Below are 144,179 nucleotides of genomic sequence, written 5' to 3' on the forward strand. Positions count from 1 at the left end.
TGCTTCACAGCCATGGCAAAAATGATCCCTCCATTTGGTGGCCAGTAAAGCTGCCAAACAGGACCTATTCAAGTGAATGGGGCTGTGCCACAAATAGCCCACAACGTAAGCAGTTGCAGCACAGTGGTGTGGCATTCACATGGTTAAAACGAGGAATGAGGATGCAAATGTCTTTAAGGTACTCTTGCCGCATGTCCAAACCTTGTCTAACAGAGAGAAAATTTAAAACTCGTCCTGCCATAAAGGTAAGTATTTAACATATTAATTTAAAGGGTGCTGATGGTCCAACAACTAGCAACAGGATCACTGTAGGACTCCCCATGACATCAGCAGTATTCTTCATTGGATTCTATCCTAATTAAGAAGTATAGTGATTCCTTATTAGGGGTGGTGGTGCCCAGTGGCCCTCTGCTCCATAAGGCCCTCATAGACAGCACACATTTTGTCAGATTCTTGCTGAGGCCGCCTAAATTTGGGTCATGGGTGGGTGAGTCTGCAAGCACAAATCATCTGAACATCATTTGCATCCTATTCATTGCATTCACTGTTCAGCAGCACCCATAGGTGTGCGCAGACCATGGCATTAGGGTGTGCATCCAAAGCTCAAACACACACGTGTGTGTGTGTGTGTGTGTGTGTGTGTGTGTGTGTGTATATATATATATATCTCAGTAGAGCAGTGGACGGTGTCAGTAGGGAAGAGATTGATGTCAGTAGTTTATTTTTATTATCATAACTTTTTTTTACAATTTTTCTATTATTTACAATTTTATTTAATAATATATTATTATTCTTAATATTTTTTTTATATATACAATTTTTTTAGGAGCTCCATTGGGGGGGCTTTGGTGAGATATCAGAGGTCTAAACAGACCCCTGATGTCTCACTTTTAAGACAGAGATGCCTCACTCCCTTCCTCTCCAGCCAAGCAGCAGGGGGAATCTGTGCAGGATAGGTGATTAGGGTGTGCCCAGGCACACCTGGCATACCCTGTGCGCACGCCTATGGCAGCACCATTGTCAGCGGCAGGTGCTGCAACTGCCTGAACACTACAGCCAGCAGTGGAGAATCTTCTATCTGCAATGTTAGCATGGATGGGGGAGCAGATTGATTTTCTCTCATTCTGTCTGAGTATGGTGGCATTAAGTAAGCTTGTGAGTGGTCCTAACAGGATGAATAAAAGGGCCCACTCTATTGGCGGCTGGTGCTTAAAATTTTTTTTGGGGGGGGGGTGCAAACAAACTGAAAAATTCTGAAAAAAAACATCAATTGCAGCCTCACTGTGCCATCAATTACAGCCACTGTGCCCATCAATTGCAGCAACTGTGCCCATCAATTGCAACCTCACTGTGTCTCTCAATTGCAACCACTGTGCCCATCAATTGCAACCTCACTGTACCCATCAATTGCAACCACTATGCCCATCAATAGCAGCCACTGTGTCCATCAATTGCAGCCACTGTGCCCATCAATTGCAACCTCACTGTGCCCATCAATTGCAACCACTATGCCCATCAATAGCAGCCACTGTGTCCATCAATTGCAGCCACTGTGCCCATTATTTGGCAACAAACTGTGTGTATGGTGGACTTAAATAAGCTTGTGAGTGGTCCTATCAGGCGGCTGGTGCTTAAAGTTTTTTTGAGGGGGGAGCAAACAATCTGAAAAATTCTGAAAAAGAACCCATCAATTGCAGCCACTGTGCCCATCAATTGCAGCAATTGTGTCCATCAATTGCAACCTCACTGTGCCCATCCATTGCAGCCACTGTGCCCATCCATTGCAGTACCTGTGACCCCCCCCCCGGCGGCATTTAACCAGCAACCCTCTCCCCGGCCGCTTGCCCGTCACAACATCACCACACCGCGACCTGGAACACTCCAACTGATGACTTCCTGCTGCGCTCTGCAGTTTCAAGCCTGGGACACCGGAGACCACTGGCGCCGCCGAGCTAGAGCCTGCAACACTATCTGGATGTTTGAACTTGGATCCTGTCGCCTATTTGACTCTTTGACAAAAGATATGCCTGCTTTTACCCTGTTTTTATTAAGTGCATTACCATACTTTAAAACATGTTAAATTATTGCTGCACTTAGATTGGGCACTGCTTTTTCTTCTTATAATTTTGAAAGGTACCTGCTTCCACTTCTCGTCAGATCAGTGGAAGTTCGGCCCCCCTCTTCTCCCCACAGGACCATTCATGGGTGGGCAGCTGGCTATGAAGCCACAAGGTGTTACAGTCGGCTGCCTACAGTTAAGATGCCGGCGCCTGCACCTGAAGGCCCACAAAAAGCCGGGTCAGGTGAGGACATCACTGGATCCTGGGACAAAAGTCAGCAGCTACAGTATTTGTAGCTGCTGACTTTTACTTTTTTGTTTACAGGGTGAGGAACCTCATTCATTTTTCTCCCCTGAAATGAGCTGCTGTTTTTACCACTCTCCCCAGATTTGGGCAGCCTTAAAGGGAAAGTTTCCTGGAGATACGTAGAGGTACACTGGAGATACACATGGGGGTACAGTGGACACACACTGGAGGATTCTCATTTTGGAAATGCCAATTGCCTGGCTGCCACACTCCCCTTTTGCTTCAAAACGTATAATTAATGACGGGTGTGCAGATAAGAATTCTAACTTTACTGTGACTTTCCAGATGTGCAAACCTGTTCCAGGTCAGCGACTCATAATGTATTGAAGCCAGCATTTTAGCCAGGCACCCAGCATTTTATAAGCATGTCTGTGGAGAAAAATCCATTTTCCTGTTAGGAAAGGTTAACACTATCTTTTTGTATCTGATGTTTATTGCAGACTAGTAGAAAATGTACTACCCAGATATAGTGTAAATGCTGACATCTAGTGGTCAAAGAGTAAAAACACAACACTACTATTTGCCTTATCATATGATTTTCCAAGGTATTGATTATCTAGAATCAGAAACTGAAATAAGAAGAAACAAAGTTTATATACCATATAAAATCCTTTTACCAATCTTAACTAATATATTTAGGGCTCAGAATTATAATACTTTCCTGTAGACAGTGCAAACTCTACTTTTGTGTCACTCATCTTCCCATTCCACTTCACTCTGCCAATCAACATTGATTCTTATTAATCCTCATGCTGCTAGCATTAGTAAATAAATAGGAAAGTATATCATATTTACTTGTTTTAAACTTTTTTCAGTTATTTTCTGTTTTTTTTTGCCTAGGCAAATGATGTCATACATCCCAGGAGGAGGGGAGGAGAGGAGCGGTTTTCCCAGGTAAGCATGCTCTCCTAAATGCATGCGTGAGCTAAGGGCAGATGGATTCCAGGGAGTAAATGCTAAATTAGTCATTTGCCCTTACTCAAGATGGCCACAGCCAGAAATGCTAGAGGGATGATTTCTCAACAAAATAAAGCATGGAGACATGGATGGATGGGGGAGTTTGCTTTGAATTAAAAAAAAATGAATTAAACAGTGCTTTTGGTTTGTGGTGCTCAGATGCAGTGAAGATCCACTTTTGAGAAAAAGAAAACTCTATCGTTCAATTCTAGGGATGGTACAGTCCAATCTCCTTCTGCTGTGTGGTTATGTCTTTTGACTAGTATTTGGCTTCAAACTGAACTCTAGGAGTATCACGTCCAAGAACCGTCTTCTGCCACACATGACATCATAAAGTACTTTTGCTCTTCATTCTGTCCCTAGTAATAATTTGATAACTAATTTTCCCTCGGCAGGATAACAAAATTTAGGTCTCAGCCTATATGACCTTTTATAATTCCAGGCCTTTACATAAGATAGTTTAAGTCTCAAGTAGTCACAGGGTAATGAAATGATTTTGGAGTACTATTAGGGCTACAAACTAGATATGTGTCTCTATTTATTAATATAAAATGTGTGGGTTCAGTCAGCGCAAAACAATAAATATAAAACAAATCCAAAATATAAGCTGCTGTACACTAAAGGTCAATATATGGTAATCCTTTGGGCGAATGATAAAAATAAACAGTGCAGCGCTAATGACACAATAATAAACAAAAATGTTTATAAAAATCTCTGTCCCCTCTGATAAAAGAAAATAAGAAGAGTTGACAGATAAGTTCTCCTCGGCGGTGATAAAGGTGCTCATAAACATTCAAATGGTGCGTCCTTATCAGTGCTTCCACCGCCGTTTAACCAAACCGCTCACCTCACTCTCTCAAAACGTATAAGTGACGTCACCGAGTCACTGCAGCCACCTTATCCGTTTTGATGAAACTATTACATGTCATTTATCTTAGCACTGGGTTAACATTGCTATACTTGTGAATAACCTTTTTAATTAATAAAGCAAGTATGTTTTAGCCTCACAGTGTGCACTATATATTTCTTATTGATTTTCTATGGTACCACAGTCCGGTATATTGAATATAAGAGTGACAACGTGTGGTTGTTTGAAGCGGTCGGTTATCGAATTCCAATCACCTGATTATTCAGTTCCATCTGTGACTCCCCTAGTGGTGAATGGCTTATAGACCCATCTGTTAATTCAGGGGTCCAGAGAGTGAGGTGAGCGGTTTGGCTAAACGGCGGTGGAAGCACTGATAAGGACGCACCATTTGAATGTTTATGAGCACCTTTATCACCGCCAAGGAGAACTTATCTGTCAACTCTTCTTATTTTCTTTTATCAGAGGGGACTTTTATAAACATTTTTGTTTATTATTGTGTCATTAGCGCTGCACTATTTCTTTTTATCTATTTATTAATATAATGAGTTGGACGGAGTGTCATACAGCCTCCTAAAGTGGTTGTTAACCTCAGTCATGAAATCTGAACAAAGCACGTACAATATATCTGTAGTGTTTACTTATCTATCTCCAAAGCTCTAAGTGTCATTTCTCTCTGGTGCTTCGTTCTTCTGTTATTATTATTATTATTATTATTATTATTATTATACAGGATTTATATAGCGCCAACAGTTTGCGCAGCGCTTTACAACATGGGGCAGACAGTACAGTTACAATACAAATCAATACAGGAGGGATCAGAGGGCCCTGCTCGTTAGAGCTTACAATCTAGAAGGGAGGGTCACGTGGAAACAAAAGGTAATAACTGTAGGGGATGAGCTGATGGAAAAAATGAAAATACAGTTGTTAGGTGTGGGTAGGATAGGCTTCTCTGAAGAGAAGGGTTTCAGGGATCTTCTGAAAGCTAATAAAGTAGGAGATAAGCGGACAGATTGGGGTTATCAGCATGAGTCACTTCAGAGAAGTGTTCGGACACATGAGGTAAATTTGTGACATGGAGGGAGCTCAGCATGCAGCTTGTCTATTCACAACACAGCTCTGTATCCTTTCTTCATTCCTGTTTGCTGTGTAAAGGGGAGGTGTTCCTTTCCTCCAACCAGCTCTCACACAGTGTAACTGCAGCTCTCTGCTCCCTCCTCTGTGCTCCTGACAGATGAAGAAGGATTTTAACACGATTCTGCCATTTTGAAGGGGTGTAGGGGAGAGAAGAGTGCAGATAAACAAGTAAAACCAATATAGGAGGATTTGTTTCATCTCTGTGTATCACCTGAGGCCAGTCACTTTGCTGGGTATATATGAGAGGGTTTACAACCACTTTAAGTAAGGAGTCTTGTTTTCCTGGGAAACCAAGGACTTAGATATGTTTATTTGATTACTTTAGAGCGTTAACCCATCCAGCAAAACATTTTTAATTTAAGGGCTCATTCACATGTGTGCAGAGCCCCATACAGTCCAGAAGAGCAGTTTTGTTTACCTTTTGTACTAGTGCTGAGCTGTGTGCAGGCAGTCTATATAAGTGAATTGGGCAGGTGCGCGGTCTCCGAGCACAGCCTGTGCATTTGGGGCCATGCACCAGTCTCCGCAAACTTGCAAAGGTATGAAACAAAAACCTCTGTTTTTTTAACCTGAGTGGTATTTTTTTAAGGCTTTTTTTTTTTGTGCGCTGACTATCTACAGAATATGTTGGGGAACTACTTTGTAGATTGCCCTGCCTGTGTGCACCTTTCCTTTTTTACTAGTTTTAAATTGATCAGAGAGGCTACCAGGCATAGGTGTGCACCCCAAACATGCATCTGTGTGTGTATTTATATAACACAGTTTACTATGATTGGTACTGATCACTCACTGTGTTCATTTACAAAAGGAAAGGGCCAGTAAATTACATAGGGGCTCAGACAGCAGGGGGAATCTGTGCCACATGGGGTGTTTAGGTTGTGCCCAGGCACACCCTGCGTGCACCCCTATTTTGCCAGGTCAATGAAGAAAGGACAAGGACCAAGAACGTGCAACTTCAGAAGCAAGTTAGCAATGCCAACTCCCATATTCGTGTATTAACAGGTTAATTTTAACCACTTCAGCCACAGAAGGATTTACCCACTTCCTGACCAGGCCATTTTTTGCGATACGGCACTGCGTCTTTGTATTTGACAATTGCACGGTCATGCAAAGTTGTACCCTAACTAAATTGATGTTCTTTTTTTCCCCACAAATAGAGCTTTCTTTTGGTGGTATTTGATTACCTCTGTGGTTTTAATTTTTTTGTGCTATAAACAAAAAAAGAGCAACAATTAAAAAAAACAAAACAAAACAATATTTTACATTTTTTGCTATAAAAAATATCCAAAAAAAACCCCAAAAACTTTCTTCCTCAGTTTAGGCCAATATGTATTCTGCTACATATTTTTGGTTAAAAAAATCCCAATTAGCGTATATTGATTGGTTGGTGCAAAACTTATTGCTTCTACAAAATAGGGGATGGATTTATGCCATTATTATTTTTTTTTTTTTTTACTAGTAATGGCGGTGAACTGCGATTTTTAGTGCGACTGCGACATTGCAGCGGACAGATCGGACACGTTTGACACTTTAGAGACCAGTGACATTTATACAGCGATCAGTGCTATAAAAATGCACTGATTACTGCATAAGTGACAATGGCAGGGAAGGGGTTAACACTAGTGGTGATCAAGGGGTTAAATGTGTTCCCTAGGGAGGTGTTTCTAACTTTATGGGGGGCTGGGCTGACTGGAGGAGGAGAGAGATCGCTGTTCCTAATCACTAGAAACAGACAATACCTCTCTACTCCCCTGTCAGAACGGGGATCTGTTTGTTCACACTGACAGATCCCCGTTCTGCCTCTCTCTGGAGCGCCCACTGGTTAGCTCCCCCGCTAGCGAATGGGCATGCACGCACCGCCCGACGTAAAATGAAGGCGATTCGCGCAGCCGAACCAATGTGATTGGGTATTCTTTGCCACAAAGATCCTTTCACGACATTCACTAATTAATACATTGTAACTCGTTTATTAAACTATAAATATTTTTCCATGTGACATAGTGCTGACAAATACTACGTTTATTTAAAGTAAAACTTAATTAACAAATTGTCTATAAATTAAGCCAACAGGACAATTTAGAAACATTATTAAAGTGTAAAACCAGCCTATTTTTTTTTCAGATAGAGTAGGAAAGAATTAGAACCAGTAAGGGCCTCTTTGCACTATTGCATTGTGGTAATGCACATTACTTGCATATTGCGCATTCATTCTGAATGCCGCCCCTGTGCACCTTTCTGACAGACGTGTTGCAGCTCAGCAAATCATGCAGCAATAGACTAACGTGCATTGTGGTGCACTGCATGCACCTTTTTTGATGATTTAATATCTAGAGTGTTAAGGCCCATACACACGATAGGACTTTGTACAAACTTTTCCGTGGATTTTTGTACAAAGGGCGTCGGCCGTAAACTAATTAAGTATACACACGGCAGGACTTTTTCAGCCAACTTTCACCAAATCACGTGGTTTTTCAGCTCTTTACCGCCACCCTTTGGTCAACTTCTGTATTGTTGTCTGATGCGTGTTTGTACTTTGGGCTAAAGTCCTATGGACTTCTGTACACACGATAGGATTTTGCACCATAGGACTTTTGTTGCCGGAAAGTTTGTCGGTTTGCACAGGCAACATTTGTCCGATGAAAACCGAAAAAGTTTGTCCGATGGAGCGTACACACGGCAGGATGTTGCCTTATAACAGCTAATTTGCATGTTTGTTGTCAAAAAGTCCTATCGTGTGTATAGGCCTTCAGATGGCCCATTCAAAATTATTGGGCTGCCGTAGCTCCCAACTGTCCCTGATTTGGAGCAATGTCCCCCTGTCCCTTCTTTCCTCCTTATTTGACCCTCATTTTGGTCTGATCCATATAGTTGTATATAAAATGCACTTTTTATCTTTCAAAAAGTGTTTCCCAGTGCTAAACCTTTCATCCAAATTCTAAATTGCTGCATTTGTAAATTTTAAAAGCCAATATAAAGGAATAGTAGTGGTAAAAAAAAAGCACTTGTGGATTTAATTAACCTTTTTTTTTTGTTATGTCCCCTTTAAGGGGAGTGGCAGGGGGGGCGTGTCCTATGCCTACATACAATTGCTAGTAGGTGTCCCTCATTCCCATCTCAAAATGTTGGGAGGTATGCGTAACACAATAAACATCAACGCACCGCAACAGTGTGAATATGCCCTAACAGTTTTTTCTGTTCTCTTTGGCATCAAAAGGGATACAAATAAACATTTAAAAAACTTTTTAGTAGAGTATTACTTGTCATACATGGAGCAAAGTTCATCTGGTTCTGGCAGGGACAGATAGCAAAATACAATACAGGAGATTCGTCCATCAGAGCTGTGTAGCCTGGATGGAGAAAAGTTTTCATTTTTTTCTGTTCAGCCTGCAGGCTGAAAGGGAAAAAAAAAAATCTATAAATGCATTGCCAGTTTTAAGGAAGGCTTGAGCTCCCATCAGGTTTTTTTTGTTTTTTTTTACAGCAATAAGAATAATAAGTAAGGCATTCAACCTCCAACTGGAACACAGATAGAAGGGAAAAAAGATGACGCGGCTCTAACCTTGCCTTACACTACTACAAATGAAAAGTTGTTTTTTTTTTTTTAATGTTTCCTTCTTTTTACCACTGAGAACAATAAACCCGTTGGAGGTTCTAGCTTTTCCCCATCTTATCCAAAATTTTTTTTAAAAAAAGGGTTTCAGATGAAGATACACTTTTTACAGTGCATGTGATTCTGAGAAACTTCATAGACTCTCACAGGCATAAAATAAAATAAAAACTCTGCGCTTACTCAATTAAATAGCAGCTCACACAACAAACAAGGAAATTTGTAAAAGGAACAGGTGCATATATAGTGTAGCGCTAATTATAACCAATGAATTTAAAATTGTAGTATTGCATACACAAAAAAACACAATAACAAAATAAATGCATATATCCCAAATTTTGGTGTGAGACACCCTAGCAGATATCTATTAAATGTGAAAAAAAGTTTTGAAAAAAAGTTTTATAGTCCCATATTATAGATATAATAATGCTGTACACCATGTGGATAGCTGGTAAGAAAGCAAAATAGATATGGTGGATCCCCCGCGTAGAAGCAGTGCAGGCTTACCAGAAGGGTAAATGTCCCATTTGTCAGTAAGGCTTGTATTGCCAACAGGCAATGAAATAGGGTCTCTCAGCCAGACGATGATGAGGTCCAAATTACATCAAGGACTTTAGAAAGGACTCTTCTATATGTAGCTTGGTCTCGGTGAAATAGCCCATAAGGAATAAGAAAAGGGCCACATAGCATAATAACGTTTGGTAAAACTAATTTATTTAAAAGTAAAACACTTACATTCTCCGTGATAAAAAAGCGCTTATCATAAAATTGTGGCAGGCAGTGGAGTCTTCCGGCGCGTTTCGTCTAATCAGACTTCATCTGGGTTACCCTACCACTGCTGCCATACTCCTTTATAAAGGTGCTATGACCCCCCTTGATGAGAATCCAGCTCGTGCCCATTCATTACATGCACTTCCGGGTATCGCCAAAATGGCGGCCCCGCGTGCGTTTCAAGCCTCTTTCCTGCTGTATAATGTGCGTTCCAGCGCCCCCATGTTAATGCTCAATAGTAATGTATAAGCTATTTTCCCACATAGTATCAAAATGTATAAGACTCCTTGTGTCAAAAAGAAAAAAAAAATGTAAAGAGAAAAGTGTGAAAGAAAAAAACAAAGAAAACTCTTCCGGATCGAGCATAGGAAGTGTGCAGATCCGGGCGGTCTGTTCCAGGTGACGTAAGGAGCGGTCTGTTCCAGGTGACGTAAGGAGTGTCGAGATCAGCTGCGCCTTCCGCCCACATGGAACGCAAGCGAAGCCGCCGTCTATTACGTGCGCGCCACGCCTCCATATGACGATGAACGTGGCGCGATGTCGTCACAGGCGGCTCAGCCTGACAGCGCGCCCCTGGAGACAAAGTGACGCGCTGTCATGCCAACATACTACACTGTATGTAAAGGATAAGAATGGAATACCCCCCAGAGATGAATTTCTATATGTGCAAAGTGATGATTTGATATTGCCTCGATCTCCGAACACTAGGACGAAGCAACTAAAGTGACGACCAAAAATAAAATTAACAAAAACGGTCTTTAATTAAAAGACTTTTATAATGTGACAGGACAAGTGGATGAAAAATGAATTGTGTGTGTGTATTGTCAAATATCAATTATAAAGTGTACTATATGTAAGTAAATGAATGAAGCATAGTGTGGACCTTAATCCACATTTCAGGGGAATATACATGTATAGGTACACTTCATAATTTTAGATCCAGTGGAATTCATTTACTTACATATAGAACACTTTATAATTGATATTTGACAACTTTTTTTTTATCTGAGGTCATCTTATATTAACCTGGTCTAAGTTGGTTTTATCCTCTCTTATACAATGTATGACACAATCTTTCCATGTTAAAATTGTTTTAGTTAACCACTTGCCGCCCTCCATATAGCAAAATGACGGCGGCAAAGTGGTTTCAATATCCTGACTGGACGTCATATGACGTGATCAGGATATTAAGCCGCTGCGCACCCCTGGGGGCATGCATTGCGGCGATCGTTGTTGCGGTGTGTCATTCTGACACACCGCAACTACGATCTCGGTAAAGAGTCTCTGACGGAGACTCTTTACCACGTGATCATCCGTGTCCAATCACAGCTGATCATGATGTAAACAGGAAGAGCCGGTGATTGGCTTTTCCTCACTCGTGACTGTCAGACGCGAGTAGAGGAGAGCTGATCAGCTGCTCCTATGACAGGGGGGGTCTGTGCTGATCGATTATCAACACAGCCCCCCCCAGGATGCCCACACTGGACCACAAGGGACGCCACTAGGACCACCGGGGATGTCACCACAATATATGCCAACCTAGACCACCAGGGATGCCAATCAGTACCCACAATGGGCATCACTGATTGGCAGGCATTATTGTTTAGCACTGATTGGCATCCATCAATACCATACATAACAGTACATCAGTGCCACCTAAACGTGCCCATCCATGCCCACCCGTGCCGCCTATCAGTGCCAATCCGTGCCACCTATCAGTGCCCAGCTGTGCCACCTATTCATGCCCATCTGTGCTGCATATCCATGCCCATCCGTGCCACCTATCCGTGCCCGTCCGTGCCCATCCATGCCGCATATCAGTGCCACCTATCAGTGCCCCATCAGTGCTGCATATTAGTGCCCATCAATGCCACCTCATCAGTGCCACCTCATTGGTGCCACCTCATCGGGGGCCATCAGTGCCGCCTTATCAGTGCCCGTCAGTGCAGCCCCATCAGTGCCCATCAGTGAAGGAGAAAACTTACTTATTTACAAAGTTTTGTAACTGAAACAAAAAAAAAACATTTTTTTTTCAAAATTTTTTTATTTGTTTAGCAGAAAATAAAAATCTCATCAAATACCACCAAAGGAAAGCTCTATTTGTGGGAACAAAATGATAAAAGTTTAGTTTGGGTACAGTGTTGTATGACCGCGCAATTGTCATTCAAAGTGCGACAGTGCTGAAAGCTGAAAATTGGTCTGGGCAGGAAGGTGTATAAGTGCCCGGTATTGAAGTGGTTAAACTACTTTTAGTTTATGTTGGAACTACAACTCAATATTATTACCATATATGTGATCTTTTTTGTTTGCTGCCACCATATGTACTTATGTATACTAATTGTTACAATTCAATAAACAAATTTGACAAGAAAATATACTTTTCATTCATAAGACATGCACTTATTGCATCCTTCTTGATAACATTATCCATAAACTCCACAAAGTCACTGTAAATGAGAAATCTAAACACAAGATGCAGTGTAACTGTGCTACATTTTATTCACCTCTTTCTGTGTTTTAAATCTAAAAAATAATAATATAAAATGGTGTGTACAGTGGATGTGTTTGCTTTACATATAACAAGCTGTTACATTCGATGTCATCTCTCCAACCAGTACCCCCACCCCAGTAGTCACACACTATATGAATAGCAGAATTCTAGAAGCTTGCTAGGAAAATGATTTTTAATCTTCAGAGTATATTATAAGGCTTGCTTAAATATGTATCAACGTGTTCTGGTTTCCAGGGGAGAAAGTACATGTAATGCTTTGTCCCTTCTTCTTCCTATCTGCATTCTAGCTGTGAGGTCGGTCCATAGCTGTCCAATAATGCAGCTAGCTAGGAGATGGCTGTTCTGACAGATTTTCTCTGTCTATAAGCGGAGGGGGGAATTTAACCCTCCATTTTCCTGGCAAGCTGGCAAGTACACATTATTATTATATTAGGATTTATATAGTGCCAACAGTTTGCGCAGCGCTTAACAAAATGACATGTGCAATTAGTTTCATTCCAAATTCATTTTTTGATGAAATTTGACAAATTTGTTCATTCGCAAATATGTGAATTAACGGAAACCCGTTTAACAAATTTTTTCCGAAATTCAAAGATTCAGAAATTCAAAAAAATCTAAAAATTTGAAAATTCAGAATTTTGAAAATTCGAAAATCAAAAATTCGATAATCTGGAAATTCAGAAATTCGTAAATAAGAACAAAAATCCGAAAATAACAATGAAAATCTAAAAGTTAGAAAACCCGAAATTTTTGAAATAATAACTAACTAACTAATAATAACTATTACTAACTATTAAATTATAGGTATTGGAATTTCCTTTCAAATTTGGCTGTTAGTGAACGTAATGAATACGAATTTATCCAAAGTTATGAATTATCCCAAATACGAATGCTTTATCTAAATGAATGGAACGTAACAAATTATTAATAATAATAATAATAAAAACATTTCGTATTCATTACGTTCACTAACAGCCAAATTTGAAAGGAAATTCAAATACCTATAATTTAATAGTTAGTTATTATTAGTTATTATTTCGGATTTTCAAATTTTTGAATTTTCATTCTTATTTTCGGATTTTCATTCTTATTTTCGGATTTTCTTTCGAAATTTTCAAATTTTTTTCTTCTTTTTGGATTTTCGGATTTCCGATTTTTTGGATTTCGAATTTCCGAATTTATTTTAAATAACGGATGACCCAAAGAACGAAAAAAAAAAAATGAATGAAATGAACACATTTTTTGGCACTGCACATGTCTACTGGCAAGTGCTGGGAGTTGAAGAAAAAAAACATTAGTCAAAGCAGCCCTCTCCTGGCTAGCTGTACTGTTGGAGTAGGGGTACCTTTTCCACATTATAGCTTGCCTTAAACAACACATAGGAGGATGGGACAAAGTACTACTGTATATGTACGATGTTCCCTGAAGAACAATACACATTAGTAATAATGATAAAAGTTAGGCTATTTATTCAAGCTCTAAAAGTGCAGAAATCCCAAAAAATGTTTACTATTGATTTTGGCTTTAAACCCTTGGCACTGGCACCTCCAAGACCTTTAAGGGGTTTAAGATGCCGGCAGGTGAGGCGGGAGATATAATCAGCAGAGATTGGGAGCATTCTGTTAGCTGCTGGTAACTGCGCGCTGGTTGCAATGTGGTAAACATGCAGCCACTCTGCACCAAGGCCCACCCACCGATAGGCCCCATATTTGTGTGCTGTTGGCACCAAGAGGTTTAAGTGTTACTAAACCCAGGACCCTGCATTCACTATATCTCGTCTCCTACAGTACACAGAACATGGAAATGCAATTATTTTAGTAAATATAAAATGCTAAATACCTTTTCTCATCAGCAGTATATAGCAGTCTTGTGACTTCTATCAATGTCTGGCCAAGCACTGGTTAAAGCTTGTAGGAGGAGATTTCATTCTCTGATTGTCCTATGAGGCTGCATGACTCCTGACCCTCTGTCTGAACAGTGCTGATTGGCCCTGTGCTGATCACATGCACCCTCCCAAAAAACAAACAAAAACTGTCTATCATTACACACCAAACTGAGCATGTACAGCTTGCCTCCAAGGCTCTGTACTATCAGCAGGTGGATTGGGGACTGTGGAAGAAGGGGAGGATCAGATAAGACAGGATCAAACAGCCTTTTTACACAATGCGGAGGATTAACCCCTTAGGTTCCACAGTGATTATAACAAGCATGTTTTACTGCATATAGAGACTGATTTTACTGTTGTGGGTTTAGTAACACTTTAAGTCTGTTTAATATTCCCCAAAGTGCAGGCAATAGTTCACACCATTGAATCATATGTTAATACAGGATTCATTTACTACCAGCTGGATCACTGCTGAATAAAACATTTATGCTGAATTATTTTTATCTTGAAATGCAAAAGTTATTGGAGGAAGGACACTGTCTGTTTTCAATGCAATGCTCCGATTGAACTGTTCACTATTTAGAACAGTAGGAGATAGGTCCATATTAGCTGAACTTCAGATAATCTTGTGGTCCTCCTATGAACACTCAGTTTCCTCTCTCAGTGTGATTTTGCTATAAATTTAGTGTCCAGAGGTGGTACATATGAGGGTTAGGTTAAGTTTATGAGCATGTTTAGCTTGCAGGTGAGGTGTAAGAATGACTTCAAGGTTAACATTATGCGTATGGGTTATGTTCAGCATTAGGGGTTGGGTCAGGTTAAAGCGGTGGTTCACCCACACTGCCAAAAAAAAAAAATATTAAAAGCCAACAGCTACAAATACTGCAGCTGCTGACTTTTAATACATGGCCACTTACCTGTCCCAGGGTCCAGCGATGTTGGCAGGGGACGCCGAGAACCCGCTCGGTTCTCGGCAGCTGCCACCGCCATCCTAGGTGAGGGAATCAGGAAGTGAAGCGTTGCGACTTCACTTCCCGGTTCCCTATTGCGCATGCGCGAGTCGCGCTGCGCGTCCCTAGTGGTCCCCTCTCTCTCCTGGGAGCTGTGTGTTCCCAGCAGACAGCGCGGTCGGGACGGGAAGAGGCATAGACTCCCATGGGAGTCTATGCCGGAAGTGGGTGCAAATACCTGTCTTAGACAGGTATCTGCACCCCCCTCCCCCCTGAAAGGTGCCAAATGTGACACCGGAGGGGGGGAGGGTTCCGAAAAGCGGAAGTTCCATTTTTGTGTGGAACTCCGCTTTAAGCGGTTAATGGCCAAAGCTAAGGGTTCGTTTTCGGTTTAGAATTATGGGTTAGGTTCAGGACAGTGTTAAAGCGGAGTTCCACTCAAAAATGGAACATCCGCTTTAAGTGAAGGTGACCTCCTGACATGCCACTTTTGGCATGTCATTTTTTTTGGGGGGGGGGGGAGCGGATACCCTCTTTTTAGAGAGTTCCAGCTCCCACTTCCTCCTGAGGCACCACGGCGCCAGAAGCAAGTTCACCTCTCCCCCCTCCCTCTCGGCAATCATCACGTCACAGGTCCCAGATGATTGCCCGGCCAGTCACAGTGCACAGCGCGGCTCGCGCATGCGCAGTGACAATGCCGGCGCCGCAGAAAGGAGGGGAAGGGGAGCGGGGCTTCGTACACCTGCATCGCTGGACTGTAGGACAGGTAAGTGTCTGATTATTAAAAGTCAGCAGCTACACTTTTTGTAGCTGCTGACTTTTATATGGGTGGAACCCTGCTTTAACTTACAAAGTAGCCTTTCCAGATGGACACAATGTCATTGGGTGTGGAATATTGTTAGTGACAGCACTATTTGAGTCCAAATGCACCAGCCAAAATGATCATGTCTAAAGTGAAGGTGTACTGAGCATGTCAGATGCATCATTCTTCCTGCCCCAGCAATGATGTCATGGTTCTCAAAATGCATCTGCCTTTTTCATGAAAGTGTCTGAAAGAAAAACTTTGTGTTTTCTGTGGCGGCCAAACTGGTTTAGTTGCCTAATCTTCACATGAAGAGCCGTGAAATATGAAAAAGATCTTCACATGAAAGAGCCAACACAACTAGTTCTCATCTCAGTCACATCCATATGTGGGGTGTAAGGTGCAAAGACAACCAGATTCTCATCAAAGCAAATCTGGGGTCACAGTCTGGTCTAGTGCCATTCCTCAACAGTGGCCCTGAGGGACTTCTAGCAGGGCATGTTTTCATACTGAAAGGTAAGAGCAGCAATCCCTTTAAAACAGGCCCCTAAAAACTACAAGAGGTGGAAAACATTACTTGTTAGCAGGCCACTGAGGACCAGCGTTGAGTAACACTGGTCAAGTAGATCAGTTATTAGGGTGTGCTATGTGAGCAGATTAAAAACAAAAACAAAATAAATCCAAACCCTGAGAAACAAATTGACAAAAATAATCTGCACAGTGCTTTGTTTAACTGTACTATTTCCCCAAGTTCCCCCCCACACACAGTGACTGCTACAAAGCACGGCCTAGTAGTAAACACTTGAGTTATGGCTTCTCATCATCCAGCACTACCCTGGGAACGGGCTGTTAGCTGTGCTTGGCAAAGTGTGGCAGTTCAATTCCAGTGTGGAGGTGAATCTCTCCTGGAGCCTCCAGAGCAAAGGTGGGGTGAGCTGCTTCTGTAAACCGATGCCTGAAGGTGAACAACAACTGTCCTTTCTGGACGTTATAGAAAGAGAGTCTTCCTTTCCTGTAGTCTAAAAGAACACCGACCCGGACTGGAGGCTCCGTCAGGTGGACTTCACTCCAAACTTCATTGTGGAGGAACTTATACGAGAAACTGAAAGAAGACACAAATATAGCTGTATGAATTGAGAATGTGGAGGGAAGAAAAAATGAAATGCCAAAAAATTTTGCTGAAGCAGTTAGAATGTATGTAAACCTCAAGAATGAACATTTAGAGAAGGGATATGCAATTAGCGGACCTCCAGCTGTTGCAGAACTACAAGTCCCATGAGGCATAGCAAGACTCAAGCATGACACCCAGAGTCAGAGGCATGATGGGACTTGTAGTTTTGCAACAGCTGGAGGGCCGCTAATTGCATACCCCTGAGCTAGAGTAATCTGTGATTTAACTATTTACATGACTTTTAAAATATGTTTCTAGTAAAACGCATGATGAAGTTATTTCAAATTAAGTAAAGGCGTGTTTAACATTTTGCACAGAAAATGAATAATAGAAAACCTAAATAATGCTTGTTTACGAATGATAAAAAAAAGAATTAGTGAAAAAAACTTTTTAAAGAGAAACTTCAGCTTGATTTTTTCGGCAAGATTAATATTGGTGATGTTTAAATTATAGCCTTTCTGTACCTAATGATGGAACATCCTTACCTACTCTTGAGTCTGTTTTTTTTTTCATTCATAATATGCTGACCAAGACCACTGTAAAGAACTTACACATTGTGCCTTCCTTAAGGTTTGTTCTTTCTTCTTTGTATTTTATGCTTGTGAAATTCTCTAATAAACTCAGATTGATCTAAAAGTCAGCAACTAAAAATACTGTAGCTGCCGAGTTAAAAATCAGTTACTTAACAGTGCCTGGAGTCCAGCGCAGTCTTCATGCAACTGGTTCTTCTTACTGCTGCGGGTCACCGGCACTGCAATCTTAGCTACGGGAGCTGGCCCTAGCTTTCTGGGGAACCACAAATCGCTTCCTATTGCGCATGCGCAAACAATTTGTGAATGGTCCCACAGCTATGGGAGGGAAGGGGGCAAGAGATGATCTCCTTACCTAGGTGAGGATTGCGGAAGTAGAACCGTGTACCAATGAAAATCCGTACTCACTTCCCCCCTCCCCCCAAATAAACCTGTAACTCAGAAAGCGAACAAGCGGGATTTCATTTTTTTAAGTGAAGTTCTGCTTTATGGAAAGAAAAAGTATGAAGCAGTTAATAAAGGCTAATTAGGTAAACTAGGGCTTGATGCATTAAATAGGAATTTCAGAAAAAAGAACTTTGCAAGTTTGCAGATGAAAAATGCAACATATTACAATGTAACCAAATAACTACATTGTTTATATCAATCAACACTGTAGTAAATTGTTACAAATGATCCACTCCCGATGGATGTTGTACACAGAGTAGGACCTTGAATATGCAGAACTTGGAGGCCATGAAGAATAAATCAAATTAAATTAAGTCTTACAGGGAATTTCTAACAATCATGGCCAAGCTGTTGCCTGCCCATTTCCACTCTTCTTACCTCCCTATTATCTACAAATAGGAATTGACAGACCTACTAGCCAATGGGGAGGTGAGCAGAACTGGACAACTCACAGATTAGCCTTGATAACTGGGTACTCCCTTCAGGTCTAAATTTAATGTACACACGAGCGGACTTTTTGACGGACTTTCAACGCACTTCCGACGGACTTTCCCAACGAACGGACTTGCCTACACACGATCACACCAAAGTCCGATGGATTCGTACGTGATGACGTATGACCGGACTCAAATAAGGAAGTTCATAGCCAGTAGCCAATAGTTGCCCTAGCATCAGACTAGCATACAGACAAGCAGATTTTTCGATAGGAACTGGGTCCGGCGGAGTTCCGACGTAAAGATTTGAAACATGTTCCACATCTAAAGTCCATTAGATTTTCGACCGAAAAAGTCCGCTGCAGGTCCGATGAAGCCCACACACGGTCGAATTGTCCATCGGACCAGTCTGGTCGAAAAGTCCGCTGGTGTGTACGCGGCATAAGTCTCAAAATATAAATAAGACCCAAGGTGTACCTAGTATGTTCTTCACTCTCTCAGCTCCCTTAGTGTCTAACATGGAAGTAAGGGGGAGTAAAAGGGGTGGCCCACCTATTGGTCATGTAGGCTGCCTTCGATATTTCCCTAGCAGGGTACCAGATTACTCTAAGAATTAACTAATGATCATTGCAGGCACCTGGAAATACCTTTACTATTTATCAGCAGGTAGATTATGTGCACAAGAAGCACCCGCAGTGCTTGCAGGTAGATAAGAAAAAATTCTCTTGTTGATTTAGTTATGAAGGTGTAAAGTTATTTTGGAACAGTGATCATAAATCTGAACTCCAGAAACAGCTAAACATGGTTTAGATACCTATATATTTATTTTTTATGAAAGGTTTTGTAATTCTGTACAATCTTGATTTACATATCTATGCAACACCTGCACAGCAAGGCAGGTGAAACCCTTATTTCCTGATTTAGCAATGCAGCTTTATACATCCCCTGTTCCTTCATTAGACAACGAATCAGCATCTTCACCTCTCTCAAGAAAGACCCCCACCCAACATATACTTACCTTTCCTTCACTGCCCCATACAAGGAGCTTGAAGCTGATGGGAATACCTAGCGGAGCAATCTAACAAACTCCAGGTGACAGCACTAGACCAATAAGCACTGTCACATGGGAAGTCTATAGCCCTGTATAAGCTACAACTCTGGCTGGTAGCTTACACAGGGCTTTGTTTTGCTCCTGGTGACTTAACGGGGTGGGGGTCAGCGTTGAAAGAAGTTAAGTACGGTATAGGCTGCTAGGAAGAGTCAAATTAAAGTGAATCTGTTGCCCTTTTACCCTGCACTGTAAAAGCACAGGTTCACTTTAAGCCCAGCCCTCTGTAGCATACCGTTTGTTTGGGACCGCTTTAGATGGTATCACTAATAGGTCCGCCCAACATACAGCATCTTTGTTTTTCAAGACAAAAAGCTGAAATTAGTTATTTCACCTATAACAAATTCTGATGATTTTAGTATCACAGCTCATTCAAAAACTGCAATAATAGCATATGGTAACCATTCTGTTGCACTGGATAGGCTCCAAGTAATGTCACTTACACAGAGAGAAGGTGCTTACAATGAAAGTGTAGAAATTTTGCTTGATGTAGCTACCCACTTAAGCATGCTCTCTAAATTGATTACATAGATTTAGCTGATTATTACCTTGTAGAAGAACAAGAGCACTGCATACACCATGATGTGCTGTCTTGTGCAGAGGCATCTTCCTCAGGAGAGGGGTGAAAGGTTGCACCAACGCTGTAGGCACTGCACTCAGTTACCATCATCTCCCAGTAATGTCTCCCACTGGCTGGCAGCAGCTCCCCCAGAACTAAGGGAATTCTATATAAAAAATAAAAAAGATTTTTGGACTCATATCATTTATATAGGTAGTTAATCAAAAAACGTAACCTATTGAAATGTTTATTCATTAAAACTAATGAGCACTAATTGCTGAGATTTGTGTAGAAATCCTATTTCCAGGCTGCAGAACTTGAGTAGAATGCTGAGTTGTATTTTAAAGTGAGAATACCTTTATTCAGCTACCCATAATTGTATAGCCAGCCCAGATAAGGTCCATTTCATGTACAAATGCATCAAACGTTACAATCTCCCTGCCTTACATTGAGAGAATCCTCACATCAACATTCTGTTGATATGGCAAGGTCTCCAAAAACCATACCTAAACCCTTGCCATTTGACCTTATTGACAAAATGTAAAAGCCGCAGGACATCAGAACAGAAGATATTGTAAAAAATAAAGCAGCATTTTACACAGCTAACTTTATGTTCAGTACTTCCAATACAGAAATGCACCAGCCAGACTTGTATGGCAGCTTATATCGGGCTACATAGAAAATCATACTGACGTCAAATATTTCAATTTCTGTAGTAGTGTGGGTACTTTCCTCAGTCACATTTTTGATTGTAGAGACCTTGTTTGCAAGCTAAAGGATGGGTTTTCTAGTCCTGGTATGGACTGGGGGGGAACCATGCTGTTTTTTAAACTTTTTTCTATTGCCGGCATTGGTATTGTATTGCCAGCAATTTAAACGTAATTTCATGCATTTTTTTTCTTTAGAAATTTCATTTTTGCTGCAGGATATTCTATACATGCTACAGAAGCGCCACTTTACAGGCAGACTAAGGGGAACCCCACTTTAAGTAAAATAAAAATGAAAAATTCATTTAAATATAGTGCATGGTGGGGGGGGGGTCCCCTTAGTCTGCCTGTAAAGTGGCGCATCTGTAGTATATATAGAACATGCTGCAGCAAAAATTATATTTCTAAAGAAAAAAAAAAGAGTCAAATCACATTTAAATTGACTCGTGGTTGCAACTGCCGACACACGGCTGTTGAAAAAAAAAAAAAGGATAAAATGGCATGAGAATAAGAAGGGTCGCTGAGGCAATAAGAAGGGTCGCTGGTTCGAATCCCGACCATAACACTACCTGCCTGGAGTTTCCCCTGGGTACTCCGGTTTCCTCCTACACTCCAAAGACATGCTGGTAGGTTAATTGGATCCTGTCTAAATTGTCCCTAGTATGTATGAATGTGAGTTAGGGACCTTAGATTGTAAGCTCCTTGAGGGTGTAGGGACTGATGTGAATGTATAATGTATATGTAAAGCGCTGCGTAAATTGACGGCGCTATATAAGTAAATAAAATAAATATTTTTTTCATACAAGTACATGGTACAGCAGGCACATATCAGGAATATGAAATGTTGGGTTTACATACTCTTTAAACTATAAAAGATGCAATTTTTTGGGACCCCTAATTAAGGAACCTAATGGTTTCCCAAAGATAGCATTTTTAGGAAAATAAGTTAGAAAATAAAGGGTACCAATTAAACATCTAACTTTGCACATTTATCAATGGCCGACACAACACAAGACTTTACTAGCCTTTTAAAAGTAAAAGTCCACTCTAAGAGCATACTTCACAAGATGCCTATCATTACCTTTATAAGCCATTCTGATTTAGTTTCACTTTGTTATTGCCTTTTTGTAGGATCAGGAAGAAATTTTTCCCCCACTGGAGCAAATTGGAACATGCTTTATAGAGTTTTTACCTTCTTCTGGATCAACTGTGGGTATAGGATTCTGTATATGGAGGCTTTTTATTTATTTTCAATCTATATATTCGATTTATTTCTTTTTTTTTTCTTCTACCGGTTGAACTGGATGTGTCTTTTTTCAACTTCACTAACTGTGTTACTGGGGTCTGACTTTCCCTGACTTCAGGACATAATCCTCCCACTTGCCATTCTACGGTCTATGTGGCTAGTAAGGGCACTTTAATAGATAGTGTAGAATGACAGTTGGTTGAGATGAGCCATGAAATCAAGGAATGTCAAGTGGCAGTAACAAGGTGAAACTAAATCAGAGATGGGCACAAAGGGGGCCTTTCTGGTGTATAAATAATAGCAATAGTAGACATCTTATGGTGTCTGCTCTTCAGCAGGATTTTTATACATGTAAAAAGGAGTACAGGTTCACTAAAATAAGACCACCCAATATACTTCAAGCATCAGTGATGAAATAAAACCTCTCCTTATGCTGCTTCACAGTTTGGGTTTCAGCTGAGGCTATCAAGATCCCATCCACCTCTGATGCCTAAGAACTGTTATACAATGCTTTGAATTCACTTAGATATTTTTATGCAATATGGATGGCTTTCCGCCAAACCTTGCAAACACTACAAATGATGCTGTTATCACTTCATTTACTTCAAATATATTTACTGCCTTGAAAGTTGATACAAACCCTGCGATTTCTATCTCTTCAGCGATGCCGATCACAGTTCCATCTGGTGACAAATCCAGGGCAGGGTGTGCAGTATCCCTCAGTAAGTGAAATCTAGTACCTGCAAAAAAAAAAAAAAAAAAAGACTTTAGCATTCTGAACTAAATGTTCTTCACGCTTTTCTTATTCTACCAAGAATGTTAGCAATTGAAATTAGTAGAGTCACAACTAAATAAGTGACTTCTCATTTGCTCCATGGCCATATAAATAAAACAATACGTCACAATAAAGAGCTTATGAAACAATTTTGTTTACTTATCAGTTTAGACGCTATAGCACACAATTTCTTATCACCAAAATACAATAAGCCAGCACTTTGAAACTCCTTAAAGCTCTTTAACAGATAGAGCATGTAAAGCAATAAAGGAACTATGTTTCATTAATTTACAGGTCTTCTTTATAAAAGTACAATGTCATTTCCACCTTGGTCCTTTTTTGTTTGGCATGATCTACCTGCAGTTAAGGAGCTTCAGGGATTTCTGCAGTGCTGGCTCTTTAGGTTATGAACATTTGTGGTATCACCACTTGCCAAGGCCCTGATTGCCATTCTGGCTTTGGAGGTACATGTGTGGGATGGACTTTATGTGTAACCTCCTGCTCTTCGGGACTTAAAATTACAAGGCATTCCCAGGCCAACTAGGAGAAACAAAATTTCCTTTCTTTCCATTTCCAGTACCAGATAATATTGACAATTGCACACTCCCCCCCCCCCCCTTCTCATGCAAGAGTAGGACATTCTGACCAATGGCTACTTAGGCCATGATCCCACCATTGTGAAGGCATGTGGCCCTATATTCCTTCCTACCTGGAATTATTTTGATTTTTAAGGAGTGTTGGTAAAGATCAAAGTGGAGTGAAAGTAGTGCTAAATGTAAGTATAGGAATCAGAGGCATCAGAATTTTTTAATTCTGATTTTAGAAAAATACAATAAATCTCTCCAGTGATTGTTCTTGATTTCTGAAAACGCGGGTCAAGCTTCCTAATCGCAATTTGGCCCAATTAGCAATAATTTGCCTTCACTAAAGGCAGTGGTGCTTCATTCCACCAGAGGGAGCACTCTACTCAAAGTCAAGGTCAATATTTCGGCTGGACTATAACCATGGCTGGTAGTTCACTACATTTTAATCACAATACAGCAATATATAAATGAGAAGTGTATTGCATAAATGTTGCATTATTTCAGTAACACATGCATCCTGACTGTGTGTATCTGTATCTCAATTGACAAAGACCTTTTTTTTTATACGTGCTGTGTATATTTTTTAAGCTATCCAAAATATTGTGAACATGCAGAAAGAAAGACTTTTACTATAAACTAATGATTGTTGAAACCGTTAGGTACAATGGTGCCATTTTGCATTGGAGCCAATAGGGAAAGGTGCAATGGCCTTTAAATGGCCTTGGTGGTCAGGAAAGCTTCTTTTAACTATCCTGGGCCAACTACTTTGTTGGTCATATTATTCAAATTTTTCACAGTATGATAAAAACAGCTAAATAAATAGTAACATAAAAAAATATATAAAGTGACAGTACACAACTCACAGTGCTTTGCAAAAGTATTCACCCCCTTGGCATTTTTTGTATTTTGTTGCCTCACAACCTGGAATTAACATGGATTGTTTGAGGATTTGCATAATTTCATTTACAGAACATGCCCACAACTTTGAAGATTTTTTTTTTTTTTTTTTATTGTGACGCAAACCACAAATAAGACAAAATAACAGAAAAAGTCAATGTGCATAACTATTCACCACCTAAAGTCAATACTTTGTAGAGCCACCATAGAGACTTATCCAAAGCTCCAAGTCGCTTGCCACATCTTACCACTGGGATTTTTGCTCATTTCTTCTTGCAAAACTGCTCCAACTCCTTCAAGTTGGATGGTTTGCGCTTGTGAACAGCAAACTTTAAGTCTGATCACAGATTTTCTATTGGATTGAAGTCCGGGCTTTGACTAGGCCATTCCAACATATTTACATGTTTCCCCTTAAACCACTCAAGTGTTGCTTTAGCAGTGTATTTGGGGTCATTGTCCTGCTGGAAAGTGAACCTCCGTCCTAGCCTCAAATCACACACAGAGTGGTACAGGTTTTGCTCAAGAATATCCTTGTATTTATCACCATCCATTTTTCCCTCAACTCTGACCAGTTTCTCAGTCCTGATTGCTGAAAAACATCCCTACAGCATGATGCTGCCACCACCATGTTTCACTGTGGGGATGGTGTTCTTTGGGTGATGTGATGTGTTGGGTTTGTGCCAGACATAGAGTTTTCTTTGATAGCCAAAAAGTTCAATTTTATTCTCATCAGACCAGAGCACCTTCCTCCACACATTTTGGAGTCTCCCACATGCCTTTTCGCAAACTCAAAACGTGCCATTTTGGTTTTTGCTGAAAGTAATGGCTTTCTTCTGGCCACTCTGCCATAAAGCCCAACTCTATGGAGCGTATGGCTTATTGTCGTCCTATGTACAGATATTCCAGTCTCTGCTGTGGAACTCTGCAGCTCATGCAGGGTTACCTTAGATCTCTGTGCTGCCTCTCTGACTAATGCCCTCTTTGCGCGGTCCGTGAGTTTTGGTGTGCGGCCGTCTCTTAGCAGGTTTGCTGTTGTGCCATGTTCTTTCCATTTGGTTATGATAGATTTGATGGTGCTCCTAGGGATCATCAAAGATTTGGATATTTTTTTATAATCTAACCCTGACTTGTACTTCTCAACAACATTGTCCCTTACTTATTTGGAGAGTTCCTTGGTCTTCATGGCAGTGTTTGGTTAGTGGTGTCTCTTGCTTAGGTGTTGCAGCCTCTGGGGCCTTTCAAAAAGGTGTGTATATGTAATGACAGATCGTGTGATACTTAGATTGCACACAGGTAGACATCATTTCACAAATTATGTGACTTCTGAAGGTAATTTTTATGGGCTTCATAACAAAGGGGGTGAATACATACGCACATGCCAATTATCAGTTTTTTATTTCTGAAAAATAGTTATATATATATATATATTTCTAATTTTACTTCACCAACTTAGACTATTGTGTTTTCATCCATCACATATAATTCAGATTAAAAAAACATTGAACTAAAGGCTGTAATGTAAAAAAATAGGTAAAAAGCCAAGGGGGTGAATACTTTTGCAAGGCACTGTACCACTGCATAAAAAAGCAACGTAAATACAAAGAACACTAAATAACAAAGTAAACTAGTGGAACTTTTTTATTTTCAAGCAAATTTCACCTATGCAGATCAACAAGCAAAACTGGAGGACTAGGACTGGCTAAAAGCATATAGCAGTTGAAAAGTCATTGTTCCAAGTGTAGATGAAGTACTTACCTTTTGTGGATATGAGAGCTGCCTCGCTCTGCTCGCTGCATCCGAATGCATTGGCAGCTTTTACATAGAAGAAATAGTTCTCTCCTGGTTGCAGTGAAACTCTCAGCTGCTGATCCTTAATACCAGATACAGACCTGGAAAGTATAACCAAACCAGAAAGTGGCATGCTTACTAGGGAGAACATCTATTCAGACCCCAAACTCATGACTAAGAACAACTTTATTAGAAAAAAAAATACTTATCAGGATATGTACAGTTGTACTCATAAGTTTACATACCCTGGCAGAATTTATGATTTCTTGGCCATTTTTCAGAGAATATAAATGATTACACAAAAACATTTTTCACTCATAGTTATTGTTTGGCTGAAGCCATTTATTATCAATCAACCGTGTTTACTCTTTTTAAATCATAGTGACAATAGAAACTACCCAAATGACCCTGATCAAAAGTTTACATACCCTGGTAAATTTTGACCTGATAACATGCACATAAGTTGACACAAAGGGCTTGAATGGCTAGTTTCTGGACTCCTGACAGACCCTTGCATCTTTCATCCAGTGCGGCACTGATGTTTCTGGATTCTGAGTCATGGGGAAAGCAAAAGAATTGCCAAAGGATCTGCAGGAAAAGTTAGTTGAACTGTATAAAACAGGAAAAGGTTATAAAAAGATATCCAAGGAATTGAGAATGCCAATCAGCAGTGTTCAAACTCTAATCAAGAAGTGGAAAATTAGGGGTTCTGTTGAAACCAAACCACGGTCAGGTAGACCAACTAGAATTTCAGCCACAACTGCCAGGAAAATTGTTCAGGATGCAAAGAAAAACCCACAAATAACTTCAGGGGAAATACAGGACTCTCTGAAAACATGTGTTGTGTTTCAAGATGCACAATGAGGAGGCACTTGACGAAAGATGGGCTGCATGGTCGAGTCGCCATAAGAAAGCCATTACTGCGCAAATGCCACAAAGTATCCCGCTTACAATACGCCAAACAGCACAGAGACAAGCCTCAAACCTTCTGGCACAAAGTCATTTGGAGTGATGAGACCAAAATTGAGCCTTTTAGCCACAACCATAAACGCTACATTTGGAGAGGAGTAAACAAGGCCTATGATGAAAGGTACATCATTCCTACTGCGAAACATGGAGGTGAAGAGAAGAGAAGAGAAGAGAAGATAAAGAAGATAAAGAGCCTCATCCACAAAAACCACAAAAGACTTCAAGCTGTCATTGATGTTAAAGGGGGCAATACACAGTATTAAAGTGGAGTCCCACCCAAAAGTGGAACTTTCGCTCATTGTACTCCTTCCCCCCTCCGGTGCCACATTTGGCACTTTTCGGGGGGGAGGGGGACAGGATACCTGTCTTTCAGAGGTATGCTGTTCCGACTTCCGGGAGCCGTGGGTTTTGACGTCACCACGGGGCTCCCTCCTCCTCCCTCCTCCTTCCCCAGCCACCGGGCCAGTAGGAGAGAGGAGCGGAGCCTCGTGCATGCGCAGTAGGGTTCCCGGCGTGAAGCTGAAAGGCTACACTGCCGGCTTCCCTTACTCCCAATGGAGGCGGCAGCACCCGACAGGCAGCAGAAACATCAGCTGCGGTGCCGACATCGCTGGATTCCAGGACAGGTAAGTGTCCGAATATTAAAAGTCAGCAGCTGCAGTATGTGCAGCTGCTGGCTTTTAATTTTTGCAGCGGTGGGCGGACCTCTGCTTTAAGAACTGGGGTATGTAAACTTTTGATCAGGGTCATTTGGGTAGTTTCTGTTGTCACTATGATTTAAAAAGAGTAAACACAGTTGATTGATAATAATTGGCTTCAGCCAAACACTAACCATTAGTGAAAGAAAAGTTTTTGTGTTATCATTCATATTCTCTGAAAAATGACCAAGAAATCATAAATTCTGCCAGGATCTGTAAACTTATGAGCACAACTGTACTGGGGTTGATTTACTATAGGCAAATAGACTGTGCACTTTTCAAAGTGCAGTTGCACCAGAGCTTAGTAAATGAGGTAAAGCGTCACTTTGCAAAGAATACCCAATCACGTGCAAGGTAAATTTAAAGAGGTGAAGCTTTACCTCATTTACTAAGCTCTGGAGCAACTGCTCTTGCAGAGTGCAACTGCACTTTGCAAAATGCACAGTCTATTTGCCTATAGTAAATCTACCCCACTGTTTCATTCTACAGCATCTTCTTCTGATCTTGTTTAGTGCCCCTATACAGTGAAGCAATTTATTTTAAATCCCAATGCCCACGTATACTCCAAACCATTTGTACCTTCTATCAGGTTAAGGAAGAACTGTGCAAAAATGTGTGTGGGTTCACATAAGATTCATAAAATGTGGCTGAGAATGTGTGAAACAATTGTTTGGTAAATTTGAAACTTTTTTATTAGATGTAAAAGATTGTAAAACTGGCACATACCATATAATCTCTTCTTTTTAATATATATATATATATATATATATATATTTTACCATTTCAATTCATTTTTGTAAATTTATCTATTTTCATAAATTGTACAGGTATAGTGCTATATCTGTGGCCAACTTAAATATTTTACTTCTACAATTTAAAGGATAACTTTTACTTTCGTAGTTAATCTTTAATGTACCACCATCCACCCCCACCAAACACTGCAACACACATACAGACGCTCACCTCTGGGTGCAGACTGTCTGCTGCCAGGGTCATACCTCCATACAAGTGCACATACTTAACAAATACCCTGTTTACCTACATACAGCAGCATTCTATCATTTGTTTTTATGGTTTGCTAAAGGCAGCAGGTCTGGCTCTAGAGAAACGGGGGACACACACCCGAATGTTACACCATATGGCCGGCCCAGGCACCCACGTGCATGAGGCCTAATACTCACCTGTCCATGTCTTGACAGATCCACCTTATGGAACACAAGAAGCTGCACAGCCACCCCTGTGCACTTTCCCAGTTGGTCCCTTCTACTGCAACTTGCTGCTCCAGCAGCTGTGCAGCTTTCTGGTGGGCCACACATTGTAGATCTTGCAGGAGTGTGGGCAGGTGAGTATAATGCCACGTACACACGGTCGGAATTTCCGACAACAAATGTTCGATGTGAGCTCGTTGTCGGAAATTCCAACCGTGTGTAGGCTCCATCGGACATTTGTTGTCGGAATTTCCGACAACAAAATTTGAGAGCTGGTTCTCAAATTTTCCGACAAAAAAATCCATTGTCGGAAATTACGATCGTGTGTACACAATTCCGACGCACAAAATTCTACACATGCTCAGAATCAAGCAGAAGAGCCGCACTGGCTATTGAACATTTTTCTTGGCTCATTGTACGTGTTGTACATCACCGCGTTCTTGATGTTCTGAATTTCCGACAACATTTGTGCGACCGCGTGTATGCAAGACAAGTTTGAGCCAACATCCTTCGGAGATAAATCCAGGATTTTGTTGTCGGAATGTCCGATTGTGTGTACACGGCATAAGACTTTGGGGAGATGCTGCTAGGGAAGGGAGTAAATTACAGGACACATAAGTAAAGTTAACCTTCAAACCTTACATTTTGGATCAAGCTATAAAGTTTCTACAAACATGTCCATCAGGGGAAGAAAAAGTCTTTTTTTTTTTTTTTTTTTTATTATATTTTATGACTTATATTTTTTACAAGATGGGGTCAATCCCTAACCTGTTTGGCTGCTCTCTCTCCTCAGTAAGTCTTAGAAAGGTGGTTGGTGAATGGTTGGATTGTTAGATATTTGAAGCATATGACCAGGATACAAGACAAGCAGCAAGTTTTACCTGAGCCCCTCGCCCTCTGAGGAGTACTGCTTGCACCACTCCAAAGTGAAGGTGTCTGTGGATTCTGGATGAGCAGTGCTCCATCTGATTACAGCAGTGTTCCAGCACACTGTGCACTCCTCTGCTTTAATCACCGGGGTGGAAGGAGCTGGCAACAGAAAGAAGAGCTGTTCAGCAACTTGGTCTACGATTCCTGCACGAAAACTTAGTGGACAACTAAACAAAAACAAGTAATTTACAGAAATAACTTCATGATATTCCAAAAATTTACATCACTGTGTTTTTTTTTTAAGTAACTTAATTTGTAAAAGAAAGTCGTGTCCATGCATAGCTTTCCTGCCCTGTTTCTTCCTGTTGTTCAAAGCGTGCACATTATGGCAGCAGGTGGAACAGAAGCTGAAAGCTGTGCAATAGGCTGGTTTCATATATTTGCCAGCATGCAGTCAACCAGCAGTCTGCATGTCCTGGGTGACAACGCTGCTCCTGCAGAGGTGCAGGCTATGTTAGTGTTGTCACCCTAGAAAAGGAGGCAATGTACTGGCAGGATCAACAGAGGAAAACTGAGGGAAAAAGTTTGAAGAAGTTAAAAAACACTGACCTTCCACACGCAATCAACAGAGGTTAACACTACCAGGCATTTTTTTGGTGTTTTACACACACTGATGTTCTGCTAAATGCACATTGTGAAAGCCAATTAGTAAAGTCTTCCAATAAATACATATATAATTCATTCCAGAGATGAGAAACAGGAAGTTCACCTTACTACAGTGTATAGGGTGTCACTGGGACAGGAAGTGAGGGGAAATCTCCCCAACAGCAACAAAAATCTGGCAGAGGATCTAACTCTTCTTCCCACTTCTAAAGCCCAGGAGGAAAAATATAGGAAAGCATTTTATTCTAGACATGATAGACTCTTCTCCTGATCACCTGTAACTCTGTTCTGGTACTACAGTCTTTTGAATCCAATTCTTTTTGCCCCCCCCCCCCCCGCCATCACCATCATCTCTGCTTTTGTCCTACCTGCTGCAGTCAACATTGCCTACTTACAGCCTGTGTCCATGAGGATTCTAATAATGGTGACACTATCGTAAAAGGACTCTATGGGGTTGATTTACTAAAGATAAATAGTCTGTGCATTTCAAGTGCAGTTGCTCTAGTTCTGAGGGGGGCATGCAAGAAAAATGAAAAACTGCATTTTTACTTGCACATGATTGGATGATAGAAATCAGCAGAGCTTCCCCTCATTTCAGAGCTTCCCCTCAGATCAAGAGCAACTCCACTTGAAGTGCACTTCTAGCACACGGTATATTTGCTTTTAGTAAATCAACCTCCTTGTTTTTAGAACAAAGAGATAGAGAGCTTTATCTCTCCACCAACACAGTCCATGGAGTATTGGCTCCAGTGTTGCCAACCTACCAGATGGAAATTTACTGACACGACACCCAAAATGTACTGGCACAGTCAAGTTTTTACTGTCATATCCAAAAGTTACAAAATGACAGATTTAAGTGCAAATTTCAATATTTAGGCTACAAACAAGTACAATATGCAATTAGGAAAGTGATTTAACCGGTTCAATACCGGGCCTTTTCACCCCCTTCCTTCCCAGACCAATTTTTAGTTTTCAGCGCTGTCGCAATTTAAACGACAATTGCACGGTCATGCGACGTTGTACCCAAACAAAATTGACGTTCTTTTTTCCCCACAAATAGAGCTTTCTTTTGGTGGTATTTGATCACCTCTGCGGTTTTTATTTTTTGCGCTATAAACAAAAGAAGAGTGACAATTTTGAAAAAAACACAATATTTTTTCATTTTTGCTATAATAAATATCCCAATTTTTAAAAAAAAAAACAAATTTTTTCCTCAGTTTCGGCCGATACGTATTCTTCTACATATTTTTGGTTAAAAAAAATCGCAATAAGCGTATATTGATTGGCTTGCGCAAAAGTTATAGCGTCTATAAAATACAGGATAGATTTATGGCATTTTAAAAAAAAAATTATTATTTTTTTTTTTTTTTTACTAATAATAGCGGTGATCGCGATTTTTTTTCGTGACGGCGACATTATGGCGGACACATCGGACACTTTTGACACATTTTTGGGACCATTCACATTTATACAGCGATCAATGCAATAAAATTGCATTGATTACTGTGTAAATGTGACAGGCAGTGTGGGGTTAACCACTAGGGGGTGGGGAGGGGTTAAATGTGTTTCCTAGGGAATGCTTCTAACTGTGGGGGGAGGGGACGTACAAGGGGAGGAGACCGATCAGTGTTCCTCCGTTCTGGGAATACAGATCGGTGTCCTCTCAGCTGACAGGACGTGGATCTCTGTGTTTACACACAGAGTTCCACGGTCCGGCCCGGTAACGGGCAATCGCGGGTGCCCAGCGGACATCGCGGCTGCCGGGCACACGCACTGGGTCCCGAGCAACGCGGCGGGGCGCGCACGCGCCCCCTAGGCGGCTGGGAACCCGAGGCCGTCATATGACGTCCACCCAGGATGGGAGATCCCATCTGTGGACGTCATTTGACTATAGGCGGGTAGGGAAGTGGTTAAAGAAGATATTAAGGCAAAAACATATTTCTTGTTTTATTTTCGATATAGTAATTAAGTAGCTGAGGGACAGGAATCGAAAGGGCAAGAAATTAGAATGAACATGCACACACACATGAAATTGACTCTCACAGTGACACTGACAGCAGTGTGCAGCAGCACAGATGATGAAGACACCTCACTGACACGTCCCCTCCTAAGTCATAGTGACCCTCTCTCTCCATGCCAGGTGGTCCCTTCAGTCCACTCCCAGACTGCACTTCTCCCGTCCTGCATACCTGCACATGAGGTACCGGCTGCTCCATTTCCTTGCACCATGACTTCACGTGATACACTGTTGGCACAGTCTGAACACACTGTAGCAGGCACTGGGATGGTCTCGGCCAAGCGTCACAGTCACATTTTTTACTGGCAATCTTTTTCTTTCACTGGCATTTACTGACAAAAGTGCCCATTTTTTACTGGCTGCCAGTAAAAATACTGGCGGTTGGCAACACTGATTGGCTCAACAGCTAGCTTCTTGTCCTCCCCACACGGCTGCAAAGCAGAAACACGTTAGTGTCTTGTAAGACCCCTTTCACACTAAAGTGCCGCTAAAACAGCGCTAAAGCGTCGGTTACTTTAGTGGCATTTTAGCTGAGCTTTTGCAATTTTTTTTCGGGTGCCAGCGGGGCATTTTTTTTTAAAAACAAAAGAAAAAAAGTCCTGTTTTGCGGTGCTTTCAAAGCACATTTAAGGCGCAGTGGAAGTGTTGGCTATTCATTTCAATGGGCAGGGGCATTTTGGGAGCTGCTTGCAGGACTTTTTCTAATGTCCTGCAAGTGCACCGCCCCAGGGAAGCGCTTTTCAGAGGCTATTTCTAGCACTAAAACGCCTGAAAACTGCCTCAGTGTGAAAGGGTTCTCACTATCAGATGCTGCTGAATTTTAACCAATGAATTTGAAGAGGATCATAGCTGGACTGCAGTATTATTTTGTTTCTTTGACTCTATGATTTTAGCACAATGACAATGTTTCCTGGGTAGCATTAGCAGTGTTACCCAGGGTTTGTCTTTACTACATCAACAGTCAACAAAACAGTTACAGAAACAAGAGCGTAATAGTAACATCATGTGTTATGGTATAGATACTGTCACCAAAGGCCAGGAATTCCGACAAGGAATAAGATAACGCTCACAAAAGCTTTTGGAAATGAGGAAAGACCCCGCGACAGATAACGTTGCAGCTTGAAGTCTGAAATTCATCTTGCTGTAAATGCTCGGAGGAATTTGTGTCTGCTGGCCAAACAAAGATGCTAAGCTTTCATACTCCCCATTGCAGTATCTGATAAATAAAAGTATCGGATGTTTGCCAACAATCAGGGAGACTTTTGTTTTTTCACTGCCCTGCCAAAAGTTCCTGTCAGACGTTTTGTATTTCTCGGATCAAAGGATGAAAAAAATAATAGAGCCTGTCTGCTCAGTGCTCAAATACGTTGTCAATTTGAATGGCACACCAAACACACCCAAAAGTTTGTGCTTTGGTGAACACCACAGCGCACATAGGGCACTATCTGTGTCTTGTGATAGAAAAAATGGTTCTTGTCTAGTTTTAGATGCATTATGCCACATTGGCAGTCTATGTAAAATGAATGCACGCAGCATCCCAAATGTTAAAATGCATACGGTAAATGGCTGCAATAGTGAGAAGGGGCTCGTAAAAGGGTTGCAACCACTTTAGTTTTTTTTAAAAACTGTGATTTTTTTTCAATGTAGATTTGGTTGTGATGAAGTTTTTTTTAGGGCAAACTATAATGTTATGGTCACTTTTAGCTAAAGTTAAAGAAAAAAACCTTTACAATGATCTTTTTACCATTTCTGTAAATTATTTATTATATAAAAATGTAATATTGGGTACATACATGGCACTAGTGTCAAAGGGGATGGAGGATGTTTTTAATAGAAAGCACAGCATGTATTAAGACCTGCAGAGCAGAAGGTTAAAGAAGAAGTCACTCTTCTGACTCATCTAACTGTGTGTAAAATTTAAGTTTTAGCCGTTCCGTTCCTTACCTCTTGCCAACCACATAACGGATATATGTGGCAGCCAAAAAGTGGGCTTTAACACTGAGGCACAGGCAGAACATATGTGTCCATGGCAGCACTGACAGCACGTTCACTGCGTGCTCCCAGCACACTGACTGAGCTGCCACTGACAGCTCTCAGTCATGGCTTCTAATTGGGAACCAGCGGAACAGGCTCCCGATTATGTGACCACTGTGAGAGCCCATTACAGTGGTCCCATGATATTGAAGCCGCATCCCTTCCCGGGCATTAAAGCCTAGGAAGCGATGCTCCCAAAATGCCCACCAGGAGGCTTTTTTTTGGTAAACATATAAAAGGTGCAATTATACATTAGGACTCACTAAACTATCTCAGTTATATGACAACTCTGCTTTAAAGCCTTTCTCTACTCTATAGGCAGAACTGGATTTGCCCAAGCAGCACTTTTTGCTCTCCACCACCTTGTTACAAATTATGCCATTCCGATTGGAGGAAGAAGTCTATCAACTAAGTCACTGATATCTGGAGTATACATATTCTTACTTGGAGGCTACTTATCGTATGATGATCAATGAATAACCCATTTATGGTCTACACAGGGATAGGTTCAATATCTGAGCAAAGGCCCTCTATTTTGGAGGACATGGCTAGTGTCTTGTGAACTACCCCCAGAGACTTGCCCACTGTCACCTTGACACTGATAATTTATTTCATATGGTATGTTGCTGCCCCAACAATATTCAGGAGAGGTTATGCAATATTCATCAAGTTTGTTTCTCAGCAATTTGCAACCACACCACTTGCCTTGCCTTTGAGGCGAAGCTGAGGAATATATGTTTCTCAGCTACTGACCGTAAAACAATATAAAAATTGATCTAAAAAAAAAAAAAAGACTTCCCCTGACATCCCCTACCAAACAAGCCTAAGACATTATATCTGCAAATCCAAAGGGCAACTCAGACACTCAGTTCACTCTATTTGGGATAATTGGATGCATAAACAGTTATCTCCATTTATCCCTTGGTAATTGTCATGGGTTCCCGTTTTGTAAACTGCTATGTAGGCTAAATATGTTTGACACCCTAGTACAATACTTGTTTTGAATGTCATACTATGTCTATACTACTTTGATGCTAATCTTAATTTAATGTACTGCATTACTGTGTAATGTGTGACAGACCTTTTTGTCTTACACCTCACTTGCCCCTTTCCCTCACCCTCCCTTTGTTTTGCTTTTGTGTACTGTAACGCCACGTACACACGACCGGACTTTTCATCAGACTCAACTGCAAAGGACTTTTCAACGGAGTTCCGACAGAGTTCCAACGGAGTTCCAACGAAACGGACTTGCATACACACGATCACACCAAAGTCCAACTGATTCGAACGTGATGACGTATGACCCGTCTAGAATAAGGAAGTTCATAGCCAGTAGCCAATAGCTGCCCTAGCATCGTTTTTGGTCCGTCGGACTAGCATACAGACGAACGTTTTTTTCTATAGGAATCGAGTCCGTCGGAAAGATTTGAAACATGTTCTATTTCTAGGTCCGTCTGAATTTTCGACAGAAAAGTTCTGATGAAGCCCACACGCGATCAAATTGTCCGACGGATTTGTTCCGTCTGACCTTTGATGCCTAAAAGTCCGGTCGTGTGTACGCGGCATTAGAACAAAAATTCAATAAAAAAGTTTCTGATAGAAAAAACATGTAGATGGAGACCAGTATCCTAAAGGCCATTTCACACAAGCTTTCCAATCAGGTCTGCCTGTCAGTTTTTTAGGCCAACCTGATTGCAAGCTCCATGTAGCTCTATGGGCAGGCTGATGTAAATGGCCTTCCTCTCACCTACCTCTGAGTCTGTCCAGGTCTGGTAAAAAGAACAGAAAAGGACTGCATCCCTTTTCAGTTTTTCTGAAACTAAACGTGAGGAATTGGAAGTTGCCTGATGTAAATGGACATAAGTCCATTTAGATCTTGCTGCCTGTAAAGCTATCACCAGTCTGCCCATGTTTGCCGGACACAAACCGAATGGGCGAGCATGTCAGAAAACTGATAGCTCGGAATCAGCAAGAGATCTGCTCAGATCGGACCAGCTCCATGGGAAAGAAGCTCTAATGCCATGTATACACGGGCAGACTTTTCGGCATCAAAGGTACGACAGTCTTTCCGACTTTCGACGGACTCTCTAACAAACGGACTTGCCCACACACGATCACACCAAAGTCCGACGGATTCGTACGTGATGATGTACGACCGGACTAAAATAAGGAAGTTCATAGCCAGTAGCCAATAGCTGCCCTAGCGTCGGATTTCGTCCGTCGGACTAGCATACAGATGAGCGGATTTCTCAATAGGAACTGGGTCCGGCGGAGTTCCGCAGAAAGATTTGAAACATGTTCCAAATCTAAAGTCCGTCTGATTTTCGACAGAAAAAGTCCGCTGAAGGTCCGATGAAGCCCACACACGGTCGGATTGTCCGACGGATTCGTTCCGTCGGACCAGTCCGGTCGAAAAGTCTGCCCGTGTGTACACGGCATTACGCTTCATTCATCACGGTATGAGAACGTGCATGTTCCCATGCACGTTCCCGCAACTCTATAAACTGCACGTGACCTGCAATGGTGTGATGTGGTGCGGCCATTTATTCACCTCACTGACAGAGGTGCACTGCACAGCAGTGCAATGCATTAACGCATGGTGTGCTGTCGAAAAGGGTGCAGGTCTGCTTTGTGGGCCACTAAGGTGTGTGCCAGCCTATTTATTTTGAATAGGCTGCCTAAGGCTGGGTTCACACTACTGGGTTCCAATTCGCAATAGCGGGAGATTGTGACCGTCTCTCTATGGAGCCAGTTCACATATCTCCGATGCGGCTCCTGTGCGAATTTGCACAGGAAACCTGTGCGTCTTTTGGTTTGTTTCAGGTCCGAATTCAGCCTAAAATTCGGGCTGAAATCGGACCTGAAATGGTGAACAAGGACACAAAGGACCCCTGCTGTGAGCCGCATCGGCATGCAGTGTGAACCAAGCCTAAGCCCATAAACATGTGAAATAAATGTGTGCTTTAATGCACCGCACCGCAGTGTGAACCTAGCCTAACTTCTGTCTAGAAAACATAAATATAAAATAATCATATACAACATTTCATATCAAGGAGATTAAAAATGAATACATATTAATCATTCAAAATTCTAATATTAAGCATAATATATGTTGAAAATATATATTCGATTGTAAGCTACTAGGCCTGTTACCATTTATTTTGTAAAGCGTGCGTAAACTGTTGGTGCTTTACAAATCTGGTATAATAGTGGTATATGTTAATCACTACACATTCCCTGAAGAATAACTGATTATTGAGGACCAGAATGAAAACAGTACAAGCTTGCCCCTCTCTACTACAGGTGGCATGCTCTATGGGTAAAACCATGTCAATATTCAGATGTTTCCCTTATATTTCAGACCATTTTCCCTCCTTACTGTGTATTAGCAATCTTCATAAAGTCCATTGCATCATGCCAGTCTCTCAGTCCATATTAGCCCATCTCAGTTCTCTGTCAGTAGTCGTAGGACGTTCCAAGAAAACCTTCTTTCCATACTTGCTGCCAATACTATCTCGGCTGCCTTGTTGATAATTCTCTAAAACCAGTTTGTTAGCAGCCATAGTACATGTGATACTGGCACCAGGAACACCAAGAATGTCTGACTGCACAGTTTAAAAGGTGATTTTCAAGTGTTTAATAATTGGACTGTGTGAGAAGTGTGGGGTTCAGGAATAGTACCCCAGCAGAGGACACATAAAGGGCACGGAAGAATCCATCTTTGAAATCAATCTTTGATGAATGGTAAATTGAGAGGCCTAGGCTGCATATCTAGCAGCCTATTCACGTTCACACATATCATGAAACTGAAGGAACTGCTGATTTATTGGCCCTCATGAGGAGGTACAGTCTAAACATAAAAATGACATCATAGTATCAGATTTAGAAATGAAAGTGAACCTTTGTTTTTCCCTCCAGAGAAAAGTAACCAGTTCACTTAACTGCTGCTATGTAAGCTCGAAAATTGCAATTTGGAACTTCCTCCCTTCACTCCTGGTGGCCAAGAATAATGCGAGGGAAGAGAAAGGATAGTGAATATGTCCAACTGAAGAGGGCATCACATATAGACAACCATACCTTTCTACAATTGTCCTTTCATTCCCTCACTCTCCTGAATGACACCCACCTCGATAAATACTTGCCTTCCAGTGAGCACAGGTTTGCCCTAAAGCTCATTAGGAAGGCTTGTAGATTGAAAAAAATATATAAGTCTACCAACATTTAATACTAAATATAAATGTATAATACAAAATGAGGAGGATTTACTAAAATTATTGCACACAGAAACTGGTGCAGATTCTGGGTTCTGATTCAGCTTCCAGGTTTTATTGCCAAAACTTACTTGAACAAGCTGACGTTGGAAGCTGATTGGCTACTATGCACAGCTGTCCCAGATTCTGTGTGTACCAGTTTTAGTAAATCCCCCCCCCCCATTTTGTCTTTAGGGTTTAGGCACAATGTCGCAAGGGGGCTATACAGCATGCATGAGCGTCTGGAACCTCCATAAAAACTTCCCCAGGACCCACAGCTGCTGCATACACTCACCTTACCTATTGGCAGCAATTACAAGATGCAGCTATATGGTTATATGTGTCAGCACTTGCATAAAACAGATATATGCCCCAAGTGCAGTCATTTTGTGCTCAGGCATACTCACGTGCATGTGCTTTATTCCTGAAAATAGCTGCATCTTATAATTGCTGTCAATGGCCAGTTTTAAGCAGCACCTGTGGGTCCCAGGGAAGTTTTTCAGGTGTTTGGGGTGCTCATGAATGCTGTAAGGCTCGGTTCACACTAGGACGACTTGGGATCCGACTTGTAAGCCCTCAAGTCGCCCCAAGTCGCCCCAAGAAGAGATTTACATTGCAGGGAATCAGAGCGTCTTAATTGACACTACTGAAGTTGCTCCGACTTCAGAGCGTACTCCCTGTACTACTTCGATCCGACTTCAAGGCGACCTGTACCATAGAAATCAATGGAAGTCGCCTCCAAGTCGGATCTCCATCTACATTGAAGCGACTTTACAGGGAAAAAATTTAGTTTGCCCAGGCAAACCCCTCCCTCCCAGAGAGCTGATTATCCTGTGATTGGCCACAGCCAAAGTCGCCTGTCCTGGAGGCGACTTGAAGTCGCGTTGTAATTTGCTTAAGGTCGCGCTGAAGTCGCGTTGAAGTCGCCTTGCAAAGTCGCGCTGAAATCGTGTTGCCCCTGTGTGAATCGAGCGTAAGGCTCCCTTGTGGCCTTGTGCGTGATCTCTTAAGGAATATATTCTGTGGCGTGACTTTAACACTCTGCATCATATTCTACCACTAAAACTCTCAGCCTTTCTAGAGAGAAACCCCAGGCAGATTTTCATAGGCTTGTAAGCAGCTGTGTGCAGGGCAGCCTAGCTGGCTGCAGGAGGTAGTGGGTTAACAAGTGTATATTCTCACTTCCAGCCTCTTTGATATGTTTATTATGTGTACTTAGGTTCTGAGCTGTTTGGCCTCTATATTGTCTCCAGCACCATTTTGGAGAAGTCTGGTGTCCTGATAGGACAAGCAAATCTCGAGATATTTGGTCGGCCATTTTTGGGTGGCTATCTTATATAGGAAAGCTCAGCCATGTTTAGTTGAGTTCACGTGTGTATACAGACGGGGTGGGTGAACCTGCTTGTCAGGGAGAGTTAGGAGAAGATAGGGAGTGTTCCGGCCTGTGAGGGATAGCTCAGGGTTCCTCTGGAGTCCTGTATCAACAGTCCTGGTCGGATGAAAGACTCCCCATTGCGGATAATAAATCAGGTGTCCTCGCCGTGAGGGAGGGACAAGTGCCTATATCCATCTTCTGAAGGAATACCGCTGTTACCGGGTAACATGTGTGAATATCAGCCTCTACAGATACGCATTGTGTGCTTGGGTTTATCCCTTTCATGACAGCCTATTTTTGAAATTTGTTGTTTACAAGTTAAAATCCATATTTTTTGCTAGAAAATTACTTAGAACCCCCAAACATTATATATATTTTTTTTAGCAGAGAATCTAGAGAATAAAATGGAGATTGTTGCAATATTTTATATCACACGGTATTTGTGCAGCTGTGTTTTATACGCAAATTTTTGGAAAAGGGACATTTTCATGAATTTTAAAAAATCCAAACAGTAAAGTTACCCCAATTTTTTTGTATAATGTGAAAGATGATGTTACGCCGAGTAAATAGATACCAAACATGTCACGCTTTATAATTGCACGCACTCGTGGAATGGCGACAAACTACGGTACCTAAGAATTTCCATAGGCGACGCTTTAAATTTTTTTTACGGTTAACAGGTTAGAGTTACAGAGGTCTAGTGCTAGAATTATTGCTCTCTCTCTGACGATTGCGGCGATACCTCATATGTGTGATTTGAACACCGTTTACATATGCGGGCGCGACTTCTGTATGCGATTTCTTTGCTGCGCGAGCTCGCGGGGACGGGGGCGCTTTAAAAAATTTTTTTTTCTTATTTATTTTGATATTTGTAAATTGTGTTTAAAAAAAATAATAAAATTTTGACGACATTTATTGCTGTCACAAGGAATGTAAACATCCCTTGTGACAGTAATAGGTGGTGACAGGTACTCTTTATGGAGGGATCGGGGGTCTAAAAGACCCCCGATCCCTCCTTTGCACTGCACAGTATTCAGATCGCTGAAAGCGACGATTCTGAATACTGTGTATTTTTTTAAAACCGGCGCCATTGGCAGCCGAGTAAACGGGAAGTGACGGCATGACGTCGCTTCCGCGTTTACAATGAGAAGGCTGGAACAAAGCCGCCCACAGTTTCATTCCAGCCCGCCCCCAGCTGCCAGAGGCAGCCGATTGGTCACCGGGCCTCCCGATCAAACGGAAGGCCCGGTAAGAGCGGCGGGAGGGGGGACGTCCCCTCCCACTCCTCCAGTATAACAGGCTTTTAGATGCATCGGTTGTTATGTTCGGATAGCCGATCACCCGCTCTAAACAATGGTACCGGGATGATGCCTGCAGCTGCGGGCATCATCCCGGTATAACCCCGGAAAGCCGAGTACGCACATCTGCGTACGCTCGGCGGGAAGGGGTTATACTGTGTCAGTCAGTGAGAAGTGACTATAGTGCTGTCGAATATAACTACTGCTTACATCAGAAGTGACTGTGCTGTGTATTTATGCCTCCATGTCTGGAGTGAAACTACTTGCATTACTGCTGTAAATACTCTTTCTACCACCATCTCTCCGGTAATAAACGTTGCCTGGTTATAAAGTCAGTGAAGCCGCTACACCCTACACCCGCTTACAGCCTTAACTGCTGTCAGTAATATCAGCATGTTTCTTGTAAGCTCATGAACACTGTAACATACCTGACTTCCTCCTTGGAACTGGCAAAGAACAAATGTTGCTTGTCCTTGCCAGTCTGAACTCTGATGTTTGGGTTATTGCAAGAAGTGGATACCAAGGCAAATGTATGTACTTACCCTTCTTGCATTCAGAAAAAAATATATCTAAGGCCTCATGCACACAGGTGCCTGGAACAGTATGACATAAAGTTTGGACATATGTCCCTGCCCGGGAACCACAGGTGCCAAGTACAGACGCCCTTAGAAATCAATGGCTGTACATGGGTATGTGCTGGTTCTTGCATAAACATGTGCATGTGTATGGGCATACAACCCAGAATGCTTGTGTCCAGGGGAGTAAATCCAATCCCTGCAGGGCAGGGATTGCCTTGGCCAATTATGAATTACCCAGTACAGGTGGCAGCTTCCTGGTGGGCTCACTCAGGTGGGTTTGGATTGGAGCTCAACTCTACTTTTGGATAGTGTAGGGAAGAGTTAGAAACAACTTTTTTTCATGTACACTAGCAGCTCCTAAACTTAAGTTTAGGAGCTTTTGGTGTTTTGTTGCCAAAGCTTCTAAACTCAACACCATAAAAGCCTACAGTATGTGTCAATGTACCCTTAGGTTTTTAGCAGAGTTTAGGAGAGCTGCCACGGTTAGATGATCTTTAACCTCCCTCTCCTGAACGTGTAAATATCACATTCAGGGAAGGAACGTTTTGACGGCCGGCGTTTTCCAGCAGCTGCGGTAAATGTAGGCAGGGTATACATAGAGCCTGTGCCAGTCTGTGCCACATCAAGGATATTCTCCTTCAATTCCAGTCCTACAAACACAACAGGAAGTGAAAGTAAATTTTTCCAAACTGAGGGAAGTCCTTTCTTAGACAGTAGTCACCCAACAAGTGTTCTGAATGGAAGATTTATACTTTTACTCCTGTTCTGGTGACAATTCAAAATGTTTGATTCCCCATTACTTTGTGTCCCAATGACATTGGTCTCAGGACAAACAGAGAAGGTTAATCTTAATGGCACCAAGAAGAGCTGAAAATAGCAATCACCAACTTGAAAATAACTACAATATAGATAATAACTTATGTTATAGCTTAGTGAATTAAGGGCCTGGTATCATTTGTCAATATTGCTGGTGTGGGGGGACAGGAACCATCTGCACACGGCACAATTATGTGTAGCAAAGATGAACAGTAGACACCCGGCCTTGATACACACTGTGTCCGCTGTGTCCTGTCATTCAGCACCTCACTGGGATTAACACTACAGCCAGCCTCCCACACTGTCTTATTTGACCCTGCTCTGCTTGTATTACTCACAGCATTTTGATATTAATCTGACATTACACACTTGTAAGTGTCTGGAGAAAATAAACAAAACTAAATAGCTTAATTCTACATATGTGAAGAACATATTTTATATCAACAAGTGAAAGGCCTTGAAACATCTGGTACATGTCTTTAGTGTCTGCTATGACCTGACTGCTTCTACGTGCAACCTTTGCACCAGAAAATCCATACTGTCTAGTCTTCTCCTTTGATATTATGAAATGCATTATGTTTTTAAACTGTTTTGCTGTATTTTGTACATTGCTATAAAAATATTAATTGTTTTATAGACCACCCCTTCTGAAGAAGCGGTTTTCATAGCGAAACCGGTTGAGGAATTTCATGTATACCCCCCCCCAACAGAAACTCTACGGGGACACCCGTTAGTAATTTGTTAACTGTGGTTTATACATACTGTTGTTTTTAATATTGATTGTATATTTTTGTATTATACTCATTAAAATTTATATATTTTATGATCTATCAACTGTGAATAATTACCAAGTGCCGAGATAGTCCAACCCCCAATTCTCAGGCGTCTACGTGCGAGCAGGCAAGTGGCGGCAATTGCCTCCGCACCTCCACTCCTCTATTCTTTCATACTGTATAGGTGATTTACAGATAAATAAATAAAATAGATAAATGCAACAGGGCCTCAATAATTTTTCATGTCTGCAGCCTCTAAACCTTAGAATTCCTTCGATGAGGTGTCTGCTTTCATTTTTGAGGCTTTTTTTCTACAACCCCAATTTCAAAAATATTGGGACGTTGTGCAAAATCTACATAAACAGAAAGTAATGATTTTCAAATCTCATAGACCCATATTTTATTCACAATAGAAAATAGAAAACACATGACATTTTTAAACTGAGAAAATGTACCATTTTATGAAAAAATAAGGTCATTTTGAAATTGATGGCAGCAACACTTCTCAAAAAAGTTGGGACAGGACAACAAAAAGCTGACAAAGTAAGTGGTACTAACAAAGAAGAGTTGGAAGAACATTTTGCTAAATAGTATAATTGGCAACAGGTCAATAACATGATTGGGTATCTTAGAGAGTCAGAGTATCTCAGAAGTAAAGATGAGCAGAGGTTCACCAATCTGTGAAAAGCTGCATCTAAAAATTGTCAAACAATTTCAGAATACTGTTCCTCAAGGTAAAATTGCCATGATTGTAATTTTTTAATTGATGGCAGCAACATGTCTCAAAAAAGTTGGGACAGGTTGATGTTTACTACAATGCAGTAACCCCTCTTCCTTTAACAACATTCTGTAAACATCTGGGAACTGAGGAGACCATTTACCATAGTTTTGAAAGAGGCGTGTTGTCCCATTCTCAGCTAATATAGGATTCTAACTGCTCAACAGTCCTGTGTCTTCTTTGCCGTATTTTTGGTTTCAAGATGCGCCAAATATTTTTAGTTAATTAGTTAAGCACCCGGACGCTTCTACTTCTACTGCTCTTTACGTTCTACATGCTGTTCTCATAGGTGCAAAATGTGGTTTAGCATTGTCCTGCTGAAATATGGAAGGAGATGAAAAAGATTTCCTACAGATGGGAGTATATGCTGCTCTAAAACCTGGATATATCTTTCAGCATTGATGGTGCCTTTCCAGATGTGCAAGCTGTCCATTCCATATGCACTCATGCACCCCCATACAATCAGAGATGCAGGCTTTTGAACGTTGATAATAAGCCAGAAGGTTCCTCTCCACTTTAGTCCAGAGAACGCAGTTGCCACAAAGAATGTCAAACTTCAATTTGCCTGACCATAGAACAGTTTTCCACTTTACAACAGACCATTTTAAATTAGCTTTGGCCCAGAGCAGCATTTCGGTATCATGTTCAGATTTGGCTTCTTCTTCTAATGATAGAGCTTTAGCTTGCTTTGTTGGATGGCGAACTTCGTTCACAGACAGTTATTTTCTAAAGTATTCCTTTATAAGCACCTGATTACAGCCTGGGGCTTTAATTGGCTTAACAAAAAGGTGGGCTTGTGGTGCAGAGCACTGCCCCCTTAGCCCACCCAGTTGTGTGACATTAGCAAATTAATATTTGCTAAGGTCTTTCTGCTTCTCCCCCCGGCCAATCTGGAAGTGACCTGAGACCCGATTAGCCAGGGACTTAGGACTCTCTGCCAATCGGGTCTCAGGACCCACTTCCTGTTCGGCCATGAGGAGAAGCAAAGGCCCCTCTGCGAGCAGGAGCAGCATCGGCCACCTAAGACTGATTGTCGCCATTCCCGGCCCCATGGAGCTCATGCTGGGCATCATCCTCCAGAGCCTATAGCAGCAGATTACAGCATAAACAACAGCAGCAGCCCGAATGAACTGGAGCAGTTGTGGATAGCGAAGAGAAGTGTGAGTACCATGGCCAGCCTGTTCACGGGGGGGGGGGGGGGGTGATTGGTATGTGCGAGGGAGGAGGGGCAGGTTTGTTTGTCGCCTACCCCCAAAATATTGAGCAACAGCTGCCACTGTTCCTGACCCCGTGCACTGATGTCCATCACAGAATCATGCCTGTGTTTAGTGCAGTCTGAGAGCCTGAAGATCACCAATATTCATCCAATATTGCATATCTCCAGATTCTCTGAATCTTTTGATGATTTTCTGTACTGTTGATGATTTATTTAAAGTCTTTGCTATTTTAAGTTGAGGAACATTATTCTAAAATTGTTTGACAATTTTTAGATGCAGCTTTTCACAGATTGGTGAACCTTTGCCCAACCTTACTTCTGGGACACTCTGACTCTCTAAGATACTCTCTTTATACCCAATCATGTTATTAACCTGTTTCCAATTAACCTAATTAGTTGCAAAATGTTCTTCCAACTCTCCCTTGTTAGTACCACTTACTTTGCTAGCTTTTTGTTGACCTGTCCCAACTTTTTTGAGATGTGTTACTGGCATCAATTTCAAAATGACCTTAGCTTTCCTTTTAAATGGTACATTTTTTCAGTTTAAACTTTTGATATGTTTTCTATTTTCTTTTGTGAATAAAATATGGGTGTATGAGATTTGAAAATCATTGCATTCTGTTTTTATGTAGATTTTACACAGCATCCCAACTTCTCTGGAATATTGTATTTTCACTCATCATGCCAATAAAGGCCCATTCACACTATGTGCAGTGACTGTCTTTTTTAAAGGCACATAGAAAACAATCAATTTCTATGCGCCCTCTTCACACATGATGCATTTTTCTGCAATGCACCAGCGCTCACCTGAAATCACTGCCTGTATTAGGAATGAACAAAAGTGTCACTTTGACATTTCAATAAAGTAAAAAAAAAAAGAAAAAAAGAAAGGTAAACAGTGCTTGGACTAGTAACAAGTTGTTTCAAGGCACCGCCCGCCAGCACACAAGGGACCCTAGTCCGCACACTAAAATGTATCATTGTAGCATGTGGCTGATGTTAATGGGCCCAAAGTCTTTTATTTTTCAACTTCCTTTAACAAAGACTTTATGGTCATCACAAAGGACAAGGGGGCACTCTTTACGCCTGGAGTAAAAGAGATATCGCCTCCAGTTGACTTACAGGGGAACATGAAAGAATTATTTTTCCCTTGCTGGAACAAATTGAATCATGCTTCATATAGGGTTTTTTATCCTTCCTCTGGATCAGCTGTGGGTATAGTATTGAGTACGTATATGGAGGTTTTCTATTTATTTGTTCTGTATATTTATTTTTTTCTATTGGTAGAACTAGTCAACCTGACTTACTATGTAACCAAGCTGTATTGAAAATATGTCAGTTGGAGAGTTGAGAAAACCATTCACCCCTGATTAAGGCCTTGTTCACATCTATGCATTTTTTAGTACATTTTCAGTTTTGCAGAAACACACTACAGACCATTTACCATGGTTTCCTATGGGTCACGTTCACATCTGTGCATTTTATTGAAAGGGCCAGGGACTTTTTTCCTGTTTTTTTTTTCCATAGACTTCAATGGATCAAAAACGTGTATTGAAAAATGCAAAATACACCCAGAATATGCAAACTGCAACCTGCATAGATGTGAACCAGGCCTTAGGCTGGATTCACACCTATGCATTTTTAGTGCTTTTTGCATTTTGCAGATTTGCACAACAGAACGTGTTCCATAGGAAACCATGTTAAATGGACTGTAGTGCAAATCTGCAAAATGCAAAAAGCACTAAAACTGCATAGGTGTGAATCGAGCCTTAGGCCCCATTCACACTAGCGCGTTTTTTGATGCATTTTGCATTTTGCAGAAATGCACGGGAATTTTTTAACATGGGTTCCTATGGAACATGTTCACATCAATGCTTTTTTGTATCTCCGCGTTTTTGGAAAGGGTCGGGGACTTTTTCTCATGCAAAATGCAGCGTTTTGCATGTAATGGTTTTCAATGGACAAGCATCAAAAACGCAAGTGCACCTTTTTTGCAGCGTTTTTGATGCGTTTTTGGTGCGTTTTTGGTGCGTTTTTGCCGTTTTTTTTTTTTTTTTTGTAATTTTTTTGTAAGACTGTAAAAAAAAATGAAAAAAAAAAAAAAAAAACGCAAAACGCAAATCGCGGCAAAAACGCGGCAAAAACGCCGCTAAAACGCGGCAAAAACGCGGCTCAAAAACGCGGCAAGCATGAAAAAAAAACCTCCAAAAACGCGGCAAAAACGCGGCTCAAAAACGCGGCAAGCATGAAAAAAAAACCTCCAAAATCACACCTATGCATGTTGCTTTTGAGCGTTTTTGGAGGTTTTTTTTTCATGCTTGCCACGTTTTTGAGCAGCGTTTTTGCGGCGTTTTTGCCGCGATTTGCGTTTTGCGTTTTTTTTTTTTTTTTTTTTTTTTTTTTACAGTTTTTTTTTATAGTCTAAAAAAAAATTTTAAAAAAATTAAAAAAAAAAACAAAAAAAAAAAACCGGCAAAAACGCATCAAAAACGCATCAAAAACGCTGCAAAAACGGTGCACTTGCGTTTTTGATGCTTGTCCATTGAAATCCATTACATGCAAAACGCTGCTTTTTGCATGAAAAAAAGTCCCCGACCCTTTCCAAAAATGCAGAGAAACAAAAAGGCATTGATGTGAACATGTTCCATAGGAACCCATGTTAAAAAATTCCCGTGCATTTCTGCAAAATGCAAAATGCATCAAAAAAGGCGCTAGTGTGAATGGAGCCTTACAGTGGTCGGCTTTTCTTCATTTCCTTAAAACCTTTATCCCTAAAGTAAAAAAAAACTGTTTCTCTAACTGCTTAAGGCTGGATTCACACCTATGCATTTTTAGTGCTTTTTGCATTTTGCAGATTTGCACCACAGAACAAGTTCCATAGGAAACCATGTTAAATCGACTGTTGTGCAAATCTGCAAAATGCAAAAAGCACCAAAAATGCATAGGTGTGAATCCAGCCTAAAAAGTGTTAACTGGACTTGGGCTTAAATTTGTTGCTCACTTATATAAAGTCCATCTAAGGCTGGATTCACACCTATGCATTTTTAGTGCTTTTTGCATTTTGCAGATTTCCTCCACAGATCGTGTTCCATAGGAAACCATGTTAAAGGGACTGTAGTGCAAATCTGCAAACTGCAAAAAGCACTAAAACTGCATAGGTGTGAATCCAGCCTAACATCACAGGTTACACTGCTCCTCCATAGATATAGTGGAGGAGTGATTGTAGCCACCAAGGGTTTTTATTTTTGGGTTTAGATACACTTTAAATCCTTGGATCCTGTTGGATCACAGTATCTTTTTTTAGTTCAAATCTTAGTTTACTGGATCAAAGAAAATGTCTATACCGGTAATATTCCAGTTCACATGAGATTAGAAAACGACTTATGACCGAGTACAGAGATCTTCAAAATACATAATAAGTTTAGTTGCGGGATCAAGTTTAAGACTCCTGTGTATGCTGTGGGGGTCACTACGGTGAATCACACTTCGACAGTTTTTCGGGGCATAGGAAGAAAAAGTAGAAAGAAAGATAACAGAGAAAGTAAGGTAGTATGCAGAAGCTGGAGTACAGAAGGAAAAAGTGTATATACTCCTTCGGGGTCCACAAGTGGTGTGTACTGAGTCACTCGTGGTCCAGGTGAGGAACTCAGAGTAGCGGAACATAGACCATGAGGTCCACGTTAATGAGAATTGTTCTTCCCTACCCACCTCCTGTGCCAACAGACATTCAAGGTCCCCGATAGAGTCAACTTCAGTGGTCCACTCCCCAAGAGAGGGTATGCTTGTCTCCTTCCAATGGAGGGGGATGACAATTCTAGCCATGGACAAGAAAACAGTATCTTTTTTTACAGAATGCTGAATTTCTTATAAGCAGTATATACCTTTCCAGTGTCAGGTCTGCATTGCAGATCATTCAATGACAAAACCAACCTGAACATCATTGTATGCACCCATGCCCCTAAGTATCACTAATTCCAACTTTTATTCTCACGCAATTAACTCTGACCCTCTTCCTAATTTTATAGCCCATCTACGGGGAAGTGTAAAATCTCCACCTATTCATTAACCTTAAAAAACTAAAATTTAAAATGAATTTTTTTACTTACCTAAGTCTGTCATCATGTGACCTTCTGCAGCACGTTTTTCAGAACTGCAGACCAGTCCCCTCATCATGAGCCTATAAGTACCCTACTGATGGACAACCAAGAACAATAGAGTGTCTATATCAGCCTGGAAACAATGTGGGCACCCAAAAAGGGCCCTCCCACTTTGCAATCTAGAAGAGAGAAGACTTGGACCAGACGTGTCATGTGAACAGAGTTGAGGGGCTGTTCTAAAAAGGGCCTTTAGTTTTTTGGGTTTTTTTCAAGCTAACATGATGATTGGAGGCGGTAGTTAAACCACTCAACCTGCCCTTAAAAAAACAATGAACCTATCCCCTGTCACTAAAGCTAGATTCATGTGCCGACACAATAAAAAAAACTTTATACTAAAAGCATTTCTAACACGTTTTGCTCCAATGTATTGCATTTTACCGTCCAATTTGAGTATTTTGCTCTTTCTGTACTAACATAACACACACCTTAAAGGGGTTGTAAACCCTCAAGGTTTTTCACCTTAATGCATTCTAGGGTGTGCACCGCAAAGCTTAAACACATTAGTGTGTGCATGTGTATATATACTGCCAGTGTCAGTAGATCAGTGGATGGTGTCAGTAGATCAGTGGACGGTGTCAGTAGATCAGTGGACGGTGTCAGTAGAGCAGTGGACGGTGTCAGAAGGGCAGTGGACGGTGTCAGAAGGGCAGTGGACGGTGTCAGAAGGGCAGTGGACGGTGTCAGAAGGGCAGTGGACGGTGTCAGAAGGGCAGTGGACGGTGTCAGTAGAGCAGTGGACGGTGTCAGTAGAGCAGTGGACGGTGTCAGTAGAGCAGTGGACGGTGTCAGTAGAGCAGTGGACGGTGTCAGTAGAGCAGTGGACGGTGTCAGAAGGGCAGTGGACGTTGTCAGTAGAGCAGAGTTTGGAGTCAATAGTTTTCATTATTTTATTTTGTATTATTTTTTACAATTTTATTTTTTAATGATTTTTTTGATCATTTCTTTAGGAGCCCCATTAGAGGGGTTTGGTGAAATATCAGGGGTCTAAACAGGGGGAATCTGCAGCACACGTGGTGATTAGGGTGTGCCCAGGCACACCTGGCACACCCTGTGCGCATGCCTATGAATTTACTGTAATCCGTTCCATAAACTTGACTCTTAAACTAATCTTTAAACTTAACCCCCTAACCTCTAACCATAAGCCTCACTATAACTTGTTAATCTGACTGCAAAAATAAACATTGGACTAAAAAAAGAGATACCACGTGTTTAAACTAGCATTCTCGCATTAAGATAGATTCGTGGAATATAGTTGATCTCTCTGACTGGACAGAGAGCTTATACCATGAGATGATTCATGGGCCTAGTGAATTTTCATCCTATGATTTCACCGATGATTATTGCAGTTGTGTGCCCCTGTCCTAGCACAATGATCTCCTGGTATAGCTCACACCACCTGTGAGGATTTTCATCTAATGCTGGCCATACACTATACGAAAAATCGGCCGAAAAATCGTTCGTATAGACACTTCGTTCGTTTTTCGGCAAGTTAATGGGCACAAATCGATAATCGTTTGTGACGTTTTTGTGGGAAAAAAACGAACGGGAAGTTTGGAAAATTTCTGCCGAACGTACGATAAATTGCAAGGTTAATGTGTTTCCCGTCCGAACTGTCTGCACTAGGTATATGTAAAAAAACGAACAAAAAATTATTTATTCATGTCCACTGAACAATTTATCGGTCATTATATGATGGCACGATCGTTTGCGGTCACGGTCGAACGTTCGTTTTTCGAAAATGGGTTCGGCCGATTTTCTGTATAGTGTATGGCCAGCAATAGACTCTCAACCAGAAACTCTTTTACATTCTGATTCATTAGCTGGTTCTCACCACATGTGCCTAAAATAAATGCATTAGCCCTTCTTGTTGTAATCATAGGGTTCATTCACACAAATGCAACAGCCTGTACAGATCAATGAGAGTCTGACAGGCACAGTATCTCAATGGTCATCTGAGCAGTTACATGCGCACAGGGACTCATGAGCAGCCACAGATGTGTGCACAGCCGCAGCATCTATCAGCCTAGCATGGATTTATACAGCCTGCCGGCTGCAATGGTTAGTGCAATATGCTGCAGTCGGCTGGTGTACAGCCCTTCGTGGTCATGTGAATGAACCCTGCATTTTGTTGTATTGCCGTGTATTTTTCTCCCAGCCAGTTACTTCACTTTAACCAAAAAACTACCTATGCAGGTAGATAAAAACAAACTGTGTAACTTTGACCAAAGTTAAATAATGCCCTTGCTATATATGTAGGCAATTTACATGCCCCCCCCCCCCAAAGCCTATCCAAAAAACTCCCAGAGATGTCATTATCCCCTCCTTGTTTGTTATTTAGAGATCGCTAACACACTCTCAGCTGATTCAAAATCCCACGCTCCCTCACACATCACAGTAGCTCTGAGCTCAACAATGCTGCAACGGAGGAGATGCAGGAGTGCAGCACACATGTGCTGGGGGTTGAGAGCTCACTCCTGTGATGGTGGGGATAAGCAGTAATGACTGGGAGTTTAGCAATGTCCTAGCAACAAGGTAGGATGTAATAAAGCCCTGTCTGGGAGTTTTTCTGGGATTTTTTCTGCCAGGCTGCAGGAGGTACATAGTAGCCTACCCCTATATGAAGGGCATTATCCAACTTTAGTCAAAACTGCATAGTTTGCCTTCATCTACAGTCACCCCTTACCTGCCCAAGCAGTTTTATTTAGTAAAGGTCAACTATCTCTGACTGATTGAAAGAGAAATACAGGGCAATAAAACACAAAATGCAGGCCTCTTTCCTATCGCTCAAATTGTCCTTTATCTGTAAGCAAATCCCCCCGTACCTCTTACAGTCTCAATTGATCTGGTTTTGATCTGGTCTGTAGGTTTCCATAAAAAGTTTACTTTTACTACACACTCTCTCTGTATCAGCAACTGAAAGCTGGCTTCTTCTCCTCTCCCCCGCTGGCTTTCAGCTGCTGCAGAGAGCCATACAGGGGATCATTTACAGTAATTGCCCCCTACCACCCCACCCATCACCCTCCCTGTGCACCATAAGTTTCCCCCTGCTGCCCAGGCCCCCCTGTGTGCCCCACCCCCGCAGTGCACTTGCTTCCCTCCTCTCCTTGCTACCGGCAGCTGCAAGCACACAATAGGATCCTTCAGGATGGAGAATAGGGGAAGGGTCTGGTAAATATGTCACATTTACCAGCTCCTTCCTTTCCTAAATGAACACAATGAGTAATTGGTACTGATCACTCACTTTGTTCATTCGTACCTGAAGCATAGAAAGCTGTATTTTTTGGGAGGGGGGGGGCCTGTCAAGATGGCTATATGGGGCCCTGTGGTTTCTAAGAGCAGCCCTGACTGGTCCTAATAGAACTTTGTTGTTTCTTATGCCTATCCATTGTACCTGTGTAAGAGAATGCAGCATGAAAATGCAGCCCCAGACATTGACAGAAATGTATATGTAGTCAGAGAACTGCTGTGTGCCAAAGCACTATCCACTCCCCCATCCCCGAAAATGAAGCAAAAAATTTATATTGATTTTTTCAGGGCACATTTTCACAGATAAATACTTGTACTTCTGCAGCATTTGTCAGCTTAAAAATGTATCTCCACATAATGTTCTGGCATTTCATTCCTTCAAGGTATGTTTACAACTGTTATTAAGAAGAGTGTGGCACATACCAGTCTTGAATATTGACTTGTCACTGGGTAAGCTGCAGCCTGTGTTATTTACGGCCATAACCCAGACACTGTAACATTTATCCGGCTCAAGGTCCTCCAAAATGCAGAAACTTTCCTTCACCGTGACCCTGTATTCCTCCAGCAGCCCTGCAGTGAGAAAATGTCCCAAAAGACACTATAAGCTTCATTGCTAGTAATATGGAGTCATACATCATGGGTGACATAACTGCAAACCTGAGACAATATAAAGAACAGTATAGACACAGCCTTGGATGTTACTTCAGTATTAAATTGAATTTATAATGACTTGTGTGGACACAATCCATCTTGTTTTTCTGCTCTGTGAATCCTAATCTTATATTCGGAGGTTCCTGGCCAGACAGCCTTCTTCCCAACAGGGAAATGCAGTAGGCTTGGGGCCCATCATAGCTAAATTGTTGACTCACGTTCATGGAGTTAAATAGAGGTCATGCATTATCACATTTATCACAGCAGTAAATGTTAGGGCGCTGCTACAAAGGTGGTCTACTTTTTATTAAGTATAAAGGTTGAAGGAGTGTTCATCTGTCATGAGAGAATAATGTAGGCTAACATTGCTGACACTGATTTAAAGTATGCATGTCTGCGGTCTGTGGCTCAAAGTGTTAAAGCCAGGTACAGTCAGGAAACTAGTATTTTCATAAGGTGCCCAGTAATGGCAACCCCCATACTTTTATCATGATGTGTACTTTAAGGAAGCATAAGGGTCTGGATATTGGGAGGTTGTTATTCATGAAGCGCTCACCCACAATAGGGCCCGCTGATTTTGTCCTACTAGTGTAGTAGCAGCCAGGCAGTGGCACCCAGTAACAATCACTTTTTTGGCCCAATGAACAGTCTAGGGATATCTTTTTTGATGCTTTATTGTAGGTTGAACTTAGGATAGGAAGCAGGGAGGTTGTGGGATACTCCAGTAAACTCCAGTACAGATACTCCATACTCTAGTAAATATGTAAAAACACAAGGACATTTCTCACTTTCTCAAACTTCCTAATACAGTTCTCCAGCAGCAACTAAGGGACAGGGGGACATAGAAACACCTTAGCATGGTCTAAACACTGACAGGCTGACCCCCCACCCCTTCAAACTCTGCAGCAATGCTGGCAGCACTCATATGTCTATTTCCCTAAGACAACCTCTGGATATGACGCTGAGGATGTGCACTCAACTTCTTTGGTCGACCATGGTGAGGCCTGTTCTGAGTGGAACCTGTCCTGTTAAACCGCTGTATGGTCTTGGCCACCGTGCTGCAGCTCAGTTTCAGGGTCTTGGCAATCTTCTTATAGGCTAGGCCAGGGATATGCAATTAGCGGACCTCCAGCTGTTGCAGAATTACAAGTCCCATGAGGCATAGCAAGACTCTGACAGCCACAAGCATAACACCCAGAGGCAGAGGCATGATGGGACTTGTAGTTTTGCAACAGCTGGATGTCCGCTAATTGCATATCTCTGGCCTACGCCATCTTTATGTAGAGCAACAATTCTTTTTTTCAGATCCTCAGAGTTCTTTGCCATGAGGTGCCATGTTCAACTTCCAGTATGAGAGAGTGAGAGCAATAACAACAAATTTAACACACCTGCTCCCCATTCACACCTGAGACCTTGTAACTCTAACAAGTCACATGATGCTGGGGAGGAAAAATTGCTAATTGGGCCCAATTTGCAATTTGGACATTTTCACTTAGGGGTGTACTCACTTGTGTTGCCAGTGGTTTAGACAGTAATAGCTGTGTGTTGAGTTATTTTGAGGGGACATTAAATTTACACTGTTATACAAGCTGTACACTCACTACTTTACATTGTAGCAAAGTGTTATTTCTTCAGTGTTGTCACATGAAAAGATATAATAAATTATTTACAAAAATGTGAGGGGTGTACTCACTTTTGTGAGATACTGTATATATTTTTATCAGCTTTGGTGCAGTCATGTGATCAAGGATGGGTCTGAATTCAAACACAGAACTGTGACATCACCTGCCCGCTCCCATTGTTCCACCATCCCCTATGTCGGCACTCCCTCCTATCCGCTGTAGCAGCCGCTCACTGACACAGGGAAGCCAAAGTTCTTGATCACATGACTGCAACAACTCTGATAAAAAAAGATATTTACACTGATTTATTTTACAAACAGTATGTAGCATAGGTATGAGTGGGAGCTTTTTGCAGGCACTAATTGAAATTTGCCAAAGCTTGTGTAAAGCTACAGCCATAACTCATATTAACTGCATTTAGCACACCTGGTATAGAAAGAGAACCATTCACCAATAGAATCTGTACTAAATCTCTACTTGCGAATTGTTATAGGAGAGCAGCCTTATCTTTTAGAGGCTACTAGATCTTTTCATTCATTTTTATTCACAGAGCAGTGATAGGATAAGTGAAATCACACAAAAAATAGATGACATTAAAGAAAACTAAAAGCATTGTTAAAACAGCTTAAAGCCCAATTCCAGCTAAAACTTTTTTTTGGGAACAATTTTTTTTTTGCATTCTGCATTTTTTAATGATTTTATAAATGTTTACAAAAGCAAGTATACAAAAATGTAATTGAAAAAGTAAGGACACAAAGTTACAAAAAGAGAAAAACATATGACAATTCCTTCTGTCATGGGGTCTAGATATCATTACACATGGTTCCTTGTAAGAGGGTAAAGTAACAGATTTTTGTAAAATACATGTCCAGAACTTACTTTGTGAATCAGGAACTGAAATAAAGTCTACAGTAGTAAGATGAATAACATGGACCAGAGTCCCCTGCACTTATATATATTATGAGGGCTTGAGCCAAAAAAAAGGGGGGGGGGGGGGGGTTGGAGTCATGAGAGAGAGGACGAGGGGGAAAGGGGGATGGGAGGGGAGAGTTGCCATGTTCCCTTACCCGACACCGGGTATGAGGGACTTTATGAATCTGTCTGTACAAGTCACTCATTTCCACATAGGGCTATAAAGCAGGCCATAGATGGTGCAATTTTCATTACTGCAACTACGGCCAATAGACGGTTCAAATCTCGGCCAGTCTCTTCTGAACCCCGCCAAGATTAAAACAATCTTTGGCCAGCTTAACACATTGTCTATTCACATTTCTCTCATACTGTTTAGCATTTGCACAAATGGCTAGTGCAAATTTCGCAAGTACCGAACAGTGCACAGGGCAACTATGAACTTTGATATGTATTGAGCTTGCAAGTATTTGCTGGAATTCCATAGTGCAAGTGCCTGCTGTCCAATGGAACCACATTTTACAGGTTTACTTCCCTGGACTACTCAGGACACTAGTCAGGCTTTCTATTACCCTTATGTCCTCAACCTTAGGAAACCAGTGAAAGAAAGGGCAGTGTAGGATATTTCAATAGTGTAAAGATGCAAGAGCTTGTGGCGTTAATCAAATGTCTTACAATGGATTGTTTGAAAAAACAAAGAGGGTGCCCCAGGGGTTTTATGGGCAAGGGATCAACCAGATAAGAGTATTAAGCATATGTAAAAAAAAGTATTACAATGTGTATTGGTTTACAGACATACAAGTACATATAGAAATATTAAAATCAAAAGCCGATGGTCATGCTACAACAATCTACAGCTAAATTCTGAATCATGAGGTGGGTCTCATAGTAGGAGGCAAATCAATTTACATGAATTCAGAAATCCCAACATGTTTCGGAATATGTTTGAATTGTTAAATTCCTTCTTCAGGTTTGAAGCAAGCTGTATTATCTAATAACACAACGGCAGAGAAAAGATCATCAAATCAAACAGTCATATATGTATATATGTTTATACATGGTATTGAGATAGAAAATTGAGATTGTCCCCCTTACCCCCATGCTGTTCTCTTAATTGTTGCTTATACATTTTCTATCTCAATACCATGTATAAACATATATACATATATGACTGATTTGATGATCTTTTCTCTGCCATTGTGTTATTAGATAACACAGCTTGCTTCAAATCATCCCCTGAAGAAGGAATTTAACAATTCAAACGTATTCCGAAACACGTTGAGATTTCTGAATTCATGTAAATTGATTGGCCTCCTACTATGAGACCCACCTCATGATTCAGAACTTAGCTGTAGATTGTTGTAGCATGACCATCAGCTTTTGATTTTAATATTTCTATATGTAATTGTACGTCTGTAAACCAATACATTTTGTAATACTTTTTTACACATGCTTCATACTCCTTTATCTGGTTTCATCCCTTGCCCATAAAATCCCTGGGGCACCCTCTTTGTTTTTTCTCTCTGTATATGGGATGGGGCTTGGGTTCCAGTTCTTAACCTATAGTTAGCTTAAAATCATTTTTCTACAATAGATTGTTTGTACTTCTTCAGTGAGATGTTAGAATGGTATAAAGGAAAGAATCTCTGCGTGTATGGAATGGGTCAGTCAGCTGTCAGTTTATTTTTTAATTCCAGTCTGTGTCCCCATTGGGGAGATTTTCTCTCAGTTCCTATTGAAATACATATTTTCTGTAAAATAGAAAAGGTTTAGAACTTCTATAAGGTTATTATTCCTGTCTTCTCATCCCAGTGTCATCTGCCCTCCTTATTGATTTTCCTGCTGTCATCAGAAGAACAGGAATGGCAGTGAAATCTACAAGAAACAACCATAAATGTTGGTTGGAAGTATTTACTTTTACCAAGTCTGTTTCAAATGGAAAAAAAATATTTTGTCTGAAGTTGGGCTTTAAGGGTGAAAATTCAAATTCAAATGACTGTTCCTGACTGATCATCCTTAAAGTTTTTTATAAAAATACAATTAATAATTTTCAAATGAGTGCTGATGCATTACCAAGCATAGGATAATAGCATAGTGCCCAAATGCTATAGATCAACAGAAACAAAAATACATTTCACTCACCATTGTCATCGCGATTTCCTTGAGGCTCCTCCATGCAGTAGACCTGGAAATAATCAATGATATCTTCCTCACTCAATGTCCAGTACACTGTGATGGAAGTGCTGGTGGCAGAATTGGCCTCCTGTGTTTTTAACTTCGGTGTCTGTGGAACTTCAAAATGATTGAACAATGTTACAGAACGTTCAAAAAAGACTACTCCAGCCAAACAGCTAAATAAACTGATGAAATACATGCATTGATTTTCTGGTCTTAAATACTTCTATTTGTTGAATATCTATTTTAATTTGTACAGCTAGTGTTTTAGCATTATGATTTTCCCATTAAATATATCCTGCTTTTAATGGGTGCTTGCTTCTACCTAGTGGCATTGGCTTGATTCCTTATAATTTATCCATTGTTCTGTGAGGCTGACTGGAAAGCAAAGCATTCTACGACTACGACACAAGATGCCAATTATCGAATGTTCTGTACTGTATCTCTTTGGCAGTGACTATTGGCTCACCAAAGTCTAATGTGAAGAGAAACACTGCTCCAGGTGAGGTACTATCAACTTTGTGTAACCTTTCATGTGGGTGCTTCTCGCCACCGCAAACACTGTAATCATCAGAAGGAATGGCTGCACACCACTATAGATCCGTATGAACCATTTATTGCATTAAGTCTTCAAAAATTAACAGCACATCAAATACAGGAGACAGAGTATCTGCTTGTTAACACATTTCACACAAAAAATGTGCTTATTTATAAACAGTGAATAAGCACAGTTTTGTGAGCTTTGCAACCCTGGTTTCAGTAGTTTATTTTGTAATTATTTTTTTTACAATTTTATTTTATTTATTTATTTTACAATTTTATTTTTTATTATTCTTACAATATTAAACAGGTCTAAACAGACCTTTGATGTTTCACTTTTGAGACAGAGAAAGGAGATTGAGGACACAGCCTCAGCTGCACAGAATGAATGGACAGGAATAGTTCTGTACAGAGCTTCCCGTCCATTCACAAACTGAAGCCTAGTAAACAGTTTACTATTCATCAGTTATAAATGGACACAAGAGCGAATGCTACCAATAATTCATTGTGGGGGAAAGGGGGGACCAAAGGAGCACACAGGGGCCCGGGGCAGTAGGAGATAAGTAACCTGGATAGGAGGGGTGGTGGGGGCGGCATATAGAGAAACTGATGCTCTCCATTTTCCTCCTGTAGCTGCTGAATGCCTGCAGGAGGGAGAGGAGGAGAAACAGGATTTCAGCATCTGCAGGAGGAAAATGGAGGGCATCAGTTCCTCTATATGCCGCCACCCAACTGCGACTCCTATTAAGGTGTACAGGGGAGCCGCACGGGACCCCTGGAGCATGGGGCCAGATCGCAATTGTGACCCCTATGGATACTCCCCTGCCTCCTATATTAAGGAAAAGAAGAGGGGGGTGTTCTGTGGTCTTAAAATACCAGTCCTAAGGTGAGAACACTGCTCCTCAGTAGATACAGAACAGTGAGTAAACATTGTCACCCTGGAAATGTGTTACTGGCAGCATCATCAGGGGAACATAAAGGATGTGTAACAGCCTGCAAAATTTGAAACTAAGTCAACATGTCTAAGAACTGGTGAACCGGAATATATCATGTTTTTATTCTTGTGTTTAGATATGCTTTTATTATTGTCACTGTTTACAAATTATAGGCGTCCTTTTATGATAGCTGTAAAGTGGGAATGTACATTGGTAATCCAGAAGTTGAAAACATTATTGCTTAATAAGGTCGTAAAATCTTCTGCCAAGCTGCTCTTCTTGGGAACCTAATACTCAGCTAAGTCTGGGAGGCCTCATCTCTGGATGTGTTTAGATGCAGACTAAAAACTCACCTTCTCAGTTGTTTTCCTTGTAGAGAACTTTCAGATAACTAGCGAAACCAATCAACTTCACATACTGCAGATGTGCTAAAACCAGACAATTCCCACTACAGAGTTCTCTGTAATCCACTGCTTCTACAGTACACACAGAGAACCTCATGGGTCTGTAGAAGGGCAGTACTGGCCTGTGTTGGCAAGCTTTTGTTTGTGTTAGACGGTTTTCACTTTCCTATACAAGTCTATGGGAGTGCAAACCAACCTGAAACAAGTTAAATGCAGGCCAGAAGGAGGTCAAAGGCATGTCCAATGCACCTGCCAATGAATCGTGATTGATCTTCGAAGTCCCAAACTGATGTATAATTGTTATAATCGACACAAGCCCAAAGTTCATTGGCACAGAACCTACGAGCGTATGACCTTGGGCATTAGCAGTGTAACTTCCTCACCGTTTTCTTCCTGAATCACCAATCACATTCCAACTGTATGTTGGGATCTGATTTGTGGAAAACATCACAGTCCAGTCATTTTCGGATTTCCCAATGCAAGGGATAACTTTCAAATTTCCCAGAGTTGGGCTTTAAAATATATGTAAGCCCTAAATCTACTTTGTCGTATGTTTCACTTTATGCCTTACCGTTTAAGCAAACCTTTTTTTGGGAATCTTTTGCAAGATTTATTTCTTGGCGATCCTGCCAGTAGCAGCACTTCCTGTTGCAGGCTGACAAGGCTAAGCCACTGCTTCTCAATTAGCAGAAGTGTTGTCGGCCTGCTGTGAAATTCCTTCACTTGGCTGTTTGGTTGCTTATGTGAGAGATCTGATAAGCAGTCTAAGTGCCGGTTCACACAGGGGCGACTTGTCAGGCGACCTAGCCACCTGCCAAGTCGCCTCCCGTTCTGTACAATGGAACCGTTCTAATAGGAGCGACGCAAGGAGCGACTTAGAAAAAGGTTCCTGTACTACTTTGGGGGCGACTTGCATAGACTTCTATACAGAAATCGTTTTGCAAGTCGCCGTGGCAGTCGTGTGCAGGTCGCCTCGGTGAGGCGACCTGCAAGTCATGCCGCCCCTGTGTGAACCGGGGCTTAGGGTGAACTGAAAGAACGCACAAGGCAGGCTGACAACATTGTTGCCAATTGTAAGATAGTGGCTTAACGTTGTCAGCCTGTAATAGGAAGTGCTGTTATTAGCAGGATCATCCTTACCTTACCGAGCTGGCCAATCATCGCACAGGCTGCAGATATAACACCCAACCAATCTATAGCACCCCCAACATTCAATTCCACCCTTTTCTCCTGCGTTTTAGCCAAATCCACTTATCAACTATTTGCAAGCAACGTTAAAGACGGACCTGACCTTATCCCAACTCTGGCCCTCTGCTCTCCTCCCTTGAGCTTCCCTTCCTTTGGATTTTCTACCGCTCCTTTATTTCATTAGTTATCTCCATAACTCCCGCATCCCTTGCTCTTCCCTTTAGGACCCATGGACCCAAACAATGGTTTAGGGTTAGGCCATTGACCCGCGATCTTAGGCCCATGAAAAGGTTTGTATTTTATGCTTTACTTTAGGCCCTGAAAGTCTAATATTGCTTACATTTGAAAATATATTCTCACTGCGAGTAACTTTTACCAGATGTTCTAGCCCCAGTGTGAGTGTCTTTTTTGCTATTTCCTTCTGAAAACCAAAAAAAATGATTGAAACAAAAGCAAATGAACCTTGCTAGGTATCCCCTGTAAGGGAAAACCCTTCACTTTTTCAGTGTAGGTCCACATTAAGACAAGGCCCTACCTAATCATATGATAGAACTGACCCCTTACTGATATAGACTGTCTAAATGTTTGTTGTTGCTGTATAACACCTGGTCATGAAAACAGCATCAAACAGACCACACACAGTGCACACTTTATTGCAGTTAGCAGCTGCCATAATACATTAAGGTTCAAATAACAAAAATATTTTGGGCAAAGTGGAAGTAACTCCTTAAGAGAAAGCTATAAGAATAGGTATTGCCTCTCACCAAGTGTCTATCATGTCCCACATATCTGAGTGAAACATACTGAACATGGCGCACTCTGAAAAAAAGTGGTACGACTGCATAAGCCAATGCCTTGTGACTCTGGACAGGTTATCTTACATATCAGTCTCCCAGATTTAGCCCGTGTCGTCTTCTGAGAAGCTCTGAATTTCACAGTGACAAGATACCATGGACCTTATGTCACGACTGACAGATCTCTCCTCTTATGTGACACACAGCTGTTAGAGTACACTTTCCTGGACTCCACTGCAAATTCTTCCATTTCTAAAGGCAAATCCAAAATGTCTCTATTGCAATGATGCAAGTGTGAAATTCAGTGTGCATGTCATAGATCAGACGGCAATTACTGTCACATAGATAAGATGCCCATGTTACTTTCAGTATCAACCATACTCAGTATAGTCTAAGGCAGCCTTTTTCAACCAGGGTGCCCAGGCACCCTGGGGTGCCTTCTGGGTTCTTCAGGGGTGCCTTGGCAAATGCAAAAAAATTAGTGTGCAAGCCAGTGCCTGCTTTTTTGTTACACAAAGCCACAGGTTTCCATTGTCCAACGTTACAACCTTGAGCACTGTGTAGGCCTGCCTCTAGCATCCTAACAACCACTGATGTCATTGGTTGATAAGAAGGATATCAGGCAACTGTACAGAATCCTTGTTTGATTCCCCGCCCCCCTCTTTCAGCACTGGAGTCACATTAGCTACACGGGGAACAGTCAGTGCCCGTCTGCAGTCTAATCAGTGCCCATCTGCAGCATTGCTCCTCACTGCAACCTGATTAGTGCCCATCTGCAGCATTGCTCCTCACTGCAACCTGATTAGTGCCCATCTGCAGCAGTGCTTCTCACTGCAGCCTGATCAGTGTCCATCTGCAGCCTTGTCAAAATATAGGCTGCCACCGAGGGGAGGAGAGGACGAGCGCTGCTGAAATAGAGTTGGCTCTCCTGTGTACTCGGCTCGGCCTCATGCCCAGTCCCGCCCCTTGGCCCAGATCCTATGATGGACATAACGCCGGTCCAAAGCCGGGATGTCAATGCTAGGAGTTGTCCAGGGGGCGGGACTGAGCATGACTGCGAGCCGAGCCTATTTTAAGGGGGAAAAAGTGCGTGTTATACGCCGATAAATACGGTAAGTGCCCCCAGCAACCCCTGTACAATGTAGAACCTATGGTCCTGCAATGCATGGGGTGATAGCAGAGATCTGTGGCTAGTCAGGCAGAAAGAAGTGAAGAGGCTTCAGAGGACTGGTTGCATGAAGTACTGTATATCACATAGATATACCATGACCTGGATATATGAGAACCTTAACAGACATACCTGAGACATGTTTCACTCCTTTCTGTCCTCCTTCAGCAGCATTTGCAGACAGATGATCGAAAAATGAGAAAGCACTGGGCATCTTTTCTAGGGATAAGGTATTTTCTATTGCCGTAATTAACCTAGGTTTAATTAAAAAAAAAACAAATAAGGTGAAACCAGTATTATTCAAACAAATTACAAGAAGAGTCAGGTGAGCACAGGTATTGGACTTTGCATCATGCAATTTAATAACCTTATAAGAATTATTTTGTAATAATTGTACTGGTTGTTTTTTCCAGCTTTAGCTGTCACATTTTACAAAGAATATTATTATTATTATGTTGTATTATTATTATACAGGATTTATATAGCGCTTTACAACTTGGGGGTAGACAGTACAAATACAATACACTTTAATAAATTAGGAATCAAAGGGCCCTGTTCGTTAGAGCTTACAATCTTAGTGGGAGGGTCAAGACTAACAGTAGTCTATTTGGAATTTTAATGTGCCTTATGTATAATAACTTGGGTAGTGCAGGTTGTGTGCAATAAATATGCAGCTGTGTGCTAGGCCAGCACACTAAGCCAAGCAGGGTTCTAGTGCTATGTGCGGTGCTGAGGGTCTAAACATTATGAACATTCTTACAGGAGGGAGAGCAGAGGGATGCCCTTATCAGTTTGCTGCTGCTCCTTCACTGCCCAGGCATTGGCTGGGGTGGATTCTGGACAAGGCTGTATAGCTTAGCTGCAATGTAGATTGCAGGGAAATCAATGGTTTGGCTTTGCTATGTGGCAGGGATGTCTAGCTCATAAATCTGATTTAATAGAACGTTTGGCAGATAAACATTTCCCAAATATTTATTATTATGGTGTTGTTAGCTGTATCAGCTTTTTTCAACCAGGGTGCTTTCTGGGTTCTTCAGGGATGCCTTGGAAAAATGTCTAACAGTTCCCACAAATTACCCAAAAGTTGTCAACGAGCCAACAAGTGGATCAATCTTGCCTTTTTGTTGCACACAGCCACAGGTTTCTATTGTGCAGCATTACAACCTTGGGCACCTTGTGGGCCAGCCACTGACATCCTAACAATCAATGAAATCATGGGTTGATAAAGAGGACCTGCTCAGCATCCTTGTTTGCCTCTTCTCTGCCCCTTTCTGTCACTACTGGGGTCACGTTGGCAAAGAGAGAGGGAGAGAAACTGAGGAAGAAGAGAAACGCTAAAATACAAGTCCGTACCAGTTTGCAAAAGTGGAGGAATGAATCACATCTAATGTTGGGTGGCCCATGTTGCATGTGCTTTAATATGTAAAACTGTTAGTTTAGTTTTTTTTACGTTTTAGAATGGGTGCCCCAAGATTGTGCATACATTTAAAGGGTGCCTTGACTGGAAAAAAATCGAGAAACACTAACCCTGAAGATCAGCTATATATTTCTCCATGTTTTATATCTCTTTTAACAATCAAGAAGAAATATTCCAGTTTCTCCTTTGCTTTGTTACTGAAATATCCAAATTAAAGCTGAACGGGAGAAAAAAAATTGACCCTTTCAGTGGGGTACACCCCAGTTGTAAGGATTAAATGTTTGTTTTGTCTAGGGGGTAACATAAAAATCCATTATACTTACCTTATCCCTCTTTCCCACAGGCTTCCCAGCTGCATGACCTAAACCCCAAAGCCATTTCACTTCTCCACTTTGTCAGTCACGGGCACTCCAACATCATCATGTACAATGGAGCAGTGGTTCTCAACCCAGTCCTCAAGTACCCACAACGGGCCATGTTTTATGAATTTCTCTTAGATAAAATAGCTGTCCAAAATACCAAGCCATTGACTCTGATTTAAAGCACCTGTGCAACATAAAGGAAAACCTGCAAACATGGCCTGTTGGGGGTATTTGAGGACAGGGTTGAGAACCACTGCTATAGAGGACTAGCGTTGGAAAGAAGAGGCTGAATTTCATTACAAGAAGCCACATTATGGCCTCCATGGACATTATAATTTTGCACCACAATTCCCAACATGAATTGGATTAAGGCAGTAATTTTTTTTTTTTAAGAAACCCATTGTTGATATTAACTGGTTTGAACCTCATACCTAAGAACAGATATTTCTTTTGAATGTACTCATTATAAACAAATGAAAGGTACAGTGATGATTAGGTCAGTGACCCAGTTTTGCTAATCTGTTTATGAGGTATCTTGATGAAAAATGTTTCAATACCCCTCAGTCCCCTATTGTAATGGTACTTTGTAAGAGAAAAAATTATCAAGAAAAATCTTTGGAAAATGGTCTTAATGGTATGGAAGTATAACGTAAGTATAGTTACTTTTTCTTCTCCCCCTAAATTCAATGAGGATTTAACCCTTGCTGCATGGGAGAAGTCCCTACTGCGAGGATCTTTTTTTTTTCAGAGTTTAGCTTTAGGCCTGAAAATAAAAGGAATAGCTTATCGGTTTACTTTTATTGTATATACAGCAACTTTATATAAAGCAAATGCTTTGGGTGGCTTTAGCATGGAAAAATCCCGCTAATGATAAGGTCTTTGTCAGGAAGCTGGTTCAGATAATGCTAAATCTCATACAGTTAATGCTAATTCTTATGCAGCTAATGCTAATTCTCCTGCAGCTACTGCCCATTCCTGTACAGCTAATGCTTGTGCACATGTACCCACACACAGACAAGCTCAGGCTAATGTCCAGCATGCACTGCCATGTAGGCGCATTTCTGTGCACCAACACGCATCGGCGTGCACGTCTTCAGGTGTTGGCACCAAATAGCCTATTTAAAGAGACCCTGCTGGATTCTAGCCACTAGGTGTTCTTCAGCTTCCCCTGATCCATGTTCCTGTGTTCCTACTTGTGCTGACTGATCTTCCATTGCTGACCTGGCTTGTTACTGACCTCGCTCTGTGGATTCTGACCTTGGCTTGCCTCTAAATATTCTCTGCCTGATCTCCTGGTGCTGACTTTGGCTTCCTAATGGACCTTGCTCTGTTTGCTTCCCTGGTACAGACCCCAGCTTGCCTCCTGACCACACTGCTGTCTTATTGTGTATGACCCCCCCGGCTCAACTTGGCTACATCCCTGACCTGGCAGTCACCTGCTATCAAGCTACTGGCACCTGTGCTTCTTTGAGCCTTGTACCTCAGTCACCACATTCAGGGGGGCTCGGACCAGAGTCGCAAGGTAAGCCCTCTTGTCAACTCGGCCTCCAACCAAGGTACGTGACAGTCTTTTTTCATTTCGAGAGAGCATCAAAACCATTGCCAGAGGTTCTAATCTTTCATTACTCTAAAAAAAAGTGTTTTTGTTTTTTGGCTCTCTCCTGACAGGAAGTGAGGGAAAATCTCCCCAATAGGGGCACAGATGGCAATAAAGATAGAGGCATCAATACTCTACCCAAAGCATATTAAAAAAAAAGTTAGCTGCAGTTAGGTATTACCTTCTGTTATTTGTTTTATACAAGTAACTGAGGGTAATACCTTTCAAAACCAACTCCAGCTAAATATGGCAAAAAAAAAAGTAGGACCCAGGACTTCTCACTTTCATTTTGGCAACTCACAGAATGTATTTTAAAAATGTAACAAAAACTGTGGAATGTTATTTAAAGTTTTTCATACCACCTTCCAGTAACTGACTTCAAAACTTGCTGTTACAAGCAAATTTCTAACAAAGATAGTCAAATATGTCAGTTGTACAGCACCATAAACATAGTGTGCATTGCATTGTGACCTCCCTGTGAAGAACCAGCTAACCAACTGGATGGCACAAATACATTAAACTGTTATGACATATTTATTCTTCTGTATTGTGTCATGCAGCTCCTTACACAAGAATTGTCTGAAATGCATATTCAGATACACAATAATATACACAATTCTCCCCCAATTTAGTTTCATTATTCAATAGCAGGACAGCAAACGCACTCAGTGGGTAACTTAAGGACACTGACATGGCTAAAAAGTTCTATGTCTACTTGGGGAAAAAAGCAAACAAGCACACAACAATCCACAGCACACTGTGTTTTTGGGTAAATATATTATGCATTCTATTATATTGAAATTCATCTTAAAAACTTCAGTAAAAAAAGTCAATCTACATTCCTGAACAAACAAGACCCATGCAGTACAAACACAAGGTGTTATACCTGCCATTGATGTCATTATGAGCCTAGAAAATAGAAAACAAAATGTCTATTATAGGTAACATGTCTGGAAGGGCTTTGTAGAGCAAAATTATAAAATAATGACTTGTGAATACAAAGAATTACATTGATTAGTGTGTGGGATGCTGTAATGTTAACAAAACCATGCAAACGCATCCACAGCATCTGTGTTAGGCCAGAGGGTCCTTCTGTTCAACGTACAGCAGGTACATTCTTGCACTCTGCAAGAGCTTACAAAACTCTTAAAAAAAAAAAAAAAAAAAAAAAACAACAGTAAATAAAAAGGGATTTGAAAGATAAATTCCTTGCAAAAAAAACCTGCTATGAAGCAAATCTGGGAGTCAGGGCCGAAACTGGGGGGGCAGGGGGAGTACCTGGCCATATTGAGGGGGGCGCTGCTGACAGGAGCAGTGACTCTCTCTCCCTCCACCCACTTCTTCTGTCTCTCCACCCACTCTTCTTCTCTAAGATTATATTAGGACTTTCTGTCATATTTCAGGTTCTCAGTAAAAATTGTGTTCTGTTAGTAGATTTTTCATGTTTTGTACAAAGTAATAAAATATTAAAAATTACAAACTACTGACACCGTCCACTGCTCTACTGACACCAACCTCTGCTCTATTGACACCATCCTTTTTGGAAGGAGGGGGGCGCCGAGTCTGTGCCCCAGGTGAAAGGGTGCCTAGCTTTGCCACTGATGGGAGTTGCCAATGCTGACCTCCTTCTTAACCACTTTACTGCTACAGTGCAGCCCGGCTGAGCAAAATCTGCTTTTCTGGGTAGTCTGCTGCACTGCACAAGCTGATCAGTGGCTGCCGGCCAATGGATGACCGCCGGCACCCGCTGATTGGTGAGGAGGAAGACAGGTCAGAGCTCTGTCTATGTAAACAAAGCAGAGCTCTGTTCAGTCAGTGGGGATGTTTAACCCCTTCCTAGCCAGTGTCATTAGTACAGTGTCAGTGCATATTTTTAGCACTGATCACTGCATTAGTGTCACTGGTTCCCATAAAGTGTCAATGTCAGATTGCCCGCCATACTATCGCTGTCCCACTATAAGTCGCTGATTGCCACCGCCATTACTGGTAAAAAAAATAAAAATAAAACATATCCCATAGTTTGTAGAAGCTATAACATTTGTGCAAACCAATCAATATATCAATATATGCCAATTGGCTTTTTTTTACCAAAAAATATGCAGCAGAATACATATTGGCCTAAATTTATGAAGAAAATAGATTTTTCAAAATGTTTTTATTGGATATGTTTTATAGCACAAAGTAAAAAATATTTTTTTTTGGTCTTTTAGTTTATAGCGCAATAAAACCCCAGTGGTGATCAAATACCAAACACCAAAAGAAAGCTCTATTTGAGGGAAAAAAAAAGGTAAATTTAATTTGTGTACAGCGATGCATGATCATGCAATTGTCAGCTAAAGTAACACAGTATTTGCGTATAGGGGGGGTCATGAAGGGGGGTAAGGTCAAGTGGTTAAAATGCTAGTCATATTAGTACTTCATGTTCAATACATTCACACTCATTAAAAAAGAATTGCATAAATCAGGAAAGTTAGAGAGAAGTTAAGGTCCTTGTCTGACCACTTGTTCTAGGTCAGTTACTCATAGTACTGAAGCCAGAGGGTCAGTTAGGTGTCAGGGAACTAGCCTTTTTAGAAATGAAGGTCGGCAATGGCAGTCCCCATGTTCATTTGTGAAAAGTTTACTTTAAAGCGCATGTGCCCTACCCGGAAGAGCCCGATCACGTATATATGTGTGTATATATATATATATATATATATATATATATATATATATATATATACACACACACGTGATCCAGCACAGAGCTGCCGCCCTGTAACAGTAAAACTGTTATAGGACGGTCAGCAAGTGGTTAAAATGTCACAAAACCCAGTGATGTATTTTGGTTTTGTGCTGCCCTAGGCAAGACTAAAAATGGGTGATGCCCCCCCCTACTATCCATAGGTGAAGCTTTACAGGTCACCACTTTTGATTTACAGAGGAGGTCTGGTGGTAGAATTACTGATCATGATCTGATGTTCGTGGTGATATCTCATATGTATGGGACAATCGCTGTTTGCGTGCGTGTGGGACCAACATGCGTGTTCACCTTTGCGTGCAGGTATGGGAGGACGGGGGCACTTTTTTTTTAATTATTATTTTTTTTATTTTATTTTTACACTTGCTTTAATTTTTTGTTATCACTTTAATTGCTGTCACAACTTGTAAACATCCTTGTGACAGCAACAGGGATGTGACAGGTACTCCTTAAGGAGACAGCTGGGGTCTATACGACCCCAAATCCCTCCTCTGCACTTAAAAACATTCAAAACACCAAGATCTGTGTTTTTGAATGCTTTCGATTTTTAAAAACTGGCACCTATGGTTCCCGAAGAAACTGGAAGTGATGTCATGTCATTGCTTCCTATTTACTGTTATGAACAGCCGAGCGAAGCCACGGTGGCTCTTTGCTCGGTTCTCTAAGGGCATTTTGCACACTCACAGCGCCCCAGGCGTCAGCGGTAAAGTGCCGCTATTTTTATCTGCGCTTTACTGTCGTTTTAGCTGTGCTTTTCGGCCCCCGCTAGCAGCCGAAAAAGGGGTTAAAAGCGCCGGCAAAGCGGCGCTTTGCTGGCGCTTTGGTGGCGCTGCCCATTGATTTCAATGGGCAGGGGCGCTTTAGGAGCAGTGTATACACCGCACCTAAAGCTCCTCAAATAAGCTGTGAAATGTGAAAGCCCTCGAGTGACATGAGAGGCACTTTACAGGCGCTTTACAGGCGCTTTGAAGGCGCTATTTTTAGTGCTATAGCACCTGTAAAGCCCCTCAGTGTGAAAGGGGTCTAATTGAGCATTTTCTATTTGATTGGCACATGACTTACAAAAGTAATAGTACCTTGTGCTATATAGAAGAAAACTCAGTTTATGTGCACTTACATTTCTGAAAATGTACTGGATGTCTTTAAACCAGAAAAAATATATAGGTAGTAAGACTAAAATAATAAATAAATGACTGCCCCTGTTACTAACACATAAATGGTTTCTGTTACATACAAGAGGAAATTTGACCCTGAAAATAACAACGCGTCCCATCTTTTCTGATGTAATAAATCTAATAGGGAAGAACTATACTTTCCTTTTAGATATTGCCCCAATAAGGGTCTCCAATTGCATTTTAATCCTGCCTAGGGGTTCCCCTTGTCCTCCCCTCTCCTATCAACACAGCGCCCAGGCCGGGAGGAAATTGCAATATGTAAGGATGCTCCGCCTCAGTCGCATTAAGTACGGCCAGTCTGGCCAGTCACCGGCCACTTTATGGGGGCACCAGTCCCTACCAACTACACCCCATAACTGGCACCAGTCCCTACCCAGTCTGCCCCATAATAACACTGGTGCTACAGCAAGCTGCCATCCACCAGGGAATGTTTATTTGTGGGAGGTGGGAGCCAGGACTAGGGAGAAGGGTGGGGGGCTTTTTTCGTGCGGGAGTGGCTTTTTTGACACCTCCCCGCAAAGTGCCACCTGGGCTGTGTTGGCCTAGGCCAAAACACAGCGCTGAGTGAACCTGCATCATTAAAAACTATCAGTAATACTGCATTACATGCTGTTCATACTAGGGCTGAAACAACTAATTGACATAATAATTAACACTATTTTCATAATCGATTAGTTGGTCAGCCAGTTAGTTGGCATGCATACAGAATGCATTATTTGTTTGCATATCAGAAAATACAGTGCAGCACACATACAGCTCAGTACACCTTCCAAACATGTCAGAAGGTGTCCAAGAACTTGTGAATGAAGGAAGTGAGTGAGTCTAAAGGCAAAAGTTTATTACCCCTGCTTTTACCCTGCTTTACCCTTTGTACTATACTTTGCAGCTTGCTATAGGGGCACTCAGAAGGCAGGTGGACCCCAAAAGAGGAAAATCAGGGCTGCTCTGTGCAAACCCATTACACAGAGCAGGTAAGTATGACAAGTTTGTTGTTCAAATAAAAGAATCCAACGTTTACAATCACTTTAAGGGCTCTGTGCAGTGAAGATCAGCTTCTGAACCCAGGGAAGCTGGAGGCTGATAGACTGGAGGTAATATAAGGAATCACAATTAAAATTTAAAGTAAAAGTTTACCAGTATCATGCATTGTATTTAAAACAATTATATTCATACAAAAAAGTTTCAGCCTTTTGTACTCCTTTAAAGAGGAGCTTCAGTCTACCCCCAAAAAAATTTAAAGTCAGCAGCTGCAAATACTGTAGCCCTTGACTTTTATTATTAGGACACTTACCTGTCCACGGATCCAGCGCTGTCCTAATCCGAGCCAATTCTTCAATGAGCTTCGGGTCCAGGCACCAGCAACTTAACTAAGGGAAACTGGCATTGAAACATTATGGATTCACAGCCGGCTTACCACTGCGCATGCGCGAGTCGTGCTGCGCTTTGTGAATGGTCTCGCAGTCTTCTGGGACCTGTGATGTGTGCAAGAAAGGCTGCGGAGTGCCGCGGCATATAGATATTCAAGAATAAATTGTCTTCTTTTAAATTTTACATATTAACTAAATTATCTCCAAACTTTTCATGAGGTTTTTATCAATATTAAGTGATAATTCAAAACAATAATCTGTCAACTAATCGATTATGAAAATAATCGATAGTTGCAGACCTAGTTCATACTCACTCAGTCGCTATAAGATTCATTTTCTGTATTCTGCAAAAAACCTGGTTGATCCTGCTGCTTGCTATCTCCACCTTCTGTTCATGTCCCCAATTCAGCTAGGGATTTTGCAGCTGTGGTGGTATTTCTGCACAAGCCCAGTTTTCAGTGAGTTTCTATGATGAGCATTGCTCATAACATCTGAGAAGCCCATGTGACTACAGAGTCACACATGTCGGTGTATACACAATGGTATATGACAGACCACTCCTTCCCTCCTCCTCCATGCCCACTAACCAGCTAAACACAATGGGGATGGGATATTACATGTAGATTAATGGAGACTTTGCCTCCCTCTCATTCTAAGACATGGGCTAGAGGGGCGTGACACAGCCTGTGACTGGCAGAAATCTGCCCACACCATAATATTTTCACAAAATAATAAAGGTTTTATTTTCAAAGATATATTTGTATGACAATTTAAAACAGTTTATTGATATTAGTCATGTATTTTTACTCCATATTCCAAAGGGCGTTTACATTTTATTTTGAACATGTGACCAGCAGCAGAGGACTAGAAGCTCCTCCTTGTTATGTTTCCCTGCGGACAGGCTGGGAAAGATCTGGGTCATGTGACAGCTGTATATCAATTAGGAAAAAGGTACTTAGATGTTTTTTTTTTTAAATTAAGTTATTTACAGTGCCATCATCCACATACAGAAATAGAGGGGACAATGTAAATTAAACAGTGTGTGTTTCCTATCACTTTACATTTCTCACACTCAACAGTAATGCCGCGTACACACGAGCGGACTTTCTATCCTACTTGGTCCGGCACACTTTCCGACGGACTTTGTCCGCCAGGTGCGCCGGACTTTAAAACGGACGGACTTGCCCACACACGCCGGGACTTTCCGGCGGGCTAAGTCCGCCCGTCTTTCCGACGGACTTTCGCCGGAGTTCCGGCGGACTTTCAGAATGAACGGACTTGCCCACACACGGACAAGTCCGTTCATTTTGAACGTGACTCAGGTGCGACGGGACTAGAAAAGGATGTCAATCTTGCCGCTTTTATCGGCGAGATTGACACCTTACTAGCCCCGTCGCGGGGCATACCAGGCCCTTAGGTCTGGTATGGATTATAAAGGGGAACCCCGCTACGCCGAAAAAACGGCGTGGGGTCCCCCTAAAATCCATACCAGACCCCGATCCGAGCACGCAGCCTGGCCGGTCAGGAAAGGGGGTGGGGACGAGCGAGCGCCCCCCCCCTCCTGAACCGTACCAGGCCGCATGCCCTCAACATGGGGGGTGGGTGCTTTGGGGGAGGGGGGCGCCCTGCGCCCCCCCCCCCCAAAGCACCTTGTCCCCATGTTGATGAGGACAAGGGCCTCTTCCCGACAACCCTGGCCGTTGGTTGTCGGGGTCTGCGGGCGGGGGCTTATCGGAATCTGGGAGCCCCCTTTAATAAGGGGGCCCCCAGATCCCGGCCCCCCACCCTATGTAAATGAGTATGGGGTACATGGTACCCCTACCTATTTACCTAGGAAAAAAGTGTAAGTAATAAAACACACTACACAGGTTTTTAAAATATTTTATTAAACAGCTCCGGGGGGGGGGGATCTTCCTCCGGCTTCGGGGGTCTTCTTCCGGCTTCGGGGGTCCCTCCGCTTCATCTTCTCCCGGCGTCCGGTTGGTTCTTCTCCGCTCTCCGGCCTCTTCTCCCAGTGTCGCAGGTCTTCGGCCGGCCCCTCCGCTCTCTTCATGTAGCTCTATTGCGAGCGGAGGTCCGGACTTCTGGGCTTCTGGGCTTCTTGGCTTCTCTTCTCTTCCCCCAGATGTTGACACGACGCTCTCTCCGGCTGGACTGGTCTCTGAGGGCTGCGTTGTGACTTATATAGGCGGAGACCCCGCCCCCATATGATGTCACAGTCCTTGGGCATGCTGGGACTGTGACGTTTTAGGGGGCGTGGTCGACCACGCCCCCTAAAACGTCACAGTCCCAGCATGCCCAGGGACTGTGACATCATATGGGGGCGGGGTCTCCGCCTATATAAGTCACAACGCAGCCCTCAGAGACCAGTCCAGCCGGAGAGAGCGTCGTGTCAACATCTGGGGGAAGAGAAGAGAAGCCAAGAAGCCCAGAAGCCCAGAAGTCCGGACCTCCGCTCGCAATAGAGCTACATGAAGAGAGCGGAGGGGCCGGCCGAAGACCTGCGACACCGGGAGAAGAGGCCGGAGAGCGGAGAAGAACCAACCGGACGCCGGGAGAAGATGAAGCGGAGGGACCCCCGAAGCCGGAAGAAGACCCCCGAAGCCGGAGGAAGATCCCCCCCCCGGAGCTGTTTAATAAAATATTTTAAAAACCTGTGTAGTGTGTTTTATTACTTACACTTTTTTCCTAGGTAAATGGGTAGGGGTACCATGTACCCCATACTCATTTACATAGGGTGGGGGGCCGGGATCTGGGGGCCCCCTTATTAAAGGGGGCTCCCAGATTCCGATAAGCCCCCGCCCGCAGACCCCGACAACCAACGGCCAGGGTTGTCGGGAAGAGGCCCTTGTCCTCATCAACATGGGGACAAGGTGCTTTGGGGGGGGGGGCGCAGGGCGCCCCCCTCCCCCAAAGCACCCACCCCCCATGTTGAGGGCATGCGGCCTGGTACGGTTCAGGAGGGGGGGGGCGCTCGCTCGTCCCCACCCCCTTTCCTGACCGGCCAGGCTGCGTGCTCGGATCGGGGTCTGGTATGGATTTTAGGGGGACCCCACGCCGTTTTTTCGGCGTAGCGGGGTTCCCCTTTATAATCCATACCAGACCTAAGGGCCTGGTATGCCCCGCGCTCGCCGCAATAGGAAGATTTGTTTTTCCTATTGCAGCGAGCGCGAGATGCAATACCATCCCCTCGTGTCGTATTTGGTCTGTCGGACCAGCCTACACACGAGCGGGCTTTCCGTCGGACCAGCACACACACGAGCGGACTTTCCGCCCGAAACTGAGTCCGACGGAAAGATTTCAAACATGTTTAAAATCTAGGTCCGGCGGGCTTTTGGGAAGAAGTCCGCCGGAAAAGTCCGCCGCCGCCCACACACGGGCGGATTGTCCGGCACACTCTGGTCCGCCGGACCAAGTATGCCGGAAAGTCCGACCGTGTGTACGCGGCATAAGACATTTGCAATTGGTTATTTTATTGTACCTTCAGTTTAGATCATTTATTTTACATGTAAATTCAGTTGGAATTTAAGTCTGGGTTTATGATGAACTTTCATGGTCCAAAAGGTGAGTACGTGACATGGGAAGATGCAGTAGTAAATAGTGGTGTAGTTATCCTGCCTATGCAGTGTGAAAAGAAAGCGTGCATATCAAGAGCAACTGAACATGGACCAATATATTGGCAGGTAAAACAATTCACATGTATTTTTCAAATTTTGTTTTTTACTTCATTGGCTGTAGTTCTCCTTTTTGAAACAAATGTTTTTTACAGCAAGGTCTGGAAGATGAACATTCTAAGATTTTAGCACTAAAGTGGCCAAGTAAATGTTATTCTGCTGCCTTCTGTTCTCTGCGATTACAATACAATGTACTATTACTCATAGAAAGGAAAACAACGTATGTGGTCAGCGATTGACAGATACGGAGAAAAGAGTACAAACAGGCGAAACACTGTTATGTCTGGTTATGTTTTTAATGAGCAGTCTACTGATGGGTTTTGCTTGCACAAGCCTTTAAAACCTCTAATAAGGAAAACCACAAACACATTTGGAAGACTTACCACCAGAAAAGCAATAGCATCCAGTTCATCTAGGTCCTTGGCTGCTTTCTCCAGGACTTCTTTTGCTGTATCCACATTTTGCTGGAAACTGACCATCTGGTCATATAAATAATCCATCTTCATCTTCTTTACTTCCTGAAAGCTCTCCCTCTTTTCCTTATGCTGGGCAATCACTTTTTCTATCATCTTTTCATTCTGTTCTGCCAAACTCTTCTCACCTTCTGTACAGTTTTTCTATAAAGATAGTTTAAAATGTCACTGATAATACTCATAGTCCCCTAAGACACCCAGAAACATAAGGGTCTCTCTTCACTTTAGACCAACATTCTCCAAAGCTGACCAAAGACAAAACTTAGCATCATTGGAAAGACTTGATTAGCAACATGTTCATATTTGTGGTCGTGGGTACCTGCAGACACTGCTGGCCAACAGATCTCAGAAAAAACATCAGTTATGCCGCATACACACAATCTTTCCGACGGACTTTCGACGGAGTTACTACGGACTTTCAAACGACCGGACTTGCCCACACACGAACGGACTAAAGTCTGTTCGAAAGTCCGTTGGTTTGAACGTGATGACTTACGAAGGGACTAGAATAAGGAAGTTCATAGCCAGTAGCCAATAGCTGCCCTTGCGTCGTTTTTTTTTCCGTCGGACTAGCATACAGACGAACGGATTTTTCAACCGGACTCGAGTCCATCGGAAAGATTTGAAACATGTTCTAAATCTAAAGTCCGTCTGATTTTTCGACAGCAAAGGTCCGATGAAGCCCACACACGATCAGATTGTCCGGCGGATTCGTTTTGTCTGACCTTTGCTGTCAAAAAGTCCGCTCGTGTGTGTGTATACGGCATTAGAATATCTTTTTAGATTGCTTTTCTTTCCAATATGATAAACTGGTGCCACAGTTGTCTGCTATAGACTCCCTACGAATTGGACTACATGAAAATCATATTATATCCAAGCATTTATTTGATATCTCTTTGACTTTTTCACTATATGGACCCCTTATGTATGGATACATGTTGACCATATCCCCCCCATCCCCTTTAATCTTTCTTCATAGGTGAGCTTCTCCAAGCCTCTTATCAGTTGGTTGCCCTTCTCTGCACTTTCTCCAGTTCCCCGATATCCTTTTTGAGAACTGGTGCCCAAAACTGAACTGCATATTCCAGATGATGTCTTACTAATGATTTGTACAGGGGCAAAATGATATCTCTCTCTGTTTGCAGTCCATACCTCTCTTAATACAAGAAAATACTTTGCATGCTTTGGAAACCGCTTCTTGGCATTGCATGCTATTATTGAGCTTATGATCTACCAGAACACTCAGATCCTTCTCAACTATGTATTCCCCAGTTGTACTCCCCCTAGTATGTATGATGCATGCATATTCTTAGCCCCCAACATTTGCCTCACAGTTGCCCAATTAAACAGTGAATTGAGGTCAGCTTGTAAGTTGGAGACATCCTGAAAGGACGTTCCACTGCATAGCTTGGTGTCATCTGCAAAGACTGAAATGGTACTTTTAATTCCAGACCCTATATCATTTATAAATATATTAAGACCCCTTTCACACTGGAGGCGTTTTTTCAGGCGCTACAGCGCTAAAAATAGCGCCTGCATAGCGCCTGAAAAAAGCCTCAGCTGCAAACCCAGTGTGAAAGCCGAGTGCTTTCACACTGGGGCGCTGCGCTGGCAGGGTGTCACAAAAAGTCCTGCCAGCAGCTTCTTTGCAGTGGTGGAGGAGCGGTGAATACACTGCTCCTCCACCGCTCTTCCACCGCTCCTGCCCATTGAAGACAATGGGGCAGCACCGCCATACTGCCGGCAAAGCGCAGCTGCAGCAGCATTTTGCGGGCGGATTTAACCCTTTTTCGGTCGCTAGCGGGGGTTAAAACCACCCCGCTAGCGGCCAAATCGCCTTGCTAAAACACCGCTTTACTGCCGACGCCCGGGCGCTTTCAGTGTGAAAGCACTCTAAAAGTAAGGGTCCCAACACTGAATCTTGGGGTACATCACTAAACAACCCTAAACAATTCAGAGTAAGAATTATTAACCACTATTATCTAAATACGGTCTTTTAGCCAGTTTTCTATCCATTTACAAACTGATTTTTCCAAGCCTGTAGACTTTACCTTACACATTAGTCGTGTGTGGGGAACTGTGTCAAACGCTTTTGCAAAAGTATACTATGTCCACAGCCACCCCTCTGTCTAAGGTTTTACTTACCTCCAGTGGCGGCCCGTCCATACAGGGCGCAGGGGCGCCGCCTCCCTAATCCATGCGTCCGGCCCCCTAATCTATATGCGGGCCACCTGACGCATGGATTCCAATGGGGTTTTTTTTTTTTTTTTTTTTAAAGCACGTGATTAGAGCCAGAGGCTTAAAAAAAAGGGTGGGCTCGGGGCGCAGAGCACTGCACTCCGGGCCAACCAGTTGTGTGACAATAGTGAAATAATATTCGCTATTGTCTTCCTGATTCTCCTCCCGGTCAATCAGAAAGTGGGTCCTGAGATCCGTCACCCAATTGGCCGAGAGGAGAAGCGATCCTATTGGCCGCCGAAGAGGGAGGAGACGTAGGGGAAGCTGCTGTGAAGCACCAGGAGGTGGAGACGCCGCCCGGAGGAAGCAGTGCACGCAGCCTAGATGGGGTGAGTTTGGGGCTGGTGGCCGACCGACCGGCGGGGGGGGGTACCTGTGACCCGACCGACCAGCTGGGGGGGTGTAGTCAGGTGGATTGTTTGCTGCTACCACCAGCTGCCACTGCTTACCTCCTCATAAAAAGAAATCAAATTTGTCTGACAACTTCTGTCTTTCACGAATCCATGATGTCTGTTACTTAAAATATTTTTTTTTCCAGCAAGAACTCATCTATGTGGTCCTCCAGTATCTTCCCAACTATAGAAGTTAAACTAACAGGTCTGTAGTTACTTGGTAAAGACTTTGATCCATTTTAAATATAGGTGAGACCAAAGATCTATTGATATAGTAATATACGGCACTGGAGTGGAAACCTCCTCTCAACCTTTCATTGTGAATAAAAAGAGAAGATATGAACCTATCAGCTTGTTTGTGCTCCTTCTCATTCTTATTTCCTCAGTTCAGGAAAATACCCTAAACCTACTTTTGCAGATACAGCTTTACTTATCACAGCTACTTTTGTTCCAATAAAAATATGTCAAATGATCAGACACTTACTTCAACTTCATTAAACAACGCCTCCACCCTGGGAACAAATTCTTCAGTTTTCAAGGAGCTTTCTTGCAGCTTCTCTAGCAGTTTCTCCAAATTACTCTGGAAGCATAAAATAAGTTGGTTTTTCATATAAATGTGTGTATGTTATCTTTTTTTTTAACCCACTGCGTATACATATAAATGTGAGGCAACCTTAGCAATGTACTCAATTCCTAGCACAGCCTATTAATGATGAAGTACTGCATGGTTCTCTTTGTGATATAATGGAGTTGATTTACTGAAGGGGCAGAGCATGTTCACTTTGCAAATTTGTAAATTTCCACCTAGCTTTCTGAATGAAGTGAAAAATTCACTTTGCAAAGCACACCCAATCATTTGCAAGGAAAAGTTTAAAAGATTTTTGCCTGCACTGATTGGATGATTGAAGTTAGCTCAGCTTCAACTCACTCACTAAGCCAAGATGTCATGTCTCTATTATTGTTGAAAACCTTTAAGGCTTGCAATCAACACAAAAAAATGTGACTTCGCCATGAACTTAATGAATTTGTAAAATCAAAACTTTTTTATTGGTTTTGAGAGAGTGGGTTGCAACCCCTTTCAGGTTTTCATTGTTGTATGCATCCAAAATTAGGTAGATTTACTCTCTTTTTTTTAAATGTTGTCACCAGAACAGCAATAGAGAAGGAATCTCCCAATGGGAACACTTGACAACTGTCCAAGAGAGGAATTAGCTCACTTTGGAGAACTTTCTTTCATTTCCAGTCGTGTCTATAAAACAGGAATCAAAGGGAAATCTCTCAAATGGGACACAAATGACAAATAAAAAAAAAAACTGGCAAGGCTTTTACCATTAACCATTCTATCCAGAATGAAATGATTGTATTGGCTTTAAATAGAATTCCATACTGACAGAAAAATTAATCAGTCTTGTTGTGTGTGAGAAACAGCAAAAAGGCTTTGCAGGATGTGTTCTGGGAATACCTTTTCTGCATGACAAACAGGTAAGTAGTGAAAACATTTTCACTGGTCAGATTCTGCTGCAAGCTAATGTCTACAATTGGCTGAAAGTAGCTTGGGCTGCCTGCAGCTGTAAACATGCATCCACATGTATCAGCACATTCAACGGGGACAGATGTCTGACCATGAATGCAGACCGATTGTGCCCGGCTGAACATCTGTCCCTAAATGCAGGTAATTATTAGATGTGCAGGTCATACATCTTCAGGTAGCCCTGGCTCCTTCCAACCTGTCATTGAATTGTGCAAACTGAGCAGCCACTGCTAATTGGAGCACATGGGATCCCTGCCATATGTATCAGTAGTATCCTTATTGCACCATGGCCAATTTAAAACATGTGAATTAGGAAGGACACGTGTAAGGACATGGCCCCTTATCCTCCTGGAATAATAACATGTTTTGCGCCATTCAATATTGTTGCATAGTTTCTTGTTTTCTACTTAGGAACAGCAAGCAGGGACAGAAAACTTCAGTGCATAAAGATAAGATCTCACATCCACAAGTAGTATGGTGCTGTGTTGGTATGGAGAATTCCTATGGGAATGCCTGAAAGTTTTAGAAAAGCCAGAAAGTGGCCAGGCTGAATTAATTGCCTAAAATTGAAAAATGTATTTTTTAGTGGGCTTAAAGGAAAGGGGCATGCAATACGCTATAAGCATTATGGCCTAGTAATTTTATTGGTTAACAACAATAGGCAAACACAGTGTGCTTAAGCTGATAAAACACAGACATTTCTAATTGTTGGTGTCTTTATTGAACACACGTATAAACATTTAGAGCCCATTCACACAGGGGCAACTTTGGATCCGACTTCAAGTCGCCCCTAGTCGCCTCAAGTTGCGCTACATGAAAAAATCAATGTAAGTGAATGGATCCGTCTTAATGCACACTACTTCAGTCGCTCCGACTTCAGAAAAGGTTCCTGTACTACTTCAATCCGACTGGAAGGCAACTTGTACCCATTGATTTCAATGGAAGTTGCCTCCAAGTCTGATCACTGTTCATAATGAGGCAACTTTACAGGAAGCAAAGTAATTTACTCCACTAAACAGCCAGCCCCCTCCTTCTCACACACAGCTGATAAGCTCTGATTGGCCACTTGTAAATATCCCTGTCCTGGAGGCGACTTCAGGTTGTGTTGTAAGTTGCTCCAAGTCGTACTGTGATACTCAAGTCGTGTCCAAGTTGCCTCCCAAAGTCACGCTGGAAGTCGTGTTGCCCCTATGTGAATGGGCTCTTAGGCCGGGTTCACACATATGCAAATTGAATGCGTATTTCTCCGCATCCAATTCGCATGACAGGAGAGTGTGACCGGTTCTCAATGGAGTCGGTTCACACAGCACCGAGGCAGCCGTGGTCCGCATTTAAAAAGGGTCCTGTGAGTCTTTGGTCCTGATTCAGGTGGAAATTCAGGCAAAAATTTAGACCTGATTTGCACCTGGATCGGTGAACAGGGACGCACCGGACCCCATGCTGTAACCCGTGGCCGCAGCATACTGTATGTGAATCCAGCCTCACAGTACTGGAGGAAAAAGTAAGTGAACCTATAGACAAAGTTAATTGGGGTCAGTAGTTTGCACACCTGGAGTCCAATAAATTAAATGAGTTTGGAAGTGTGATTTTGAGCTACTTTGATTTATAAAAGCCACTCAAACATTTTACGACTGCTGTTCATAAGAAGCATCAGCTTATGTGAACCATGTCACGCAAAAAAGAGCTCTCCGAAGACAAACAGTCAGGTCCATAAATATTGGGACATTGACACAATTCTAATCTTTTTGGCTCTATACACCATCACAATGGATTTGAAATGAAACAAACAATATGTGCTTTAACTGCAGACTTTCAGCTTTAATTCGAGGGTGTTTACATCCAAATCAGGTGAACAATGTAGGAATTATAACAGTTTGTATATGTGCCTCCCACTTTTTAAGGGATCAAAAGTAATGGGACAATTGGCTGCTTTGCTGTTCCATGGCCAGGTGTGTGTTATTCCCTCATTATCCCATTTACAAGGAGCAGATAAAAGGTCCAGAGTTCATTTCAATTGTGCTATTTGCATCTGGAATCTGTTGCTGTCAACTCTCAATATGAGATCCAAAGAGCTGTCACTATCAGTGAAGCAAGCCATCATTTGGCTGAAAAAACAAAACAAACTCATCAGAGAGATAGCAAAAACATTAGGTGTGGCCAAATCAACTGTTTGGAACATCTTTAAAAAGAAAGAATGCACCGGTGAGCTCAGCAACACCAAAAGACCCGGAAGACCACGGAAAACAACTGTGGTGGATGACTGAAGAATTCTTTCCCTGGTGAAGAAAACACCCTTCACAACAGTTGGCCAGATCAAGAACACTTTCCAGGAGGTAGGTGTATGTGTGTCAAAGTCAACAATCAAGAGAAGACTTCACCAGAGTTAATACAGAGGGTTCACCACAAGATGTAAACCATTGGTGAACCTCAAAAACAGGAAGGCCAGATTAGAGTTTGCCAAACAACATCTAAAAAAGGCTTCACAGTTCTGGAAAAACATCCTATGGACAGATGAGACCAAGATCAACTTGTACCAGAGTGATGGGAAGAGAAGAGTATGGAGAAGGAAAGGAACTGCTCATGATCCAAAGCATATCACCTCATCATGGTGGTGGTAGAGTCATGGCGTGGGCATGCATGGCTGCCAATGGAACTGGTTCTCTTTTATTTATTGATGATATGACTGCTGGCAAAAGCAGCTGGATGAATTCTGAACTGTTTCAGGCAATATTATCTGCTCATATCCAGCAAAATGCTTCAGAACACATTGGACGGCGCTTCACAGTGCAGATGGACAATGGCCCGAAGCATACTGCGAAAGCAACCAAAGAGTTATTTAAGGGAAAGAAATGGAATGTTATGCAATGGCCAAGTCAATCACCTGACCTGAATCCGATGATGAGCACGCATTTCACTTGCTGAAGACAAAACTGAAGGTAAAATGCCCCAAGAACAAGCAGGAACTGAAGACAGTTGCAGTAGAGGCCTGGCAGAGCATCACCAGGGATGAAACCCAGCGTCTGGTGATGTCTATGTGTTCCAGACTTCAGGCTGTAATTGACTGCAAAGGATTTGCAACCAAGTATTAAAAAGTGAAAGTTTGATGGATGATCATTAATCTGTCCCATTACTTTTGGTCCCTTAAAAAGTGGCAGGCACATATACAAACTGTTTTGATTCCTACACCGTTCACCTGATTTGGATATAAATACCCTCAAATTAAAGCTGAAAGTCTGCAGTTAAAGCACATCTTGTTTGTTTCATTTCAAATCCATTGTGGTGGTGTATAGAGCCAAAAAGATTAGAATTGTGTCGATGTCCCAATATTTATGGACCTGACTGTATGATTAAGAGTAGTTGATCTGTACAAGCTGGAAAGGGATACAAAGCAATCTCAAAGTGTTTAGGCATCCATGAGTCTACAGTTAGACAAATTGTCTATAAATGGAGACAGTTTAGTACTGTGGCTACTTTTCCTAGAAGTGGGGGCCCAGCCAAGATGATTCCCAAGCCACAAAGCAGAATCCTCAATGAGGTAAAGAGGAACCCACATGTAACAGCTAAAGGCTTGAAGACATTATTGTAACTGGTAAACATCCCTGTTTATGAGACTACCATACTTATGTCTTTGAACAAGCAGAGTGTTCATGGCAGAACACAATGGAGGAAGCTGCTGTTCTCCCAAAAAAATTGCTGTACACCTGAAGTTTGCCAAAGAGGGCCTTGGCAAACTGCAACGCTATTTGGAAAAGTTGAACTTTTATGGAAAATTACTCAGCACTATTTATGGTGTAAAAAGGGCACAGTTTACCAGCATCAAAACATCAGTCAAGTATGGTAGAAGGAACATTATGAAGTTTACCAAAATATCCTACAGAATAATATCAGGGTGGCTGTCCACCAGTTGAAGCTTAGTATAAGTTTGGTGTTGCAGCAGGACAATGACCCTAAGCACTGAAGTAAATCCCCCCACAGACTGGCTTCAGAAAAAGAAATTGTGCCTTTTGGTGCGGCCCAGTCAGAGCCCATACCTTAACCCTATAGAGATGATGTTCTATGACCTCAAGACAACCGTTCACACCAGACATCCTACAAATGTGTCTGAGCTGAAGCAGTTTTGTAAAGAGGAATGGTCAAAAAATTCCTCCTGAACGTTGTGCAGGTCTAATCCAGAGCTACTGAAAGTGCTTACTTGAAGTCATCGCTGCCAAATGAAGTTTGATCAGTATTAACCCTAAGGGTTGACTTAAATTCACCTCCAGCACGTGAAATTTGAATTGTTTGTGTTATCGGATTAAGCACATTGTTTGTCTATTGTTGTAACTTAGATGAGGATCAGATCACAATTTATGGGAAATTACTGCAGAAAACCAGTTATTTCCAAGAGATTCACATACTTTTTCTTGCCAGTGTAGGTCATATTCAACAAATATTTAAATTCATATTTCTGATTTGGTGCATTCTGCTTGTTCTGGTTGAGTTGAGTAGCTCAAAAAGTACTGCATGAAGAGAATGCCAGGAAACTAGCATTTTAGGAGGAGGTTAGTAAAGGCAGACTAAATATTTATCTCTACACAGATTTTATTTATTGTTGTTTATTAGTAAGTCTCGGTTCACACGGGGGCGACTTGTCAGGCGACCTAGCCGCCTGACAAGTCGCCTCCCGTTCTGTACAATGGAACCGTTCTAATCGGAGCGACGCAAGTCGCTCCGACTTAGAAGAAAGGTTCCTGTACTACTTTGGGGGGCGACTTGCATAGACTTCTATACAGAAGTCGTCTTGCAAGTCGCCCCGGCAGTCGTGTGCAGGTCGCCTCGGTGAGGCGACCTGCAAGTCGTGCCGCGTCAAATTCGGCTACAGCATCTGGCAGAGTAGTTGCGAAAAGTTAAACCATGTTAGTCATCAATGAATGCAAGGAGTTTGATATTCAACCACTTCAGCCCCGAAAGAATTTGCCCCCTTAATGACCAGGCCATATTTTGCAATACGACACTGCGTTGCTTTAACTGACAATTGTGTGGTCTTGCGACACTGTACCCAAACAAAATTGACGTTCTTTTTTACCCACAAATAGAGCTTTCTTTTGGTGGTATTTGATCACCTCTGCAATTTTTAATTTTTGCGCTATAAACAAAAAAATTTTCAAAGAAAAAAAATTTTACCTTCTGCTATAATACATATCCAAAATAAATATATAAAAAAAAATTTATTTATCAGTTAGGCCGATATATATTATTCTACATAGTTTTAGCAAAATAAAAAAATCGCAATAGGCGTATATTGATTGGTTTGCACAAAGGTTATCGCGTCTGCAAACTACGGGATAGATTTAGGGACTTTTTTTTTTTTAATGGTTTTTACTGGTAATGGCAGCGATCTGTGATTTTTAGCGGGACTGCGACATTGCGGTGGGCAAATCTGACCCCAAATTATACTTTTTGGGGACCAATGACATTATTACATTGATCAGTGCTATAAAAATCCGCTGATCAATGGACAAATGACACTGGCAGGGAAGGGGTTAACACTAGGAGGCGATCAAGGGGTTAAGTGTGTTCCCTGGGTGTGTTCTAACTGTAGCGGGGATGGGCTTACTGGGACATGACAGAGATCACTGTTCCCGATGACTGGCAACAGAAGATCTCTGACATGTTATTAGGCAGAACGGGGAATCGCCTTGTTTACATAGGCAGTTCCCCTTCCTGCCTCTGTACACACCAATCGCGGGCGCCAGCGAACATCGAGTCTGCGGGACCCGCAGGCATGCCCCCGTGGCGGGCATGTGCGCACCCGCTATACTCCTTGCACAAACCAACGTACAGGTAGGTCGGTTTGAGCAGGAGAGCCGACCTGCCGCAGTAAATGTATGTGAGCTGTTCGGCAAGTGGTTAAGTGACACCATTTTTTATTGTCTAACTCAAATAGACTTATTCAGATTCTCAGACAGTTAATCTTGCAAACTTTTATACCATTATGTGCATTTGTTTGTTTAAGAGTAAAGACTTACCGTCATTGAATTCACAGAATTTTCCAAAGTTGTAACATCATGGTTTTTGTGATCGCCAAAAACGTTATCAATAGCCACTATAGGAATCTCACAAGTATTACAGAAAGTGTCAATCTGAGCCTTTTTATCTTCTTCTAGAGAAGTTTCAGATACCTCCTTAGATAGATCATCTTGTGGCATCTCCTGGTCAATAACCACAAAGCCAGAATTTTCCTGTTCTTGTGTGGCCTCTTGTACAGAATCCAGAAATAAGTCACTCCCACATTCTAAAGATTCTTGATCTTCAAATGTGATTTCTTTTAAAGAAACGTCATCCTCTTCAAGGTCATCTGGAGAAATGATGACATAGTCCAGGGTCTCATCAACTTCTTCCTCATCTGCAATACATTTCTGTTTTGTAATGTTAGGTTTTGGTGCTTCTATTTTTATAGTGTCAACATTTTCCCTGTTATTAACACTTTCCTGCAACAAATTTGTAGAATCTATTTCATGTTGTAGTGAAACAGGAAGCTCCCTTGTTGGTGTCTCCTTTGTAGGTATTTTTGAAAAAGCAGATGGTGTATTTTCTTTATCTTTCCTAGTTTCAGATTCCAGATTTTCTTTGGGCAAAACTTCATAGCTCAGATATTGTTCCTCTTCACTGCCTTCATCGCTGTAAAACTCTTCTTCGTCAGATTGGTCAGCACCAGCTGGGATCTCATCTTTCAGATTAAATTTTTCAAAATAGATTCCAGTGCCATCATCATCTGAAATTCTGCTATGAAATGATTCTAGAGAAGTGGTACTTTCTGCATCTGAGCGGTCATGCTCATGTTTTGTTTTAGATCCTCTTGCTTCTTCATAAAGATCTGTATAAAGAAAAGACAAAGCAGGAGGCTCCTCTAAAAGCTCTGGGTTTATTGGGTAAGAAGTGGGGAAAAGGAACGATTTGGTCAATACACCTTCATCTGGATTAAATAAGGTCGCTCCATTTGTTTTCTTCACCTCCTTATCTTGATTGCATTTATCTTCATCTAGGTTTGATGGTGGACCAGCTCCATGGTGTGACAAGTTTTCAAAGGACACACCATAGAAAGATTCATCCAGATTATGCAGCATATAGTAGTCCTCTTCGGGAGATGGTTTTCTTTCAACAGAAAGACCATTTTCTATTCTTGTATCATGGCCTATGTCAGGCTCTTGGCTTAATGTTTTTAATTCAGTATCAATAGGTATTTTGGTATCAATCAAAGTAAACTTTTCAAAATAATCTATGTCATGAGCAGATTTATCGGGAGGTGTGATTGTCACATTTTCTTCTTCTACTGTTTTGCTATCTTTCTGATCAAGCTCATCAGGTATGGTAACCAATTGTGTATCATCTTCATCTAAAAGCTGTTTTCGCATAAGCATGGGGTTTTCTTCAAGGTATTCCAATCTGTCTTGCATCTCCTCACTTGCATCTTGGTCAACTGTTGATATAAGATCTGGAGCCAGGATGTTTAAAATCTCTGAGCCATCGGAAACAATACTGAACACATTTGATTGTGTGCTAGGTATCTCATTTACTTGGGACAGCCCATCTTTTCGTGGATTACATAGTTTAGCTATGTTTTCTAAAACATTGCTTAAATCTTCAAGAACATATGGTGGATATTTTTCAATGTCATGCTGACTTGATACTATTTCAGCTTTTTTTTCAACTAATGACTGTGGATTACGTCCTTTATATTTTTTGGCATTTATAACATTGGCATTTGTAGTTGTGGTTTTCTTCTCTTGCAAATCCTTTACTGGACAAGATGCAGAAGTTGCACTGTCATGCTTTAATGCAGGGTCCTTTTCTATATTTTCAGGCTCTAAAAGATAAGAATAAATAAAATATATGATATTTTCACAGAGTTGTTGTAAAAGCTATCCTGAACATACTATGTAAATTCCTTAATTGACCCATGGAGTTAATATTGCTGACATTACCACTGACACCAATGAAGGGGGGATTATTATTGGTAACACTGACACCAATGCTGAGGGATATTATTGCTGTATGTGATATACTATATGCTATATACTGACACCGATGAAGGGGTATAGTATAAGGTTTATTATTGCTGCCTCTTACCAAATTCCTTTGCAAGGCCATGTCTGTGGCAACATGTTGCTTCATTACAGGCTGGAGTGAAAGGGGGTACAGAGGTAGTACACATGTAAGTGAAGGGGTATCTGAGGATGATGCTTACTGAAAGGGGATTATTTCTGTTTTATGCATGTCTTTTTAGAACCTGATCTTTTTGAATTAGATGTGTATTTGTATTTAAGTTGGACAACACTGACCTTTTTATAATAAAGAACATGTAGTGATCTGCTTGTCTGCATTGCATATTTACAATGCGTATGGTGCTATGTTTGAAGTTTATGCAATTCTGGGTTGTTACGCAGTTTTGACCTGCAAAAATCACTTTTCTTAGATCAGAACCATTCCTATATGTTTCACTTACAGAACTCAGAGCTAATATAAATGGGATTACTAGGAAATGCAGGATAAGTGTCAGGCATTTGCATTCCTCATTGAAATAAGTTCATGGTGCTCTGTATGTTTTTAGAAACATAAAATGCACAAAAGCAGGGTAACTTGTGCTCATCAGGGATATCAACTGACTTTTAGGACAGTCAATGCATAGAAAACTGTAGAAAAATACTGCATGGTAAATGGTCTGTACTGTCTGTCTACACAAACCTAATTCAAAACAAACCTCTTTTTTTTAATCCAAGAGTTGTAATTAGTATGAGAATGGCCATAAAGCAACTACATTAATGCTATAGACCCCTCTTTTCAATGGAGAATTAAAGTATACAAGAATACACATTTGTACCATAAATATGCAAAATGTTTAGCTGATTCCGAATTTTGGTTTTAGAAGTCATTGAAAATAAAATTGCTGTTCCACAAAGTTTTGAGCCTCTACTAGTAAAAACAGCCTCTCCCTTGGTTCATAAAACAAATGTTTTCCATTTGAGGTAAACAACATCTCTTGAATCCATTTTGTTTTCTATCAGCCTCCATTCACACCAGATGTGAATTCACACCAAATGATTGTGGAGTGTATGTGAAGTTAACAACATCCTGCAATCAGTTTGCAAAACACGGTGCGATTTTGCAGAAACGGATTGGAGGGGTGTAAACACCCCTCCGATCCGATTCTGATGTGGAGAAAAAGGGGTCCAGTATGAGTTTGGGGCAAATGCGATGCAAAATGAGTCATACAAATCTATGGCTCAAATCACACCCCAGAGACACCGCATGTAATTCGCACAGAAATGTGCTGCGATTCCTGTGCAAATTACCCACACCGCATCAGTGTAAACCCATGTGGTACTGGTATACACTCTGATAATATACTGTAACAACATCCGCTGTGCTCTCTGATTGCTAAACAAGTCCCTCATCAATCCATTATGAATGCTACAGTTCAGCTATTGCAGCTCTCCTCCCATTTTCTAATCAGTAGATCTATCATTAAAATTCACACTATATATATATATATACATACATATATATATATATATATTATATATTAAATGCAAAAAAATGCACTTAAGCTGCCCATACACGGGGCAGTTCTTTTCATTTACCATTGCTGCAGCACTGATTAAACCAAAGTTTTTCAGCAAGCCTGTTTATGAGCAATCAATCAGTAGATCAACTGGTCACAAACAGGACCAGCCATGCAGCAAAATTCGGCTGGTCCCTGCGGAACTCATTTAAGTCCAGCTTAGCGGAAAATAATTTTCTCATAGAGGGGGTACAGTGTTGATCAGAACTACAGTAGTGTGTGTGTTCTTATTTAAAATATTTTTAAAATGAGAAAATAGTGTAACCATACAGCAGGGAAAGTGCATATAATTCTGGAGTGCCATCATCGGAGGAATCACCAGCAGAAAGAAGTAGGTCCTGATCCCCCTATAGAGATCTTTAGTTTGACTTCATTTAGAATACTGTGACCCGTTCTGGAGACCTCACTAACAAAAAGATATTGATAAGACAATACAAGTCCAGAGACGGGTAACAAAAATGGTGAAAGGTCTGAAGGATAAAACAAATTAGGAGAGCCTACAAGAACTTAAAGCTGGTTTGCACTCACCAGATGTGCTAGGCATCATTGCTCTCCACCTCACACCACCAAAAACTTCAAAAAACGTTTCGTTTGCTCTCTTTTTTTTGCAGTCCAGCCTGACCCCTGGCTACAAACACTACACTGTATTTGCTGGGCAGGTGAGTGTGTGAATTGTTCATAACAGCAAAAAAAGGTAAGAGGGAAAAAACATATGGGGGTGAAGTTCTCCATTAACATGTAAAGCCTCAAGAAAAGGAGACTTGACTGAAAACTTTTTAATACATTAAAGTGATTGTAAAGTCTTATTTATTTTTAATAACAAGCATGTTATACTTACCTGCTCTGCGCAATGGAATTGCATAAAGTGGCCCCAAACCTCCTTGCCAGGCCCCCTCCACCTGGCTACTCCTCCCTTCTGAGTGCTACTTGTGTGGGCTCGATCCTGTAGACACAGACAGTCCCAGCCCAGCCCCCCCCCCCTCGGCTCCCTCGTCACAGGATTTGACTGATAGAAGCAGAGGCCATTGGCTGTCCCCGCCTCAGCAAAGCCTGTGAGAGCTGGTGGAGAAGACAACCGCTACAGATGAGCACAACACTGATCAAGTGAGGACCTAAACAATTTTTTACCTTAATGCAGGAAATGCATTAGGGAAAAAAAGTTTAGGCTTTAGAACCACTTTAAGGGCGTGAATGAGCTTCTGCCAGGCAATACTTTTAATATGAAGCTAAGATCGAGAACACAGGGGAATGACTAAACTAGCAGAAGGAAATTTCAAAACCAACCTTGAAAAAAATGATTATTAAAGAGGTTGTAAACCTCCGAAACAAAATTCCAGAAAAAAACCCTGCAAGACAAAGGCATAACGAGCTTGTATGCATCGCAAACTAGCTCAATATGAAATACTTACCTTAGAACGATGCCCTCCAGTGCCACCCACATTCTGCTCACATGGCCGACATCTTTCCCGGAGTTATTTCCGGGTTCGCAGTTCGTTCGGATTGGCCTGAGCCACGATGACGTCATTCCAGCGAATGTGCGTGGATGCCGCCAGTCACTAGTCCTGAATAAACGGCACAAGCGGGCCGCTTCTTCAATGCGTGTGCGCCGATCGCATCGGCGGCAGCGTATATAGTAAATATCTCCTAAACAGTGCAAGTTTAGGAGATATTTACAGTACTTACAGGTAAGCCTTATTATAGGCATACCTGTAGGTACAATTAAAGAGGAAGACTTTACTTCCTCTTTAAGAGGCCAGAATTTTCTTACTATTCTATGTTAATAAGCATAAAGCAAATGCAAACCCATACCTCCCAACTTTCAAAAACGATAAAGAGGGACACCTAGCACACAATATGTAGGCAAAACCACACAAGTGCTTTTCTGATCTCTATTTTCCTTTATATGGGCTTTTTAAAATAACAGATGTAGTAATTTGGAGGTTGGATAAAAAAATTCAGTGCAGCATAACACTTTTGCTTTGTAAAATAGTACATATTGTATAGAGATGTACACATCAGACCAAAAAGAGGGAGAACTGAGGCCAGGGACAGGGGGGTTTGGTCTCCACAGAGAGACAGTCCCTCCAAATTAGGGACATTTGGGAGCTATGCAAACCACATTAAAGAAATATAGAAGAGTCAGTCACATCAGGAAAAGACCAAGTGGGCCATCCCATCTGTACTTTTTTAAAGAAAAAAAAAGGTTTTAACCTTTTTGTTCTTTATACCTGTTTTAGCATTGTTAAATTCACTTTAAGTTTAAATTCACTTACTGTAAACCGACTCATGCAAAAACATTACAAAACAACAAAGTATGGGTCTCGCCGACCTAGTGCATTACCATAAATCATTTTTTTTAAGAAGAAATAGTAACAACTAGATACTCACAAATGCATGTCATGCACAAGCATATCTAGAAATTCAGATGAGAGCGCCTTCAAATCACAATAGGGAAGACCAAATAACATCTCGAAATAGCTAACAAGTTACTAGTTTTTTTTTAATAAAATGGATTTATGGTAATGCACTGTCGGTGCGCCCTCTCCTTTGTTGTTTTGTTGTTTTCTTAAAGTGGATATAAACCCAAAATTTTTTTTATGTCATAATATAGAGTATAAGATTTCCTTTCATTTGAGCCCAGTCTTGCCACACAGAGTTAATCCATCTCTGAGCAATCCTCTTTTATTGTTCAGTGAGATAAATCTTGACAAACAGAGAAAAACTTTGTCAAATCCTCCCCCTTGCTGTGAGTGACAGGTGATTTACATATCTCGTGCACTAGCCTAAGACACAGGCATTATTTTTTAATTCCCTCCCACTCCTTTCTTCAGCAGCTCTGCAAGGATTGGATGTTCCACACCTCAGAATGATTTGGCATGCTGAAGTCATGTGGTTACTTTCCTGTCTTTTCACTGTATGTTAGAGATCATAGCAGAAGTTCAGTGTAAGAAATACACAGAGAAAATGCATATTGACAAGGGGAGTGTAGAGGTGGGCGGGGAGTCTACTGACATCACAACTCCACCCACCGAGCTCCAGACAACAGACCCACCCACAGAATCTGCAGTTTTTCGGGTCTCATAACAGACAGAGGGGAGACATTTGACAGGTAAAGATACATGCAGGAGGCATGTATATCTTTATAGATAACCCCTATGGCAGTAGTTTAGAAAGGATGACATTGGGTTTACATCCACTTTAAGGATTCCTACAGTCCCGAGAGGGCAGAAATGTGGTTGTGCACCACATCTATAGAATCTAGCCAAGAGAAGAGTCCTTCTTTCTTCTTCTTTCTAAGCACCACACCTGACCACGGGAGCATTTTATTTCTGTTATGCAAACACATGCATCTAAAGGAATACTATTCTAGAATAAAAAGTACCTCTTTTTTGCCATTTATAAAAAACCTGCATCCTGATATGCTTTATTTTACTCAAAACCTAGGCAACATGATATATGGTGTTTGGCTACAAGGAGCATTGTGGAAGTTTCACCACAACCAGACAAACTTTGCCTGTTAAATTTTCAGTTCGATAAGAGCATACATTTGCCTATAGGTGGAAAGAAATTTAGCCTGTTAATCAGGGACCAGCCGAATTTTGATCCATGAATGGGCACTGTGGTTGCACAGAAGTCGATCTACCGATCAACTTCTGTACAACTGCCCTGCTTGAAAATTTTCTCTCGATCAGGCTGCAGGATATAGCCTGCAGCGCTGATCTGTGTATTCTGACAGCAGGGAAGTTTCCACCTGATAGTTGGCACTGGTATGCGGCACTGATGGGCACTCATAGGCGGCACTGATGGGCACTTATGGGTGGCACTGATCGGCACTTATGGGTGGCACTGATAGGTGGCATGGATGGGCACTGATAGGTGGGCACTGATGGACATGGCTGGGCACTGACAGGTGGCACTGATGGGTTGCACTGATGTCACTGATGGGTGGCACTGATGATACTGATGGGTGGCATTGTTGGGCATCACTGATGCCTGTTAGTACATACTAGTGCCAATCAGTGCCCATTTGTGGGCACTGATTGGCACAGATCGGGCATAATTTGCACATGTGGATGGCCATGGGGTACATACCTGGCCATCCACATGTTGCCCACTTCCCTGGTGGTCCTAGTGACGTCCCTGGTGGTCCAGTGTGGTCATCTGAGGGGGAGCTGTGCTAAAAAACAATCAGCGCAAACCCCCCTTGTCAGGAGAGCCGCGGTTCAGCTCTCCTCTACTCGCGTCTGTCAGACACGAGTGAGGAAAAGCCGATCAACGGCTCTTCCTATTTACATCATGATCAGCCGTGATTGGACACGGCTGATCACGTGGTAAAGAGCCTCCGCTGGAGGCTCTTTACCAAGATCGGTGGAGCGGTGTGTCAGACTGACACATCGCTCCACTGATGGCCACTAGAGGAGCAGATCAATGGAGAGTCAAAGCACACTGGGTTAGATTTACTAAAACTGGAGCACTCAGAATCTGATTTAGCTCTGCATGGTAGCCAATCAGCTTCAAACTTCAGCTTGTTCCATATGGCTACTTTCACACTGAGGCAGTTTTCAGGCGTTTTAATACTAGGAATAGCGCCTGTAAAGCTCCTGTAAACTGCCTCTCATGCCATCTCAGTGTGAAAGCCTGAGTGCTTTCACACTGGGGTGGTGTGCTTGCGGGATGGGAAAAAAAGTCCTGCAAGCAGCATCTTTGGGGTGGTGTGGGAGCTTCCACACCGCCCCTGCGCATTGGAATGAATGAACAGCGCTTCCGAAGCGCCACTAAAACAGTAAAAGCCCCGCTAAAACTAGAGGCGCTTTACCGCTAAGGGACCCGCCGCCTCAGTGTGAAAGTACCCTTAAGCTTTGACAATAAAACCTGGAAGCATATTGGTTGCTATGCAGAGTTGCACCAGTTTTTGCACCCTCCAGTTTTTAGTAGATAACCCCCCCCACTGACTATGAATGACAGCACAGACAGGAAACATTTACCTAGACAAGATTGTGAGATGAATACAGTAGGTGAGGAGACACAAAACTAGTTAAAAATGTCTATTGATAAAAGAAAGTACAATTAAGATTTTATTTCCCTTTGGTTTACTACAAGCTTGCAGAAATAGAGCCAGATGTGGCACGTTTTTACCTCTCTTCCTAATCGCCCCCCCCCCCCACAAGCTGCAAAGGCAGCCATACAAGGGTATACAGATACAGCAGCTGCAATGTTTTGCATCATGGCACAAGATCAAATGACCCCCCTGTCACATTTGACAGGCAGTACCAGCCAACTAATGTCACCCATTCAAGGGAATTGGGCCACGCCGCTGGTTGTAGCACAGTGCTCTGGCCTTTTAGGGACTAAAATAGGCGGTGAGGAGGCCTCACTGACTGTCAAATGCTCTCTGAAAAGCAATACACTGTGAATAGCTCCTCAGTGGGTTAATGTAAACAAGCCCTAGAAATTCTCTTTTTGGCTCCCAGTATGATAACAACTTTCTTATTTAGTTTCTCAGATTAGAAAGTTTAAGAACCTCTAAACTAGGAGATTGGTGGTGCCAGAACCCCTGCACTAGGAGATTGGTGGTGCCAGAACCCCTGCACTAGGAGATTGGTGGTGCCAGAACCCCTGCACTAGGAGATTGGTGGCGCCAGAACCGCTGCACTAGGAGATTGGTGGTGCCAGTACCCCTGCACTAGGAGATTGGTGGTGCTAGAACCGCTGCACTAGGAGATTGGTGGTGCCAGAATCCCTGCACTAGGAGATTGGTGGTGCCAGAACCCCTGCACTAGGAGATTGGTGGTGCCAGAACCCCTGCACTAGGAGATTGGTGGTGCCAGAATCCCTGCACTAGGAGATTGGTGGTGCCAGAATCCCTGCACTAGGAGATTGGTGGTGCCAGAATCCCTGCACTAGGAGATTGGTGGTGCCAGAACCCCTGCACTAGGAGATTGGTGGTGCCAGAACCCCTGCACTAGGAGATTGGTGGTGCCAGAACCCCTGCACTAGGAGATTGGTGGTGCCAGAACCCCTGCACTAGGAGATTGGTGGTGCCAGAACTCCTGCACTAGGAGATTGGTGGTGCCAGAACCCCTGCACTAGGAGATTGGTGGTGCCAGAACCCCTGCACTAGGAGATTGGTGGTGCCAGAACCCCTGCACTAGGAGATTGGTGGTGCCAGAACCCCTGCACTAGGAGATTGGTGGTGCCAGAATCCCTGCACTAGGAGATTGGTGGTGCCAGAATCCCTGCACTAGGAGATTGGTGGTGCCAGAACCCCTGCACTAGGAGATTGGTGGTGCCAGAATCCCTGCACTAGGAGACTGGTGGTGCCAGAAATCCTGCACTAGGAGATTGGTGGCGCCAGATCTCAGGAATGCCAGTAGAAAATCTCCCTATAATGGTCGCAGAAAACAGTGAATGGTCTGGCAGGGGATACAACTCTGCTCTACAGCACCCAAAACTAAGGAAAAAGTTTTCGGTAGAGTTCCACTGTAAGCCCATCATCTTATGTATTTTGCTTGCTAACAACAAACTATCCAATACACCAATGTAACCTTCAGGAAAAAAACATTTTGCAGCTTACAGTTAAATAAGAGAAATCAAATTTGCATGACATTATTTACACACACTGGCAATGTTAATCTAGACTGCAATTCTCTTTTAATTCCAAAACCCTCTTACACTCAACAGTCCACCTACCCAGTAAATATAAAGGAAGTACATTTTACAGTATTTGTGTCTTTGGATTAAGATATTAGACGCTTCTGATGACAATTACAAATGGATGATTTTGTAAAGTTGTATCATAAGTGTTCCCTGTCTGAACTGATAAAATATTAAGTGACCTATCGGGTATTAGACAACTGAGGTATCCAGAATAGACTGCCTTGTTAGCTTGCCATCCCAGATAAATATGATAAATTAGATCTAGCCATGTCTAATTACTTGCCTGTGATAACAGACTCTGAACTGTCCAATCCTCATAGTGATTAACAGAAACTGACAAGATGGCGGATTACTGTTTTGACAGGCAATTTTCTACAATATTTAAAGGACACCTAGTGTTCACCCCATTTGTTCTGTTAAATTGATCTAAATGAGCAGCACTTGGAAAATTAGGACACTGACCTTTCCTACCTGCATTAGTGCATTTTGCTTGCTCTTCTTGATTGTCTGGTGGGATAGCGGTGGCTTCAGCTTTAACTGGATTCATTTTCTCCTCTTGTGTTGTGTTCTCTGTGCTCACATCCAGATTTGGCACTTTAGAATGCTGCACTGTATGTTCTTCAGGACACTTTGCAGAGCTGTCAGTAGTGCTGACTTCTTCTGTGTGAGTAGACAGGTGACGTTTAGCTTTCTCTAGGGCTTGCTTGAAAGATTCACCCACACTGTCAGCAGATGGTTTGGGATTATCCCCACTTTTCTTATGATGTGATGATAGCCGTGAAAACTTTCCAGAGGATGAAGGCCTAACTTTTTTCCTGCGCAACTTTCCTTCATCCATGATGAAGATGACTTTACCAGGTAGTGTTCCAGCGGAAGAACTCTCCATGCTGTAGACATCAGAGGTGGTGCTGGCTTCTGATGCCCATGGAGTGGAGCATCGGCTTGATGTGGTCTCCCAATGGATTCCGCTGTCTTCACATTGCACTGTCACCATAGAGAAGTCTGGATTGGACATGAGACATTGGAGTTTTGGTTTCACTTCTTCATCTTCTAGTGCATCTTTCAAACTGAAGTAAAAAAAAAAACAAAAACTGTTTAGTCAAAAAAAGTAAAAAAAAACTGATACAGGGAGCATTTATAAGATACCAAAGAACCTAAAGCAGTACACTTTTAACTAGGTACCTAAAATTTTTAAATTTGCACATATATTGTAGATATTTTCTCATAAAGAGTTTTGGTTTTGGATCTGACTGAGGAAAATAGGTTAATTTGCAAAAATTTTGAAAAGTGTGAAACCTTAATACTATTTATTACTGTAAACCTTCCCAATAGATCTGGACCCTAATGTTGCATACACACGATCGGACATTCTGACAACAAAATACTGGATTTATTTCCGACGGATGTTGGCTCAAACTTGTCTTGCATACACACGGTCGCACAAATGTTGTAAGAAATTCCGATCGCCAAGAACACGGTGACGTACAACACATGACAAGCTGAGAAAAATGAAGTTCAATAACCAGTGCGGCTCTTCTGCTTGATTCCGAGCATGCGTAGAATTTAGTACGTCTGAATTGTGTACATACGATCGTAATTTACGACAACAGATATTGTTGTCAGAAAATTTGAGATCCAGTTCTCAAATTTTTTTTGAATTAATTCCCGACAACAAATGTCCGATGGAGGCTACACATGGTCGGAATTTCCGACAACAAGCTCACATTGAACATTTGTTGTCGGAAATTCCGACCGTGTGTATGCGGCATAATTTTTTTTTCATAGAATACTTTTATCATTTGTTTAATTTATTTTTATTCTGTTTGCTGTTGAGATAGATAGATAGATAGATAGATAGATAGATAGATAGATAGATAGATAGATAGATAGATAGATAGATAGATAGATAGATAGATATTTTAGGTATTTTCCCCAAAGTGTCTCTACCCTTTGACCCATGCCCGATTGTTAAGCAGACAATAATACCTCACCCCTCCCACCTGAACCCTCACACCTAACCTGTCCCTTGAAATAAACCCTTAACTCTTAAACTGAACCTGCCCAGGGCCTTTATAAGCTTTAAGTATTGACAGGGGAGAGAAGGAAAATAAGTGCTGGTGGTGGCTGCCATTAAAATGAACCTGTTGCTCTTACCAATAACAGGTTTACTTTAACCTCCTCTCTATGCAGGGCTGTTATTAAGGCAGGGCAACAGGGGCAGCTGCCCTGGGCCCTATCGTTGTGGGGCCCAAAGAACCTGCCTCATACTTGCCAACTATACCAGTTTAAATTCCCTTGTCCCTTGAAGTTTTAGTCCCGTGCTTTGTCCTGATATCTCTGTTAGTTCTGTTCTGTTACTAATGCTGCCCTGCTCTGTCCTATTGCCATGTACAGATGACTCACCTGCAGACCCTGTGTTTATATGTAAATAACCTGCATTGATATGTAAATAGCGGCAGCATTAATATGTAAATAGACACAGACCAGCTGCATTGATATGTAAATAGAGGCGGCATTCATATGTATATCATGCCCCCCTGAGGTCATATCCACTATCACTTCTGCTGAATGCTGCCCACTGGGAAGGTAAACGGGCATGCTTGAAAGTCCTGGCTACAACTGTATTCATTAAAGTGGATGTAAACCCGATTCATGTAATTTGAGCTGGAAACATATCTGCAGTGTTTTCTTGTCTCTCTTCAGAACACTATGTCCCGTAGCTGTCTCCTGCTCCGTTCTTCTGTTATCAGCCTGATAACTTCTGACAAGTTCTCCGTCACATATGATAAAAGCAGAGTTTTGTGTTGGGGAGGATGATTAGCACAGAGTTGAAGTACAGTGCCTTTAAAAAGTATTCATACCCCTTGACATTTTTCAAATTTGGTCATGTTGCAACCAAAAATGTAAATGTATTTTATTGGGATTTTATGTGATAGACCAACACAAAGTTGCACATAATTGCGAAGTGGAAGGAAAATGATAAATGTTTTTCAAAATCTTTTACAAATAAACGTCAAAAGTGTGGCATGCATTTGTATTTAGACCCCTTTACTAAGTAAAGGGGTCTGATACTCTAATACCCCTAACTAAAATCTAGTGGAACTAGTTGCCTTCAGAAGTCACATAATTAGAAAATAGAGTCCACCTGTGTGTAATTTAAACTCAGTATAAATACAGCTGTTCTGTGAAAACCTCAGAGGATTGTTAGAGAACCTTAGTGAACAAACATCATGAAGGCCAAGAAACAACACACCAGACAGGTCAGGGATAAAATTGTGGAGAAGGTTAAAACAGGGTTATGTTATAAAACAAAAAAAAAAAAACAAGCTTTGAACATATGACGGAGCACTGTTTGATCCATCATCAGAAAATGGAAAGAATGGCACAACTGCAAACCTACCAAGACATGGCTGTCCACCTAAACTGACAAGCCGAGCAAGGAGAGCATGCATCACAGAAGCAGCCAAGAGGCCCATGGTAACTCTGAAGGAGATGCAGAGATCCGCAGCTCAGGTAGGAGAATCTGTCCACAGGACAACTATTAGTCGTGCACTCCACAAATCTTGCCTTTATGGAAGAGTGGCAAAAAGAAAGCCATTGTTGAAAGAAAGCCATAAGAATTCCCGTTTGCAGTTTGCGAGAAGCCATGTGGGAGGCACAGCAAACATGTGAAAGAAGGTGCTCTGGTCAGATAAAACCGAAGTTGAATTTTTTGGCCTATAAGCAAAATGTTATGTGTGGCGGAATACTAACACTGCACATCACCCTGAACACACCACCCCCACCGTGAAACATGGTGGTGGCAGCGTCATGTTGTGGGGATGCTTTTCTTCAGCAGGGACAGTGAAGTTGGTCAGAGTTGATGGGAAGATGGATGGAGCCAAATACAGGGCATTCTTAGAAGAAAACCTGTTAGAGTCTGCAAAAGACTTGAGACTGGGACTGAGGTCCACTTTCCAGCAGGACAACAACCCTAAACATACAGTCAGAGCTACAATGGAATGGTTTAAATCAAATTGAGGATATGTGAGAAGACTTGAACATTTCTGTTCACAGACGCTCTCCATCCAATCTGACAGAGCTTGAGCTATTTTGCAAAGAAGAATGGGCAAAAATTTCACTCTCTAGATGTGCAAAGCTGGTAGAGACATCCCCAAAAAGACTTGTAGCTGTAATTACTGTGAAAGGTGGTTCTACAAAGTATTGATCAAGGGGGCTAAATACAAATGCACGCCACACATTTCACATATTAATTTGTAAAAAATGTTGAAAACCATTTATCATTTTCCTTCCACTTCACAATTATGTGCCACTCTGTGTTGGTCTATCACATAAAATGCCAATAAAATACATTTACGTTTTTGGTTGTAACATGACAAAATGTGGAAAATTTCAAGGGGTGTGAATACTTTTTCAAGGCACTGTATTCAACAAACAGAGCTGAAAGTCTCTACCTATGAGGAGAGACAGCGTTTGCTTTTCCTCCAATCAGCTGTCTTGGCTGTATGCCCAGGCTGCACTGCAGTGCTGAACAGGAAGAGAAAATATCCTAACATGATCTGAACTTTCTAAGGAATATATAAAGCTGAAGACAGCAGATATACATGTAAAACTTATGTAGGGAGATTTGTTTCATCCCTGTATATCATCAGAGGCTGTTCACTTCACTGGGTATATGTGAGGGTTTACATCCAATTTAAACCTAACATCAGCCTGTTCTGCAAAGGTAAGCAAATTGGAGGTGGAACCCTTTTTCAAAATAACATGGTGCCACAGCACTGTGAATTTTGCTGCATGTGAACACGCACATCTCAGCAGATGCGTGAGGTTGTCATTAACAATTAATGGCACTGCTGTGTATCTGCTAAAGGCAGCATGTTTCTGTGGTGTCAGAAAAGCAATTTTGCATGCGTTCCCGACACACAAATGTGAATGCAGGCTAAATGTCTCACTTACATTGGTGGTCAGTGTAAATCTTCTCATTACATTGGAGCATGGTGTACAATCCTTTTATTCACAATAGTGGCCAGTGTGAAGGTCCCCCTTACATTGGTGGTCGGTGTAAATACCTCCTTACATTGGTGGTTAGTGTTAATGCTCCTATTACATTAATGGTCAGTGTAAATCCCCATTACATTAGTGGTCAGTGTAGAAACTCCTCCTTATATTGGTAATCAGTAAAAACAAAATCCAAACTTGCATTTGTGGTCAAATCCTCCCTTACATTGGTTGTCCATGTAGAAGCCCCCTTTCAATTTCTGGTGAGTGTAAATCCTCCCTTACATTGGTGGGCAGTGTAGAAATCCCCCTTTATTGGCTGTTGATGTAAAATCTCCTATTACATTGGTGATCAGTGTACATTTCCCTTTACATTGGTAGTAAGTGCAGAATTTCCCCTACGCTGGTGGTCAGTGTAAATCCCCTCTAACATTGGTGGTCGGTGTAAATCCCCCTTCACATTGGTGGTAATTGTAAATTCCCCATTACATTGGTGGTCAGTGTAGAATCCCCCACTATATACTTGCCAAAGATTCCCAGTTTTGCTCTACATAATTCAGAATTTGCCACAGTATACTGCCTCCTAACCAATCCCATCATCCCTCCACTGCCACTAATCCCATCAACCCCCCAGCATTGCCACTGATCACACACCCCCTCCCCCAGCATTGCCACTGATCCCAGAAGTCCTAGGATCCCTAGGAGTTTTCTGTCTATTGATGGGTCCTCTCACCACCCCAGTCCATGGTGTACAGGCAATGAGATGATGTGCTATAACCTTTAGCAACAAATCAGTGAGCAGTAATGATGTGCACTAGCCTCATGCAACCAATCATTGAGGGGTAAGCAGATGCAGTAACCTCTAGCAACCAATCAGTGAGCAGTAATAATGTGCAGTAACCTCTTGTAACCAATTGGTGAGTAGTAAAGATCTCCAGTAACCTCTGCCAACCAATCAATGAGCAGTATTGATGTAGAGTAATCTCTAGCAACCAATCAACAAGCAGAAGTGATGTGCTGTAACCTCTAGCAAATAATCAGTGAGCCATATTGTGTGCTGTAACCTCTAGCAGCCAGTTAGTGAGCGGTAATGATACACGGTAACCTCTGGCAACCAATCGCAATTGCTGCCTCATCTGATTCATCAAGCTGATTTTGAGTCTAGCTGCTATTTATTGTATGTCTCAGAGCAGGTGCATTGCATGGAGGGGGGCTCAAGAAAATGTTCTCTTCTTATGTCATCGGGAGGCTGGCTGTTGCTTCCTGTTTTTTGCAGCTGGCCCCCTGGTGATGAACTGAGCCGCATGCACAGTGTCATGTAGATTTCTCCAAAAACTCCTGAGATGCATGAAATTGGGTATCCCAGGAGACTTTGGGCATGGGGAAGAAATCATTCTTGCCCTGGCGAGAAAGATGGAAGCACTGGCTGTATTCCATGGAAAAGGGTATTTTAAAAAAATTGGTATCTATAATTTTCTGAAAAGAGAAGGGGAAAGAGCAATATTCTTTAAAGATGGAAAGAGGAAAGAAGGTCCACTTTACTACCCTATAACCCTACCTGAACCTCAAAACCTTTAACCCCACTGCTGAACTATCCTAATTTATAACATAGTCCCTACCATTAATTTAACTTCTGCAGCAGCATACTTATATTATCTCAAGTGTTAAGCATCTGCCCTGAAAGCTGCCAGTTATTGTTGTAGTTCATTCTTACTTTGCACAGTGCTGTACTAGATGCGGATGCTATATAAATCCCCGATAACATCATATATAAAGTGGACCAGAATCAAAGTCAACCAGAACTAAGTTTTTAGACATTTCCACACAATGTCAAACGCAACCCGCATTTTGATTGTAAGCTCACTTAGATGTTGGAATCATTCCATGTGTGTCATGGGCTGTTCACGTTTATAAGATTTGAGAGATGGCGGAGAGACATTTATAGACAGACAGAAAAAATAGACAGTGCATATATAGATTGATGGCTGTTCCACTTAATGAAAACTGATAAAACATTAAGCTTTTTAAGTGAATACGCAAAGGTCAGACGTGTAACATGGACACACAGTTAGCTGGATAAGTGCTGATTTAAGTTACACCACCAGCAAAGTGGACAGTAGGTATTTCACAATGATACAACATGCTGGCAGCACTAGATCATTAGGAGACCAGCAGCTTCCAGAAAGCCAGGGGAGGGGCAGAGGCAGACAACCCAGCTGTCATTGCAAGGCCTCTTTAAATAGAATAAACCTTTTCAAAGGCAGAGCAGACTGTGAAATAATAGCCAAATACACTGGAAGGAAACGCAGACTGTAGTATGTTCAGGGGATTTTCAAGTTTCAGCTTTGGCAGGTCCCCCGCCTCCGCAATCATCCTGTAACAGGTGGAATGCCCCCCACTTCCCAAGACATACCTCTGTGCCAGCTCCTCTACTTCTTCAGTGTTGAGGAAAGCCTCAGGAGAAGTGTCATCCTCCAAGCAGATGGAGACTTCTGAAGCTCTGTCACACCCAGGAGGACACAGACTTTCCATTTTTCTCCGTATTTGACTTTTTATGGGGTGTTGTGGTGTTCCCCTAGATCAGTCCTCCACTGAGCTCCCTGGAGAAACTGGTGTCATTGCAGCAACGGGTGCAGCCAGTGGCTTCTATTCCCCTGACTAAGGGGAGTCTTAAAATAGCCCGAGAGAGCAAACAGCCTCAAACACACATGCTTTCTTTCAGCACCCAGAACTGCTTGGCCTGCCTCTCGTACATCCTTGTGCTGGGTCCTAGGGCCAGATTTGTTTGAGCCACTGCTCAACTTTGGCGTTTTCCATCTTTGTTATGATGTCATCTACCCCTACATATAATTAACAGAGGTGATCAGATGCACCTGTCAATAAATTCTGAAAGATGAAGCAACTTATACAGAAGCATCAAATACTGTAGCTGCTGACTTTTAATAAGCATGCATTCAACATTCCAATGATCCAGTGCTGTCCTCACCCAGACCAGTTTTTAACAGGTCTTCAGGTCCCTGGCATTGCCATCTTGGATGTAGGAAGCTGGCTGTGACTTCCTGGTGCTACACAGCTGGCTTCCCACTGGGCATTCATAAGTAGAGCTGCACTTTGTCAATGGACATGCAGCCTCCTGGGGCCTGTGACATGTCCCAGGAGGTTGTGGGAGGGAGGAGGGGGAACTGAACTACTGCTTGGATTGCTTAGGCATTTCAAGCAGAAGTGGAGCAGGTACGTGGCAGAAATATGTATCCGCTTCAAGAAAAAAAAAAAAACTTCCAATAATAGTAGAGAGGGGGAGGACAAGTAGACCTTCCCTTAGGTGAGGTTCCCCTTTAAACTGATGTCAAATTGATGCCATCAACACAAGCCCACTGACAAAGAACTTTACCTAAACTCCCATATCTACAGTAAATGTTTACAGTGCAGCTTTGGAAATGAAAGACAAAAGTAGGCAACAGGTAAGTACCCTATATTCTTTTCCCCCAGTTTTCATGAATGTCTAAACACAGAAACTGAAAGTTCATTCAGCGTCAGCCAATAATTTAACAGCTGAAATCTTTTCCGTAGAATATTAAGCAAAACGGTGTACATACAGTAAATGATGCTATGTGTCCCAGTTTCCTTGCTTATCTTTATGGGACAGCAAGGAGGGCTGCCAATGCTAAAGGTCATCATAGATGCACTCCTTTTAGAGGGATAGTATGACAATCTGTCTGTGAAGGGAAGACACATTATTTAACAGGTTAAAAAAAAACTGTCCTGAATGCTGTTGTTGCCCTCTCTCCTGCAAGCCTTCATCCTCCCTTCCTCTTCTTTGGAATAAACTTCCTCACTTCCTGTCCTGCTGACAGCTATTTCATGAGACAGCAATTAAGGGTCAGGCTAATCATACACATTTCAATTCCTTTGGTCAGCCCACTAAACAGCACAGATCTCCCCTTCCAGCTATAGTATTCTGACACCAGTGGCTGTCAGAAAACCCAAACAGTGACTGCATATGGTAGGATGCAATTACTGTTCAACCAACAATTTTCATCCGACTCCTTACATTTTTTTAACTGAAGCTTATTGTTGGGTGGTGCCAACTGGGCCACCTACAGCTTGAATTTAGGCCAATTCAGCAGGAATCGGCTGGCCGTGTCAGGCTAGCATTTGTCTAGGAGAGCAGCACAGACAGAAATACAAACTCTTTATTGAGACAGAGTAGGAGAAGACCAGAATCCCTATCAGCTTTTTGTTGCTGTGTGCCCATTTTTCCTCACTACCTGTTTAATAGTGTTGTCACCAGGACAAGAGGGAAAACCTCTGCTCTCTAACAATGCCCTGGAAAGCAGCAAGAACCTAACAGGGATTCTTTTAACCCATCCCAAAAATAAAAAAGTTTGGCTTGATATACAAGTGTAAGAAAAGCCTCTAACTATACAGTACCTTGAAAAAGTATTCATACCCCTTGAAATTTTCCACATTTTGTCACGTTACAACCAAAAAGGGAAATGTATTTTATTGGGATTTTATATGATAGACCAACACAGAGTGGCACATAATTGTTAAGTGGAAGGAAAATGATAAATGGTTTTCAAAATTTTGTACAAATAAATATGTGAAAAATGTGGCGTGCATTTGTATTCATCTACCCAGAGTAAATAGTTTGTAGAACCTCCTTTCACTGCAATTACAGCTGCAAGACTTTTTGGTTATGTCTCTACCAGCTTTGCACATCTAGAGAGTGATATTTTTGCCCATTCTTCTTTGCAAAATAGCTTAAGCTCTGTCAGATTGGATGGAGACAACTGTAAACAGCAATTTTCAAGTCTTGCCACAGATTCTCAATTGGATTTAGGTCTGGACTTTGACTGGGCCATTCTAACACATGAATATGCTTTGATCTAAACCATTCTATTGTAGCTCTGGCTGTATGTTTAGGGTCGTTGTCCTGCTGAAGGGTGAACCTCTCCCCCGGTCTCAAGTCTTTTGCAAACTCTAACAGGTTTTCTTCTAAGATTGCTCTGTATTTGGCTCCATCCATCTTCCTATCAACTCTGACCAGCTTCCCTGACCCTGCTGCAGAAAAGCATCTCCATACCATGATGCTGCCACCACCATGTTTCACGGTTGGGGTGGTGTGTTCAGGGTGATGTGCAGTGTTAGTTTTCTGCCACACATAGTGTTTTGCTTTTAGGCCAAAAACTTACATTTTGTTCTCATCTGATAAAAGCACATTCTTCCACGTATTTGCTGTTTCCCCACATGGCTTCTCGCAAACTGCAAATGGGACTTCTTATGGCTTTCTTTCAACAATGGCTTTCTTCTTGCCACTCTTCCATAAAGGTCAGATTTGTGGAGTGCACGACTAATAGTTGTCCTGTGGACAGATTCTCCCACCTGAGCTGTGGATCTCTGGCGCTCCTCCAGAGTTACCATGGGCCTCTTGGCTGCTTCTCTGATGAATGCTCTCCTTGCCCGGCCTGTCAGTTTAGGTGGACGGCCATGTCTTGGTAGGTTTGCAGTTGTGCCATTCTCTTTCCATTTTCAGATGATGGATTGAACAGTGCACGATGAGATGTTCAAAGCTTGAGGTATTATTTTTATAACCTAACCCTGTTTTAAACTTCTCCACAACTTTATTCCTGACCTGTCTGGTGTGTTCCCTGGCCTTCATGATGCTGTTTGTTCACTAAGGTCCTCTAACAAACCTTCGAGGGCTTCACAGAACAGCTGTATTTATACTGAGTTTAAATTACACACAGGTGGACTCTATTTACTAAATAGATGACTTCTGAAGGCAATTAATTCCACTAGATTTTAGTTAGGGGTATCAGAGTAAAGGGGGCTGAATACAAATGCACTCCACACTTTTCATATTTACCGTATTTGAAAAAAAAAATTGAAAACCATTTATCATTTTCCTTCCACTTCACAATTATGTGCCACTTTGTGTTGGTCTATCACATGATATCCCGATAAAATAAATTTAAGTTTTTGGTTGTAACATGACAAAATGTGGAAAAATTCAAGGGGGAAGAAAACTTTTTCAAGGCACTGTAACTATTCCCAGTATGAAAAAGATCTGTGTACTCACCTATTTTTGATTTGCTCTGGTTCTCTTGTGTCAGTAAGCAGCTGCTGCAGGGAGAGGAAAAAGCACCAACAATGGCCTGGGCAATGGGAGCCCATGAGCTGCAGGATCACATGAATGGACCAGAATGAATGGAAAATAAAAGTACACCAATAGTTTCTATACAGGTTTAGGCAGGATAGGTAGGTGTTGGAGGGAGATATTTTAAGAATAGTTATCATTAGGGTTTTTTCCACTTTAAGAATTATGCACAAATTTATTTTGGTTTATTAATGTTTGGCTACTTTTTGAATGTACGGCGAACCTTTCAAACAAGCACTGTGCTTCTTTTAAAAAGTAAGCCAAGCATTTATTGACCTCCACCTCCCAAAGGCTCCATACCATGAATTCGTTAGTGGTAAGGATATACAAAATGCATACACAAAATACATTAAAAAAAAAATGATTACGGCTATAGGTTTACAAAATGGATAAAACACCTTAAGTAATGCATAGAAATGAACAAGAAAAATGTTACAGATTGGATGGATGGATGAACGGATACATGGATGAAAAAATATATACAGGTGTGTTGGGCAAGATGGCAGCTCTGCTGAAGTTGGGCTCGCTGTGCAGGGGAGGCAGAGCTTTTGGGAATTCTTTCCTGATCAGACCAGCGGCAGTTTTACCGCAAGATCGTGTTTCATTTCAAGGTTCACTAATCCATGTTTCATCCAATAGACAAGCGGCGGGATCCAAAGGCGCCTCCCTCCATTGGACAGGGGAGAGAGTGCTGAGTGTGGCCCTCCTGGGTCTCCTCCCTGCCGCTTACATGTATCCAGGAGCTGCCATGGACTACTCGTTGGCTGCTGCCCTCACTCTGCATGGCCATTGGGGTCTTGGACAAGTAGTGACTGACTATGTTCATGGAGATACAAAGATCAAGCTGGCCAATACTGGACTTCTGGCTCTCTCGTCCCTGACATTTGCTGGCTTGTGTTATTTCAATTATCATGACGTTGGCATCTGCAAAGCAGTCGCTATGCTTTGGAGTCTGTGATTTGAAGGCAAATGAATGTATTGCAACAACTGTTTTATACCTCTGAGGAACAAGGCACCAGACAGTGCCAGTAGCTGATGTACATTGGCCTGTCTATGATGGAGGTTGTGTTTGCAGCCAATTATGGCCGCAGTACATTATATACAGTCTATTTAATTTTTTTTCTTTAATGTGCCCCCCTCTTCCAGATACAACCGCACAACCTTATCCAGAAACTATTAAATTGGGGGATCTGACCATTTTCTGTATTAGGAGATTGATATTCCAAACATGGTCTGCATCCAGTTGCAGTGCCGGTTTCCTTTTACTGCCAGAAATTGCACTATATGTTATTGTCCCAATTACAATTTCTTTGTCAATATATTGGTTTGCCAGATTGATCAACACACTTTCTATACTATCCTGTCTTCCGGGTGGAAAGGGCATCTGTACATCCTTCAGCCTCATTGCTAGTTTTAATAAGTTTCTCTTTTTAATGCATTAAATAAACTTACACACTATTTAATGAAGAGTGCCTGCGCAATTCTCAATAGAGCTCGGAAATGAATATGTTTGGTTTAATGCTTGAAATAAAGTATAATAAATACTGGCATCAATAAAAAAAAAAAAAAAAAAGAAAAAATATATACAGAGAGATAAGGAGAGGATAAGAAATAAATACAGGTATAAAGAGAGAGATAGAGTGCAGGGGGGATAGTAGATAGATAGATAGATAGATAGATAGATAGATAGATAGATAGATAGATAGATAGATAGATAGATACTGAATCGTTTTAAAACCACATAACTTCTATACTTACTGGCATCCCCGGCAATTGGAAGGCTTAATGTCTATCTTCACTCTTTTCTGCTCTCTTGCATGCAATGGAATACAACACTGGAAACTGAGCGTGTACGATGTTATGTAGTATGGTGTTGGACGAGGGGATACCCCTAGTGGAGGAGGAGAGAGAGATTCTTATAGGACCAGCATAGCTTATTAAACAGTTCAGAGAGCAATTGTACACAGTTGAAAACATTGTCAAACTATTTCTCAGAACACACACCTGGTATTGCGTCTTTGTTTTTTACTGTTGGGCTTCACTGCAAAAAAAGTTAATACAATTTCAATGAAAGCTTTCAGTTTATTATTTTTATATAACTTGATAGAGTAAGCACATTTTCATACTTCACAATTATGGAATGTTCTGTGTTGACTATAGACATGAAAATTCTATTGAATTCCATTTTCAGATCATATCTTATAAAATATATGCAGCAGTTTTAATCAAGAGTCTCTCCTTTGCAAACAATCAGAAAATATCTAATAGCACAGTTATTTTATTAAGCATGGACATTGTTTGACAAAAAGGGTTTAAAGTATAACTTAAATCAAGACTTTTTTTTAGTTTTGGATAGAGTTGAGCAGGAATGTTGCTAGGTGGGAAAAAGACCAGGGGCTTCAGCCCAAAGGTAAATTTGATAACCCCTTCCACATTTTAAAGTAAGTCTAGCCTAATCACTGCATCATGGGGTGGGGGTGTATGATTTAGACTCACTTGCTGGTTACTGCCTGGCTCACCAGTGCCCATCAATGCAGCCTCATCAGTGCTCTTCACTGCAGCCTTACCTGTGCCCATCAGTGCAGCCTGATCAGTGCCCATCAGCTCAGCCTCAGCAGTGCCCATCAATGCAGCCTCATCAGTGTCCATCAGCTCAGCCTCACAAATGCCCATCAATGCAGCATCACCAGTGCCCATCAATGCAGCCTCATCAGTGGCAATCAACTCAGTCTCACCAATGCCCATCAATGCAGCCTGGAAGAATGGTCAAACATTCCCATAGACACGCTCCTAAACCTCATGGACATCCTTCCCAGAAGAGTTGAAGCTGTAATAGCTGTAGAGGGTGGGACAACTCATTATTGAACCCTATGGACTAAGACTGAGATGCCATTAAAGTTCATGTGAGTGTAAAGGCAGGTGTCCCAATACTTTGGGGAATATAATATATATAATATATCTTACAATGGAGATACTAATTCTGGTGATTACTGGGGATTTCCCTCACTTTGGAGGGACTTTCTCCCACTTCCTGTTGTGGCTATGGGACCGGAAGTGAAGAAAAATCTCCCTAATATAAACAAATGGTAGAAAAAAACCTAGGGATGCACAGATACCTGTTTTTTAAGAGCAAGTATGAGTACCGATACTTGTCCTCAAGTACTCGCCGATATCAATTACTGATACCGTGCGGTGCGATTTGAGCCCATACAAAATGAATGGGCTCAAATTGCACTGTAAAGAATTGCATGTGATTTAAAAAGGAATGTGGTGCGATTCCTGTCCGAATCACATGAGGTTTCCCTCACCTCACCTGTGTGAATCATGGCCATAGTCACTATTACGTGTCTGGGTTCACACAGGAGCAGTGTGGGAAAATGCATGTGATTCGGACAGGAATTGCACCGCATTCCTGTTCAAATCACATGCAATCCTTTGCAACGCAATTTGAGCCCATTCATTTTTTATGGACTCAAATCGCACTGCAATGGTATCAATTTTAGGTATCAGAGCATTTGCATGCATATTCGAGCAAATGCTTAGTATCGGAACCGATGCCGGTCTCGGTGCAACCCTAGTTAAAACCCTCCTTTACTCTATTAAAATTGGGAAAAAAAGAATTGCCTTCAGTTCTACTTTAAATTATGTTCACTTTCCCAGTTCAAAGATGAAACTTGATTGGCTGCAGTAGGCAACTGACTTATTTTGAATTATCAAAAAATGGGTTAATTGGCGCTACCTGGAAAACCTAAATGCTAAGCATATACCGGAAAAAACCTTAGAGATGGTTTTATAATATTACAGTCTTACACACCAATGTACATATCATCTCAATCAATATATAAAAGGGGGGATGCCCCAGTAGCTGGTAGCTGGTGGGAATGGGTAGGAAAAGTCCCAAGATCCCTACACAATAGGTTTTGTTGTTTTATATATGAGAATAGGATATACATTTTTTATATAAGATGTAGGCAGAGTGATATAAAGGTAAATTGCCTAAGTTAGTGCAATATTGACAGAGAAGTTTCACTGTGTGTGTGTTAAAATGCACTATGATAACTGTATACCGCAATGGCAAGCAATCAACCAGTTAGGTACACTCTAAATTATACCAGCCACATAGGTGCAACTCAAGTGATACAATAAGACTGAAACATAGCATGTGCTACAGTAAGTGTATCAAAGTGATGTATATTAATCCCATAGGTTTATAGCTGCATCAGCCACATCCATAAGTGTACATACATCAAGCTTGGAGTGTGAACCATATGAGTGCATTACAGTTCATATAGTGAAACCTGGACCCAGCATATGCTGCAGCAATTGAATCAAAGTGGTATACAATAGTCCCATAAGTTTATATCTGCATCAGGTCAGGAGCTCCCAAGGGTGACTTTTGTGCATAAAATGTTGCCAGGTGACTTTTGTGCTCCCCCTTCTGATTTCCTACTCACCGACTCCTGGTACCCCTGCAGGGGTAATGGGCCTGTAATACTTTAAATGGAAATCACTGCTCCCTGTTGCTTGCGGTGGATGCCTCGGATGTATCCTGGTTGGTGGAGATGCTGCAATGCCCTCGTACATCAAAAATATAAAAAAAGGCCTTCCATAGTGTAGTAACGTAAAAAAAAACTTTTTATTTATAAAAAAACATAATAAAACAAATGTCCCAGAAAAAAGTGTGTATTCCTACCCAGTTATGCACTGGGCTAGGGTACCAACGATTCCCGACAGAAAAACAGATTAAAAACAACTGTACCCAGAGCGTGTATCGAGATGGGGGATGTGACAGCTGTGCGCCCTGCACAGGCCAACTTCTCTGTCAATATTGCTCTAACGTAGGCAATTTACCTTTATATCACTCTGCCTACATCTTATATAAAAAATGTATATCCGATTCTCATATATACAACAACAAAACCTATTGTGTAGGGATCTTGGGACTTTTCCTACCCATTCCCACCAGCTGCCAGCTACTGGGGCACCCCCCTTTTATATATTGATTGAGATGATATGTACATTGGAGTGTAAAACTGTAATATTATAAAACCATCTCTAAGGTTTTTTCCGGTATATACTTAGCATTTAGGTTTTCCAGGTAGCGCCAATTAACCCGTTTTTTGATAATTCACGTATGGTCAGCAGGGTATCCTCTGTGAGTGCTCTGCGTAAGGGAGGCAGCAACCTGTTCTCTTGCCACATAGGCCCATCCTAAAGCACAGTTTTTCTACGTGGTACTGATAACTGACTTATTTTGCCTTTCTTTAGCTTTCACCATACATTCACTCCGACCCCTTGGTTAGCTTGTTCATAATGATGCAGTACATACAGAATACAACACAGTTATTATTTCTGCATCAACATATCATTTCTGCATCAACATATTGTTAATATTTTTGCCATTCCTCCACTTGCCCTTATTAGCATAGACTATTGAGTGATAATTAAGATTCATATTGGATTTGATGGTTTGTGATTGCTCAACGTTGATAATTGAACTTCACTGAATGACACTGGCACAACACTCTTATCTGAAGGTGGCTGCTGGCAATGTATAGTGTAATAGAAGGAAAACATTTGGTTGTTATACTGTAAATTATATCTGATTGTTCAATTTTTCAAAAAATAAGGCCTAAGTGTAAAAAAAAAAAAAAAATAAGTAAAAAAAATACAATGCTGTGAAAAAGTATTTGCCCCCTTTCTGATTTTTTCATTTTTTTCATATTTGTCACACTTAAATGACTCAGATTATCAAACAAATTTTATTATTACACAAAGATAACCCGAGTAAATACAAAATGCAGTTTTTAAATGATGGTTACATTTATTAAGGCAGAAAAGCTGTCCAAACCTGCCTGGCTTTATGTGAAAAAGTAATTGCCCCCTAAACCTAATAACTGGTTGTGCCACCCTTGGCGGCAACAACTGCAATCAAGTGTTTGCGATAACTGGAAATGAGTCTTTCACATTGCTGTGGAGCGATTTTGGCCCACTCTTCTTTGCAGACATGTTTTAATTCAGACACATTGGAGGGTTTTCCAGCATGAACGGCCTGTGTAAGGTCATTATACAGCATCTCAATTGGATTTAAGTCTGGGCTTTGACTAGGCCGCTCCAAAACCTAAATTTTGCTTTGTTTGAACCATTTGGAGGTGGACTTGATGTTGGGTTTTGGATCATTGTGCAGCTGCATAACCCAAGTGCACTTGAGCTTGAGGTCACGAACTGATGGCCGGACAGTCTCCTTTCAGATTTTCTGGTAGAGCTCAGAATTCATTGTTCCATCAGTTATGAGAAGTCGTCCAGGTCCTGAAGCTGCAAAGCAGCCCCAGACCATCACGCGACCACCACCATGTCTGACTGTTGGTATGATGTTCTTGTTATGAAATGCTGTATTTGTTTTATGCCAGGTGTAACGTGACGCACACCTTCCAAAATGTAAAATTTAAGTCCACAGAATATTTACCTAAAAAGTCTTGGGGATAATCGATATGTTTTTTGATAGATGTGAGATGAGCCTTTGTGTTCTGTTTGGTCAGCGGTGGTTTTGGCCTTGGAGCTCTCCCATGGATGCCATTTTTGCCCAGTCTCTTTCTTAGTGTTGAATCATGAACACTGAGGCAAGTGAGGCCTGCAGTTCTTTAGATGTTCTGGGTTGTTTTATGATCTCCTGGATGAGTCGTCATTGTGCCCTTGGAGTTATTTTGGTTGGCCAGCCACTCCTGGTAAGATTCACCACTGTTCCAAGTTTTATCCATTTGTGGACAATGGCTCTCACCGTGGTTCACTGGCATCCCAAAAACTTAGAAATGGCTTTGTAATCCTTTCCAGACTGATACATGTCAATGACTTTGTTTCTCATCTGTTCTTGAATTTCTTTAGATCACGGCATGATGTGTTGCTTTTTGAGATCTTTTAGCATGCTTCACCTTGTCAGACAGCTTCTATTTAAGTGATTTTTTGATTCAACGGGTCTGACAGTAATCGTGCCTGGGTGTGGCAAGTGAAATTTAACTCGTCTTTCCAAAAAATTGTGGTTAATTACAGTTCATTCATGATTCAGCATGGGAGGGGGCAGTTACTTTTTCACATAGGGCCAGGCAGGTTTGAACAGCTTTTTGCCTGTAATAAATGAAATAATAATGTAAAAACTGCATCTTGGATTTACTCGGGTTATCTTTGTGTAATATAAACATTTGTTTGATGATCTGAATCATTTAAGTGTGAGAAATATGCAACAAAAAAAAAATCAGGAAGGGGGCAAATACTTTTTCACAGCACTGTAACTTACAGTCAACAGGATGTGTCCCTTGTGCTGATTCCCCATCACATTCATAAAAGTTGATACTACAGTTTCTATGACTGAAACAATGAAAGTGGAAGACTTTTCAATCATATGCCTGTCCACTTATAGATCCTTTTTTATTCATAGAAGCTGTACTGTGGCTGGATAAATAGACCATGGTCGGACACTCTTTAAGTGGAACTTCACTCTCGCAATCAACAATAACTATTTTCAATCTTTATGCTGCTAGTGGCGGCTGGTGCTCAAAATTTTTTTTTGGGGGGGGGCACAAACAAACTGAAAAATTAAACTGTTAGCAATGCAGGACTGTAAATAGCCATTTATCAGGTGATTATGTATCATTTCTAATAGATAAAACTGTGCCTATCAATTTCAGCCTCACTGTGCCCATCAATTTCAGCCTCACTGTGCCCATCAATTTCAGCCTCACTGTGCCCGTCACAATAGGCCAATCACATCCACATTTCACGTAAAAGAAAACAAAACCACTTAACATAGTCCTCATCAGAGCCCCCTTTTACATCAGATGTCCCAATCAGAGTGCCCCTTTACAACAAGTGTCCCCATCAGCATCCCCCTATACATCAAGTGTCCTCAGAGTCCCCCTATACATTTTTTTCAGTGATTGCAGCACGTCATGCTTCCCATACACCTGTGTGTCCAGCGTCCTGCACACACTTAAAGGGCCATTATTTTATTTTTTTTTATGATGAGTAGCTTTGGGGGGGGGGGGGTGGCACCCCTGTGCCCCCTAGGGGCGGGCTGCCACTGCTTCTAGCATTAGTAAATAGATAGGAAGGTATATCATATTTACTTGTTTAGAACTTTTTTTTACATCTCTACTGGTACTTCCTAGTTTCTTGCTTAGGCAAATTACAGTTGTGCTCAAAAGTTTGCATACCCTGGCAGAAATTGTGAAATTTTGGCATTAATATTGAAAATATGACTGATCATGCCAAAAAACTGTCTTTTATTTAAGGATAGCAATCACATGAAGCCATTTATTATCACATAGTTTTTTGGATCCTTTTAAAATCATAATGATAACAGAAATCACCCAAATGGCCCTGATAAAAGTTTACATACCCTGGAATGTTTGGCCTTGGTACAGACACAGAAGGTGGCACACACAGTTTAAAATGGCAATTAAAGGTTCATTTTCCACATTTGTGGCTTTTAAAATCACAATTAGTGTCTGTGTATAAATAGTCAAGGCTTTGGATATCTTTTTATATCCTTTTCCATCTTTGAAAAGTTTCATTACCTTGTTACGCAGGTCTTCTGACTGCTCTTTTCTACCTCCTCATGGCTCAGTGTCTAGCCTGCTTAGTGCATCCATGTGAGAGCTAACAAACTCATTGACTATTTATACACAGACACTAATTGTGATTTAAAAAGTCACAAATGTGGGAAATGAACCTTTAATTGCCATTTTAACCTGTGTGTGCCACCTTCTGTGTCTGTACCAAGGCCAAACATTCCAGGGTATGTAAACTTTTTATCAGGGCCATTTGGGTGATTTTTGTTATCAATATGATTTAAAAAGGATCCAAAAAACGATGTGCTGATAAATGGCTTCAGGTGATTGCTATCCTTAACCACTAGCCGACCAGCCACCGTCATTATACTGTGGAAGGTCGGCTCTCTCCAACAAATCGCCGTAGCTGTATGTCGGCCCTTTAAACGGCTAGAGCAGGCGCGCGTCCGCTGCATGGCGGGGAAGCCGATGCGCGTGCCCGGCGGTCGCGATGACCGCAGGCCACACGTGATCGCGTGCACGAGAGACAGAACGGGCACACAAATCCTGGTTCTGTCAGAAGAGGAGCGACAAATCGTCTGTTCCTACCAGCTAGGAAAAATGATCTGGCTTCTCCTCTAGTCAGTCACATCCCCCCACAGTAAGAAACCCACTGAGAGAACATATTTAACCCCTTGACCCCCTAGTGTTAACCCCTTCCCTACCAGTTACATTTACACAGTAATCAGTGCATTTTTATAGCACTGATCGCTGTATAAATGTTAATGGTCCCAAAAATGTGTCAAAAGTGTCCGATTTGTCCGCGCAATGTTGTAGCCCCGATAAAAGAAAAAAAAAAAAATCGCTGATCGCCGCCATTACTAGTAAAAGAAATTAAAATGCCATAAATCTATCCCCTATTTTGTAGATGCTATAACTTTTGCGCAAACCAATCAATATACGCTCAGTTTTTTTTTTTTTACCAAAAATATGTAGAAGAATACATATCGGCCTAAACTGATGAAGAATTTTTTTTTTTTAAATTTGGGATATTTATTATAGCAAAAACTTAAAAATATTATGTTTTTTTCAAAATTGTCGCTCTTTTTTTGTTTATAATGCAAAAAATAAAATTTGCAGAGGTGATCAAATACCACCAAAGGAAAGCTCTATTTGTGAGAAAAAAAGGACGTCAATTATGTTTGGGTACCATGTCGCACGACCGGGCAATTGTCAGTTAAAGCGACCCAGTGCCATATCGCAAAAAATGGCCGGGTCATTAAAGGGGCAAATCCTTCCGAGGCTGAAGTGGTTAAATAAAAGACAGTTTTTTTGGCATGATCAGTCATATTTTCAATATTAATGCCAAAATTTCACAATTTCTGCCAGGGTATGCAAACTTTTGAGCACGACTGTATGTCATACATCCCAGGAGTCTTAAGGAGAGGAGGAGAGATTTTCTTATCTAAGCATGCCCTCCTGGTCTGCATGGCAAAGCTAAGGACAGATGGATAACAGGAAGTAAATGCTATATGAATTATCTGCCCTTAGTCAAGATGGCCACAGCCAGAAATGCTTGGGGGTGTTTTTTAGGGTGATTTCTCAGCAAAATAAAGCATGGAGACATGGATGGGTGGGGGAGTTTGCTTTGAATATTAAAATTGAATTAAATAGCATTTTTGTTTTGTGCTGCTCAGATGCAGTGTAGTTAAAAGCCTGTGACAGCCCATTAGTCCTACTATTCCCCTCTGCACTGGAAGATTATGGCAACGGGGGCTAAAGGGGCATGGCTGCAGGAGGATTTCTACAAAAAAAAAGAGGAATCGGCCCAAGGACACATTCTGCTGACTGTGAGTTATGTTCCTTGTGCTCATTTTTCTGTTATTTTAGTTACGCTTAGGCTTTAAAACTGGACTCCAGGAATAATTTGTATTGCATACGTACATCAGTCCAGTTTGGCGCAATGTAAGTAAACAATACTTATAACTATAAATCCCATAAGTGCAGCGCTAAATAATACATGTAGTGATCATATATGAAAAATATATCACATAAAGTGAGTAAAGGCATCAAACTGAAAATGGTGAAAAAATAAAAAGTTCATAGTAAAGACACTCCACAAACAACAAAGTGTCCATAAGCAATTGGAATACACACAGGTGCTTGGATTAAAAAAAATACACAGATGCCGATGACCACCAGCGTGACAACCCCACCACCATGGATGGTATTAATGCGCTTACCAGAAGGTGTGGACCCAAGTACCTTGCCACAATGAGTTACATGGGCATGGATGGTTACACATCAAGTATAGAAGTACAATCATTCAGGTGTCTCCAGTGTAGATGGACCCCACAAACCCCCTTGGTTCTGGTAGGTATGGACCTCTGCTTAGGTGGACCGTGGCTCTCAGTTCAAACACATATGTGGAAACAAGCCAAGTAGTCGCACACAGTGTAAAACCATTAAAAACTGATTTTATTTAAAAGTACAGCACACTTACAAAAAAGTGAGGTAAACAGCACTTGTAGTATGGAATTACCTTGGCAGAAGCTGGAAACTGACGCGTTTCGTCGAACATGACATCCTCATAGGGTTGGTGTTAGCAGCTTTATTTGCACTCATTAGCGTGGTAATTTTCCCTTGTGATTGTACATTACTTATACTTGATGGGCTGCTGGGGAAACTGAAAATCACTAGTATGTGGCACTACCACAATGATAACAGCAATCTTCCAGGTACTGCTCAGGTTCTGCGCCATTGGCTTTCCCTCTGCACACTGACCATATAAGGAAAGGAGGAATGGTGAAGTAACAACCTCCACCTCAACCAGTCAGGAAGAGCCTTGTATTCATTTAAAAAATACAAGGTAGTCTATGATTGGAGGCAAAGCTGAGCCAAAGACTCCCTGTGCTGAGGGGAAGCCATTTGCACAGAACCTGAGCAGAACCTGGAAGATCACAGCTACTACTGTAGTAGTGCTGACTATTACAGTGATTGTCAGCTTTTCCACAGCCCTTCAGGTATGAGATATACAAACTTACATTGTACCAAGCTGTAATGTAATGTAAATGTTAGTATGCAATACAGATTGCTCCTGAAGTTTAGTTTTTTAATACACAAAACATTTGAACTACAGTACATATTTCTGTACAAATACCTTTAAAATGGAATTGTATTTGTATTGGCTAAATACCTAGAATAATGGTTATTTTAGTGCCATACAGTACATGCTATGTTGTTGAGTCAGCCACCTGCTATTTCTGGAATTTTGTTGAACATTAGCGGTCAGCGTAATACAGGGAATGTACAGAAATACAAATTATGTTCCCATCTGTGTATATATTTTTATCTCACAGTATCATTTACAAGAGGCTTAGAGAACAGTCAACCACAAATTGTACCAAAGCATATCCAATCTATAGATAGTGATGATAAATTATTAAAGCATTTATTACCCCAACACTTCATATTCCTGATATGTGCCTGCTGTACCATGTGCTTGTATGAGAAAGTATCCACACTAAGCAGGAAAGCACATCTTGGTCAGTTCTCTAGCTATGCTGGGAACTCAGTGCACTCTCCTCCAATGATCAGACTCACTAAGAAGTTCAGTATGCTGCTGCTTCGCCTCCCCCCAGCTCTTATGCAACTGAGAACAGAGGGAACATGATCACTTATAAAAAGGGGGAAAAAAAAATGAAAATTGTATCATACTTACCGTAATTTTCCTTTCCTGACACCAATCCATGGCAGCATACTAGTGATAGGCTCCGCCTTTCTCCCCTCCCTCAGGACCAATGAAACAGCATAAATTAAAGGCCAGTTAGGCCCCGCCCCATTCTTTGTAATTAGCTAGATACCGAAACGCACAAGGGTAGATCCGTATGCTGCCATGGATTGGCATCAGGAAAGGAAAATTACGGTAAGTATGATACAATTTTCCATTTTCCTGACGCCACCATGGCAGCATACTAGTGATACATATCCTAGCTGACAGGGTAGGTTCTACTTAAACCAAAATAATTATTTTATATATATTATATATATATTTTCAAATGGGACAGAAGACTGAGCAGTCATTCCTCCGAAGCCCACTGATGACAAGGCATCCAGATCTATACTGTAAAGGTTGAAAAGGTATGCTGGGAAAAGCATGCCACTTTCCTGTAGAATGAATCCATTGATGCTTTCAAGTGGGCCGCCTATGAGGCCTCAACCCCTCTGGAAGAGGATGCATCCTGCCACTGAAGGAGGCTCACGACCCATTTCCCATCTGCACAACCAATCTTGCTAAAGTCCAGGAGGCAACCTCTCTTGCCTGATGAATTCCATCTGGAACAGTGAAAGACTTATCATATGAACTGAAAAGAGCAATTGCGGACAGAAACTTATTTCAAGCTCTGGGAATGACCAATTTGTGTGGTTTTCTTGCTTGAACATCTGGAAAGTTAGGCAATGGACAGATGATTGATAGATGGAGGGATGTCGCTACCTCTGATATAAGCTGAACTACAGGATGCAGCTCTACTCCTGTAACAAAAGCAATATGCTTTTCTGAAGCTCTCAGGGCTTGAAACTCGAACCGACTTCTGTTTGACGATTTGCGCTAAATACTGGTTAGTAAGCGATGTCTTAAACCGAACACTGCCCTGTTTGAGTAAACAATTGAAATAAACCCCAACAGCATCGAAAGATTTTAATTGTGAAAGATTCTCTCTCGCGGTTGACGAAACCTCCTGACTGTTTTCAAAATTTAGCAAACTAAAGGGCCTTTGGCCAAATTAAACCTTGTTCTTGCTGACACCTGCAACCTCAAAAGAGTATAGGGCAAAGTTCATGTCCAATGTGACCTACAAGAAGACCAGAACAGCTGCCACCAGAGGCGCAGTAAGAATAATATCTTGCCATGCATAATAGAAAAAAACACAAGTTTGTTCCAGATCTTGGCATAGAGGCTGTTAGTAGAGTGCACCCCCCCCAAAGTAGAGCTCACGCTTGGAGCAACTCTGGAGCAATCTAGCTTCTGCAGCTTCCCCTTCCCGCCATTATGCTTGCATCTCTGGTCTGTGCATGTGTGAAGGGGAATCGACTTCTGTATTCTGAAGTAGATAGCCAGGAAGCACCAAGACTCCTATGGTCAGAATGGAGGGGTGGTCGTGACTACCATGCTCATTCTTGACAGCTTCCAGAGGAATTTCATTACAAGAGAAGTTGGGGAAAAACATATACAGTAGGCTTGATTGCAGTTTCATGGAGAAACTCAGCTTCTGTTAAAATTAAATTGACATTTGCTGTGAGAAGCAAAGAAGCCTGTCTGTGGTAGGCCACCTGTGGACAAGCCTCCCCCTCATGCTCTGGAAAGCTTGCATGATGGACAGTATGTCCGGTTATTCCAGTCCCCTAGGAGGCAAATTGCTTCCGGAATTTGCTGGTGATCTTCCAACCCAGACATTATGGGTTCTACATCTCTCAATAGCATATTGCTGCGAGATCCTCCCTGGCACCCAAAGATTTTCATTTATGGACCTTATGAAAGGTTGCCCCTAGAGGAGCGGAACCTAGCGGGAGAAACACATTTCTCCCTTTATTATTATTTATTTTTAGTTATATATTTATTTATTTATTTTTTTACTTTCCTGCTTTCTGTTATGGGAGAAGAACGGACCCTCCTCCTGTCACTTCCGGCATGGCTGTCTCTGGTTTAATTTCAAACAGAGATCCTGCACTATAAAGTGACTATTCCAATTTTGTTTCTAGGAAGCCAAACACAGCCCTGGGCCTCAACCTTAGGGTACCCCTAGCCGTAACTGAGTATAGCATTGCCTCGGCCAGGCACCAGGTTGAGACTATTGCTGCTTCCGCAGTGAAATTTGCCGATACATCTTGGCCGGGTCCCAAGATATCAGCCCTAAGGATTTCCTCTCCAACCATATCCTGGGAGCAGAAACCCAAAGTACCTGTCACCAAGGTAAGGGCCTCTGTTGAGTGGCAGGCCCTTCCCAGCCGCCACCCTATTGGACAACAGCCGGTCCCACTGTAGGCATGGATTTCAGCGATGCTATATCCACCTTGCATTAAACCAGTTTCCTAATGGAAAAGTGATTGCTCATTGAAAGGGTAAATATGACTTTGTCTTTTAACCCATGTAATGGTCTGCACGACTGCCTGGATATACAGTTCTCCAAAGAAAAACAGACGCCAAGTATCTCCAGATCTTCCTCTGGTGCAAGGGAGCTAAAATCATTTGCAGGCTGCGCCCCCTCTTCAGGAGTACTGAGAGGATGAGTGATCCATGAGGCAGGTTGTTCTGCTAGACCCGCAACAAGGGGGCTGGCTAGCTAGAGTTTTGTGCCACCTTATAAGTAATACGGACATTCGGTATTACCTGTCAGTTGCAAACTTCAACCAGGCCGACTTCACTCACCAGCCTCCTGGGCATAGGCACTGTGCCACAGATCCTGCAGGACTCTTGTTGGGGTGCTGGGTCTGGGAAAGAAGAGCTAAGACGTTCTCCTTGGAACCTCTCTCCTGAGTGGAAGCGGCATCCGAGCTATGCTTCTCTGAAGAACGTCCGCCTTTCTATGGCCTCTGGCTCTGGCCTATCAAAGCAATCCGCATGAGAGGGCACTCTTTTCCTGAAAACTTACCGACACGGTGGTCCCCACCTAAGTGTTGAGGATCTTTTGTATGGGTGGTGACTGATAGTCAAACCGTGGAGAAATTGGACGACCAGCTGAGAGACGGACAACCGCAGAAAGACAGAGAAGAGAAAAAATAGATAAGGCAACAGCGACTTCGCTTCTCCCTCTATTAATGTATATCTAAATAGATACACACACATATATACATCTACACGCTCTCCCCTTTCCCCCTTTTTTTTTAATTTATTTATTTATTTTTTTCATAACAATATGCATGCATATATAAATACATGCACATACCGCTCCATATAACACCCCCCCACATACATACCAACCAACATAAGAACACACACATATATACACAAACATATACATGAACATATATATACATACTGCAGAGGGTCAGCCTGGGGCAGGGTTAAGAAGAGGTTAATCGAAGAGGGCAGGTACTTTGTTTCAGGCACGTATGCTAATTCTTAGACATTGGAAATCTGAAGACCCTCCTACAAAGCAGGAGTGGATCATACAAATGGGGAACACTATCCGCTTGGAAAAAATTATCTTTCAACACAGGGGAACATGAAAAAAATTTAAGAAACTGTGGGCACAGTGGCTGGAGGTCCCTGGACTTGCGCCAGTAGACCTTGTTATTGACCGTTTATTTTAGAGAGTCTGATAATTGTACTGTAACAAACAAATATGAATAAGCAATTGTATTGTGATTTACTGAAGATATAGATGCGCAGTTGGAGGATTAATGGGAGGGATTAAACATTATAATATGCTTTACTGGAAACGTATGGGGGAGAGATGATGCAATATTTACTGCCTTCATGTCTGATTGTACTGCTATTTTATATAGTGACATGTATGTTCCGGAACTGTATGTAATAATTTTGGCTGAAATAAAAACCTTTTTGCTTGAGAAAAAAAAAAAAAAAAAAAAGAAGATGGCAGGTACTTCCCCTTCAGACCTGCTTATTGTCAGCTGGGCTGAAAGTCTCAGAGAGGAGCTGTTTGAGTAGGAGAGACAGCAGCATGCTGTGTGAAAATGTCCATTGCTGGATGGTGTGCTGGGTGAGTTTAACCACATAAAGACTGTAGCTCTGATTGGAGCCATGAACTATTACCTATAAGCCTGTGTGCTGCTGAACTGTGAGCTGTACCTGTGTGCACAACCGTGAGACAAGACAAGTCTGTCTTATCTTATGTTTATTTTGCCATTTTGCTGAATAAAGCCACTTTTGTTTTAATGGGCTGTCCCTGAGCCAGCTGTCCACCCCTCTGATCCCTATATATATATATATATATATATATATATATATATATATATATATATATATATATAAATATATACATATACATATACATATACATACACATACACACACATACCCACCTGCCCCAAACCTATACATACACAACCTACAAACATACGCTATACCTACAGCCGGCCTAGGACAGCAAAGGACAGAGAACCTGTCTAGGGGGAATAATGTACCCAGACCAGTGCCACTGCAGGAGGAAAAGAACAGGAGGTGCAGAAAATGACAGAAGACAAAGGCAAAGGTAAGAAGGATGCAAAGCTGGCCTCCCCAAACCCAACAAGCGTTGCACACACCTACCTTAAAGGCAGATTTCATTCCTAAAGAGGAAAAACTGCTCAGCTCCATCGAGACCCACAGAAGGAGCTCCCAAGCTACTTTGGCACTTTTAGCAGCCTGATACTGGGACTTCGCACTGGGAGAGGCTTAACCCAGCCGTCAGCTGCCTGGAGGCAGAGGGGGGAACATAGTACTGCTTACTCTTCACTGGTGTGTGGAGGTATGAGGACAAAAAGAAGAATGGGGCGGGGTCTAACTGGCCTTTAATTTATGCTATTTCATTGGTCCTGAGGGAGGGGAGAAAGACGGAGCCTATCACTAGTATGCTGCCATGGTGGTGTCAGGAAAAAGTATTTATAATGTTTTTTTTTTTATATCGGTACAAAAATGTTTTGTCTTTCATTTCTATTTTAAAATGAATGGGTTGTTTTACAAGGTGAAAAAATATAAATGTTATACTCAGCGCTGCTCCTGTAAACAATTAACACTGATACAATATATATAAGAAAGTGCCTACATCAGTATAATCAATAACATGGTATAGCTTAACCACTTACGGACCGCCCGCCGCAGTTTTACGTCGGTACTTTGAAGCTGCCATAACCCTGGTATCCTCTTCTTCAGCGGGCGGTCCACTTTCAGATAAAAGTGGTCTCTGCAATGGATTCGCCGCAAGATCACTTTTATCGGCGGTGGGAGAGGGGCACCCCCTCCCGCCGCACTCCAGTGCCCTCTGCCGCTCACCGGGGCTGTCGGTTGTGGCGGAGGCGATTGGATCCTTCTCCTGGCTTGGTATGGAGACGAGTGAGGAGAAGATGGCCCCCACCCATCTCCATATAATTGCAGGGCGGAAGCGACGTCAAAACGTCACTTCCGCCCATAGCTCTTAAAGGGCCATTTTTTTTTCTATTGTATGTTAGTGTAAATATGAGATCTGAGGTCTTTTTGACCCCAGATCTCATATTTAAGAGGTCCTGTCATGCTTTTTTTCCTATCACAAGGGATGTTTACATTCCTTGTAATAGGAATAAAAACGAGACAAGTTTTTTTTTTTTAAAAGAACAGTGTAAAAATAAAAAATAAAAGGTAAAATAAATAAGAAAAAACAAATTGAAACACACCCCATCCCGCTAAGCTCGCATGCAGAAGCGAACGCATACGTGAGTTGTGTCAGCATATGAAAATGGTGTTCAAACCACACATGTGAGGTATCGCCGCGATCAGTAGAGTGAGAGCAATAATTCTAGCTCTAGACCTCCTCTGTAACTCAAAACATGCAACCTGTAGAATTTTTTGAACGTCGCCTATGGAGATTTTTAAGGGTAAAAGTTTTTCGCCATTCCACGAGCGGGCGCAATTTTAAAGCATGACATGTTGAGTATCAATTTGCTCGGCATAACATTATCTTTCACAATAAAAAAAAATGGGCTAACTTTACTGTTGCCTTATTTTTTAATTTAAAAAAGTGTATTTTTTCCAAAAAAAGTGCGCTTGTAAGATCGCTGCGCAAGTACGGTGTGACAGAAAGTATTGCAATGACTGCCATTTTATTCTTTAGGGTGTGAGAAAAAAATATATATAATGTTTGGGGGTTCCAAGTAATTTTCTAGCAAAAACAAAAAAACAAAAAACAAATCTCAGAAAGAGGCTCGGTCCTTAAATGGTTAACAATATAAACTGCTCAGTGCAAATATAGTGCAAAAAAAATAAAGTGCAATCATATAAAGTCCATCCATATAATGTGTTGAACTTATGCAAAATACGCAGTTGGTGTGGATCTTGGTGACACTACGTGCTCCCCTCCTGGGTCCCCACTCACCAGCAATAATCTTTAAATACGCCTGTTTTTAAATTTTAGAATGGTGTCTCCCGTCAATGGCTTGGGCTGTTGGATGTGATCATACTATGGGTGAAAATAACACCTTCCTTCCGCCAGTGTATCAGGAGACGTCTGGTATATCCTATACCCAAATATAATTATCACCTTCCCAACTTTCACGGTGATTGGATATCCATTTTAGACGTATGGCAATGAAGAGAAAAGGATATATAGTGTAATACTGCTAGTTTTATTCATAAAAATAGTCTTGATGCCCAGTGGGAGGGGCAAAACGCATGTCAGAAAACAATAGCACAATAGCACAGCGGGGAGATTGCTGTACTAACAATGCTCCAGGTGTGTGCAATACCGAAATTGGAATCAGGTAGGAGTGCTAGCCACGGACCTCCTCTGTGAAAACCTGAGAAAGAGAAGAAATGGCTGCACGTCACAGTGATTAAGTACAGGCCAGATGTGTAAAACACGTCTACGTGACTAATATCAGGTGTCCTTGGTGTATCCCGGTCGTGTTCAATAAAAGGCATTTTGTTTTGGAACCTCTGGATGTGCAGCCATTTCTTCTTTTCTCAAGCCCCCATTGCGCAGCCATTCACTGGGAAGCTCAGTGTCCTGCTGCTTCTCCTCCCCCAGCTCTTATGCAGCTGAGAACAGACGGAATGTGGTCACATATATATATCTATACAAAAATGTTTTGCCTTTCATTTCTATTTTAAACTGAATGGCTTGTATTACAAGGTGATTGTTTACAATCACTTTAATGTAGCACCTATTGTTAAAAAAGGCTAGGTGATCTTGTGACAATTTTAGAGCATATATCAGAGAATAAATCAACAAGTTTTGAGCTCATACACATGAATGCTAATGCTAAACCTTTATGAAGCTATGGTAATGATTATTGTGTTGCCACAGTTGTAATCTGGATGCATTCAGTGTCTCCCATCCCTTTTTTTCTCCTTGTCAAAAGAAGTTTATTGAGTATACAATGTTATAAAGATACATAAAATAAGTTTACAATGATCTATAAAGTAAGCTCATTGTTTTACAGTAGGGTTTATATAGGTAAATATCATGAAATTTCAAATATTAAACATTGGGTTCACGTAAACCTAAATTAAAGATATATATCATTTCCTTAGTTACTTTTGTAGGTATTTAAATGATTTATACCTACTATACATATTGTTTACAAGTAGAGTGTATATAGGTCAAATAAATTCTGATAATGAGCTTTAATCGTAAGGTGGAGAAAAGGAAAGAGAAAGAAGAAAAAGGGTTGAAAGGTAGAGGTACACAAGGTTGTCCCGCTCGTCAGTTTATTATTCTTTTTAGTTCTCTTTGAAGCCTTAGAATGGGTGTCCCTGTAAGTCATTTAATCTGTTACCATGGCAACAGGACAGAGTCATTGAAGTTTGACAGGAACTGTTGTTTTATCCAAGGATGCCAAAGTTTTTCAAATTTTGGAATTTGATTTTGATCGATGGCTACCATCTTAGCATGGGACATTGTATTATTCATTCTGTGAATTGTTTCTGCTAGTACCAATGTAGGAGATTTCCATGCCTTGGCCACTGTTTGTTTTGCAGCCGTTATTAGTTGGATCATAAGTTTGAATTGAGAGAGTGTTAACCATTCCGGTTTTAGATTAAGTAAAGTTAAATATGGATCTGGTTGTATTATTTTTTTAAATATTTTAGATGCAATCACGAAGACTTCCTTCCAGAAGGTTTGGATTACTGGGCACGTCCACCATATGTGTAAATATGTGCCTATTTCTGGGCATCCTCGAAAACAAAGAGCTGAGGTATTAGGTGAATATTTTGCCACTCTAGTGGGTACAAGGTACCAGCGAGTTAGGACTTTATAATTTGTCTCCAGTGCTAAGATGTTGGGTGAAGATGACTTAGATGTGAGCCATATGTTAGACCAGTCCGTGTCTTCTAAAGTTCGTCCCAGGTCCTCCTCCCACCTCTGAACGTAAAAGGGTCTATTAAGATTTGGTACTCCATATAATTGATTATAAAGTGATGAAATTGTACCTTTAGCAAATGGATCTTTTGTACAGATTGATTCAAAAATGGATAATTGGGATAATGGTGTATCCCCCTTTAGGAATGGTGTATAGAAATTTTTGATTTGGAGATATCTAAATATCTCAGAGTTTGGTAGATCATATTTTTCTCTAAGCGATGGGAATGAAAGGAATGATTTAGATGCTATGAAGTCATTTAGTGTCTGAATGCCTGATGTTGTCCAAGCTTTAAAAGAATTTGGGTAGATCCATGCCGGATAAAAGGCCGGATTTCTGATAAAAGAAAGGAGAGGATTGTGTGGAGATTGTAACTGATATTTGGTTTTTAGTTTATCCCAGAGAGATAAGAAGTGTTTAGTTATGGGATTATGAATTTTAAAGCGGTCTTTAGGATCAAGCCATAATAAATTTGATATTAATAGAGGGTCATTTTCTGAAGCCTCTATAAATACCCATAATGGGATTTCCTGTTTTGCATGGTATTTGGACATACTGGCCAAATGTGCCGCTCTGTAGTAGTTAGTAAAATTAGGGTATCCCAGGCCTCCTTTATTTTTGGGAAGATGTAGTGTGTGTATAGGTATACGTGGTTTAGAAGAGCCCCATATAAACGAAGTTGCTCTTTTTTTGTACTATTCTCAAAAAATAGGAAGGAATTGGAATAGGGAGGACTCTGAATAGATAAAGCAATTTGGGTAGAATAGTAATTTTGATTGCATTAATCTTCCCCATCCAGGATAAAGGAAGTTGCGACCATTGTTTTATTAGATTTGTGATCTGTCTTAATACAGGAGGATAATTGGTTGAGAATAAGTCAGAATGAGAGGCTGTTAAATGAATTCCAAGATATGGGATTGATTTTTCTGCCCATGTGAATGGGAGTGCAGCCCTAGCCGGGATCAATTCCATGTTTGTGAGTGAAATATTAAGCACTAGGCATTTCTTAGGATTAATCATAAGGCCGGATAGGGCTGCAAATCCATCAAGAGCTGGTATTAAGTTAGGACCAGAGACCTGTGGTGATGATAGAAAAAGTAATATATCATCTGCAAATATACATAATTTGTGTGTAATACCTCCTACTTCAATGCCAGTTATAGTTTGGTTTGTTCTGATATATTGGGCCATGGGTTCGAGTATAAGGGCAAATAATAAGGGAGATAATGGGCAACCCTGTCGGGTACCTCTTTCGATATTAAAGGCTTCAGATTTGTATCCAGCATATTTTATATAGGCTTTGGGTTTATTATATAATGCTTTGATCCATGTTAAAAAGTGGGGTCCAAAACCCCATTTTTGTAATGAATATTGCATATATTGCCAGGATACTGTGTCAAATGCCCTCTTAATATCGAGAGATAGAAAACATAAAGGGATTTTCCGTTTTTTAGCAATATGTGCCAATAACACTGCCCTGCGTATATTATCGCCTGCCTGTCTATTTGGCATGAAGCCTACTTGATCTCTATGTATTAATTTTCCTATAATGCTATTGAGGCGTTTTGCTATTATTTTTGCTAATAATTTAATATTGAGGTTTAACAGAGAGATAGGCCGATAATTCACACAGGAAGTATCATCAGAAAGGGGTTTTGGGATCATACAAACAATTGCCATTAGTGTTTCTTGCCGAAAAGAATGTCCATCTAGAAGTTTGTTAAAAGTTTCAGTGAGAATGGGAGAGAGTATTTCTGAGAATGTTTTATAGTATAAAGCCGAGTAGCCGTCTGGGCCTGGTCTTTTGTTAAGTTTTAGGTCTTTTATGGCGTTAGCAACTTCATCTATAGTTATAGGCTCATCCAAACTGCTTTTTTGATTCTGAGATAACTCAGGTAAGGTTATTTTTGAGAAGAAGGATTCAGCCTCTGTAGGATTAAATTAATTGTTTGTCTTGTATAAAGTTGCGAGATGTGAGTGAAATTTATGGACTATTTTAACTGGATTACAAGGGTAAACATTTTTTGATAATTTCAAACGTATTGGTTTGAAAGATTTGTTAGTTGAATTTAATGCCCGAGCCAAATATGTACCTGGTTTGTTTGTATTCATGTAGAAATTGTGTTTGGAGCGTTTGAGGGATTTATCAACTGACTCAGTGAGAAATAGATCGTATTCCAATCTAGATTTTTCCAGATGAGATTTTGTACTCTGAGATGGATTATCTTGAAATGATATGTAGGCTGCATTAAAATTGAGTTCTACTTTTTTTGCTAGATTTTTGCGTTCCCGTTTAAATAGTGCCATTTGTCTTTGTATTGTACCACGCAAGACAGGCTTATGAGCTTCCCACAGTGTTATTGGGGAGATGTCTGTTGTATTATTAATTGATATGTATTCCTTTAAAGCTTGTTCAATGGCCATCTGATGTAGTGGGTGTTTGAGCATTATGTCCGGTAAGTACCACGTTGGGTCATGCGCTTTTGGTATGGCTGAGGCTATAGTAGTGTATACTGCATTATGGTCAGACCACGGAATCGGAATTATATCTGATGCAATAATTTCTGGTATCATTCCTATTGTTAGAAAAATATGATCTATTCTGGTGAAGGTTTGATGAGGGTGCGAGAAATAAGTGAATTTCTTTTTCATTGGGTTACTTTCTCTCCATGAATCTACCAGATTGTATTTGGAAAGAAGTTGAGAAAAAGGTAATCTAGAGGTTATTTTGGATGGTGTAAAAGGTGATTTATCTAGAAATGGAAGGAGGACCTGGTTCGAATCCCCACACATTATCACTGTTCCTATTTTGTGTGTATTAATCACTTGTAATATATGTGAGAGGAATGGTGTAGGTTGTTTGTTAGGAGCGTAGTAGGAAATCACCGTGATTGCTGTATCCATTATATAACCCATGAGTATCAGGTATCTACCTTCTGGGTCTTTAATTTCTGATAAGGTGAATGGTGTGGATCGGTGAAATGCAATTAGAGTTCCCCTTTGCTTGGTACAGGCAGAAGCCGTGTAAATTTGTTGATAAAAAGGAGAAATATATTTTGGAGTAGAATCTTTGGTGAAGTGTGTTTCTTGGAGGCATACTATGTGAGCCTTCTTGTTATGGAAAGTACGGAAGGCTTTGGTCCTTTTTTGAGGGACATTTATTCCCTGAACATTCAGGGAAAGTATATTCAGTGGTGCCATGGCAACAGATCAAATAGTTTTGACTTACTTTTTGTTATGCAGAGCTGACTGCGCAGATCAACCTGTGTGGACTGAAGAGATGAATAGATAGAAAAGAAACCAGTGAATTCTGGAGTAAAGAGTAAACAAAAAACATATGAGATTAGATGATACATTGTATAAATTATTTTTTGCAAGTAATCACAATTTACCCGTGAAAGAGAATAAATATCTCTCTCAGGGGAATAAGTGCCTTCGTCACACTCCCACATAATATGGTTGGGAGAATGAGAAGGGCTAATGGGGGTACACGGATCTTCCACTTACAGGAGAGAAGTGCTATGTCAAAAGACATCAAATTGATGTTTCATTAGTTGGAGTGCAGAATATAGTTTTTGTTGAAATTATTTATTCCAGGGTGGTTGTATATGGTTAGTCTTGCCCTAGGCTAAATAATTCAGTTAGAAAGGTACTGTTAATAACTTTGGTATTGATGAAGATAGTTTGAATTATTTTGGGATTTTAACCCTTTTAGAGTAAACAATTACATATTTTATTCATATGTAACTGTTTAGATATGTTAACTCATAAAATTGAGGTTGTATTGCTTCAGATTAGAATAAACAAAAACATAATTCTAGGAACTAGTTAGGTAATAATATATTTGTTTTAAGAAAAAGAAAAAAAAAAAAAAAAAAAAAAAAAAAGCTTCCATTACTTCTGGATTATTGAATATATTTGTCCTAAAAAGTAATAAATCTATTGTTATTACCTGATAATATATAACTGAACAAGAATTTCCTTATTTCACTTATATATTCTAAGGCTATATGAATCAGAAGTAATAAGAAATATAACTGAAATGTAACATGATCCCACACAGTGTGTGACTATCAGAATGCAGTTACATTCAGTTATAAATATAGGTTTTTTATAGAGAACCATCTCTTAGTATAATAAATGAAGAGATATCAGGAATTAGGATGTCAGTCCATTGAATCTTCTTGGTCCATGGATGATGTGGCATAACGGCCTCTTTTGTGAGAATGATGATTCCCATTTTGTTCTGGAATTTTCTGGGTGCTGCCTGAAGGTGAAGATGATGCCATTCTTCTGCGTGTGGGAGTGTTGCTGCTTGTGGGTTCTGTCAGATTTAATTTTAAAAGGGTTTGTTGTAGTTCATCTGCTGATCTGCTTCTGTAAATTGTACCTTGGTAGTTAAATCTGACTGAAAAGGGGAAGCCCCATTGATACATAATGTTGTGGCGTTGCAGTTCCATTAGTTGGGGTTTCATGGATCGTCTTTTAGTAATAGTAAGTTGGGATAGGTCAGCAAAAATTTGATAATTGTGTCCTTGAAAATTAAGTTCCTTTTTTTCTCTTGCAGCAATTAGTATTTGTTCTTTCGTTCTGTAATAATGAAATTTTGTGATTATATCACGTGGGGGTCCATCTTTCTTTTTGGCTGTGAGGGCTCTGTGTACCCTGTCCAGTTCTAAACGTTCAATAGGGATATCTGGCTTTAGTTCTTGTAATAGAGCAGTAATAGTAGATTGCAGGTCTGTCACAGTTTCAGGTATTCCCCTTATGCGCAAGTTTGAACGTCTGGCTCTATTTTCGTAATCTTCGAGCTTAGTTTGAAGTATTAAATTCTCTTTTTTTAATTGTTCCAATTCTGTTATATTTTCTTGGGTTGTAATTTCAATTTCATCCATTTTTATTTCTAAGGCTGCGGTGCGGTTTCCCAGCTCTCTTATTTCTTTGGTTAGGCTGTTTGTTATTTGGTCTGAGGTTTGTTTTAAAGCCTTATGAAGCATCTTTTCAAATTGTAATAATATTACTGGGGATACTGAGGAGGCTTGTGGAGAAGTTTGTGAGAGGATTTGTTCTGTATCTGACTCAAATGGAGAGTCTTGCTGTGACATTTTCTGTCTGTGAGAGCGCCCTGATGCTGTATCTTGTGAGGTGACTGGAGCTGCTTCAGCTGCAGTGAGTGCCTGTGAGCTCTTTGTGAGGTGATTTTTATTTCTGCCACGGTTTCCTCCCAGTACCATATTTCCTGCCCAAACCTTCACAGTTTGTTCCCTGGGGCAAAAAGGTTCAAATGGATACCTTTTGAGCCTGCAGGCTCCGCTTTGTCCTTCTCTTCTCTCCTCAGCGGTGTGGAGCTCTAACAATGCATGTCTGCTCCGCTAGGCTCCGCCTCCTGCCCCCCCCAATCCCTTTTTTTAATAGCAGAATGCAAATTTAAAGAAAACTTAAAGCGGGGTTCTACCCAAAAGTGGAACTTCCATTTTAAGCACTCTTTGCCCCCTTACATGCCACATTTGGCATGTAATTTTATTTTGGGGGGAGTGTATACCTGGTTTTGACAGGTACTTCCTGTCCCACTTGCTTCCTTTGCCTCACCGCCTAGGCGACTTCTCCTCTTCCCCTCCCTCTCTGCAATCTTTTGGGACACGTCACAGATCCCAGAAGATTGCCTGGCCACTAAGAGAGCGCAGCTCGACTCGCGCATGCACAGTGCACGCCCAGCTGTGAAGCCGCAAGCTGTCACACCCGGGTGCCCACACTTGCAATGACGGCGCTGCGGAGAGGAGTGGGAGAGCAGCGAGGCTTCGAGCAGCCGCATCGCTGGACTGTGGGACAGGTGAGTGTCTGTTTATTAAAAGTCAGCAGCTATACTTTTTAATAGCTGCTGACTTTTAATAAACATACAAATGAATGGAACTCCACTTTAAATCTATACTTTAAACGTATTTAAAGTTACTGTACAGCAGGTGCTGCTCTTTACTTTTTTTTTTTTTAACAAACAAAGGTGCTTTATTGTTGTCATGTAGGCAAATTTACAGTCTATCCATTGGTACAGTACAGAACATTGTATGAAATTGCACATGTGTACATAAAGGGTAATATAGCTGCGAACACTACTACATGCAGTGAGAGTACACAATCATGAATGCAGAAGACATAGGTGCTCATACCCAACAGTTACACTACATTGTAAAAACACATAGCACTTATTCTAAATAGGGTGATCATTTTAAGTCTGCTAGGTAGATGTCCAAGGGGCCCACACCTTCTCATATTTCCCTGGCAACCTCCCTCAGCTTTAATCAGTGCTTTCCAGGAGGAGATAGACGGGGGTGGGCTCAATCCACTTAAGGAGTATCTCTTTCTTTGGGTAAAATAGAAGATAAGAAATCAGTAATTTTGAGTGGTGAGAACGCTGCTCGTCCTCATGAACCCCCAGCAGGACCAGCTCGGGCTTTATTGGAAGGGATAGTTGCAGTCTAGAATTAATGACCTTGAACACCTTCGTCCAATAGGCCAAGATCACGGGATATTCCCAGAACATATGGAGGAACGTGCCAACTTGTGCTGTACATCTAGGACACTCAGGGTTCTTGTCAGGAAAAATTTGATGTAATTTTTCTGGGTGTGAAATATACCCTGTGTAGGAACTTAACCTGAGTGAGTTTGTCTTTGGAGGAGATGACTAGTTTGGGGCTATAGTCAAGACAGTCTTCCCAGCCCTCCCTGTCCAGTGAGGGTATGTCTCTGTGCCATATCCCCCATAATTTTTCCAGCATGGGGGAGTCAGTTCCCAGGAGCGCTCCATACAAGGTGGAGAGAGGTTTAGTCAGGTCACCTGGGGCTAGAAGCTCCTCGATGGGGTCAGCCTGGAGGAGACTCAAAACTCGGAAATTGGGCCCTGGTTGCATGATGTAATTGCAGGTACCTAAATTTCATCCATTGGGGTAATTCATATTTGGCCTTTAGATCTGCAAATTGTAGGAAGGTACCCTGGGGCATAACTTGGGCCAGGGTAGTAATGCCAGATCTGGCCCACACTTGGGGATCTGGAATGGTATGGAGGTGCAGTAAGTTGGGATTTCCCTATAGAGGGTGTGCTGGCGACCACTGATGCCCTGGGTCCCCTGTAGGCAAAACTGCGGAGCCCAGCCAGTGAGCCCAGGCAGCATGCTCCCAGACAGACCGCCACATTGGATTTGGATTTGGACCCCTGAAACCACCACTGAACCGTAACTAAAACTGCAGCCCAAAAATAAACCTGAAAGTTGGGGAGGGCTAGTCCTCCCAAATGAGCAGGCAGCCATAGTGTGGAACAGGCCAACCTAGGGACTGCCCCATTCCAAATAAAGGAGTCTATACACTTATCAATCTCTCTGAAAAAGGCAGCAGGAACCAACACCGGACAGTTTCGAAATAGGTAGTTAAATTTGGGCACCATAATCATTTTCAGTAAGTTAATACGACCCAGGAGGTTAAGAGGTAGATAGATGGTAGATGGCCCATGCAGAGCACTTTGTGTGCAGTACTGATAGGGCAGGGAGTAGAATTTTCCCTATGTAGTCTGAGGGACGCTTAGTCACCAGGACCACTCTTCCACCCAACGCAGGGGGGAGGAGGCCGCTCCTCGCACTGCCCCATCATCTAAGAGAAACAGGACCAATTTGGTCCAGTTAATCCTGATGCCCAAATACCCCCCAAAGTTATCAAAAATTCGTAGTGCAGCAAGGAGCGAGGGCCCTGCATCATTGAGGTATAATAACGCATCGTCCGCGTATAGAGATAGTCGATCTTCCAGCTTACCCAGCCGCAAGCCCAGTACATCTGGGGCACACCTGATCTAAACTGCCAGGGGGTCCAGGGCCAGGGCAAACAGACTGGGGGAGAGCGAGCTTCCCTGCCGTGTACCCCGAAAAAGGGCAAATGTCTCCGAGAGCTAATTGTTTGTCTGGACTCATGCTCTGGATGCACGGTATAGGAGCCGGATGCCGTGAATAAACTTAGGGCTGAACCTGAAACGGCGCAATACTTCCCATAAATAGGTCCATTCAACAGAGTCGAATGCCTTTTTGGCATCTAATGATGCAATTACCCTGGTTCCCGGGTTATCATGTGTCACAGATGTATTAAGGAAGAGTCTTCTAATTTTAATGTCGGTCCCTTTGCCTGGCATAAATCCTGTCTGATCTATATCGATCAAATCCTCGATCACCTGGGTCAGTCTGTTAGCCAGGATCTTAGCAAAGATCTTGGTGTCCACGTTCAGTAGGGATATGGGTCTGTAGGATGAACAGTCCAGGGGGTCTTTACCTGGCTTGGGGACCAGCACTATTATAGCTTCATTCATGGAGTCAGGTAGGGCCTCAAGGGAAGCAAAGTCAGAAAGCAACTTCGTCAGTTTAGGGTAGTAGTCTATAGTCCTGTGAGCCTCCAAGTGTTAATAGACCAAATATGGTCTCCAAAGTGATGTAACCCACAAGTGAACAGCTGCTAACGTATATACATGTCTCATAAACCATGCAAATAGTCAAAATAAGTTAAAAGTACGCAGCGCTATCACAATGGCTAATTTATAATTCAGTGCTAAATTACAAGTGAAGGAATACTGTGTTCAAATCAAACTATAAAATATGCTAATAATACATATTAATGTGCAATAACTAATGAAGTAAAAGTGCTCCAATAGGTCTGTGCAATGACCAAACAATAATACATAAATATTTCAAAGTGCTAGTGCAATATTCAAACAATAATAAATACATGTTCAAATAAAATTCATCCATGCGATTCAGTGTTGCATCCGTGCAATATTCAAACAATAATAAATAAATGTTCAAAAAAATTAAATTTATCCATGCGATTCAGTGTTGCATCCGTACGATTCAGTGCTGCATCCATGCAATATAGTGCTGCATCTATGCAATTCGGTGCTGTGGTGCTTTGTGCAATAATCAGTTTAATAGTCCATAAATATTCCAAAATACATCCATATGTGTCGGTGAACACAAGATAAAGTGCTATGTGCTCATACAAGTGCTCCCCCCCAGGTGATAGCCCCTCACCTTAGGGCGTGTGACCTTGCTGTTAGGCTTGGTCAGAATACGCCTTAGAACCTCTATGGGTTTGATAATATATGCAGGATCCTGGATGGATTACACTTGTGCCTCTGTTTCCTCACAGCAGTTCCGCTTATAACCTTGGTATATTAACACAGAGAGAACTTCATGGTGCGGTATGTACTAAGCATTTATTGAAACCACAATAAACCCCACAGTGGGTACTCACAATATAAGGGGGCTTCAGGGCGCCACTCACAATAGAGGTAACAAACGGGTAACAGCGGCCGGTGTTGAGGTGGCTTGCTAATCGTTCCCAACAGGTGTGTGTATAGTGTACCATCCTGTCCCCTTCCCCTACCAGCCGCCGTTACCCGTTTGTTAAGGGCTCTTGCACACAGTTGTAAAGTACAATGGACAATACATCTATTGTTGTGGTGCCTGGGAGCCAAAGCTGCAGCGCATTTTAGGCCCATAGGAATGCATTATAGAAAACACAATATGTTTCAAAATGTGAAATTCTAGGTTTTGAAAAATAAGCCCATAGGCATGCATGAGTACACGTCGGTGTCGATGGTTACAAGCAGAGGGCATTTTCTATAACTAATGCCTATAGGCAAAAATACTCTGCAGCTGTACAAGTGTATTTTACGGAATTGCTGCAGTTCTGCCCATGATTCCAAATTGCACTGCAATGCTGGAAAAAACGCTGCATGTATGTTCGGGTGCCATTCGTTTTCAATAGTACCTAAATACAATGCTGTTTTGCCATGATAAAGCGTACTACAATCATGGCAAAACCTCATTGCGAGAAGCTTGTCGCTCAAAAAGAAGCAGGAGCTTACATGGCTGGAGATTACTGGCCATGTAAATCAATGGTGGAGGTGACGTCAACGGTTGTTATTAATTAGTCCTCCGCTCCAAACGCGCTCATTCATGTCTTTATGGACTTTGCTTTGTGCACTGGTGTGCAGTCATGTTGGAACAGGAAGGGGCCTTCCCCAAACTGTTCCCACAAAGTTGTGGAGTAAATGCCACAAAGATAGAGGAAAAAAATAAACTGTTAGTGGGTACCATCATCCTTCAATCATATAGTAGTGAAGGGGGTTGGGGAGGAATGACAGGGACTTCTCCAATTAAGTCCTACCTCACCACCCAGAACTAATTGGACTATCGCGGTACCTCATAGAAGCATACAAAGATTGGTAAAATTCTAATTTATTCGAAAATAAACATTAAAAAATCTATACATACAGAATATAGATTTAACAAGAACATGTTACAATACAAAGTTGTTGAGATAACATTTTAAAACGCCCACAAAGATGATTGAAGGCAGATTTAGAGTACTTGAGAACGTAACCTCTACAGTTTCGCGGTCAAGTCGCTTCTTCAGGAGGCGTCCCAGTAAATTCTCTATGAATCAGATAACCATAATTACATGTACATAATAATAAAGGGTGATGTGGGGTAGATAGCATAACATTGGAGTAGTTATTAAATTTTAAATAAACATGTACACTCACCAACCACTGCCCTATCCGGGTTTGGACGGCACTGTGAGACGCCCACTAGTTTTTTTCCCCTCCCACCTCTCCCTACCCCCCTCCCTCCTCCTCCTCCCTCCCCTCCGCTCCATTCCCCCCCCCCCCTTTTCTACCGTGGGGATTTTTCCTTTGCCTTATCAATATTGCGTTAGATATAGAGTTTTCCAATTCAGTGCCAAGAGAATTCTCTATTTTATATAACATTGTATTGTTCTTCTCATGGTTGGTTGTTTAAATTCTGTTTGTAATTTTGTTACACTGTATTAGTGTTGTAATACTGACTAATTTTGTGATACTGTATGTGAAGACGCACGCATCCAGGCCGGTGAATTGGATGTTCTCCTACATCACTCTTTATTATTATGTACATGTAATTATGGTTATCTGATTCATAGATAATTTACTGGGACGCCTCCTGAAGAAGAGGCTTGACCGCGAAACTGTCGAGGTTACGTTCTCAAGTACTCTAAATCTGCCTTCAATCATCTTTGTGGGCGTATCACAAAATTAGTCAAATGTTATCTCAACAACTTTGTATTGTAACATGTTCTTGTTAAATCTATATTCTGTATGTATAAATTTTTTAATGTTTATTTTCGAATAAATTTGAATTTTACCAATCTTTGTATGCTTCTATGAGGTACCGCGATAGTCCAATTAGTTCTGGGTGGTGAGGTAGGACTTAATTGAAAAAGTCCCTGTCATTCCTCCCCAACCCCCTTCACAACCCACAAAGTTGGGAGCATGAAATTGTCCAAAATATCTTGGTATGCTGACACCTCCCTCCAATGAAACTAGGGGACCAAGCCCAAACCCTGAAAAACAACCCCACAACATAATCCCTCCTCCATAAAATTATTTGGCCCAGTGCACAAAGCAAGGTCCATAAAGACATGGATGAGCAAGTTTGGAGTGGAGGAACTTGACTGGCCTGCACAGAGTCCTGACCGCAACCCGATAGAACACCTTTGAGATGAATTTGAGCGGAGACCGCGACCCAGGCCTTCTCGTCCAACATCAGTGCCTGACCTCACAAATGCGCTTCTGGAAGGATGGTCAAACATTCCCATTCCCTAAACCTTGTGGACAGCCTTCCCAGAAGAGTTGGAGCTGTTATAGCTGCAAAGGGTGGGCCAACTCAATTTTGAACCCTACGGACTAAGACTGGGATGCCATTAAAGTTCATGTGCATGTAAAGGCAGGTGTGCCAATATTTTTGACAATATAGTGTATAGTGGTAGGGGGTGCTAGTGTATAAATTGCCTAGAAAGTTATACAAAGTATGATTTATACCATATGCAACCAGGTATAAATTAAAGTGCTCTGTGCAAAAGCATAATTACTTTTGATATAAAACAATAAACATATTTTTGAATATATTCATTTTTTCAAAGTTCATAGATTCTTCTGTGATGAATTGCTGTGAAAAATATCCAAGACTTGCCACCATCACCATAAACAGATACGGTAATTTGCACCCAATGTGTGTGGTAAAAATTCATATATACACTAGCGCCCCCTATCACTTTCACTGTTAATTAAGTTAGCATTATCTATAATTTGAGGGGAGCAGCTTATTTATTTTTCACAATTAATTGCCCACTTCACATTTTCCATAGAGCGAGGTCTAGCTAATATATAAATATAGTGTATATACTGTACCATAGTTTGTAGGCACTATACATTTCACGCAAACCAATCAATATACACTTATTGGGATTTTTTTTTTTTTTACCATGTAGCAGAATACATTTTGGCCAATGAAGAAATTTGATTTTTTTAAATGTTTTTTTATTAGATATGCTTTATATATATCAGAAAGTAAAAAATATATTTTATTTTTCAAAATTTTCAGTCTTTTTTCATTTATATCGCAAAAAATAAAAAAAAAACCCAGTGGTGATAAAATGCCACCAAAAGCTCTATTTTTTGAAAAAAAATGATATAAATTTTGTTTGGGTACAGCATGAATGACCACGCAATCACCATTTAAAGTAGTAGCACAGTGCCGAATAGCAAAAAAAAAATAAAATGGCCTGGTCATGGTCAGGGGGTAAAATCTTCCGGAGGTCAAGTGGTTACATAGTTACATAGTAGGTGAGGTTGAAAAAAGACACAAGTCCATCAAGTCCAACCTATGTGTGTGATTATGTGTCAGTATTACATTACATATCCCTGTATATTGCGGTCATTCAGGTGCTTATCTAATAGTTTCTAGAAACTATCGATACTCCCCGCTGAGACCACCGCCTGTGGAAGGGAATTCCACATCCTTGCCGCTCTAAGGGCCCTTTCACACTGGGGCAGGGGCGCTTTACCGTTGGTATGCGGCCGCTAGCGGGGGGTTTTACCCCCCTGCTAGCAGCCGAGAAGGGGTTAAAACCACCGCAAAGCGCCTCTGCAGAGGCGCTTTGCCGGCGGTATAGCTGCGCCGTCCCATTGATTTTAATGGGCAGGAGCGGTGAAGGAGCGGTATATACTCCGCTCCTTCACAGCTCCGAAGATGCTGCTAACAGGACTTTTTTTCCCGTCCTGCTAGCGCACTGCTCCAGTGTGAAAGCCCTGGGGGCTTTCACACTGGAATTAAAGCAGCGGCACTTTCGTGTCGGTTTGCAGGCGCTACTATTAGTGTGAAAGGACCCTTACAGTAAAGAACCCTCTACGTAGTTTAACTCTCAAGCGTCTCTTCTCCAGAGAGAATAAGTTCAGTGCTCGCAACCTTTCCTCATAACTAAGATCCTCCAGACCCTTTATTAGCTTTGTTGCCCTTCTTTGTACTCGCTCCATTTCCAGTACATCCTTCCTGAGGACTGGTGCCCAGAACTGGACAGCATACTCTAGGTGCAGCCGGACCAGAGTCTTGTAGAGCGGGAGAATTATGGTTTTATCTCTGGAATTAATCCCTTTTTAATGTATGCCAATATTTTGTTTGCTTTGTTAGCAGCAGCTTGGCATTGCATGCCATTGCTGAGCCTATCATCTACTAGGACCCCCAGGTCCTTTTCCATCCTAGATTCCCACAGAAGTTCTCCCCCCAGTGTATAGATTGCATTCATATTTTTGCCACCCCAATGCATTATTTTACATTTTTCTAGATTGAACCTCATTTGCCATGTAGTTGCCCACCCCATTAATTTGTTCAGATCTTTTTGCAAGGTTTCCACATCCTGCGGAGAAGTTATTGCCCTGCTTAGCTTAGTATTGTCCACAAATACAGAGACTGTTTACCCCATCCTCCAGGTCGTTTATGAACAAATTAAATAGGATTGGTCCCAGCACAGAACCCTGGGGAACCCCACTACCCACCCCTGACCATTCTGAGTACTCCCCATTTATCACCACCCTCTGAACTCGCCCTTGTAGCCAATTTTCAATCCATGTACTCACCCTATGGTCCATGCTAATGGACCTTATACCTTGGTTAAATCCAGTGATGCCATAACTGGAGATTGGTTCTTCTCTGTGCAGTGTAGGCAGATCAGGGGCTATACATAGCTTCCTGAAAACCGTTTCCCCCTTGCGGATCTTCTAAAACAGAACGGAAATCCAATGAATGAAAGCAGCAAGCTCACAGTGTGCAGTGAAATCATAGTAAACTATTTCAGTACAGAATAGGAACATGTACAACTGTGCAAGACTGAAGCGAAGGCTGGAGTCCAGCTTTAACCACTTCCCGCCCGCCCTATAGCGGATTGACGTTCGGGAAGTGGTTCTGTTATCCTGACTGGACGTCATATGACGTCCAGCAGGATAACATGCCGCAGCGCGCCCCCGGGGGCGCGCATCGCGGCGATCGGTGGAGCGGTGTGTCAGTCTGACACACCGCTACACTGAGCTTGGTAAAAAGCCTCAGGCGGAGGCTCTTTACCACGTGATCAGCCGTGTCCAATCACGGCTGATCACGCTGTCAGTAGGAAGAGCCGTTGATCGGCTCTTCCTCACTCGCGTCTGACAGACGCGATTAGAGGAGAGCCGATTGGCGGCTCTCCTGGCAGGGGGGGTCTGCGCTGATTGTTTATCAGCGCAGCCCCCCCGCAGATCACCACACTGGACCACCAGGGATCGCCACTAGGACCACCAGGGAAGGGGCAACATGTGGATGGCCAGGTATGTACCCCATGGCCATCCACATGTGCCCAGTGTGCCAAATCTGTGCCAATCAGTGCCCACAAATGGGCACTGATTGGCACCATTATGTTGCAGTGATGCCCAGCAATGCCACCCTTAGGGGCATCACTGCAAACAAGCAGTGCCATCAGTGCCACCCATCAGTGTCCATTCATGCCACCTGTCAGTGCCCATCCGTGCCCATCAGTGCCCATCTATCAGTGCCCATCCATGCCCATCTGTGCCAACTATCAGTGCCACCTATGAGTGCCCATCAATGCCACCTATAAGTGCCCATCAATGCCACCTATGAGTGCCCATCAGTGCCGCCTATAAGTGCCCATCTGTGCCACCTATGAGTGCCCATCAGTGCCGCATACCAGTGCCACCTATCAGTGCCCATCAGTGCCGCCTATCAGTGCCCATCAGTGCCGCCTATCAGTGCCCATCATCAGTGCCCGTCAGTGCCACCTCATCAGTGCCACCTCATTGGTGCCACCTCATCGGTGCCCATCAGTGCCGCCGTATCAGTGCCCGTCAGTGCCCGTCAGTGCAGCCATATCAGTGCCCATCATTGAAGAAGAAAACTTACTTATTTACAAAAAAGTTTTAACAGAAACAAAGAAAAACTTGTTTTTTTTCAAAATTTTCGGTCTTTTTTTATTTGTTGCGCAAAAAATAAAAACCGCAGAGGTGATCAAATACCACCAAAAGAAAGCTCTATTTGTGGGAACAAAATGATAAAAAATTTGTTTGGGTACAGTGTAGCATGACCGCGCAATTGTCATTCAAATTGTGACAGCGCTGAAAGCTGAAAATTGGTCTGGGCGGGAAGGTGTCTAAGTGCCTGGTATTGAAGTGGTTAAAGTGTTTGTGAAGCTAATATATTTTTTTTCTATAGTTCCCTCTGATATATAGAAGTAAGCTCCGCAGTGTCATTTCTAAAAATACAGTGCCTTGCAAAAGTATTCACCCCTTTGGCTTTTTACCTATTTTGTTACATTACAGCCTTTAGTTCAATGTTTTTTTAATCTGAATTATATGTGATGGATCAGAACACAATAGT

The 144,179-nt window shown here is 41.7% G+C and overlaps 2 protein-coding genes across 3 annotated transcripts; one reads left to right on the forward strand and one right to left on the reverse strand.

Moving 5' to 3' along the window:
* Positions 1-15,660: 15,660 nt before the first annotated feature.
* On the reverse strand, positions 15,661-104,333 carry CMYA5 (cardiomyopathy associated 5). Of its 2 annotated transcripts, none has more exons than XM_073623715.1 (14): positions 104,066-104,333; positions 97,126-97,721; positions 86,405-88,242; positions 79,350-79,445; positions 76,146-76,379; positions 67,693-67,715; positions 63,563-63,684; positions 58,369-58,518; positions 53,468-53,614; positions 29,855-30,002; positions 26,066-26,199; positions 22,695-22,794; positions 20,091-20,267; positions 15,661-16,954 (listed from the first exon to the last, which is right to left on the reverse strand). In XM_073623715.1, exons 1-14 carry the CDS (start codon positions 104,182-104,184, stop codon positions 16,702-16,704), a joined length of 4,137 nt encoding a protein of 1,378 aa, XP_073479816.1. In that variant the 5' UTR covers positions 104,185-104,333; the 3' UTR covers positions 15,661-16,701. The 2 variants fall into 2 exon arrangements, with proteins under 2 accessions (XP_073479816.1, XP_073479808.1); XM_073623707.1 differs by having other exon boundaries at positions 97,117-97,721.
* A 3,964-nt stretch (positions 104,334-108,297) lies between these two features.
* LOC141134138 (succinate dehydrogenase [ubiquinone] cytochrome b small subunit B, mitochondrial-like) lies at positions 108,298-109,279 on the forward strand. The gene has a single exon (XM_073623726.1). The coding sequence runs from the start codon at positions 108,312-108,314 to the stop codon at positions 108,768-108,770; it is 459 nt and encodes a 152-aa protein (XP_073479827.1). The 5' UTR covers positions 108,298-108,311; the 3' UTR covers positions 108,771-109,279.
* The last annotated feature ends 34,900 nt before the right edge of the window (positions 109,280-144,179 follow it).

The sequence above is a fragment of the Aquarana catesbeiana genome, linkage group LG01 (assembly GCF_042186555.1).
Source record: "Aquarana catesbeiana isolate 2022-GZ linkage group LG01, ASM4218655v1, whole genome shotgun sequence".
Taxonomy (NCBI): Eukaryota; Metazoa; Chordata; class Amphibia; order Anura; family Ranidae; genus Aquarana; species Aquarana catesbeiana.

Coding starts and splice junctions, on each gene's coding strand:
- CMYA5 (XM_073623707.1), bottom strand. CDS start 104,184: ATGGAAAGTCTGTGTCCTCCTGGGTGTGACAGAGCTTCAGAAGTCTCC. Junction 88,243..97,116: donor CACTAATGCAGGTAGGAAAG/GTCAGTGTCCTA, acceptor CTTATCTTTTAG/AGCCTGAAAATATAGAAAAG. Junction 63,685..67,692: donor CATAATGACATCAATGGCAG/GTATAACACCTT, acceptor AATTAAACCTAG/GTTAATTACGGCAATAGAAA.
- LOC141134138 (XM_073623726.1), top strand. CDS start 108,312: ATGGCAGCTCTGCTGAAGTTGGGCTCGCTGTGCAGGGGAGGCAGAGCT.